The 136842-nt window shown below is 35.9% G+C and overlaps 18 protein-coding genes and 1 non-coding gene across 43 annotated transcripts in view; 11 read left to right on the forward strand and 8 right to left on the reverse strand.

Annotated features, from left to right (window-relative positions):
- The first annotated feature begins 1372 nt into the window (after positions 1 to 1372).
- On the forward strand, positions 1373 to 5908 carry LOC112100755 (double-stranded RNA-binding protein 2-like). Of its 3 annotated transcripts, none has more exons than XM_024190262.1 (4): positions 1373 to 1880; positions 2720 to 3025; positions 3883 to 4102; positions 4536 to 5908. In XM_024190262.1, the coding sequence occupies exons 2-4, from the start codon at positions 2780 to 2782 to the stop codon at positions 5825 to 5827; spliced, it is 1758 nt and encodes a 585-aa protein (XP_024046030.1). In that variant the 5' UTR covers positions 1373 to 1880; positions 2720 to 2779; the 3' UTR covers positions 5828 to 5908. The 3 variants fall into 3 exon arrangements, with proteins under 3 accessions (XP_024046030.1, XP_024046063.1, XP_024045994.1); XM_024190295.1 differs by having other exon boundaries at positions 2750 to 3025; XM_024190226.1 differs by lacking the exon at positions 1373 to 1880 and having other exon boundaries at positions 1888 to 3025.
- Positions 5909 to 6743: 835 nt separating this feature from the next.
- Positions 6744 to 9096, forward strand: LOC18032426. Its single transcript, XM_024190356.1, has 4 exons — positions 6744 to 7069; positions 7187 to 7336; positions 7738 to 7986; positions 8622 to 9096. The coding sequence occupies exons 1-4, from the start codon at positions 6995 to 6997 to the stop codon at positions 8898 to 8900; spliced, it is 753 nt and encodes a 250-aa protein (XP_024046124.1). The 5' UTR covers positions 6744 to 6994; the 3' UTR covers positions 8901 to 9096.
- A 7843-nt stretch (positions 9097 to 16939) lies between these two features.
- On the reverse strand, positions 16940 to 20780 carry LOC18032423. 2 transcript variants are annotated; one of them, XM_006419604.2, is made up of 9 exons: positions 20356 to 20780; positions 20165 to 20271; positions 19654 to 19826; positions 18857 to 18950; positions 18545 to 18655; positions 18341 to 18430; positions 17941 to 18026; positions 17637 to 17701; positions 16940 to 17422 (listed from the first exon to the last, which is right to left on the reverse strand). In XM_006419604.2, exons 1-9 carry the CDS (start codon positions 20555 to 20557, stop codon positions 17313 to 17315), a joined length of 1038 nt encoding a protein of 345 aa, XP_006419667.1. In that variant the 5' UTR covers positions 20558 to 20780; the 3' UTR covers positions 16940 to 17312. The 2 variants fall into 2 exon arrangements, with proteins under 2 accessions (XP_006419667.1, XP_006419668.1); XM_006419605.2 differs by having other exon boundaries at positions 16941 to 17422; positions 20165 to 20277.
- A 2938-nt stretch (positions 20781 to 23718) lies between these two features.
- Positions 23719 to 29578, forward strand: LOC18032419 (probable serine/threonine-protein kinase At1g54610). Of its 2 annotated transcripts, none has more exons than XM_006419607.2 (8): positions 23719 to 24363; positions 24462 to 24746; positions 24864 to 25181; positions 25751 to 25978; positions 26968 to 27068; positions 27510 to 27624; positions 28115 to 28549; positions 29237 to 29578. In XM_006419607.2, the coding sequence occupies exons 1-7, from the start codon at positions 23986 to 23988 to the stop codon at positions 28430 to 28432; spliced, it is 1743 nt and encodes a 580-aa protein (XP_006419670.1). In that variant the 5' UTR covers positions 23719 to 23985; the 3' UTR covers positions 28433 to 28549; positions 29237 to 29578. The 2 variants fall into 2 exon arrangements, with proteins under 2 accessions (XP_006419670.1, XP_024036568.1); XM_024180800.1 differs by having other exon boundaries at positions 29240 to 29578.
- Positions 29579 to 36028: 6450 nt separating this feature from the next.
- LOC18032416 (inactive beta-amylase 9) lies at positions 36029 to 38831 on the forward strand. The gene is made up of 3 exons (XM_006419608.2): positions 36029 to 36475; positions 37120 to 37602; positions 37708 to 38831. Exons 1-3 carry the CDS (start codon positions 36212 to 36214, stop codon positions 38590 to 38592), a joined length of 1632 nt encoding a protein of 543 aa, XP_006419671.1. The 5' UTR covers positions 36029 to 36211; the 3' UTR covers positions 38593 to 38831.
- A 350-nt stretch (positions 38832 to 39181) lies between these two features.
- On the reverse strand, positions 39182 to 43515 carry LOC18032411 (tubby-like F-box protein 3). Of its 4 annotated transcripts, none has more exons than XM_024181203.1 (6): positions 42903 to 43515; positions 41565 to 41652; positions 41171 to 41300; positions 40898 to 41077; positions 40246 to 40732; positions 39182 to 39460 (listed from the first exon to the last, which is right to left on the reverse strand). In XM_024181203.1, the coding sequence occupies exons 1-5, from the start codon at positions 43200 to 43202 to the stop codon at positions 40261 to 40263; spliced, it is 1170 nt and encodes a 389-aa protein (XP_024036971.1). In that variant the 5' UTR covers positions 43203 to 43515; the 3' UTR covers positions 39182 to 39460; positions 40246 to 40260. The 4 variants fall into 4 exon arrangements, with proteins under 4 accessions (XP_024036971.1, XP_006419673.1, XP_006419674.1 ...); XM_006419610.2 differs by having other exon boundaries at positions 39182 to 39371; positions 42903 to 43514; XM_006419611.2 differs by having other exon boundaries at positions 39182 to 40732.
- A 4660-nt stretch (positions 43516 to 48175) lies between these two features.
- Positions 48176 to 54693, reverse strand: LOC18032409. Its single transcript, XM_006419614.2, has 13 exons — positions 54323 to 54693; positions 53815 to 53923; positions 53425 to 53511; positions 52807 to 52853; positions 52246 to 52303; positions 51868 to 51981; positions 51470 to 51553; positions 50687 to 50798; positions 50195 to 50283; positions 49853 to 49963; positions 49520 to 49734; positions 48860 to 49058; positions 48176 to 48447 (listed from the first exon to the last, which is right to left on the reverse strand). Exons 2-13 carry the CDS (start codon positions 53897 to 53899, stop codon positions 48395 to 48397), a joined length of 1254 nt encoding a protein of 417 aa, XP_006419677.1. The 5' UTR covers positions 53900 to 53923; positions 54323 to 54693; the 3' UTR covers positions 48176 to 48394.
- Positions 54694 to 57808: 3115 nt separating this feature from the next.
- Positions 57809 to 62892, forward strand: LOC18032405 (sodium/hydrogen exchanger 2). Of its 3 annotated transcripts, XR_002904304.1 has the most exons (15): positions 57809 to 58535; positions 58630 to 58748; positions 59079 to 59176; positions 59366 to 59425; positions 59529 to 59575; positions 59654 to 59848; positions 59935 to 59981; positions 60179 to 60245; positions 60380 to 60480; positions 60607 to 60708; positions 60840 to 60978; positions 61069 to 61131; positions 61502 to 61585; positions 61820 to 62398; positions 62847 to 62892. XR_002904304.1 is itself a non-coding variant. In XM_006419618.2 (14 exons), exons 1-14 carry the CDS (start codon positions 58362 to 58364, stop codon positions 62153 to 62155), a joined length of 1632 nt encoding a protein of 543 aa, XP_006419681.1. In that variant the 5' UTR covers positions 57809 to 58361; the 3' UTR covers positions 62156 to 62505. The 3 variants fall into 3 exon arrangements, 2 of the variants coding, with proteins under 2 accessions (XP_006419681.1, XP_024035092.1); XM_006419618.2 differs by lacking the exon at positions 62847 to 62892 and having other exon boundaries at positions 61820 to 62505; XM_024179324.1 differs by lacking the exons at positions 61069 to 61131; positions 62847 to 62892 and having other exon boundaries at positions 61820 to 62512.
- Positions 62559 to 66172, reverse strand: LOC18032396 (vesicle-associated protein 2-2). Of its 4 annotated transcripts, XM_006419619.2 has the most exons (10): positions 65963 to 66172; positions 65609 to 65668; positions 65063 to 65133; positions 64897 to 64978; positions 64649 to 64764; positions 64377 to 64559; positions 63787 to 64146; positions 63456 to 63533; positions 63324 to 63372; positions 62859 to 62945 (listed from the first exon to the last, which is right to left on the reverse strand). In XM_006419619.2, exons 2-10 carry the CDS (start codon positions 65655 to 65657, stop codon positions 62923 to 62925), a joined length of 1011 nt encoding a protein of 336 aa, XP_006419682.1. In that variant the 5' UTR covers positions 65658 to 65668; positions 65963 to 66172; the 3' UTR covers positions 62859 to 62922. The 4 variants fall into 4 exon arrangements, with proteins under 4 accessions (XP_006419683.1, XP_006419685.1, XP_006419682.1 ...); XM_006419620.2 differs by lacking the exon at positions 63324 to 63372 and having other exon boundaries at positions 62559 to 62945; positions 65609 to 65665; XM_006419622.2 differs by lacking the exon at positions 63324 to 63372 and having other exon boundaries at positions 62559 to 62945.
- A 6077-nt stretch (positions 66173 to 72249) lies between these two features.
- On the forward strand, positions 72250 to 74737 carry LOC18032390 (acyl carrier protein 1, chloroplastic). The gene is made up of 4 exons (XM_006419624.2): positions 72250 to 72468; positions 73271 to 73372; positions 73799 to 73921; positions 74309 to 74737. The coding sequence occupies exons 1-4, from the start codon at positions 72403 to 72405 to the stop codon at positions 74435 to 74437; spliced, it is 420 nt and encodes a 139-aa protein (XP_006419687.1). The 5' UTR covers positions 72250 to 72402; the 3' UTR covers positions 74438 to 74737.
- A 2102-nt stretch (positions 74738 to 76839) lies between these two features.
- On the reverse strand, positions 76840 to 77532 carry LOC112100312 (classical arabinogalactan protein 25-like). Its single transcript, XM_024189404.1, has one exon. The coding sequence runs from the start codon at positions 77355 to 77357 to the stop codon at positions 76923 to 76925; it is 435 nt and encodes a 144-aa protein (XP_024045172.1). The 5' UTR covers positions 77358 to 77532; the 3' UTR covers positions 76840 to 76922.
- A 317-nt stretch (positions 77533 to 77849) lies between these two features.
- LOC18032385 (serine/threonine-protein kinase RUNKEL) lies at positions 77850 to 84422 on the reverse strand. Of its 2 annotated transcripts, XM_024189345.1 has the most exons (11): positions 84200 to 84422; positions 84029 to 84118; positions 83315 to 83367; positions 83104 to 83179; positions 82766 to 82827; positions 82579 to 82657; positions 82426 to 82485; positions 80661 to 82307; positions 79538 to 80407; positions 78049 to 79173; positions 77850 to 77913 (listed from the first exon to the last, which is right to left on the reverse strand). In XM_024189345.1, the coding sequence occupies exons 1-10, from the start codon at positions 84245 to 84247 to the stop codon at positions 78058 to 78060; spliced, it is 4101 nt and encodes a 1366-aa protein (XP_024045113.1). In that variant the 5' UTR covers positions 84248 to 84422; the 3' UTR covers positions 77850 to 77913; positions 78049 to 78057. The 2 variants fall into 2 exon arrangements, with proteins under 2 accessions (XP_024045113.1, XP_006419689.1); XM_006419626.2 differs by having other exon boundaries at positions 77872 to 79173.
- Positions 84423 to 87341: 2919 nt separating this feature from the next.
- LOC18032383 (chromatin structure-remodeling complex protein SYD) lies at positions 87342 to 107349 on the forward strand. Of its 4 annotated transcripts, none has more exons than XM_024183736.1 (36): positions 87342 to 87460; positions 87929 to 88049; positions 88156 to 88217; positions 88820 to 88935; positions 89043 to 89825; positions 90188 to 90396; positions 91815 to 91981; positions 92096 to 92160; positions 92247 to 93002; positions 93080 to 93333; positions 93936 to 94033; positions 94175 to 94360; positions 94512 to 94692; positions 94777 to 94971; positions 95059 to 95102; positions 95345 to 95401; positions 95595 to 95691; positions 95817 to 95989; positions 96069 to 96282; positions 96596 to 96721; positions 96834 to 96923; positions 97383 to 97499; positions 97681 to 97761; positions 98006 to 98113; positions 98565 to 98734; positions 98921 to 98999; positions 99087 to 99161; positions 99631 to 99728; positions 99834 to 99941; positions 100532 to 100589; positions 100677 to 100904; positions 101064 to 102315; positions 102409 to 104049; positions 104132 to 104464; positions 104645 to 104776; positions 104852 to 107349. In XM_024183736.1, the coding sequence occupies exons 2-36, from the start codon at positions 87945 to 87947 to the stop codon at positions 107242 to 107244; spliced, it is 10851 nt and encodes a 3616-aa protein (XP_024039504.1). In that variant the 5' UTR covers positions 87342 to 87460; positions 87929 to 87944; the 3' UTR covers positions 107245 to 107349. The 4 variants fall into 4 exon arrangements, with proteins under 4 accessions (XP_024039504.1, XP_024039562.1, XP_024039533.1 ...); XM_024183794.1 differs by having other exon boundaries at positions 102409 to 104031; XM_024183765.1 differs by having other exon boundaries at positions 87935 to 88049.
- A 1112-nt stretch (positions 107350 to 108461) lies between these two features.
- Positions 108462 to 114336, forward strand: LOC18032381 (bifunctional 3-dehydroquinate dehydratase/shikimate dehydrogenase, chloroplastic). The gene is made up of 11 exons (XM_006419628.2): positions 108462 to 108647; positions 109201 to 109433; positions 109928 to 110033; positions 110188 to 110406; positions 111236 to 111582; positions 111892 to 111955; positions 112114 to 112222; positions 112312 to 112455; positions 113095 to 113243; positions 113857 to 114019; positions 114126 to 114336. The coding sequence occupies exons 1-11, from the start codon at positions 108627 to 108629 to the stop codon at positions 114164 to 114166; spliced, it is 1596 nt and encodes a 531-aa protein (XP_006419691.1). The 5' UTR covers positions 108462 to 108626; the 3' UTR covers positions 114167 to 114336.
- A 1255-nt stretch (positions 114337 to 115591) lies between these two features.
- LOC18032377 lies at positions 115592 to 120067 on the forward strand. 3 transcript variants are annotated; one of them, XR_002904698.1, is made up of 3 exons: positions 115592 to 115808; positions 116565 to 119940; positions 120052 to 120067. XR_002904698.1 is itself a non-coding variant. In XM_024181282.1 (3 exons), exon 3 carries the CDS (start codon positions 116642 to 116644, stop codon positions 119642 to 119644), a length of 3003 nt encoding a protein of 1000 aa, XP_024037050.1. In that variant the 5' UTR covers positions 115592 to 115808; positions 115994 to 116056; positions 116565 to 116641; the 3' UTR covers positions 119645 to 120000. The 3 variants fall into 3 exon arrangements, 2 of the variants coding, with proteins under 2 accessions (XP_024037050.1, XP_006419692.1); XM_024181282.1 differs by lacking the exon at positions 120052 to 120067 and adding an exon at positions 115994 to 116056 and having other exon boundaries at positions 116565 to 120000; XM_006419629.2 differs by lacking the exon at positions 120052 to 120067 and having other exon boundaries at positions 116565 to 120000.
- A 3281-nt stretch (positions 120068 to 123348) lies between these two features.
- LOC18032376 lies at positions 123349 to 129326 on the forward strand. Of its 2 annotated transcripts, XM_024190231.1 has the most exons (10): positions 123349 to 123800; positions 123888 to 124055; positions 124471 to 124884; positions 125266 to 125322; positions 125506 to 127793; positions 127878 to 128150; positions 128266 to 128346; positions 128484 to 128595; positions 128680 to 128746; positions 128952 to 129326. In XM_024190231.1, exons 2-10 carry the CDS (start codon positions 123935 to 123937, stop codon positions 129046 to 129048), a joined length of 3510 nt encoding a protein of 1169 aa, XP_024045999.1. In that variant the 5' UTR covers positions 123349 to 123800; positions 123888 to 123934; the 3' UTR covers positions 129049 to 129326. The 2 variants fall into 2 exon arrangements, with proteins under 2 accessions (XP_024045999.1, XP_006419694.1); XM_006419631.2 differs by having other exon boundaries at positions 123349 to 124055; positions 127881 to 128150.
- TRNAP-AGG lies at positions 123532 to 123603 on the reverse strand. Its single transcript has one exon. It is a non-coding gene; the product is annotated as a tRNA-Pro (tRNA).
- A 98-nt stretch (positions 129327 to 129424) lies between the features above and the next one.
- On the reverse strand, positions 129425 to 133716 carry LOC18032369. Of its 5 annotated transcripts, none has more exons than XM_024190243.1 (9): positions 133539 to 133716; positions 132366 to 132779; positions 131753 to 131873; positions 130953 to 131256; positions 130577 to 130649; positions 130387 to 130461; positions 130210 to 130300; positions 130055 to 130134; positions 129425 to 129880 (listed from the first exon to the last, which is right to left on the reverse strand). In XM_024190243.1, exons 1-9 carry the CDS (start codon positions 133593 to 133595, stop codon positions 129743 to 129745), a joined length of 1353 nt encoding a protein of 450 aa, XP_024046011.1. In that variant the 5' UTR covers positions 133596 to 133716; the 3' UTR covers positions 129425 to 129742. The 5 variants fall into 5 exon arrangements, 4 of the variants coding, with proteins under 4 accessions (XP_024046011.1, XP_024046004.1, XP_006419696.1 ...); XM_024190236.1 differs by having other exon boundaries at positions 130953 to 131265; XR_002907050.1 differs by having other exon boundaries at positions 130210 to 130461; positions 130953 to 131265.
- A 1993-nt stretch (positions 133717 to 135709) lies between these two features.
- LOC18032366 overlaps positions 135710 to 136842 on the forward strand; it is a 1789-nt gene continuing 656 nt past the window's right edge. Inside the window, exons 1-2 of one of the 2 annotated variants that reach the window (XM_024184037.1) lie at positions 135710 to 135871; positions 136465 to 136621. In XM_024184037.1, coding sequence (XP_024039805.1) covers positions 135781 to 135871; positions 136465 to 136589 — 216 coding nt within the window. In that variant the 5' untranslated portion in view covers positions 135710 to 135780 and the 3' untranslated portion in view covers positions 136590 to 136621. Of the gene's footprint in view, positions 135872 to 136464 lie in introns of both variants that reach the window. The other variant, XM_024184035.1, reaches the window with a different exon arrangement.

Below are 136842 nucleotides of genomic sequence, written 5' to 3' on the forward strand. Positions count from 1 at the left end.
CAAATTGATTTTAATAAATTTATATTGATGAATTATAAGAAAAAATTATTAAAATATTAATTTTGTTTCTAATTTGAATGAGAATAATTTTGGGTTTAGATAATAATTTTAAGGATATTTATGAAATTGTATTAAAGGATAAAATTAATTTTCAAGATAAAAATCTAAAAGTTATTCCTTCTCTTCTTTTCAAAATCAATTGTAATAGAAATACTGATTTTGACAAAAGTAATTTTGATTTTTTTTACCAAATACTAAAATTAACTTCTAAATTTTTAAAATTACTTTTAAATCTCTCTAAAACAATTTCAAACGGACCCTAACCATGGATCTATGTGACTCTAAAATTTGGGCGGCGCACAAAGTTTATTTATCATTATTCTATAAGAGACCAAACAACTAGTTTGACTAATTTCTTCAACATAAAATCTAAATATTTTTTTTAACCAAATGTACAAACGCCTAAGTCAACTAATATACAAGAGATAAATTAAATAATTATCTTAAGAAGTTGTCAAATGCGACAATAACAGAGTTTCTCAGTGATTGGTACTTCAAATTGAAATTTTAAGATTTCTCCAAAATAAAATAAGTCATGGCACAAGAGTCATGCCCAAAGTAAAATAAATCATATTAGAAGAATTATGTGTAATACATGTCTATCTTGAGTTAATGATAATTTAGTAACTTCATGTGCATGTTTAGAAGATACACATAAAACTTTTTGTAAAATTCTACTTTTAAGACATTTAAATAATTGTAGAAATTTTATAGGGCATTAGGCCATTAGCTGTAATTACTTTTAGAATTGGACCAATTTCTCCTTAACAAATAAGCACTTGGGCCAATAAAATCCGACCTAATGGAGAGATAATTTGAGAAGTGACAAAACTTTTAAGTTGTCTAACAATATGTTTTGAATTGTAGATGTAGTTTGTAGAATAAAATCTCTGTGGCTAAAAGTATACTTTACTTTGGTAAAATTTAGTGGTAAAATCTCACTTTTTACCGTAAATTTTCATGCTGCAAACTTAAACTTGGTGGAGCTTTGATTTATATTGCAATTGTATAAATTTTTGAATTCATAGTACCCAGATTGTAAATTTAATTAGATTTTTTAATATACTTAAAAAAACTATTGAATTTCAATTATGTGTTAGTGCAATAATTTGTTCAATAATCATCAATGCTATCAATATTTAATACAATAATTTGTTCAATAATCATCAATGCTATCAATATATTGAGGAAACATCCATCTACATATATTTTTGACATTAAGCTCTTATAGTTCAAAAAATTAATGAGTCATTTGTTTCATAATTCAATTGACTATATACATAAATACAAATTTAGTTGCAAATAAAGTTAAAATAAATAAATAAAATAAACGAAAGTCAGCACAAGAATGGAGTTTTAATGAAAAGATTACAAAAGCCACAAGATAACAACAACATTGAAGGGAGATAAATGCGCTTAAAATATTTAGTGCGGTTGGTGGGAATTAGCAAAACCACCACTTAATACAACATTAATGGCTGATGTTAAAAGCAGCACCTCCACAGCTTTCTTTTCATATTTCTCTGTTTATTTTTAAATTTGTACCAGTAGTGAAATATAAGTAACTTCATATTTACTTCAATGAAGTGAAACATTTTGGTCAGCTTACAACAGCATCATATAGTGGCTCAACAAGTAAGCATCAGAAACTTACTTCAGCAACAACACAGAAAGCAAATACAACAACATCAAGAATAAGAACTCAATCAGAAGTTTTAGATCATTTTGTACTTGAATTGTTCAGTGATTAATCATGTTGCTTCCTATTGATCGACCCTTCACATGGGTCAAAAAATTTCAAAGCTTGATACCCTTTTAAGGTAAAGCTTTTTTTTTTTTTGTTCACAGATCAAGTTTAGATTTTGTTTAACTGGGTGTTGTCTATAAGTTGATTCTGTATCTGGGTATTTATTATGGAGCTAGGCCGAATGGTTTTTGGATTAAAGTTGAGATTTTGGGACCCTTTTGGGGTTTATTGAATCTGAACCGAGTTGTGGATTGTAAATTGTTGCTATAGGCGATCTGATCGAGTGTGGTTTTTGTATATAATAATTTAAAATGAGGCTCTGTGAATAACTTTTATTGACCTTCAATTCAGTATGTGCAGTAAATACTGTGTCGGTTCAATTCATTGGGTTGTTGGTTAAATGTGTATGGATGGATAGATAGAGCTTGATAAATGAGCTGATTTAAAGACTATCATATGTTTCGCACCTTCATTTACTTCTTTTTCTTGGTTATTTAATAGATTATTCTTTCTTTCTCAACAATTTTATTGCCTGATTTGTTGACATGTTAATTCATTATTCATGATTTTACTATGGACTGGCCTGAAATGGAGAATCTCTCATTTTAAGGTCAAGTGCTCTCTTAAGATACTATATAGTATCGTCGTGTTAATTCATTATTCATGATTTTACTCAATTGAAACTGTTTTGCCTTGCCATGTTAAGCATATGATTGTAATGAGCTAGTTACTGTAGCGGGAGTATTGCCATTCTCCGGTTTCTTGTTGGGTTGCTTGAGTAGTTAATTAGAATTTGAAATATGACGCTTTGAGTTGCTATTATACAGTTCCTAGATGGATGTCTAGTTTTTTTCTGCAGAAAATTCAAACTTCTGTGGTTGGGATAGTTGACTCCTTGTTCTTCTCTAAAAGATGCAGTGAATCTTTCATCTATTTTTTTAGATTCCCTAGTGGTCGTCTGGAATCACAGGGATGTATAAGAACCAGTTGCAAGAATTAGCTCAGAGAAGCTGTTTCAACTTGCCGTCTTATTCCTGTATACGAGAAGGACCGGACCACGCCCCTCGCTTCAAAGCCGCAGTTAACTTTAACGGGGAAACATTTGAGAGCCCAACCTTCTGCAGTACTCTTAGACAAGCAGAACATGCTGCAGCTGAGGTTGCACTTGATGTTCTCTCAAAGAAAGGCCCCTCCAAAGTGCTAGCTGCAAGAGTATTGGTATATGCTTAACTCATTTTTTTTTTCTTTTTTGCTTCTCTTTATTTTATGTTGTCGCTTACCTAGCTATACTGAATTATTTAATAGCATTGATTTCTCACTGCTTGTAAATGTATGTGCTGTGCATAATATTAGAGGAATTTATGAACCTGAAGATGTATGAAATTTCATAATATTAGAGGAATTTAAGTTTCAAACCTACCTTTTACTCATTCTTAGGTGTATTTATAGTGATGCCAATGGTTTGGCTTTTGTTCTTAGGAGGCTGGTACCATATGTCTTCCTATCTTTTAAATTATGGTAGTTTATCCATTAACTTAGACTATAACTGAATGATTTTTAGATGAAGATTTAATGTTAGATGACACTAATTACATGGCCACATGGCTGGTTAGTATGTCTTTGGCGGATATCAGAAGACTTTGTTTAAAATGTCAACCTTTGACCAGTGTAAGTAATCATGGATTGACTCCTGTTCACCAGGGAAAGGGCGAATTTTGGGAAGAGAAAAGACTTCATCTCATTTTCTAGTTCTTACCAAAGGGCAGAGTATTGGATGAGGCTTCCATCCAGTGTGCAGCAAGTTGGCTTAATGAACCTCAGTAGACCACAAAAGATAAAAAATGTGCAACCTTTTATGTAGACTTAACTGCCAATTCAAATGCTGCTCTCACCTTGTACAAAGGTTCAGTCTGTAATTATATTTGAAACCCTTATCTTACATCTGAAACAGTAACCCACTGAAATGTTAAGCAAAATTATTTCGGTTGGCTCATTTTGTTTTCTGCATGAGTTGGTGCATTTTAGCACCACTGCAAAACTAATCCCTGCACAACTTAATGATCTCTAAAACACAGGATGAAACTGGAGTGTACAAAAATCTTCTTCAAGAGACGTCTCATAGAGCTGGGTTGAAACTGCCAGTTTACACCACTGTCAGATCTGGACCAGGCCATGGTCCTGTTTTCTCTTGCACAGTGGAGCTAGCCGGAGTGAGTTTTACGGGAGAACCAGCTAAAACAAAGAAGCAAGCTCAGAAGAATGCAGCATTAGCTGCTTGGTCGGCCTTGAAAAAACGTATGTTTTTTCCCTTTTTTTTCCTTCTCTTTTCAGAGTGCTGTGGCTTTGTTTCTCATGCCCGACTACAAGGCAATATGTTAGCTTTGCATGGTTAGCTCATCCTATAAAAATCAGAAAGAAAGAGGGGAATAGCACTAATCAAATGCCATACTTTCTTCTTTCTTTCTCACTCTTCTATCGTTTTTATTCTATTCTTCTTCTTCTTCTTCTTTTTGGTCTTCAACCTCAATGGAACAATGACATTTATTAAAATGAATGTAAAGGAGAGAAAAGAAATGAAATACTTGGAACTGTTGCATGTCAGGGTCAGGATAGATGCTTTAATGCATGTTAAATCCATTTGCAGCAGATTTTTTTTTCCATTCTTTTATTTCTAAAAGAACTTATGCGTCATACGTCCAATCTGATATTTCTTGGGGTTTGCATGCAGAGGCAAAATCAGCTTTTTCATCCTCTTCTTTTTCACCTCCTTCATCCGAGTCCGGAACAAATGATGAGCAGGATCAAGCAATTATTGCTCGTTATCTTGCTACTCTAAAAGGGCCAGAAACAAACAATTCTCAACGAGAACATCGAACTATTGGGGTTTCTGCTTCCATTCGGAGGGAGGTAATCCCATATGGTGATGCTAGATCTTTGAACTCTTTACAGCACCAAAATTGGCACTGCATTCCATTTTACCCTCAATTATCTCTATACCAAACATGTCCCCAAGAAAGAGTATTCCGGCAGCAGGAGAACTTGTTGGCCCTTTCATCTTTACCTTCCCCTTCCCCTAGACCTCAAATTTTTCCATTTATCCGGTCCATGTTCCAGCCAGATCATGGATATTATTTTCCATCACTGGTTGAACAACCTGTTTCCCTCGTACCAGAAATTGGGCCATTTCTCTACTTTTCAAACCGCGTTATGCCTGTTCCGGTGAGGAATGTTTCCCAAGTCTCCATACAAGAGATAGAAGAAAACCCACGAATGGAAGAGGATTGGCGTAAGGGTGATGGGGGTTCTGATTGTTGGCAAAACAACTGCCCTTCAAATGTACCGAGACTCTCTCAAAGTGAAATTCCAAATTCTTTGGTTTCTTTCAACAGTCAATCGGAACAGAGAATGCAGGAGGGCCTTCAAGAGAAGGGTGAAGAGAAGAGTGTCAGTTCTGCACCCAATGCTGAAATCTCAAACCAGCTGCAGCGCAACCAAACTGAACAGTATAATTGGTTTTCCCCTGGGTTCATTGATGCCAGATTTAGACCGACAACAATAAGCAAAGATGGGGACAAGTTCCGCTTGCAAAATACCGTTAGCTTGGACAACTTGCAGTCTGATATTAGGCCACGAAACTCGACTATGGTAAGTTCTTCAGGATCAGTTAGAGGTTCCGTACCACCTTCATTTGCAGCTCCTACGACAATCAGAGCATCTGCCACTGCATCCACTGCCAGCCTCAGACCCCAAAGTTCGAACCCTCTTGTGCGTGCTCCACCACCCCGGAGAACTGCAGCTTCATTTTGTTCATCAAGACCTTGGCCAGAAGGAATGAGGAACCAGGGAGGCTTGCCTTCAAGGCACTACATGGCACCAGCGGTTCATATCCGATCGGTCGTGCCCGTCTGCTCGGCTCCACCTAGTAAGAAATACCCAGATCCCAGCAGGGAGAAGAGAACTGAAGAACAAAGAGGGGACATTTCAGCTACATGTTCAAATTTTAGTAAGCTTCAACTATAAACAGCAGATAGCCAGATTATTTTCGAGTCCTTGTCTATCTTTCTGATCAAGTCAGTGAGAAAATATAATTTTGTCAATTCCTTATTTATAATATATATAGTGATTGAAAAATAAAGAATTAATATAAAATATCTATTCTTTTATATCTTATTTCATAAGGTATGTGTTAATCGCTTTCTTACCAAAATCAGTTCTTGCTTCATTCTTTAGGAAAAAAAGGATGTGTTGGGCTTCGTTGAAAATGAATAAATGTAAGAGAACAATGTAAAAATCAAAATACATTCGAACTCTTTTATAGAATCATACGTCTTTCTAAAAAAATTTATTCTCAATTATTGTCGGCTTCATGCGTATTTATTTTTGACTAATGCCTACCATTACAATTTCTTTATATAAATTGATGTAACAAAATAAATTAGTTAAATAAAAAATTATTCAAAATAGATTGGTCTCATTATAAGCACATACTTAATTAAAGAGGTTCTGGTAGATTTTCAATCAAAAATTAATTAAAATGCAATTCAATAAAAAATGTAAAAAAAAAAAAAACTATTATAGAACCGACATGTCATCTGAATTTTACTTTGGAGTAAAAGGTGTAATACATATCATCTATAATATATAATTTCTTACCCGACATGAAATTCAATTTTCACTCCACAGCAGATCATTTGCTCCCTTTCTACAAAGAGGAGGAGAACCTTTACTTCATGTCGCTTATTAGATAGTTTCCTGAACGACAAGTCATCTACGTTCTACTCTGGAGTAAAATTGGTACTGCACGTCGTTTACATGATAATCACGTACAAGACACGTCGTCTACAGTTTTTAAAAATCTTGAACTACGCATCCACGTCGGATTCAAATTATTTTAAGCGGCTCAGATCAGCGTAGTGCTTACACGATGTCAAGGAAATCAGGACCGTGCGTCACCTGGAATCTCAAAAAAGTCAAAATGTTTCTAAAATGAAACTCACGTTCTCCATTCCACTTACATAAATCTTTCTTTCTCGTTAACAAAGGCACCCATAAATTTCAGCGTTTTAAGTTTCATCTGGAATTCTGGATGCCATGTGATACATACAATTCGCTACAATTATTCATTTCATTTCAATCCAAAACTCAAGGGGGAAAAAAATTCACAGTATCAAGAGAATAAAATCCAAAATGAAGCAGAGGCAGTGTATAATACAAAGCTGCCTTCCTGAAGATATCGCCTTCAAAATTATATCTTTCCTCGAGGTTGAATTGACCCATCAATTATAAATGACTTAATTTTTGTTTTTTTTGTTATTATTATTATTATTATTATTTATGGGGTAAATTAACGATTTTGATTCTGGGTTTGGGAAAATTAAGGAATCCGAAGTGTGTGCGTTGGGATGCTGCTCACGGTTTTGGAGAAACTTATGCGGGTCAGATTGCATATGGGAATCTCTTTCAAAACAAAGATGGCCGCTTCTTAATAATGAATCTTCTTCTGTTCAAAATTCCGGCCCCACCTCCGAGGTTATTATGATTTTGAATAAGTAATATTGAATAATTAGTTGGTAATTTCAGTTCTTTAACCATTTGATTACTAAGTGTTTCTTATTTGCATCGTTTTTGGCGAATTATTTAGAACAAGGGTGTGATTGTATAGTTATTTATACTTAATTTGGATAGTTTTGATTGGTGTTTTGCTGTGGTTTGGCTTAAATATCGATGGGTACAATTCAAATTTGTGTTTTTCATCAATGAGTTTTCTGAAATTTCTCTCTTTGATTAGGATATTTAAATGGGGTAGTTTTTCAATTAAAAAGATAAACTTGGCATCAGAGTGTACTTTAGTGAACCTTAGAAAAGTTTAGGCATTATGTCTTATGTGATAATGAAATACAATTTTTGGTAAATATTTAATCCTGATGTAGGGATGGAGGGGCTTTTACATGAATCGGCACATTGAGATTGTGAATGGGGCAACTGATGTGGTTAAGCATGTGGAGCGATGCACACGATCAGAGTCCTTGGAGGTTGGAGATTATCTACAAGCAATCGAAGATCTGAGTACCATGCACCTTGGATTCAAGGATGTGCAGATGTTTCTTTTTAAACCTAAGCTGAATGTGTTGCTGAGTTTGGTTGGCTTGCACTACTGCATTTTCCGGCTTAATGTGCCCGTAACTACTACTGCTTTAGCTTTTAGTTTATCGTGCCAATGTTTTTTATGTTTTATCTTGAATGGTGATAAAGCCCAGTTCGAGGATTTTTTTTTTTTAACAATTTCATTTCAATGGTTTTATGGAACATGAATATGGTTGAGAATATGTAGCATGGAAGTTGAGCTCACATCAAGTTTTTATGGTTATATTGCTAAAAGTTTTTCTTTATCTGGGCTTGGGTGCTTGGTCTTATCGCTTCATAGAAGCTATTCTGGTTCACTACTTGAAGATACACACATGCTTATCTGCGAATGTTAAAGCTCCTTTCCTTTTCCTATGTTTTGCAATCTATAAATTATGAGGTATCATGGCTTTGTTGTTACACCTCTGGCCCTTGGGGTAAAGGCTTAGTCATCCGCCGTGGCTAGGTTGCAAAAATGAAATGGATTGTAGATCCACAAATGGGTCCCCAACAGATCATTGTTTGCCCACTTGAGAATGCTACATCTGCAGGGGCTCAAACATTTATATTGACCAGCATTATTTGATTGTGAGAAGAAGTTATAATTTTGCATAATTGCTGAAGTTAATCATTAGACAGTGCTTGCTACATCTTGATTTAATTAATGATGTTGGAACATTATGATTTGCAGCCTGAGTATGTTGCAGAAGCACTTACGAGTCGCAAGATTTCAGATCGTGAAGTGTGCATTAAATGGTGGAAGCTTGGAAGATGGTTCTATGGTTTCCGCATGCGAGATGAATATCATTCTCGATGGGTCTCACTGGCAGACCTTGTAACCAAAAAAGAAGAGGAGGTTCTAGGGGTGCTTCACCGTGGTGCCATTCATGAGGTTTTACGGGTTCAGATATCTTTTGTTATTTCCTTGGATACTCCATGGTTTAGTCGAGGCACGCTGGGACAGGGATAAGAAAAGCAACAATGGAGGGTGTTTGTAAATATGCTATTTGTTTGTTACACTGTATTATGAGGTATGTTATTGTATCTTGATGTATATGTGTACCATATAAAGTGAAAGCTTTGGCTAATTTATAATGTATTTATGTTCTGTTATACCATCCATCTGAAGGAATAAAAAATTGGCAAGTTTGCAAGTTGAATAGAAATTTGTTGCATATTTTATTTTTCCTATCAAATTCTTCTTTGGTTTGCTTTCAGTTTATTGCTTTTGTTGACCGAATTACTCGATTTTGTCTTGAGACGAGAAATGATGGAATGGAGAAGAAATAAATTTCATTCAAATACTCAATGACGAAAGAACACGTCGTTCTTCGAGATTAAACATTAGAAAATAGATTTTTTCTTTAAAAAAAAAAAGAAAAGAAAAGAAAAAAAAATAGATGTTGCTAAAACAAATGTTTTATTACCAGCTCCCATAAGCTGCTGCAAGAATTAGAACTAGAGAATTGAGAGAATCTAAGGGCAACGATATACAGCATAAACACGTGGCCGTCGCGTGGAGCAGACGGTCACGACAAGAAGAGCTACGACAACCACAATGAGAAGGGCCATTGGATCTAACCCACCATCATCGGATTCACAGCAGACCTTCCCCATTATAAACACCGGTTTTGTGAACAAAATTGTTCTTGTTTCCTTTGTTTCTTTGCATGGAAGACAGATGAAATGAATCATATAATAGCCACTGAAGACCATATCTCAAAGGAAGTCAAATTGTTGACTTGGAATTTCGTATTGAGATTGTGGTTGGAAATTTCCTTGTAAGCAGTTTTATTAAATATTCCACCTCCTGGTTGTTGTGATGCAATTAATTTGCGGTAAATAAAAAATGAAGTTGCGGGTCAAATAACAAGCAACACAATTATTTAAAATGTCTGTTGATCAAAGTACATAATTAATGCAGTTGTTAGCCAATGCTAATGATGATTGCTGCTGCCTGCTGTATCGTAATGACTATCCTTGCATGGTGATAACGATGCTGCTTATGATAACAAACGAGAAGCACGAAAGGGTTATTTTTACATACCTCCCCTGAGGTTTTACCTAATTTTAGTTTAATAGAAAGTATCTCCGTATTTACACTCTCCTCCCCTGCAGTTAGTATTTCCATCAGTTGACTGTTAGTGGACTAACAAGAGGACGAAAATACCCTTTAAAGGCTGACAAGTACAATTTCCCAGCAAAGTTGACAGTGCAAGCATATTCAAAAGTTATTCAAAAGCCGAAAATATCCGAAAATATTGAAATCAAACATAAAAAGCCGAAAATGCTTAGAAGTTGGAGATTTGGGGTCCAAAAAATTTTCTTCTCCCTGCTAATATTACCGTTGGAATCAACGGTAATATTGGCAGCAACTTTGCCCATAAATAGTTGAATAAAACAATGTTTAGCTTCCATCACCATTTCACATTTATTCTGAAGAAAAAAAAACCAGTACATGAACTCAGGAAGCTCATGCTATACATTCTTGTGAATCATTGTATTCAACCAGTATACAAGCCAAAAACAGATAACACACCAACAAACACATGGACTCCCAAAGCTCAAACACATCATGCAGATCAGACATGCAAGTAGAATATGAACCAGCTTGGAGAAATTGGGTTAATGGCAGGCTAATCAGATTCTCAAATCGTATATGCAGATGCCAAACCAGAGCTGAAGTGAAGATATCAGAGTCTGATGACAATCCTCACAAGCTTTATTACACATGCATGAACAAACCAAAATGTGGCTACTTCAAGTGGTGGGTACCAGACAGAACCGACTTCAACAATGGGGCTGTTTTAGAAGGGAATGCGACTGCGATGGTGGATTCTCATGTCATAAATACGATTGATACTAATGTAAAAGAGGTGAAGAGCATTGTGAAGAAGTTAATGAAACCTGGACACTATAAAGATGTATTAAAAACAATGATGTATTGTAATGTAGTCTTACTGGCAGTAAATGTTATGATGCTTAGGATGCATAATGCCTAAAGTTGTATTTCTAGTTGGTTGTACACCAATTTAGCAATGGAGTAATGAAAATTTAAGTAGTTAATTTCTAATGCATATCAATGTTCATGAAATAGAGAAAACAGCAGGCTTAAAGCCTTAAGTAGTATACATAAAATGAATACCAAACCAGCAAGCTCAGCTTGAAGTAATATACATGAAATCAACATTAACCCAACAAGGTAAACCATAAATAATAGTTCAAAACTCAACACCAAACCAGCAAGCTTATTTATATACCATGTGTCTCATTGAAAACTAAATCAGCAAGATTAAATATAAGTGCTAAGTGAAATCAACTTCAAACCAACATAATAAAGTATAAACCACAGTTAGAACTAGTACTCTAACAAATTAAAATATAACTCACAAGAGTTTGAACTATAGTAATTAATTATATGCATTTCAACAACAATAATTTGTGACAATTACAAACGGCTGCATTTCATCAGCTTCTACAACCAGCAGCAATCCATATTTACAAAAAAAGGCAACTATTTTCTTAGTTTGCCATAATCAGAAAAGTTATAAGGCATGCTTGCCCTTGTCAAAATATTGTGAGTTTGTTTGTAAAAATAACCCTTTTACAAAATATACAAAAACTCAATCTTATGTACGAGGTTGAGTAACAAAAGATGATACAACATCTTGATAGCAAAACTTACAGTGGAAGAGATATAGTATCATCTAATCCCTAAAAAAAATGTGCTGTATGGGATTAACTTTGGTGTTGCTGTCCTCTTGCAAATATATAGATAATCTTGACATGTTGTTGAATGCATTAACTTCATACTGCTTACTCTAGAATAACTTGTCCTTCATCAAGTAAAGAACCCAATAAGACATTCATTTTCTTCTTATTTACGACTATTTGATAAATTATTCGCAAAAAAAAGAAAGGTTAAAGAAAATACCAGGTCCAACAACACTGGACTGAGTTGAGCTTATATTCCCAGCAAATGTAGCGCTTGAAGCAGATCCATCATCACAATGTACCGAGCCAGAGGATTCCTCTCTTTTCTACACACACACACACACACATATAGATAATTAGTTTGTATTATATACATAATAATTTGATAATGATAAAAAAATATATGAAACAACATAAATGCTGACCTTGGACGATCTTCTCTTCATTTCAGCTTTGTTGACATTCAAAGACCTCATAGGCTCTTTGTAACCCCTCTTGTTGTGGCCCCATTGATCGCATCTAGAGCATTTCACACTTGAACTCCTTTTAAAGTTCTTCGCTTCACCAGCTTCCTTCCTTCTCTTCGTTTGAGGTCTACCAGCAGTTTTAATGATCATTGGTGGTAGAAGATTGTCATGTAAAAGCAATGGCCAGTTACTTTCATCAGGTACCAGATAAAGTTGATGAGAGTATGTGTTCTTAAATGAGGTCTTCTTGAGCAAAGTGTGAACATAATCATCCACATTGAACCTCATGGCATCAATACAACATACTGCATGCTTGCAAGGCAGCCCCGACACATCCCACTCCCTACAATCACAGTGTTTGCTCAACAAATCAACTGTAGTTCTCTTAGAAACATCTTCCATCACCTCAAAAGTTTGGTTGTGCCCAAAGATCACTTGCAATGACCTAGACTCTTCTCTAACTGCTATAATCCTTCTCCTTACAATTGGGGGCAATTAATCATTCCAACACAGAACTTGTTGTTGTCTCTTATGGATTAATGTCATTATTTTCCGTCTTATCTCTTCAAGCATTCTCAAGATTGGCATTGCTTTGAAATTTCCAATCCAATTGTTAAATGACTCAGTCATGTTGTTGGTGACGTGACTGCACTTGGTGTGTGTGGGAAAACAGTGTTTAGCCCAACAAACCACCGGTATGCCCATCAACCAGTCATGGGCAGCAGGGCTGATTTTATACAGTTCAGCCATATGACACTTGAACTGAGTAGCATTTGCACTTCTACAGGCTTGCCGAAACTCTTTCCTAAGTAAAAGACCTGGAAACTTTTGTTTAAAATTAGCATAGATGTGCCTACAACAATATCTCTTCAAAGCTTGCGGGAACACTCTCTCTAATGCATTCAATATTCCTTTCTGTCTATCACTCATAAAACATAAGCCTTCTCCATCATTGCAGCCTATTTGCTCATACAATCTCTCCATAAAGTACACCCAAGACTCGGTATTCTCATTTTCTACTACACAAACAGCCAAAGGATAAATGCCATAATTGGCATCAATACTAACTGCAGATAATAGTACTCCCTTATACAACCCTTTTAATAAACAACCATCTAGTCCTACGAACTGCCTACAACCCCCAAAGAAATCCATTTTATTAGCATCAAAGAACACAAAAAATCTCTTAAAATGAGGACTAACTCTACCCCCCATCCAATCTTTATCTAAGGATACTGTAGAACCAGGATTTGAAGCAATAATTGCATGCATATATCTGAATAATTTTGTATAACTTGCTTTATGATCTTGGCCCAAAAACTCTAAAGCTTTGTTTTTTGCTCTATATAGCCTCTGATTACAACATGTTATCCCATATTTTCTAAACAACTCTGATCTAAGCACATCAATTGGCAGCTCAGTGTTGGCTCTAAATAAATGAAGAAAGGTAATACCTATCCAGGTTGAGATTGCCTCATAGTTTTCACTATTTCTTGCACAGGTGTGTTCTGAACATTGTGTCTTGATTTGGAAATGCCTCTTATTCCAGTTTGGACTTATATGTATCCTCCATGTACAGCCCTCAACAGCACAACAAAGAGTAACTCTTGACTTCTCATTCTTTACTCTTTTAAGTCTGAAGCCATATTTTTATTGCAAATACCTTGACAAACTTCCTGAATTCATCCACATTCTTGAACAATTGACCAGGCTTAAGTATAATTTTCTCACCGTCAGCTGCAAACTCAAAACCCCCCGAGTTTTGCTCATATTTATAGTAAGCTTCTTGAGCATCCCCATTATCATTGTCATCCGATTCAGTACCACTATCATCTCCAGAATGATAGTCATCTAAAGCATCATCAAGCACATCAACTTCAAACTGATTCAGGTCTTCTTCACTGCCAACGTCCATATCATCTATATTTTTTTCAGCTTCTAGTTCTTCATTATGTGTGTTGTCATCAAGCCCTACTGCTGCCATGCTTTCATATGAATCTTGCACTGTGAGAGTTGCAGCTACAAAATCGACAGTGTTGCTTTCATCATTTAAATCAGGAAGTGCAAACTCCTTGTCCTCATCAAAGTCAACCCACTCCACATCTGGTTCAGGTGGCAATAGAACTTTAAACTGTGCATCTGGGCTTTCATCTTCATCGTTTCTATCTTTAGCAAACTTGAGTCGCCTCTGTCTTTTTCCAACTCATCTAGTTCAGTTTTGATTATGAAGATGGCCCAACTATATTTCTTCTCCCTTAACTTGTTGAATGCATCTTGCAAATCAGTTTCTGTTTTCAAGGTGGCATAACTCGTCTCCCAAGGTAACATAACTTGAAATCTGACTTCAGTAGCATGCTTAATAGGCTGATCAAAACATAAATCCCTGATATTAGCCCACAACTTCTTTAAGCTGTACTGTTCTGGTATCACTAATGTAACAGTGAGCAAGTCACCTCCTACAACAGCCTCTATATCCATGTATATAAAGCTGGAAAAAAGATTGTATTTAAATTGTAAGAGGTATTAAATTGTAAGAGACATTAAATATTCTTAAAACTAAATTCTAACTAAATAATTGCTAAAATTGGATAATCAATACTGTGAAAAAAGAAAAAAAATCAAAAAACAATAATAAATGGGCCTAGCATGCTCAATCTCTCAGGCTATCTTTAAAAAAAAATGACAAAAGTTGGAAAACTCTGAAACACTCATCATCAAATCTGTTGTTTCTACAACAACTTTATTTGAGTACATAATAAATCAAAGTTCAGCACAAGCGTACAACTAACAGCAAAAGGCTCAATTAATATTCAGGTCTTATTCAGACCATCGAACCAAATATTGCAAGCTATTAAAAGAAAGAAATCAAAGTTCAGCACAAGCTTACGACTAACAGCACAAGCAAACCAAATATTGGCTGGAGTGACATGTAAAAGAAACAGAAGAAACTGAATGCAGTACCAATTTTAATTGATATATGTTGTGTTTGACCAATTAAAGAAAATTATTAGTCAGTTGTCAATATGCATTTTCAAGTGAAAATCTTAGAACTACATGAATATAAATAACCTCTTCTTGTGACAATGATATGACTACTGTATCAATTTGTATATTGGCTTATAGCCTATCCATGCAAATTTCAGTTGCGGGTTTCGATTTTCTGTGGACAGGTAGTCCTCAACTGGCTATTAGCCCAAGACAATGTTGTGCCAGTCCCAGGAGCCAAAAATGCAGAACAGATTATTGACACAAAATGATTTAGTAAAGTGATATGGAAAATCAAGCGAGAAATTTTAATAAAATTAAAATAGGCCAGCATAATATCATCACTCAATTCCATTAACTCCAACAGAACCGAAAAAAAATTCTAAGCAAATTTTAAGTTGAAAATCTAATTAACTAGGAAAACATTAAGTTAAAAATACCACCAAAAGCCTTTGTGGCAAGTCACCGGAACACATCAGAAAATCTATAGCTCACTAAAGAAGAAGATATTATATAAGAGGCAGTTGAATACGTACCAGCCCACCCACCAGCACTAGTAGAGGATTACCCACCAAGTGACGAAGATTTGACACACACACACAGACAGAGTCAGGAGCTAAAGTCATTTGCAACGACTTCGAGCTGTGCAGAGGTGGAGAGGTGTGGAGGAACTGGCGAATCGAGAGGAATGGCTGGATGAGAAAGGATGTAGCTTTTAGGGCTTGTTTTGTTTTGTGACATTGGGAATTAGGGGAACGAAATCGTGGGCTGCAACGGTGAGACATGGTGCGGCATGAAGGAATCACCGAGAGGGGTGATCGGATCAGCGAGGAAGTGGCTGTTAGGATGAATTGTGAATTTCTCGTCTTCCTGACCCGAATTGAACTGAAAGGGGGATATAATTTCGGGTTCATTTCGGTTCGGGTCAAACGACCCGAAAGCCCCCCAAAACTCATACATTCAAAACACAGCAACACCAATCTTTCCAACTTATATATCAAAAACGAAGAAAACCAAAACCAAAACTATGATTTACTACAATAGTTTTTCCAAAAAAAAAAAAATTAAACTAACCTCTTCTCAGCTCCCATGCCAATTCCAGAACCACGTCGTCGTCTATACTCACTCGTCTTGTTCATGGGTAAGTTGAAACTGATGATGAATCTTGATTTTCAAGCTCACAAATATTTGCTTGTTTTTACACTTGTGATACTTGGGGATGAAGTTTTCGTGCAAGTGTAAATTTTTACACTTTTGTTAAGCCATTATTTTTTGGTTAATGATTTGGACCATATAATAAAGTGATGCTACTCTTATTTTCGCGGTTACCCATACTAGTAGAGTGAACTTTTTAAGTTTGTTTGAATTTTAAATGGGCTTTTACGATTTTAGCCTTGTGTACTGATGCCATACTTAACTTTATACTAACTGTAGGGGAGGAGAGTGTAAATACGGAGATACTTTGTATTAAACTGGAATTAGGTGAAACCTCAGGGGAGGCATGTAAAAATAACCCAAGTACGAAAACATGAAAGCAATGAAATCTAGAGCTTGGCATTGGCGTGAAATGGTCATGATGGTAGCAGCACATCTGATTGCCATGTTGAGTTAAATTATGACGACACAGAATTGCCATTTTCAATTGTTAATATCTCATCCCATGAGGTTGCTTCTTTGTCAAATGAACTTTATTACGATCAATTGGCTAAATCGCACACCATAAATTTACTGGTTTGCTTCATTACTTGTACTGATATATTGAGCGATAGCGTGTTAAGGTTCCCTAATCTTGACCTATACACAATTGGCCATCGTCGTAACGGCATTTCACTCTTCATTTGCCGACCAGCAGCGGCAGAAAAGAACTAATAGTATATGTCCAAATGCTTTCTATTGACCTATCAATTCTCACTCACATCAAGAGTGAACGAAGTTTCAGTGATATTAGTACAGAAACGCTAACCTTCTGCAAGGCGAAGGCCAAAATGGCCTGTTAAGAGCAATAATTGCAGAGGAAAAACTACTGTTTGACAACAATGACTCGACGAATTTCACAGCTCAGAACATGTGCCAAAGGTAAATATTCATATATAAATAGCTTTTGCAACTCTTTTTTTTCACACGTATGGTAAAAAGTATGTATCTGACGGTGACAAACAAATATCAGTCAGCAGTTCAATGGTCAAGTAACCTAATGTTGCCAATTGCGGCTATGGTTATTCAGCTACTCCGAGGAAGTGAGCAAAGCTGGGGTACTTTGGCTCCCATCCTATTTCCTCTTGAGTTTTTGAGTTGTTTAATCTCTTACCTAATGGGCCACTAGTGCCTGCAAATGTAAAATACATGAGTTGGGGGATCATGATACTGGGAAACAAAGAATATGTTTCCACTGGTTGAAAAAAGAAAAATGTTACCACAAAAAGAATGAGTATGTTGAATGATGATATACTTAAAGAAAGATTACATAATACATCTTTTGGAAAAAGTAGAGATGATTATTAAGTCCCGATTGTCCACTTAGATGTAATTAAGAAGCTTACCTGTGAAGCCCTCAAACTTTTTACTGAACTTTCCACTTTTAGCAACCAAATCCATGATTTCCTGCCTGCAAAGAGATCAAGAAGATAGAAGCCAGTCACCAAAAGATAAATGAGGGCTGCAATTACGTATACATTACTCCTTTATATGGAAAACTAGTTGTATCAGTCTCTTTAAAATAATAGGGCACTAAGAAACAAGCTAATCATCTGAGTGTGAGTGTGTAGTTGGGGGATCTTAACGTCTTAAAGAAAACTCTGTATAGTTTATTTTCTCTTTTCACAGATATGAATATTACGTGCCAACCTGGATAAAGGGTGGTTATCACAACCCAAGAAAATTTGGCCACGAATTTTTTTCTTCAAAATTGCAATCGAGAGGGAAGCTGCATCCTGATCAGAAAGCACAAAAATTAACAAACACTTGGTTCGATTTTCCAGCATAACTATACAACCACTAATCACAGATATGCATTAAAAGAATGCAAGGAAATGGTAGACAATGCAAGACCGATGTTAAAAACCATATTAAGTGTGGCATAAAAGTGGAGGATGTAAGTGCATTTATAGATAATCAAAATGCAGAAAGAAAATTAAGTGAACATAGAACAAATAAATGAACGATCAATTTCAAGCCTCCAAGTCCAAGGTATTAAAATTACAGATAAATTTCAAGTTGAGGCAATAAACAAGACCAATGTATTCACCTCATAGTGTATCAGATTCAGGATATGATCTGGACGACTGTCAACAGTCCCCTTTTGTAACCAATAAACATGTGCACCCCTATCAGCTTTGTGTTAATAGTTAAGTTTAACACATATATAATGCCAATTTGCACTAAAAATCCCAGGACTTTTTAATAGTAACGGAAGTCCTTGAAATTTTTCCACCAAATAACATAAGGATATGTAAAGTCCTGCCAATCTAAGAACACAGCCACCAAATTCCAGTATTACTTTCTCAGCCTTTAACAGGACATCTGTCCTAGGGCTCCTTCCAATTGGCACAACTGGACCGTCCTGTAAAAGATATTAAGAGACAGTTCAAATCGCCTTACACCAAACAAGAAAATCTCACAGATGAAAAAAAAATCAGTGTAAGACTTGGTATGTCATGTCACCAAACCAAGTGACAGATTGAGATTAGACAATAAGACAAATTGCTGTTCAGAAAAAAATCTGAAGTCAAATATTAATGACATATTTTATTGTTAGAGGCACCTCATCACATGCTCCATTGTCGCTGCAATCATATATAGCTGAGCTTGAAGTAAACAAGAAAGAGCCTTCACCATTCCAACTCAAAGCAGCAAGCCTGCTTAGTTAAAAGTCCAAAAACTGAGCTCAGAAAAAATAAGTGATAAGAGCACAGAAAACGATTAACTAATCCTCTCTTATTAATAAAGGAAGATTCACATAGCTGAGTAAATACGCTCAGCAGAATTTCCCTTCGTAGTTCTATTTTGTTAACATCCTTTTTCTAAGCCATTGTATTCATTATGGAATTGCGTTAATATCAAACAAGCTAGTAAAAATGAAATGATAGGTATTCTTATGTTTAAGATAGGTACGGTAAACTTCCGTCATTTTCAACTAAAAACAAAGTTATATTGATTATTGAGCAAGATAAGGATGCTTTTTTAACGCCTCAAAATAACTGGAGATCAATTCACAAGGGATCATTACTGACCATAGGAAAGGTGGAGACCTGTTTTTAAGTATAAATTCATCAAATTACCAAGTAAATATGTTTTGAGGATCAAGTATCCCTCACAACATCACTACTACCTAATTGTTTTTCAATTAAAAAGTAGGCAAATGTAAAGCACTTGTTCGAGCCAGCATGGATTGCAGCCATCCTACGAACATATACATTTACATTCCTATCTAGAATAAAAAAAGACAAAGCTTTTTTTACCGTTCCAACAAGATCATACACTATATAACAAGATTCAATTTTTTTTTTTAATCTTCAATACATTTCCCAGCTTTCAGAAAGAATGGTGTGTAGTGATCACCTGACATCACCAGGGTAATCCAAAGACCTGGAAGGCGGAGCACAAAAAATGACATAGGGAAACTTCTGAGTTGCTTCAGTCCATTTCAAAGATGGAGTAATCCCCATGTTGATCAACTCATCATGATGATCTGCAGTCATTGTCTGCCCATAAATTTGACAGCCTGGATGTTCCTACTCAACAATAAAACCCCAAAATCTCAGACTCTTTCTGCAAATCATACACTGCGCACCAAAGGGTATATCTGAGACTGCTGTTAAAACGTTTGGAAAATAATTGCCTTTACTCGCAGTGAATGCTTACCCACTGTCCATCCACTCTCCATCTCCCCACCCATGCGAGTGGTTTGGCAGCTAATGGTAAACTAGCATCCACAATCAATCACTTGGGCACTTATAATTCACAGCAAGCGATTTTTTTCAAAAAGAAATATGCCTTTCCCAAAAACATACCCTTTACTCTTTGTTTCCATTAATATAGAGACTACAGACAACACTAAATTCATTAATACCTGCCTCCATTGCTCGGCCACTAAACGACCCAGAACGCCAGGACCGACAATCAGCAAATCATTCTCACCCACCCCACCAGAAGACGCGCCCTTTTGTTCCTCTTTCACTGCACCTTAATTCACAAATTAAATCAAACAATAATATCACACTCGCACACATGGTAATCACTTCAACTCGTACTACTAATTACCAATAGATGACGATGCAGTAACTTGGAAATTAGTCGCCATTGATGACGACGACGACGATGCTACTAACGGTCTCAATTTGAGCTTCCAAGTTCTGTTGTTGAAGAAGACCGACGATGCTTTGGAGCTAAGACTGTCAGCGGCGAAGAAACGAGTACAAGCTCCGTTCAAACTAACAGTATTAGTACAAGAAATGGTTCCCATTCAATTAACTAATACACACCCACTCTCGATTATTGATTTTGTTTTTCTCTTCCCGAGAGATTCAGGAGAGACGGCGAGCGTTTCATTTTGGTTATGGAGATTTATCACCAACCAATAGTGGAACTGCACGTGGCACCGGTGGTTGGTTGAGTTGGATGATGCTGAGAAAATACCGGACGCAGATGGATGATGTCGTTGAATCAGTGATCCGACGACGTTTCATATTGCATTTCTGGGCCTAGTCTGTGCTCGTCCATTGGGCCTAGCTTCTTATATTGGTTTTTTTTTTTCTTTTTTTTTTTGTGGAATAAGCTTTCATATTATATTAACTCAAAATTTTTTTTATATAAATTTTTGGTCATTCGTCTTATTCGATGGTATACATTTAAAATAAAAAGTAATTACATGCCATCATTCTACTACTTATTTTACTCAAACTTTAACACTGTTTAGGCGTATCATGTGTGTGGCTTTGATTAAATTAAATTATACACTCAATTTTAGATCATAATTGTACGCAATTATTCCCTCACTCGCTGTATTCAACTGCTTAATTGCAGTGGATTATAAGTTAATATACCCCCTCAAATTACATGCAAATGTACCAAAAGCGCATTGCTTTCAATGTCTATTTCAGCCTTCGTTATCCGTGGGGGGTGAGAAAACAACACCCGGCTCCTCTCTCATCAAATGGGGAGGAGGCATCTGGATTTTGCAATTGTTAGGTAGAGAACAATGCTTGCAAGTCTTGAAACGTACGTATCAGATTTGAAAAAAAAAAAAAAAAACATTCGGAATTAGAAATTTTAGAGTACAAGCCAGCAAGGCAACTAACTACTCTCCACTTACATCACTCTCTTAGTTGTCAAATTTGTTTCACCTAAACCTACTTCCAAATACATTGACATCATTGAAAGACAAGATTAGTATACTCCATGATATACTCTCACCTACCTTAACAACTTTTGTTTTCCTATCCTTGTCCCCATTTCCAATCCAAATCTACGGGGTCCTTGATGATGGTTTACAAAATTTATACCCCCCCCATTCTTTCATACCTTCTTGAATTTCAAATAAATACTCTAAAAGAAAAGGGACAAATTAAAAATTAATTATTTAGTGATATTGGAGTAAAATCAAGCTTTCTCATATGAAATGTAAATATAAGTTTAGCTTGTAAATGAATTTTAAGAAAGGTCGAACCACTTCCCTTCATTATAGAGGATAAATTAAGTTCCATCAGCCAATTAATTGGGAACAACTTATAAAAATCTATCTCACACTTACAAAAATTTACAAAATAATTATTCAATTCTTATAAAAATTTTTAACTTTTCTTTTTGATAGGAACAATCGTATACCAATAACTCAAATAAAGGTATATCGATATTACCATATTAGTAGAATTTATCAACCCAACAAACTTCGAGATATTAGATAAGGGTTCTATATTATGATTAAAGCAAGTAGCACACTCAAAGAAGATATATAATATTTTTTGGAGTGCGTATGCGTACGACTACTTTCCGAAGCAATTCCATGAGCATTTTGTCGGTCAACAAATCCTCATATTAAGTGAACCGTGAACGAATAATTAACAGTAAATAGATCTCTTTGATGGCAAAATCTTAAGTGCTTAATTTCGATTAATGTAAAATAAAAAAATGGGCACTTTAGCTTTTACATAGAGTTCCAAGACATGAATATCACTTTTGTCCACTCTGCATGGCCCAAGTGGAAATGTTGTGTCACCTAAGTTGATCGGTCAGATAACGAAAAGACATTCCCCGAGTGCTCGCTGACATTAACGCACACACGCTACCTAATTTTGCTGCCGAATTTTAGACGGTTTGTTTCTTCATTTTGTCAATTTCCTTTACGCCTGGCTCTTCATGCTTTTCAAAATCTCATTCCTTGGCATCAAAATTAGGCCAATGCTATGTTACAGACACTCATATTAGAGAGGATAACTCCATTATAACATTGTTTCATACGGTTACTCTTTTAAGTTTTTTAAAAATTGATACGACACCCTTGGTTCTTTTTAAGTTTTCAAAAATTTTCATCGAAGATTCATCTAAGTTTCTATTTTTTATCATCTAATTTATGATGTATTATTATATATACTAGTGTAAAATTTAAAAACCGCGAAAAAATTATTTAAGTTAGGATCATTCTCAGTAATTCAAGAGAATATAAAGTTAGAACCGCTCTACTGAAGAGTGTTACCCTAACTTGTGTTTGAATTTGATGTTGCATGCACGAAATGCATTGTTAATGGGGATATTGGTTTCAGCACATCCGCACGCAGTTTGCCATAATTAAAAAAAAAAGTGATTTTAATTATTTGAGGGTATATTTTAACGGTTATGTACTTTTTAACCCATAATAAATAGTACGTGAATATCTTCAGATCTCATATAATTCATAGTTAAATAAAATTCGGTCCAAATCTCAAAATGTTAGCAATCCAACAATCTCAAATTTATCCCAAAACGGCAAAACCAATGAATGAACCCAGTATTTTTCCCTTGTTCAACTGTTAAACTTAAACAGAACATTAACAAAGCAATCCAATAATTGTTATTACCCAACCCAAAAAAAGAAAAAGAAAAAAACTAATTTATGTACTTTACAAAATTTACAGGAATCTGATTGGATGATAGCAAACTTTGCATCTAGTAAACTGAGCAACGGGAGCTGGAGTCCCCCGAGTCAGCAAGCCAGAGCAGGCGGGGACTAAACTAACTTCGGTTTAATAAACTTCAATGGGGGAACACCACCTACTAAACCAATCAAATTAAGCCACGACAGAAACAAAAAAAAAAAACCTAATCGCATTCAGCCCACGTGAAACGTACCGACGTGGCAGCTCCTCATTGCCTCCAGAAGACAAATCGTGGAAGCTTCCGCACGGAAACAAGCCCCGAGGAGGCAGAGCCCCCACAGCACTGTTGCACTACAGTGTCGGGTTTGGTGATGAAGAGAGAGTCAAAAAAATTACAAAAGAGTAGAAAAGTAGAAAAACAGATCCACACAACACATCAAAATCTCTTTCTTTGACATTCTTTTGCGGGTGATAATCTTACGTTTAAATATTTTTCTAATTCCTCATCAAATCAGAAAGCAAGTTTTTATTTTTACTGTTCTCTTTGCTTTTGCCTTTTTTTTTTTTTGTTTTTGGGGGTTGTGTGTGTTATAGCTCATATATTGTTTTTGACTGTGCCACAAATTGTGGCCAGCTCCGAATCATTACTTCACTTTCCTTTTGTCTCAAAAAAGCTAGGTCTTACTCTCCGTCTTCAATTATCCCATGCACATTCTCTAATTAATGTTTTTTTTTTTTTACACCTTATTTGAGTGGAAAAAATTAAAATTGGTAAAATGTTGTGAGAAATGAGAGATTTTTGTTTTGATTTGGTGAAAAAATGGGATGCGTGTTCGCGAGAGAATTTTCGGGGAAGGCTGTAGAGAGGAGGAGAGAGGAGGGAAGTGTTAGGGTTGACAGAAAGGTTTCGGCCGCGGCGGCGGCGGCGGAGGCCGTTGAGATTAGAAACGGCAACGGCGGAGCAAATCATCGGAAAGAAAGCAGTAATAGTAACAATGAACAGGATACGACGACTGTACGGCCTAGAGGAGAGAAGAGGCGCTCTTCGAAGCCCAATCCGCGGCTCAGCAACCCCCCGAAGCACGTTCACGGTGAACAGGTGGCAGCCGGATGGCCCTCCTGGCTCTCTGCCGTTGCTGGGGAAGCTATAAGCGGTTGGACCCCGCGCCGTGCCGATACTTTTGAGAAGCTCGATAAGGTAGTTATAATAATGAAATTTTGTTGTGATTTTTTTTTTATTAGAACATTTAATATGTTTTAGTAACTAAATTCCATTGTTCATGTTTTGGTTATTAGATTGGGCAAGGTACATATAGTAATGTGTATAAAGCGAGGGATACATTGACCGGGCAAATTGTGGCATTGAAGAAAGTGCGGTTTGATAATTTGGAGCCTGAGAGTGTGAGATTCATGGCTAGGGAGATTTTGATTTTACGGCGCCTGGATCATCCAAATGTTGTCAAGTTGGAAGGTTTAGTGACGTCGAGGATGTCCTGTAGTTTGTACCTTGTGTTCAAGTATATGGAGCATGATTTGGCTGGTCTTGCTGCCAGCCCGACGATAAAGTTCACTCAAGCACAGGTATCGTTTAGTAATTGCTATCTTGCTAGGGCTTGTTTTATTTCTGCAATGGTTTATGAGTGACTTTAATTAATCTTCATCTGCGCTTTCGGGTGTCTTACTTTGTGGACATGGCAGGTGAAATGTTATATGCACCAGCTATTATCGGGCCTGGAGCACTGTCACAATCAGCATGTACTGCATCGTGATATTAAGGGATCAAATCTTCTTATTGACAATGAGGGAATTCTTACAATTGCTGATTTTGGGCTAGCTTCCTTTTTTGATCCTAATCACAAGCAGCCTATGACTAGTAGGGTGGTTACCCTATGGTATCGACCCCCTGAACTTCTACTTGGTGCCACTGATTATGGTGTGGGTGTGGACCTCTGGAGTGCTGGTTGTATTCTAGCTGAATTATTGGCGGAGAAGCCTATTATGCCTGGTCGCACAGAGGTAAGTTAAAATGTTTGATTACTTACTCCTTAGTCCTTACAACACAATGTACTTTGATCTAGGTACATTAGTGCTTTAGTCCTCCCAGCACAATGTTCTTTTGATCTAGATACATTAGTGTGTGTGTGTGTGTGTGTGATGCAGTTACTTTATTTGTGCTTTCTTTGTTGCATCATACTTATCTGCATCAAAGTAATAATTTTCTAGTAATATAGCATCTCACTTGGCTTTTGCAGAGTTTTTAAATTCTGAATGTCAAAAGAAGATGGGTGATCCATTTTAAAGCTTTACCAAATATTTTCTACATGAGAGCTTACATTCATGGACTAGATTGTTAAAACTTAAACATCGGCTTAGGTGTAGTGTAAAATACATGCAACGCAACACCTTTTGCATTCTCGTCTTGCTGGTTCAGCTATGCTAGAAAGAGAAGTATTCTTCAGTTTATTGAATTCTTGGTGTTCCTGTATTGGAGTACTAAGATAAAAGACCAAGGAAACTAAATTAAACTTGATAATTTTACTGGGAACACTTATGTGTTGCTGCTAATTGTCTTGCTTGTCACATAGGTGGAGCAACTACACAAGATATTCAAATTATGTGGCTCTCCTTCTGAAGAATATTGGAAAAAGTCAAAGTTGCCCCATGCAACCATATTCAAGCCTCAGCAGTCTTACAAAAGGTGCATAGCAGAGACTTTCAAAGACTTTCCACCATCATCTCTGCCGCTAATTGAGACCCTTCTTGCAATTGACCCAGCTGAACGCCAAACTGCTACTGCTGCATTGAGGAGTGAAGTGAGCCTTTACATGCCTCTAGCATATTTTGAAATGTCTTCTGTCTTTGTTAATGTCTCTTTGACATTAGTGCTGGTAAAGCTGTTTTACTCTGTAATAACAAACTCTAAACAATTGCAAAATTTTGAGGTGACTATAATCTGGGTTGTAAAATGTTTTGTCATTACTCATTATTGGTCAGAATGCATTCATGAGTTTTTATATATCACATATGAACTGAAGATCAGTTATAGCTCATAGATAAATGTGCATCTGTTGGCAAAGCATATAATGTTGTTATAATTGGAATTTCTACGCAAACATATATTTCATTCATGCTGAAATATACAGAAATCTTTGTTGAACGCATTATACTTTAAAAATCTTTGAGGCTTAGGGAATAATTAAGATGTTATTTCAGAAAGTTTTTTGTTGATTTGTTTATTGTTGGCTTGAATGTCCTTTGGCTCCACTTTTGTTAATCAGGCTTCCTTGTTGACTATGCTTCTTAGTTATTTTAAATGGCAAATTTGTTAGCTCTACTTATCATTTTAGCAGCTTGTACCTGTATAGATGTAACGTAGATCCTTTTATTACTGTAAACACAGTCAAATTTTCTTTGTCTCTCTCATATATACACTATTAAGTTTCATCAAAATCATTTTTGTCTAGTTCTTTTTACAAAAACACATGGTGTTCCTTGTTTGTTATGTGCCTGCTCGAGATAAAGATTTCTCTGGTTAGGCTAGTGAAGTGATAGGCCCTGAAATTCATGTTGAACTGGCGAATGAGCTTACTGACAAATCCTGTCTTGAATCGTTCACAAACAGGCCTATTAGTAATATTTATTCTTGTTCTCGGGTATTTTGATTGAAGCTGAGTATGCAGCTTTATTTTGGCTACAAATAAGAGCTCTGAATTCTTCTTTTAGATGTAATTCATGAGGACTTCTGTTGGTTTGAATATATTTCCAGTTGTCATAAATATCAATACTTAAACTTATTTTGCAGTTTTTCACAACAAAGCCTTATGCTTGCGACCCTTCTAGCCTTCCAAAGTATCCTCCCACCAAAGAGATGGATGCTAAACTTCGCGATGAAGAAGCTAGAAGGTTGATAATCTCTAATATCCTCAGCTTCTGATTGTTTTCTGATCAATTTAGATGTTCCGCTTTAATTAATATCCCATTTTTTAACTTAGCAGTGTTGTTTGTTTTATTTTAAAGTTGTTTTATCATTCTAGGAAAAGAAATTAATGTTTCTTTGACTCCTCACCCCTCCTCTCCCCAGCCCCCCAAAAACTGCATGACTGGTAATGATTATGGTTCTGATTCATTCATGAGCTGTTTCCCTTCTTCAACAAATAAAAGAGATTACATTGAGTACCACATTGTTATTTCCTTCTGGTTATTTCTATACCCCATCCCTCTGATTCACGGGTTCTTCTCTCTTATCAATTTCAACCGTTTGTCCAGTTCTTGAGTATCTTCTCTTTATCTTTTATCATTCCCTCTCTCCACTTCTTTGACCTGATATATTTGTCATGATTGTAGATTGAGAGCTGCTGGAAAAGCTAATGCTGAAGCTAAGAAAGCACGTTCACGCGATCGGGCTGCAAGGGCAATGCCTGCTCCAGAAGCCAATGCTGAGCTGCAAGCCAATCTTGATGTACGTCTGATAAGTTGCATCTTTCCCGTTTCCTCCATGCTTATGTTTTCTAATCTGAAAAGATGAAAATGCTGAGTTGATGTCTAATAATAAATATTCTATCTATAACTTCTCCAGGTAATTATGTGCATTCTGTCATTTTAGTGAATTTCATCTTCAAAAATGAAAATTTTGCTCTTGAATGATGTATTATTTTTTGTTAACATAAATGATGCATATTTTTAGCATGACGGGAATCACATAAACTAACATGGTTATCATTGTATCCATTAGAACTATGTCGTCTGGATATTTTAGTTTCCAAAATAACAAAAAAATTTTTTGTGGTGGACTAGATCAAGTTTATGATGCACTCAGGACATTGTTTATGAATGATTTTGAGTCATTTTTCTTCTTCTTCTTCTTCTTCTTATTATTATTTGTTTAAGTTGTTTCAACTTGTTTTGCTTTACCTAGATTTATGCCTTTTTTTTGTTAAATTCTCAAACAGAGGCGGCGGCTAATAACACATGCAAATGCAAAGAGTAAAAGTGAGAAGTTTCCTCCTCCCCACCAAGATGGAACACTTGGCTATCCTTTGGCTTCAGTACACCACATTGATCCGGTGTTTGATCCTCCTGATGTCCCTTTTAGTTCAACAAATTTCTCATATCCGAAGGCACCTATCCAAACTTGGTCGGGCCCTTTGATGGACCCAGCGGCCGTGGGAGCCACAAGGAGAAAGAAACACACCACAGGTGATGGACATGGGCACTCAAAGTCATCAAAGAAGGAGTTACAGAAAGATAAGAATTCTTCACGGTTTTAAAAGAAAGAAAGAATGTAATATAAAATCTGTTTTTGGTAAGACTATTCATGAGGCTGCACTGCTGATCCGGTGTTTCTTTAATCCAGAGCCCGGGAAGCCAGTTAATTGTATGGAGAGGTAAAATATCTTGTATTCATTTTTCTTATCCCTTGTTTATTTTTTTTGTATCTGAGAAGCTGAGCTAGTATTGTATATGTTTTACATTTATTCCTTTGTGTTGGAATTCTAAATTTAGTTTAGTGAAAAGTCTAAATAAATTTGTCATGCAACCCTGATCTAGTTTTGCAATTATTTTCTTTGATTTTGACAAATACAATATTGTCAAAACTCAGTAAGCTATATCTTTCCCCTCTCCTTGTTCATCATTCTAAATTGCTCACAGGCTACCATATCCATCTGTTTCTGGTTTAGCATAGAAAGATTATCCGTTTTGACATTCTCCACTGGCACCGTCAATAATATTTTTGCGGCTTGTCCTGTTAATGTAATGATTATACGGTGCCACTCTGAATCTTCTTTCATTTTATCAAGTGAAATTTATTCAAAAGAATGGATTATATCCGATCTTGTGCTAAATCTGAATGCAAGCATGCGATGGATATTCTGAAAGCTATCATGAATATCAGGGGTTTTAAGTTGTAGAAGTATTTGTTATGTTACAAATGGTGTTATGGTGGCTCAATTTTTACTGAATGATCTAATTTTACTGTTTGGTTGCTGGAAATTGTCAAACTAAAATCATGTATGTTGTTTTGCTTGTATGATGCTGCGTATTCCTCATGTCTTGTTCAATGCCTTTCCCAGTAGAGAAGGCTCCTTCTTACGACAAGTACAGGCTGGAGATTATTTATGTTTCAGATATTGTGTTTTCTAATAGCTGGGAAGATTGGTGAAGATGGAGATACATGTAGACTGGTTCCCAGTAGAGGGCTGATTCAGAATTTGAGCAGCAGTTGTGTTTGGTAATGACAATGTAATTGTGTGGTGTTTGGTTATGTAACATGATGATTCTGTGAACGACCAAACTCCTATGTTGTCAATTCTCATGGGGTCCTTATAGTTACTTTCCATCATACTAACGTTCATTGTCCAGGGTGCTCCACCCATTCAATTGCAATCCAATTTCCTTTTCAGGAAATTTCTTGATTCACTCGTCTCATTTGATTTACAGTGCATCATCAAAAGGTTTCACTAATCTTTTCCACTTTTTCTTTTGGCTTTTCACTTTTTCTTTATCTCATTATCTGTTATTTGGCCCTACCCAAGGCAAAGCTGAGTTCATATTGATTATTTCGTTAAAGATTAGGGCATATAGAAAGGTAGGTTGAAGAAGATCAGTCGCTGGGTTATTTGACAGGCAGGTTTAGGTACCATGCAATGCTAACCATTAACTTTATACTGTTCCTCTGTACGAACCCTATGCAAGAGCTCCTATAAATTGTTTTGCACACTGTCAAAACACCAGACTCCCAAGTTTTCACCCAAATCTCTGGAACTAAAACAAGTTCTACACTCTCAAAGTAGTTGGCTTGCTATTCTACGTTCTGAGCGGCAGCATGCCACCATCAGTGATGGGGTGAACTAACTGAAAAATAAATGAGACCACCTGGAGGTTGGGTCCCTCTGGTTCCATATACTCGGCCAACAGGTTTTCTTGGTTGTTTCTTTGATGGCATATATTCTTGGTGCGTAAATGTTTTATATATATATATATATATATGCACTTATATATTACAATCCTGATATTTACAATAAAAAATCCGTCGGGACTTGTCTGAATAATTTTATTACAGCACAGTCTAAATATCAATCTTTACTAAATTGGAGGGAGATTTGCCCTCACTATTATTGAAGGGAAATCGATCATATTCTAATGTGGAGAGCCAATTAACTCCTATTATACTGGGAGACAAGTCCCAACGATGATCCTGCGCTGGGACCTGAACCCATGCCCTCAAGATTGTTGAGGGTATAGGCACACCAATGAGAACCTTGAGGGCATGGGCACACCAATGGACTACAAGCCCATTGGCCTTGGTGCGAAATGTTGATACAACTTTTCCTTTTTAAAAAAAAAAAAAATTTAAGCAGTTTCAGACTTCAGTGGGTAAAGAACACATATTGTGGTCTGTTGCAGCCTGGACACGATACAGCTTTCGAGGTTTCCCAAAGGCCTCCCAGTCCCGTGGGCCCAGCAGCTCCTCCTCCAGCCGCTGTCGGCCCATTTGGACCCGTTAGTGCTGTGCCTCTTACTGGGCCCAAATCCTCCTCTTGATGGCCCACCTGCGCCTCCCGGTCCTCCGGACAGACCGCCACCTGGCCCCGCTCCCTGATTTCAAGCTGCTTATTACGAAACGACACGTTTTTATGCTAATAAAGCAGTGCCTCTACATTATCCAGATGAGAAAATGGAGTAGGATCGTTTTATGTCATAATCTTCAGCGTCCCAGTTTGATATTGATGGACCAGCCGACCAGCGTTTTCTTTATTGGTGGGACACGCATGAGGGAATCACTTAATGGTTATGCTTTAGATGGGTCCACAACTTTTGATAAATTATATAATAACACAAGTCATAATCGTCATGGCATCAATGATTCAATATGGTTCCATTTATCTATCGCCAACTGTCCATCGGAATGAAACTCGATTGCTCTCAACTGTACCAACTGTACAGTCCCTACAATTATTATGACTATCCAAGTATTGAAATCAGCATTCAATGAATCTTCTATGCCTTCGAAAGAACGACGGGGCAAGATACAGTTACTTCATGGACAAATTAAGAGTGCGTTTTTTATGTTGTGTTTTTTTATTTTATTTTATAGAATAAAAATGATTACTTTTTGATAAAAATAAATATATATTTGGTAGTTTATTTTTAAACTAATGTCTGAAAATGAAAACTGTAAAAATACGTTTGGTAATTTGTCTAGGAAAAAAATAATGAAAACTTATTTGGTATATATATTTTTTAAAATTATATTTCAATAATTACATTATTATAATATATGTATCTAATTTTAATATGTTTTCAAAATAAAAATTTAGTCAAAATTTAAGAAAAATATCATCCGTTGATTTTGTAAATTTCCTAAGTTTTGAAAGAAATTAGTTTTGTATTTAAATGAGTTATGAGAATTTTAAGACTTAGTTATTGATTGTTACATTTATTTATTTTAATTATGCTAAATTTATTTATTTATTAATAATATAGTTTTTTTATTAACGTATGCATAGCAGTTTTTTTCATTACAAATTTATTATATTAAAATAAACTATTTATCTAACAAATATGTGGAACCTACCAGATTTTAATTGTAATTATTGCATTGAAAGTGTGGAAGCCGTGATGACAAAAGAGAATACCAATTTGGCGCTCTCTATATTTTCAAAGAGAAAGTGAAAATCAAGAATTTTTTTTTATTTTTTATTTATGGTTTAAAAAGCATCCATCAAACAAGTTCTACACTTTTATGTTTTCATAAAATAAAGAATGGTTAGTAAAAAATGATACCAAACACACCCTAAATCTTTTGGTCTTAACTCTCAAACTTTAACCCCACCATGTACTGTAATCGAATTCTTCTTCAAGCTTTCAAAATTTTAATTTTTTTAATTTTTTATACCTAATTTGGTGTCCTATAACTTCAAAATAAATAAATTTGTGTTATTAGATGATATATAAGTGATTTATTATTATTATTATTTTATAAAATATAAAGGATGGACAAAGTCCTCCAAAGTCCCAAACCCATGGCTTTGATTCTTTATGTCTCAACCACAATTAGCTTTATTTTAAAAATGACTGCTAAAAAGCAACTTAAAAATCACTTGATAAAAACTATGATATATAGCTGAGTAAATGATAATTTTAATTAAATCATGCCATGTAATACATATATATTCTTGTTCATGGTTGTAGTTAAATTGACCTTTTTTTTGTTGGGGGGGGAGGGGGAATTGACCAATTTATCAACAAAGAAGAAAGCGAAAATTGATGATTTCTCAAGTTGTTACCAGAAGATTTGGGTGGCCAGTGGTCATTGAAGGTAAAATAAAAGCCAAATAATGCACCGAAATTTCAAGATATGTAAAGTGAAAGGTCGTTATTTTGCAATTGGAATTTAGGCCAACCAAATCTTAACACGAAATTCCTCCTTTCATGTCACGGACGCACTCTGTGTGATTGAATGTTTGAAATATTGAGAGTTACGCGAATCCAATTTCAAACACACGTTTAGTTAAATCAATTTGCCTATTTGGTGGCGCCACCCACATGGAATACAAGGCAAAAAAAAACAAAAGCAAGCACGTCCACTCGAACAATGTGACATTATTTTATGATTCGACACACACATCCCACCTTTCAATTGAATAATTAACTTCATTTAATTTGGTTTAAACCCAAATCTGTTGCGTAATTGCATTGTACTACTACAGGTAATTACCTTTATCTTAGATTGACTTGAATTTGAACCGAGAGGCAGCACAAACAAACGCGTTCAAGCAAATGCAAAACCAACCAAAACCTCAATCATCAAGTGGTCCATTTGATAAATAAACTCAATTACACAACTGCGCTGCCAAAGTTTTATTTTAAAAATAAATAAATAAATAAAAGCGGCAGGCATGTGCTTTGATTGAATGCCTTGAGAACACGTAAGCTCGATCCAATTGCATGCCAGAAAATACAAAGAATGAATCTTTTGGTGAAAATTTCCCATCCGCGGTGTGGCGGGCGGGCGGGCGGGCTGTAGCCAGAAAGAGCCAGAGAATCTAAAACAAAACACCAAAAATCCTGCCCTGGAAATGACTCAGCATACAGCCCAATCCAAATCTTAATCATTAAGTATTTTTTTTTCTTTTTTTTTCTTTTTAAAAATAGACAAATTCTGTGGTTTGATGAGTTGAAAGGGGTCCCCCCCCCTTACTTTCCACCTCAGCTCGCTCTCATATCCACTCATGATGAATCTTCTGTTGACCCCGACCGCCCAATCTAGGTTTATCCAAGGAATTAATAAAATATTTACAGCTCTTTTATTTAAAATTTCTAATTGTTCTTCATTAAATAGGGAATGAAAATAGTGTTATATAGCCGTGGCCTATTAGCATTGGAAGAGTACAAATATCGAATCGCAAATAATGAAAATTGAAATAGAGAGACAAATTATTCGCATGTTTTTCTATGCTCCCCACTCACTTGATTAAAATTAGATTTTAATGTAGTATTGTTACCTTACACGTGTTAATCTTATCCAAAACAAACATCCATGCACGGTTACACCCACTTTATAGATTAATAAAATCTAATTAGTAATTAACCACAAATATAAAACTCTTTTTTTTTTTTCTGAAGCTCAATTAAAACATTAAACAAAAGATACCAATGTGATCAATGAACCACTTTTATGAATAGTATAAGCATAATGCCGATTGCCAAGGTGACATACATGATTATGATTCAGCCACACATATTGAAATAAATTAATTATATATATATATATATATATCAAATCCAATAAAGATAAGGCATAAGTTATTACATAAAATCAATATCCTAATTTGTCGAAATTGATTTATGTAGTTCAGACTACCCGACTAATAAGTGGTTTCATTTTTTTATATATTATTTATAATTATAGCAAGGGATATTATTAAGTACTAGTTAATTTTTTTTGATATATTAATTAATTAGTAACGTTTTTTGATAATACATTTTACCACATAATATTTGTAACTGTTATTATTTTACCACTAAAACTTTAATATCGTTAAAAAAAATTAATGAGACCACAAAGGTATTTTAAAAAAATTAAGCTAAAATTATTTTCTTATTTTTTCCAAATTTTTATTTTTTCAATATATCTTATTTATTTGTTTGTCTTAAATCCTTACATAAACAAACACTATCTATCTATATATATATAAAAAGCTAGGACTTGAGTAGGTGATGTGGCATCACCATTTTGCTTCTTTGTATGTTCTCTATTATCTAATAAATAGAGATTTTTTTTTTTGATTTGGCTTTTCATCTTCTCATAATTAATTTGATTGTTATTACAAAATAACAATTATGTAAAGATTTTAATGAGACATATTCTTTGCAATGAACATCCAAGGGGAAGTGTTATGAATTTATTAAAATAAATGTAGATGTTCATAACATATATCTCTTAGTCTCCCCAGTATCTCCCATTAGCAACATTTAGCTTCCCTATAACTCCCACTATCTCACAAAGAATTATGATCCATAAATTTTTATTAATTTCATGGAGTGATTATGTAACTATAAAAGGAGAGCTTATCTTTTTGTTTTGTACACACACAATTGGAATGAATAAAATCACTCTATAATATATTCTCTCATTTTATTCTTTGTCTTGCGTTGCTTCTTTATTTGTATTGCTGGCTAATAGCTTTTTATTTTTATTTTTTATAAGGCTACCTCATCTTTAAAAAAAATCAATTCATATTTTCTATCAGTTTCATCAAATGTAAAGTAAGAAAAAAAGATAATACTAAATTCTTTTTTCAAAGTCGCGTGAAGCGCGGTTCTATTTTCTAGTATAATAATAATAAACAGTACCTTAATATTATAGGTGTTGTTATTTTACCATTGAAAATTACTTCAGATCACAAGGACATTTAAAGAACGGGTAATTTTTAAAAACCTCCCCTGAGGTTTGGGCTTGTTGCAAGTAGATAGTGAGAATTTGTTTATTTGTAAAAAACCCCCTACCGTCAGTTAATTTTAACATTGACCGTTAGTTGACTGTGCAAAGACAATATTGCCCTTAACAATAGTTTGTAGACTGACATAACTAAAAAAAAAACTAAAATTGTTGGCGCGAAAAGCACAAATCCTATTTTTTGACAATTTTATCATTGTTAATTCCAAAGATTTACAATATCATAGGTAAAGATTATGACTATTTCATTTTCAAGTTTTTAATTTTATCTTTCTTGTAGGAACTTTAAGGAAATATCAATAATTTAAAGAGGATTTTTCAAGTTTTTAATTTTATATTTTTTGTAGGAACTTTAAGAAAATATCAATAATTTAAAGATGGTAAAATAGCCAACAATTTTGATTTTTTTTAGTTATTTCCGTCTACAAATTATTATTAAGGGTAATATTGTCTTTGCACAGTCAACTAACGGTCAATGTTAAAATTAACTGACGGTAGGAGATTTTTTACAAATAAATCAATTCTCGCCATCTACTTGCAACAAGCCCAAACCTCAGGGGAGATTTTTAAAAATTACCCTTTAAAGAACCCAAGCTAAAGTTATTTTTTAAATTTTTATCTTTTTTTTTTTTCAAGACATTAGAACTATGGGGAGTTGTTTTTTTTTTCCCCCTTTATTCTAGTTATTAAAATTTTATTATATTTGTTAATATCCCTTCTTTATTTTTTTAACATCCTTAAACAAACAAACACCACGTAATAATAATAGATAATCACACAAAATTGACTAATTCTTTAAGGAATGATAAGCGGCTGAGAGTTGGCAAGCTCCAGAACAGGACACGTGTCGAATAAGAAGCAGCTTTGATTTTCTTTTTATCCTCTTCAAAGACGTCGTTATTTGTTCTCATTTGTCAACATTTTTTTCCTCGTTCAAATCCCAGAAAACAAACAGCAGACAAATCGCCTCTTGTCTCTGACTCTCTCTATAAATACACGCCCATCATCTTCTCCGTTTCCAAAACACAAGTCAAAAAAGTTTACTTTCTATTGCGTTTAATTCGCAGAGCTAGGGTGATTATTGGAAATGGAGGCTTCTCTGATGGGTAATTCTCAGGCTAATGTTGTTAAGACGGGACTACCGTACAGAGACTCGAGGGTTTGTTGTTCGTACAAGAACAAGATTGATGATAAGGTCTTGTTCGTTAACCGTGTTAGTTTTCTGGGTCAAAACCGAAGTGCAAATCTGAGAAAAGCTCAGCTTCGATTTTGCACCAAAGCTTCTGTTCAATCTCAACCTCTCCCATCCGACAGAGATTCGGGTCCTTTATCTTCTGCCAGACCCAAATCGGTAATTTTCTTCTTCTTTTCCTTACTTTTTATTTAAATAAAAAAATTAATTCTAGCAATACTTTGCAGAGCTTGATGTGTGTATATATATATATATATATATATCTGAGAAAAGTATATCAAATTTCTTTTGGTCCTATGAATTTAATTTTGTTTGATTTTGGTGCTTGCTTGTGTTTTTAATAGAAAATTTTCAGATGTGTCTCCTGTATGGCGAATATATGTTTTATGTATAAGTGGGTACCGTAACCCAAATTTATTAACCTCTACTTCGGTTTAGCTTAATCTTGAGGTAACTCCAGGTTCCATGCTTTATAAATCATATTATTTTAGCTAGTATTGGATTGGGTTACATTGATCTTTAACCAAAATCGTCAGTAAACATGTCCTAAAGTAAAATTAATTATTATGAATAAGACATAAAACAGAAATTACAATTACAGTTGTGATGACCTCAGACTCTGAACTCATAAAAAACTGATTATCGCTTGTTGGAAGTTATGCAAACAATAGGGGAACGAATCAACGAAAGGATTGCAATATATAAAACGAGTAATTTATTCGTCAAATTCTGTTAAACTCTTAGGACACTCTTTCATAGATTCTGTTTGATTGATTTTAACAGTAGTTCTTGTGTCGTTGCAGCTTGATGCTGTAAGATTATTCGTTGGGCTTCCCTTGGATACAGTTTCTGATGCCAATACAGTGAACCACGCAAAAGCTATTGCAGCTGGACTTAAAGCTTTGAAGCTGTTGGGAGTGGAAGGCGTTGAGCTACCAGTTTGGTGGGGAGTAGCAGAGAAGGAAGCCATGGGAAAGTACAATTGGTCTGGCTACCTTGCTGTTGCAGAGATGGTTGAAAAAATAGGTCTCAAGCTTCATGTGTCACTCTGCTTCCATGCTTTGAAACAGCCAAAAATTCCGCTCCCCGATTGGGTCTCCCAAATTGGTGAGTCCCAATCAAGCATCTTTTACACAGATCAGTCAGGGCAGCAATTCAAAGGTTGCCTATCATTGGCTGTTGATGATCTTCCAGTTCTTCATGGGAAAACTCCAATTCAAGTGTACCAAGAATTTTGCGAGAGCTTTAAGTCTTCGTTCAAGCCTTTCATGGGCACGACAATTACGGTAAGAAGTTTCGATTTCAAGCAGTGTCGAGTACATACTATCTTAGATTTGCATCTTTTACGGGATACTGACGTTGTTTCTACTTTGCAATTTGATTCATTGCAGGGCATCTCGATGGGTCTAGGACCAGATGGTGAACTTCGGTATCCATCTCACCACCGACTAGCCAAAAGTAGCAAAATCCCTGGAGTTGGAGAATTCCAGTGTTGTGACAGAAACATGCTTAACCTTCTTCAGCAACATGCCGAAGCAAATGGAAATCCTTTATGGGGACTCCGTGGTCCCCATGATGCCCCCAGTTATGACGAGTCACCTAACTCAAACAGTTTCTTTAAGGATAATGGTGGTTCCTGGGAGTCTCCCTATGGTGACTTTTTCCTTTCCTGGTACTCAAGTCAGTTAATTTCTCATGGAAATTGCCTTCTTTCCCTTGCCTCATCAACTTTTGGCGAAACTGGAGTGTCAATATATGGAAAAATCCCACTCATTCACTCATGGTACAAAACTCGATCCCATCCTTCTGAACTGACAGCTGGCTTCTATAACACAGCCAAGAGAGATGGCTATGCTGCGGTTGCTGAAATGTTTGCAAAGAATTCTTGCAAAATGATCTTGCCGGGAATGGACCTTTCAGATGAGCACCAGCCTCGCGAGTCCTTCTCAAGTCCTGAATCATTACTTGCCCAAATCAGAACAGCTTGCAATAAACATGGTGTCGAGGTTTCTGGGCAGAACTCATCAGTTACAGGAGCTCCTGGCGGTTTTGAGCAAATGAAGAAAAATTTGTTTGGTGAGAATGTAGTGGACTTGTTCACTTATCAGAGAATGGGAGCATATTTCTTTTCACCTGAGCATTTCCCTTCTTTCACCAAGTTTGTTCGGAACCTCAATCAACTCGAATTGCATGGCGATGATCTACCAGTAGAGGAAGAAGTCACTGAATCTGTACATACGAATGCAAACATGAATATCCAAGTGCAAGCTGCTTAGTAAGAGTAGGCATTTTTAATGGTGTAAATATGTATTTTGCCTGTCATTGTAAGAGAGAAGAATGTATTGGACCGAGCATACCAAAAGTAGCTTAAGGATACCTGTACTTCACATTGAAATTAAAACTGCTAGTATGAGCAAATTTACCTCAAGGTTTCTCTTTGTAATGCACGTATAATTATATATGGGCAAGTTGTTTAACCTCCCCTTTGCAAGAAGATGGGGTTACTTTGTTTTCATATTTGGTCTTGCCTCCCAGCACAAGATTTTGCGTATAATAAAATGCCCAAAGCTAGATGCTTATGCTTCTCTACAAGCACAGATATTGCTGATAAATAAGCAAAATTGTAGCTCACAGTAATCCCAAGTTTACGTTCGCAACTGCAAAATCCCCTTGCAGGTCAAATACAGATAGGTAAAGGATAGGCCATTCGAACAAGTTGTTTCACACAAGGGAAAAGAACTAAAATTTTTTATTCAATCTGCAAAACTTCTTGAGCATAGGATTGGCCATTTTGAATTAGTTGTTTTACGAAGATCAAATTGGCATTCATTTCAGTATCCCAAGACATAAGAAAAATTATTGAAGTAAAACAAACGAGAAAAATGCATTTATTGAAGTAAATATTGTCACTATGTACATCGCCAGATGAATTTACAGAGCAAGGGAGATAACTTAGGTTCCAATTTTCTAGACTTCCAATAAAATCCTGATTTCTTCCACAACTGGACGACCGTCCAAATTTGAGCCAAATCATTGAAGTTGCATCGCATCTCATCTACAATAAGGAAGCCAAAATCATCACAACATAATCCCCAAGCAAATCTTATTGTTCAGCAACTTACTACAGCATCCCCAAACTTACTGCTGCACGCCAAAAGAGTATATATTCGAAGTAATACTCATCTGAGATCTTTGTCAGTTACTCATAATCGTCACACAAGGCAGATATTTCATCTTCATTCTTTTCATTTAGATTTAATTTTTTAAAACTAAATAACTAAATAAACTGACCACAGATAGACATGCATAATACATCAACTGGAAAATTTTGAGCAATATACACATGTAAACCAATGAAGATTCTGTTCAGAATTTACCAAAAACGAACATTGTTCTGACCACCAGAAAGAGAGTACTTGAGAAATGCAAGGTTAGTAATGAATATATCATATCAATAGAGGCATCGCTTAATGATCTGACAGAATAGATGAAATTCATTAAAGTAGAATTTCATAATTCATAAAGATGCAAAGTTCAGTTATCATGCCCCAAACTACCATCTCACAAACTCAAGTCTCACTGTAGTGCCTGGTTTGTCTTGATTTCCGAATTGTTTAATCAACAAATAACCATGCTAAAAGAAATGCTTCAAGAATGCATAAAAGTTCAATTGTTGCAATCATCTGGAAAGTCTATGCAATGATACCAAGTGTGCAGCACATGGTTGCAGCATCAACTTTTCAAACCAGGCAGATTACAAAGTTTTGTTTTTATTTCATTTTCAAAGATAATAAAGAATCATCTCAATCATAACATGCAACTCAATACTAATCACAAAAGCACCTGCAAGTTCATTAATATATATATATATAAGCCGTTTTTATTATGTTCTTGTGCATGCATGCATTTTCAGATGAGTAAGCACAAACCTAAAAGGCCAGGTATCATTCACAAGCAATCTTAGTGTCAAAGCTGCTAAGGCAAATTGCAAATGCTTGAAATGCAGAGATTGGGTAACGATAATCCATGGTAAATAAATCCTTTCCCACTTTTCCAAACTGGAGGATGATCTTCTCATGTTCCAGACCAGCTGGTCCATTTTCCGGAGAGGCTACCAGCTGAAAGTTTTTCACTGAAGCAACTGTAACTCGTCCGTGGAAGTTCAGGCACCAACACTGGAGTTGCTCATGCCACCTGGGAGCCTTGTTTCTTAACACCAGTGCCCCATCTTTCTGACAGGCCAAAGGTCCTGATAGGAACTTCTCCGAGCGGTTTGATTTTGATCGGAAAAATGGGATTGAGGGAAAGGAATCCGCATTGCTAAACAAAAACTCAGTCTGTGTGGGGGCAACTCCTCCAGATTCAATAGCAGAGGCAGGAATGGAATCCATAACACACTGCATTCTCCTAGGACCCCTGATTGTCATATGATAAAAAATTTTAAGCATTAATTGGCCTACAAAAGTTCACAGATGTATTTTCAAATTCAATTGGCTTAATTGATTAACAAAAATCCGATAGTAATTTATAGATTCTTGATTACATCTGAGTAACAGTAAGGGACAAAAATCAAATTTATACCTGGAACCCAACACATTCAATTCATATGAGATGTGAGCAACTGAATAGTTCCCAAAAGGGATCCGAGGCGAAACTTGTTTCAAATTTGCTAGTCTTGTGGAGCGACTTCTTGTCATCTTGGCTCCAGCATGGGGAGGTTGTCCATCATAGACTATGAACTTGGTTCCTAAAAAATTTGATCTAGCCAAAAAGAAACATACAAGCATAAAATTGTAACCCCTTGAAACAACCTTAAAGCACACTTGCACATGCCACAACCCAATTATAGCTTACCTCAGTTTCCCAAGATAAGTGCTGCTCCCTTTTGACATATCATCAGAATGTAAAGAGATAATATAATCTGTACAGGTGGCACGTCTACACTTGCGGGCAGCAAGAAGGAACTTTCCATCGTCTGCTAGTGCTGCCAAAGAGACAAGATTATCAAAATGTTAATGCATAACCAGAACAGAAAGAAGAAAGGTTATGACACATCTTGTCTAATCACTTATTCAAATTAAAAAGCAAAATGGCAATCAAACAAAAACAATTCTAACAACATGCAGCTATCTTTTGATAGAACTTTTAGGTTAACCAAAAACAATTAATTCTATTTATGCGTAGTTTACAAGAAGCTTAAAAAGTACCAACAACAATGCTTTGAAACCCATGTTAAGACGATGCTCACCATTAGTTAAACTGAGGTAAAGGTGATATGTTTGGGTGGACCGATTTCGCTTTATAAAGCACTGGAGGAGATAATCCCTTGGACCAGGCTGCAAGATACGGAGCCACACGATTTCGCAATGCATTAGAGGAATATTCTAAACAACAACCTTATCATGAAACTCAGTACCGAAAAATTGTCAGAATAATATGATTTGCAGAGATGGGCCTTGATCCTTAACATAATCATGTAAGTTACGTCAACCGCAGAGTTGCACCAAACAAGCTAAGTGTGGTTTACCTCATACAACTCTGTGCTCGTCTGGTGCAACTCTGTAGTTTGATGTAACTGACATCATTTTGTAAGGGATCTCTTGCCTGCAGAGATATGTCACTATTACCACTAATTCAGTGGAAACTGCACTGCAATCTCAGTCACAACCAAACTAACAACATGCATTTAAAAAACAAGTGAAACAAAAAAGAAAAACAACAAACATTTTATTAATAGCAGAGGCTAATAATCAGAGTAGACCAGAACTACTAAAGCTAACAGTGGTCCTAAAGAGCTTGCACTACTGGAAAAAAAAAACGATGGTTACAAGAAAGTTCCCACATGTAGCTCATAATGATTAAAAAATTGTCTGAATCTAAATAGTGGTCCCATGCAATTCTCAGATTGGGACATGAAAAGATTTAAAATTCAGTCTAGAACTGCCTTAGTGCCTTTAACAAAAAACACAGCAAATATTAACCAGAAGCTTATCAACCATTGAGGCAATTTGGCAAAGATGAGCACGCACTCAACTTTTATCCAGAACATATTTTATATCCACAACCAAAAAATAAAAAAATAAAAAAACCATTTGTTTCATTAAAAATAAAAACACAACACCTTCAAAGTGTTAGTTCATAGACCCACAAGAGAAACACACATTTTGATAAGCACTTTTCAACTTCCAGAATTACCAACATGTTTCACACTTAATTGTAGACATAATTAGTGTCAATTAAACAAAATACTTTTTTTTTTTTTTTGATGAATGGAAATTTCAATTAAACAAAATACTTACATAAACCAATTATCATGTCCTAAAACATACCTCATAAGCAGGGGGGAAAAAATCACAAAAGCAAATAGAAATATTCCAAACATAAACTTAAGTTTCAAGCAAACAAACTTAAATCAATTTCAACGATTTACTACCAAAATAAATAAATAAGCTTTAATTTATTTATTTGGAAGACAGAAAAAAAAATTGATTCAATTACAATTCACCATTTAAATTAAACCGAAAAAATGGAATATTTATTTGAATTTAAGCACAGCCAATACGGCAGAATTAAAATTTAGAACTACCTGTTTGACGGAGATGGGGAAAGTCAAGTAACCGGAAAGTTCAGGAACTTTGACAATCTCTTTAGTGATCTGTCTCCAGCTCCGACAAACTCCAGCGCACGCGACAACGCTTCTCCGTGACGGCCACGCGCTATCCGCCGCCTCGATTTTGGCCAGAATCTCTCTCAGCAGCTCCTGCGGCAGGTTCGCCCAGCAGCACGTAGGAGAAGAGCCGCCGGCCATGTCGTGGTCCGCCGCGTCGCCGACCACGCGGTGCGACCTCCGCCACATCATGTCATGAATTATGCTTTTTATTGTCATACACGAAGCCGTCGAGATTTAATTCTAATTTCAATATTTATTTATTTTGAGAAGGCTTTATGATTTGTTGGTGAGGTTGATGGGTGACTGAAGAATACTTGAGAGATGATGAGAATTCAGATAGAGATTAGGGTCGAGAGCAGCAGTGCTTGTGCTTGTGCTTTGTTATAACCTCTGTAGGGGCATTTATTTATTAATTTCACTGGCTTATCCACTGATTCTCTTTACAAAATAAAAATAAAAAAAATAAAAAACTTTTTGAGTGTATATATATTGGGGATGGTGGAAATGGACAAGAGCTAGGGAGATTTTCCCAATTCGCGGATTTGAGGGGGACGATTTTATATTTAATTTTTTATGCAGAAAAGAAATAAGGATTTTTTTTTTCTAAATTTTTATTTGGGGAATCACGGGTAATGACGTGAAATTTCCATCCCTTCTCTATTTCTGATTTTTTTTTCATTTTAATGTTTAATTTTTATTTTTATTTTTTAAAATATTAGTAAATAAATAATAAAATCTAAATTATTAAATATTAGTGAATAATAAATATCAAAATATTTATACAAATTATACAAATATTAATTAATATAAAGACTTTAATGTGATTTAAATCTAACCACAACCATGTACCCACAATCCCACAAGTTTATAGTCCACAAATCAAACTCTCAAGGCATTTTCTCACAGATTCACTTATCTTTTCAAAAATATTCATGGCATAGTCAGCACCCAGCTCATCTTCATCTCATTATAACTTAGTAGCACGTCATGTTGTTAGTAGTGGAATAGCCCAACTCGTCACGGCTTCAGCCATTAACCCCCAATCGCGACATTTATCGTGTTATTATTGGTGGCTAAGTGGTGTCATTACTCACGAACAACACTTATGTCAATATTGTATAAAAAATTATTTTACTTGAATTTTATTTTAAAAATTACTATTTAAATATTATATATACCAAGAGCTTAATAGAGTAAAATAAAATAAGACTCATTCATGATTATTCTCATTTTTTAGTTGAATTCTTCAAGAAACTCTAGATATAGTTGCAAACCGATAAAAGAAGGTGCCTTCATAATTATTCTTATTTTCTTTTTTATATTTTTAAATTAACATAATTAAATTAAATTAAATTAAGAAATTAAAAAAAATCAATTATTCGAAAATCTTTTAAATGATTCCAAAGGAGACGGTAAGGGACTGGGACACATGCACAACATTGAAGATTGAACTGACTGACATGCTATTACTCTCTCTCTCTCTCTCTCTCTCTCTATGTATATGTGTATATTCTTTGTGTTTGTAATGCCATGTCAATAAATAAAATAAAATTTTTTATAGAATAATAGCTCGCTTTACAAGTTTTTTTTTTATTTAATAGCAAATCTTCGAATATTTAAAATATTAATTTTTAAGTAATCAATTGCTTTAAACAAACAATTACGACTGATCAACGTTGCATAGAGTGAGTGACTTTCATGTCAGCTGAAATTACTTTAGTACATTTATATTTCAAATATTAATTTTTAACTACTAAAATAAGAAAAGAAAAATAATATTTTATAAATTTTCCTTAAATACATATGATAAAGAGATTTATGTTAATTTTTTCATGAAATTAATTTTGTTTTCCTTCACTGGGATCTTTGCATGCATGGACGCTTGATATTTTTTTTACAGATGTTATGCTTTCATATGTTTAATTTTTTAATATATATAATAGGAGTAGTGTCACACATTTTAAATTTTTTATTTAAAAAATTATCTAAAATAATGTAATATTCATCAATTGATTAGTGAGAACACATAATTGATTCATTTAAATCTTATAAAGAATTATCAATCACTCAATAAATGACAACAGCTCAATTGAAATAAAATATTTAAAATATCTATCGTTACTTGTATAATATAACATATTAGGTAAAATTTATTTTGAATTCATATTCTAACCTATTCTATTCTATTCTAATATAATATAATATAATATAATAATGTAATCTTTCAATCAAAATAATTGTAGTTCATAATTTCCAATAATGATTGGTAATACGGTAGGACATGCAGAGTCTTAAAATCTCATCAAAGCAGTGCAGACCAGGCTTAAGTGATAAGTCTCAATGAAGTGAACCAACCGTTTTTGTTTGACGAAAAAACCAAAGAGAAGTAGGTGATTAGGAATCTTGGCCCCACACCGATGTAACCTCAATTACATCTACTAATACTCTGCTTTTTAATTTTTTATGATTTGTCTTCTTAATCTTTTTATCAAAAGTGGTCTTGTCCCCTTCTCTCTCAGGCGGTAAACCTGACGACGGATCCCAGATGTCCGAACCACAGTTGATTGGATGGAGATGGACCGCGAAACATCCGATTCCCAGCAGCCAGCGACCATAACAGGAAAGACAAAAGTGCAAAATCTATGTGCCAATATTAGTACTAGTAGTCCATATGTTTAGTTTTAAAAGTTGTTAAGTCAAATTAAGGGGACTAGTGGAAATTAAATACTTGATTCCTCTTTTTTTCTTTTTTCTTTTTTATTTACCACGAGGTATCTTGAGGAGTGCTCTAACTGTGGAAGATACTTTTAAACTCGTACCACAACCTAAATTAGAAGTTTTCACTCTAACTGAGAGGCACATGTTCTTCCAACAAATGCGATTTTTCTGCAACTCAAATTGGAGAGCAAACTCAATCAAGTTACTTAAGGGGACTTCATTACTAGTGAAGCCAATATTTTGTTGGTAGTTGATTCCTCTTTTGAACACACATATGAAAATGTACATATAGATATACAGATATATGTATGGTCTATGTACCAGAGGACGACTAAAACGTACACAGGAGAAGATCCCACAGAGGGAGTAGCATTCCTCTTTTGTTTGCTTGTGGTGTTAGATTTTGAATTGCGTTGTCAAATCAAATTGCGGCAACGATACGGCAACCAACCAGCCAGAGAGCGGATGCCATTGTCCAGTACGACAGTGGGATATTCATTTGGTATAAACGTGAGGGTGGATTAATAAATCAAATCAAAACGAGGTACGCTTGGTAATGGGGAGTCATGTAATGTAATTATAATAAAATAGTGGAATTTTTTAATCAGGTGGTCCTCGTTTCTCTTTTCAATTTTTTAAAGAAGAAATGCAGTCGTCAGTAGTAATAAAATATGAATATATTTCTCTTGTTTCCTAATTTGTAATATTAGCAGGGAGTTAGATGTTATATTAAAAAATAAATATGGAATCAAAGTTGGTTGGTGTGAGACTATGAGTAGTTCGGTATTCTCACTCTTTAAAAAAAATAAAAAATGTAAGCCCGTTCTCTTATGCAGTTATCATTTTAGCCAACACTTTATTCTTTACGGATCGATTCGGTGCGAGCAAAAATTAATCTGAATTATGATAGCTCCCATAATTAAAGGCCACTCAAGACCATCTCATGGTTTAGAAAAAAAAAAAAAAAAGTGGAATAGGAAATTATATCAGAGAAGCAGATCCTTCGTTGCTTTATTCTTACCCCAACCGAGATATCAAAGTAAATGTGATAAGTTGCCGATCAAAGAGAAGCCAACTGACTATTCTCTTATTCCCTCGCGTTAGGGAAAAGGATCTTTCCTTCCTTTTCATGTTATATAACATTATATCAGATTTCAACAAAAGACCAGAAAGAAGAAGGCATCAAGGAAGGTTTTATTTAATAATATTCCAACCGCGAAGGAAGGAAATACTACACCTTTCAAATCTCAATTGATACGGATAGGGAGACGGCGATGCTGCCTAGGAAAAGTGAAGATGGTGGTTCCTGGGCTGGAATCCCCAGCTGTCTTTATGACACAGTGAATTCAGTGGCAAGTGGGTGCGAAATGGTAAGTGTACGTCTCTTTCGTTCTCAAAATATCATCCAGCCCCTGGTACTCAATTGTGAACATGAATACATACCACACGATTGAGATTGAATGGACAATATGCTGGATTCCACTGATCTCCTTTTGCAAACGATTATATTCAATTGCCTAAAATTCAAAGACAAAACAAAAGCTTCAGGTTTTGCGTCAGAAGCTACAAGTTCGGAAGTCTCAACCAATTGCTCTTGATTGTAGCTTAAAGCGACAGAAATTCGGCAAAATAAAAACAAGGGCCAACGGGCTATGGTAAAAAGCAGCAGCGGACCCTATTTACCACTAGCAATGTCGATATGCCATGATTAAGAAAGAACCTAATCTTTTGATCGATATTGCAAGGGCTGTCATCATCATCATCAGATGAGAATAATCGCTTGATCCTATCGTGAGAAAAAATATCTGTCCGAATAAACCTAATGTCCAAGCCTATTGTATGAAGACACATCACGAGAGAGAAGATATTTTCTTTCTGGTGAACTATTTTCTGCTTCATAATAATTTTAAGCACGAGGCATGAGACATTCAATAGAACCTCGAGTACAAAAAGGTAATTGGTTGTCCCTGTCTGTTGCTGTCACACTTTATTATTCCGGTTACCATTCATTTGCATTATTGGCAATTTGCTGGTGGCAACTTAACACCAGGACCCGCCCTCTGGAATCAAAATTCTCGATTTCCTCTTTGAATTGGAGCACCAAGTCCCATTCTCACCAAACATTCACTTGCCACAACAAAATTCCACTTATCTAACTAAACAGCCTTCACCATGTTGTAGTATCTATTGAGTTGTTCACAATATCGCTCTAACAAGGCGTGGGATATGGGAATTATGTTTGCATAAAACAAAAAACTTGAAATGATATGTTTCAATGAGTTAATTTTGCAGAAAAAAAAAAGAGAGCAAAATCAGAAATCTAGAGTTATTATTCTGTATCTTACGTTTTCCATTCTGACTTGGGTGCACCGATAGGGGGAGGGGGAGAACATTTACACAAGATATTTCTCATCTCCTCCTTCCAATTGATCAGATTTGGGCGCTTCATTTTCTAATTCAGAGATGGAAGATGCAATAACACAACAATTGCAACTGAAAAGATATTTCTTTTATTTCCCATAATTATGAACAGAAGATGTTCAATATGGATGTTGAGTACAAGGCAGTAAACTAGAAAGTCTAGAATGGACATTTGTAATCATTTGCTTTTTCAGTTTCAAAAATTGATCCTAACCTCAAATATTGGGCTAATTACACCTATGCCATGCAAAACTACACTACCATGACTTCTATACAACTGGAACTCTTCCATTTGGCTGCTGCATGGTTCCCAGCAATTTCCCTACAAAACCGAAAACACCCAAATTGGCCATTTATATCCCGTCTCCATGGAAGTTCAAACAGGAAATAAAAAGCATAGAAACAAGGAAAAAGTAGAGAGTAGATGCTGTCACATGCAGTATCATTGGGCAAATGTCATTGTCAGTGTTAATGTCACTGTTGTAGGTGGTGTAAAATATGAAGAAACAGATAGTATTGTAACCTGCACCAACTGTTGTAAATACAATGCACAGAATAAAGCTTCCTACTTAACTGGAGCTTCCACCAGCTCATAATTACTTGTAGCACCAAGTTGATTTTTTGTTTTGTTTTGTTTAGCTTACTTTCATCTACTGCTATGAGTTACCAATCCATGGGAAAATGAAGCACTCAGAATTTGGCAAACGCAAACTACAAACAAATGAATAGACTACCTGAGTTGCCCGCAAAAGAATAAGCCTTTGGAAGATATTTACTTGTCAATCCAACAGTAGAAGATTGAGACCTTGGGATGTTATCAGCTTGAAACTGATTTGAGAAGTTAGTGGTTGGCAGGTATCCTCCTGACTTACCTAAGTACATTTCTGAATTTTGTGCAAGAATTTGATCAGGGGTCTGCACTGAAGACTTTAGCTGTTTTTCAAGGAGATACACCACTATAAGTCATTCATTCCACAACAAAAAATTAAAAAGCGCTACAACAGGGAGGAAACCTTGACAGTTGGTATACGAGGGAACAAATGAATTAACATAGTGTGGCATTAAAAAAGAGACCTAAAGAACTGAAAAAGTCATCTTGCATTGATTCATTTTGGTAAATACAGTTCTAAGATCTCTGATTGAAGTATAAAAATCAGGCAGTAGGAGCCACTTCTTTCTTTTCTAATGAAAAATAATTAAAAAAAAAATCAGTTATTTCAAAGGAGATGGAAGCACATAATTAGTAAATAAAATATGCAAAGATTGGTGTAGGGCTCAATAATTGTACTTAAAAAGAAGTCGATAATTCTTTTTGAGAATCTAGAAATCACAATATGTGTCAGATTTAAGGTGCGTCCTATTTACTTATAAGACAAAGATTAACACGGGCAAACCTTCTTGTGGAGCAGGTCATTCACTTGTTCTCGTGAAGAGCCCCCATGTGATAAAGCCTCTAATGACATTGTGTTATTGTTTGGTACGTCTGGGATCACCACATCTTTGTCAAGTTCTTTAACTGATGCCCCGTAGAACTGACGGGTAAGAGCAGATTTAAGACGGTTGTTTCTTTGGGAGTAATAAATCTTGGTAGCAAGGGGAGCCGGAACATCTGATTTTTTTTTGTGGGGGGGGGGGGGGGGGGTGTGGTGACAATAATCGCTGTCAAACATAGCAGAACCAGAACATCTTGAAATTGACAACTTAAACTGAAATCACTTAAAGATTACCTTGTGTGTGCAAGCAACACTGCTGCACATGGATTTTCTCAGGGTTTTTATGAACATCTAAATCACGAGGCATTACGCTTCCAGGAATTGTTTGTTCTGGAAAATCCGTACCTGAAAACATGCCCATGCATGAGTGTATTCATGCACTCAACCACAGTGTTACAGCAATTATTTTCAAAGAGTAGCCTTCATATAGTGGCATCAACCAGCACATAACTTGAGTGATCGACAGATTATTTACAAGTATAGAACACAAAAATGACCATTTTTCCGGCGCATTAGTTGAGAAAACCTTGCTGAAGAAGAGGAAACAAAAGGACAATGAATCGTATCTAGCCTTACAGTTATGTGCATCCTGAGAGCTTAAGGTTTTTGTTACACCAGAAGCCATTGGTTGATCACCTGGTAAAGGTAAGTGCTCACCAGCTATCCTAAAAGAACCAAAAAGAAAATTTAAGTACAAGCGTTTTTACTGAAACCAATTAAAGCTTTTAAAAGCAATTTGTGCAAAAATGATTTTTTCAAAACTAATATTTTGATGACAAAGACCACAACTTGGTTTAGCAGCTTCAGTCACTCAAATTTTGAGCAACTCATTGCAGCAATTAAGTAATGAACCCTGCTTAGGAAGAATCAAGGGGTGATGTACAAACATATTCACCTAAAGTCACAGCCCAGACTACTAGAAAGTGAAACCATTCTAGAGCAATTAAGATATCATTCTCCAGTAAATAGCTTGCAAAAATATAGTCTCTGGCTCTCCATCAATCCCTTTCCAATGACCTCAAAGATACAGTGATAATCATAATTTAAATTCAAAGATATGAGGCATACAGTTTTGAACGTTTTGTTGGAGGAGGCATCACACATGCTGAGTGATCTGTATTCTCAGAACTAACTCCCGAACCATCCATGGCAGAAGCAATATTTACACAAGCAGAATTTCCTAAAAGGAGATGGGAGAAAGCAATAAATGAATAAATCAAGACAAACTCAATAGTGGCAAATTACACATCTTCGCCACTAAATTGTAACATCTTCAAAAGAGTGTTGGCCTAAATCCAGAAAAGTGAACAGCAGGAAAAAAGCAATTTAACTCAACTCAAGAAGGCCATTGTCCAAACTATTTGGGCTTCACTGCATGATGTTCTAAGTTAGATAAGAAAATCCAATGTATGAATCCATTAACAATTCAAAGATTATGTTAAAGTCATTTCCTTTCTTTTCACATTTCTGTTCTTGCTTTACAAATCATAAGAGCCAACTCAATTAGGGGATAAGAGGATCATGTTTATTCATAATGCCACCACTCAGCTGACAGTACACCCCAGGCATCACAGGGTATAAGAAAAAGGACATTGCCATTGCACCTCCAACAACCTTCCTCCCCACCTCCCTAATGAACAAATAAATATATAAAAGAAAAACACACACTTCAAAAAAGAAGAAAAATTATCCGAAACTTAAATGACCTGAAATCACATGGTTGTTGTGGAAAGAACATAGACGCAGTATGCTTCATAAAAACAAATAAACAGAAAATTCTTTGATGGACATCGGGTAATGATACATATGGAGCTACAAATAAACAATCTTGAGTGTGAACAAGAAACTTACTCTTTACATCCACTGACACAGAAGAATTATCATCTACATCTAAAGACTCAGACCTTTCTTGATCCGTAACTGGAGTAGCTTGGTCTAAAAGAGGTTAAGAACTATAACATTTGTCAACCAACAATTGAACAAAAATTAACCTGTCAACAAACCAAAGTATAAGATCCTTCCTTATGATACAAAAAGCAAACACATTGTGGAGAAAATTGAAACATAATACATTTAAGAGATTTGAAAACTTTTTGAGTTTCTCCGGGTTATAAGTTAATAACATTTTATGAAGGAAAAAGATTATCTTAATAAGAAGATTTTATGGAGACCACCAAGTGCAGTGCTTAAACTATTTCATAACTCTTAACAATGGAAGACTAATTAGAGGGAAAAGGCAAAAAGGATACTAATATAAGCAGTTAGTAACTTTTTCCTCTCCTTTCTTGGAGGTTTTCTATGCCCTGTACCACCATGAACATCCAAAATATATTCTCCTGTAGCATTTAATGACCTACAAAGCTCTGAAAAATCAGAAAAAAGAAAGAGAAAACATTTCAGTGAAGCAACAGCACCATTTCATTCAAAGACAATAGCTGGGAACGTCCACTATCAAGATTTGCCCACCAATGGACCAAAACCACACATAGTTCAATACTCTATTAACATTCTTTACATTTTCTTTCTGTTGGCCCACAATGCATCTGCTCTCATCATGGCAAGTCATATGATGAGAATTGTCACAACTGCCTTTAAAGTTAAAAACATAAAAGAAAAGGCCTGCAAACCTGCATGGGCTGCATACTGACTGGCCTTGATTGGCTTCTTACAAGCATTGCAAGATACCTTCACATAATATCAACAATCAGCTAATGAAGTGACAACAATTAAATGTAAAATCAAATAGGCAAACAAGAACACACATAGAATCTAGATTAGTCACATAAATCAAGAAGCTGATGAAGGAATCATAAGATGTCATGATATAATGAATGTTCCCAAATAAACTTGAAAGCATCAAATGCAAGAAGAACATTCTAATTCACAGTTGCATCTGCCTCAAACATTTTTCAAACAGATGGAGAATGTTAGTCCGTTTCTTCGCTCAAAAGTACATTTTAATCACTGCTCCAAGTGAAGAGGAACAGAGTGTTCCTCAGATATACGCACAAACATTCATTTAGAAACTTATGAAAGAGAAAATGATAGATTTCACATTCTTGAGCAAAAAGGAAAAAAGAAAATAAGAAAATCACATACAGAAAAATTTTTGTAGACTAATATATATGTCATTACATCTAGCGGAGAAATATTAATGAAGAAACATTTTGATCGTTGACAAAACATACCAAATGTAGAGGATCCGCCATAGGCTTCGAGCCAAAGATATGCATATCTGAAAAAGGGGATTATCAAGCAATTAAAAAAAACTGAATGTCGAACAAATTGCAAAGATAAAAAAGAACCACTATCAGAAATCTGAAATGCAGCAGCTGCATTGGCAGCAGAAATACGGACAACACAAAGTTACTGAAGCAAGAGATCATCACAAGACTTGATCTCTAGATTTCCTACTGCAGGCAAAGCATTGACAGAGTCCAAAGGGCAACTCTCTAAGGCTCCATGTTTGGATAAAATTGTCATGATTTGATTTCTAAAGGATTCTGACCATGATAAGAATCTAAACAAAACCATTAAAATCATGTGCTGATTTCTTCTTCTTCCACTTTTTAGGAGGAGCAAACTACTTGATAGGATAAACTATGAAAATTCAAAATACAATGTCCCAACTTGCTACTCATGCTAACTGGTCAATATCACCATAACCTCATTTTTTATCTTGTCTTATCTTCATCCTTTTTTTAAATTTTTTTTCTATTGTCCAAAATATGGTCTTGTGTTTTAAAAGAGAATCTTCAACTGAAACAACAGAAGGATAATAACTAGTTCAGATTTGAATAAATCACCTTCTTCATCAAGCAAATTTGCTTCGTCTGCTTCACTTAATTCTCTGTATATGTTTTGAGCAGCTAATTTGTGATAGCTAACTTCATCTGCCAAAAGCAGAGGCAATGGGGTTAAAAAAAAAAAAAAAAAAAGGTAAGACAACCAACGCTGAGTTACCAAGCAAATAAAACAGAACCCTCACTTTAATTTCAATTGTTAGTCTTAGATTTCTTTGACTGGAAATATTTTAACTACATTTATGGGAAACTTGTAGTTGACTAACATATTCTATTTCCAACATAAATAAATGCTTCATTATCTTCTACATTTTAATGCAAGCATCAACTAGTTTGACCACATTTCCTTTTCATTTGTTACGATAAGCCTCACATTGTAGAATCTCATTATACCTGCTCCAATCTGTGAGACGAAACTTCCGGCGTCCAAAAGCCTAGCCATTACTGCCAGTCTCCTGCTTCCAGATGAGCATACCATTGAAACAGAAAACTAACTGCCTATCTGTACACAACAGAAAGCAACATCAGCAACCTCATTGCAATACTCAAGCAATATTGTGACAGTATAACAACTTAGCCTCCATTGCTATGAAGTGACTAAAAATCAACTCCTCTCAACGAACTTGTTTGAGTTGAACTACAATGGTAAAAGTCTAAAGAAACAATTCAGACTCAAAAACTTATATAATAATATGCAACGCATTAAATCCTAGATTTAATATGATCAAAATATGACAAAAAAATTGTAATCAAGGTACATTCCACGGTTATAATATGATTTAAGACAAATGCAATTAAAATCGTCTAAAACAAAGAAATTAAGGTAAATATTTGATAAAATATATTAATTAACCGTAGCAATCAGAGTTCAAGCTCGTGAAATTAAATAAAAGAAACTGACCTCAAACTGTACAAAAAGTTGTTACAGCTGTATAATTGTGACGAAACGACGACGAATCGAAGAATCAGAAACGATCTTCGATTTTGAAATGTGAGATGAATGAGAGAAGAAGAGAGGGAATGGGGGAAGCGAAAAGTGAAAACCCTATAGAGAAGAACGAGTGTGGCGAAGAACGTGTTTGGCTTTCGGTTTTACGTGAAATTTGGAATTTTTCTTTTTAAATTTTCCCTTTTTTGGTTTGATGAGTTTTTTCTTTCTCCTCTTTCTCTCTCCTCTGGGAGGAGAAGAGAAGAGCTCAGCTGGCAATTTGGCAAAGCTAAAAATGCTTGCGAACCGCTCTTTCTTTTTCCCTCCCCGAGTCCGATTCTGAGCGTTTTGTTTTTGCCGAATATGGTAAAAGGATAAAGGTTGCATTCATATCATATGGGCTTGAAGATATTAATGGGCCATGATTGGACTTTAAAAGACGATTGGGCCATAAATTGAATCCGCCCAAATTCAATCTATTGGATTCTTGGCCCTCGGCTTTTAAGTCAGCGGTGCAGACTTGCAGACTGGAGAGTGAGCACCAGGTCCATAGATGATATTAGATCACGTGCGAATAGGCGTGTTATTGGTGAAATGATGCAAGTAATAGTATATTATTCATCGATGGATGTTCTAATATTAATCCATTAAACGATGGATATATTTTACTTGTTTGTTAAGCAGTAGGCATGCATGTTGACGAGGCAATCGCCAATTCGGCATAAATAAAATCTACCTAGCAAGTGAGAACTCCATAAATCAAAATTAATAAAGTAACATTTAAAATGTCTCCACCATTAGAGTTTGGGAATTTGATCGATGGTTAATTACCATGTAATTTTATTTGGTTGGACACTTAAATTCGAATCTTGAGAAAGTAAAGAGGTTAAAAAATTAATTTAGGTTTTACCTCTTCTTTCTATATTTTAAAAATACATGTATAATGAAAAAAATATTGAAAATGAATCGACCATCAAAAGAATTATAATTACATACCTCATCGAAATGTTCAAGGGATTTGCCTCTCCACGTAAGTACCGCACGAATGTGACCAATACCATAGACAAGTAGCTGTTGGCGAAGATTAAGATAGTGGGATCAATTTCATCAAACACTTAGGAAAAAGAAAAAAACATCAACATTAACTTTTGGACCCCATTTGCTTCAAAATTAATGCAACCAAGCGTGAGAAACTCGTTGTTAAAGAGAGACTAATTGATCACTTAAACATAAACACTCACACGCACAATTAGCGGACAAGATCATGGTAATGCATTGCCCACGCGGGTGTGATTAGCGGACACAATTTAGTGTGAAAGAATTGGTATGTTTAGTAAACGAAGTGGCAATTTTACGGGAGGGTGGTTGGGTGTGTGGTGTGGTGGACCAAACGAGTCATGATAAAATCTGCCACAAACCGAAACTAAAAGAAGTTGCAGAGCAGTGTCGGTGGATTGGGATGATAGATGATTATGGCTTGTTGGGCATAATGCGAACAACCGAGTGTGCTCATTTTTAAAAGGGCAAAGGCCAAAGCGAGCAGCATCCCGTACGATTTTGGTCTGCTTCAGCAATTAGCACTTAAAATAGAGGCCAGAAGGGTCGAGTTAGAGTGTTATGAATTATGATCGTGCGCACAAATGTGTATAACACGTCGGCCATTGAGAGTGGGATCTCTTTTTTTTTTTTTTCCAATTTTTTTTTATAAAGGGATCTCATTTTGTATGGTGGTGGGTCTCTTGTCAATGAGTATGCATGGGGTATAGTATTCAATAATACAACATTTCACTCAGCTGCTGATGTATTTAGGATTGTTACTTAAAAGAAATTGTGTGTGTGTGTTTGTTTGCCCTTTTTTTTTAGTGGTGTTTAATGTACATGTACAAAATAGTGGATTTTGATTCAAAAATAATTAAGAATGATATATAAAGTAAATCTAAACTATTTACATTGATATCAAGATTTCAAATGTTCAACTTATCTTCCTAGATAATTATGAAGATAAATCATTCAATAATTTGGCGATAAATTATTTTTCTTCCTACATTGTTTGTAAATGGTTTAAGTCTCGTGCATATTATGCAAGAAATAGAGTAGATTCTAGATTATATAAAAAGATTAGTTTTTTTTTCTTTTTTTTTCTTTTTGGGGGAAAATATCAGTCCCAAAAAGTAAAACATAATAGGGAAAAAAATTACATAACATATATATTAATTATGAGTAAAGATACAGCCATAAACTCTTGTACAAATTTATTTTGTATAAACTGACGTGACATTAATTCATTAGTTGAATGAAAATATAAATTAATAAAAACAAATCATGTGGGCCAAGTGATATTTAATTCAACCAATCTTATCATACCACATCAGTTTGTACAAAATAAATTTGTACAAGAGTTTGTGGCTGTATCATTATATATAAAGTTTGAAAATAGCATGAGATTTGATTGATTATTTTTCGAGAATATACATCCTCTTTAACTGCAATATTGAGAAGAAATGAGAGAACTAATGCAAAATTAGTACAAAAATGTATGTAAATTCCAAATTAAGTAATTACCCTCTTTTTTGTTTTTGGGAAAAAAGGGGAGAGAGATGACTGAATTGAATTTACACCCGTGTCGTGTAGCCGCAACCCGCTACCGTACACGTGACGATAAGTACGTGTACAGATACTGATACAAAGACAGATGATCAAAAGGGGCGGCGGCGTGGCGCTAGAAGAGCACATGGGCCATGGCCAATTGGCCATCACGCGAGAGTTGAAGTTTTTGCCAATTTTTTTTAAATTTTGTTTAATCCAACAAACAATCATGTGTATTTACTGGCACTCTGTCGGGCCTCTTGCATCCACCGTTCTGTTGCACAACTCTGTCATCCAATAGATGACAGAGAAGCCCCCCCAAACGTGTTTATTTTTTGGCTAAAATCATTTTTTCAAAATTTAAAAGTGTGGATGTGAATGTGATATGCAATTAGAGCCATTATTATTATTTTTTTGGCATAAGGAAAAAAAAAAGAATTATAAGCACAACTTTTTTTAAGACTTATTCAACCTAATAATTATGCATTTACCATAGTTAATCGAAACATCCCAAAAGCATTGATTTAGACAAATCCAAGAGAAGGCGAAGAAGGGGGGAAAAAAAAACAAAACACGCACGCATACACATTTCCGTTGCTTAGAATCCGTAGACGACAAAATGATACGTGTGGGCCTCCCTTATTGGTCTTTTTGTTGTTCTATATTTCCCTCCGTTAATTTCCAAATATTTTAAACCAAAGTTATAATCCCATACGACCAGGACTATACATGTTACAGTAAAACCGCAACAAAAGCAATACGGACAAATTATGCTGCGGCCTATTGGCATCCCGAATATTATGAACGGCTATTATTGAAAGGCAATTTCCTTTCTTAAATTGCATTGTTGGGAATTTGTCGAGCACAGTTAAGAAGCACGTACGAGAGTCAAATCTTGGAAAGCGAATAAAGTTAGGGAGGGATTTTGATTGCGGCATCTTTTTCCAAAGCTGTATAAGTAAAGCTTTGTTTCGCAGCCTCTCACTCGCCAATTGGACACCACCTCCTCTCCTTCTCTCTTGTCTGATCTTTCCTGTCCATTTCGCCTCTCTCCTTTTCTTACAGTCACAGTAGTATATTCTCTTCCTTTGAAAATATCTGCTTCTCTTATATGTATACACGCACACACATAAGTCGGTCAAATAAAAACTCAAGCGCGTCTTTTCTTGTTGAAAGTAGAAACACTACCCTGAAACTAGAAAAAAAAAAACAATTTGCTCTCGACATCGTTCATATTTGGATCTAACCACTCAACTCGATTACTGTCGCTGTTGTGGAGTCGGCTCTCGCAATATTCAGTGGAAACTCTAACCGAGAGGAAATGAGCTTGATTTTTGCATAATATGTAAAACTTTAAGAGAAAGCTGACCGTCGGTCTTCCGTTTTTAGTATTTATTTATTTTGGTTCGTCGATCGAGTTTGCTCGATGGCGATAGAGTTAAGTAACTTGATGGAGAGATCATTGTCAATGCTGTCGTCCGATCATAAATCGGTGGTGTCGATGAACTTATTCGTCGCGCTTCTGTGCGCTTGTATTGTGATCGGTCATTTGCTTGAAGAAAATCGCTGGATGAATGAGTCTATTACGGCGTTAATCATTGTGAGTTGTCTTCTCCATTGTTTCATTATTTCAGTTAATGACAAAAAAAAGTAGTGAAATTGAAATTTGAATTTGTGTGAGTTTATGATGGCAGGGCTTGTGTACTGGAATTGTGATTTTGCTTACAACTAACGGAACGAGCTCGCATGTTTTGATGTTCAGTGAAGATTTGTTCTTCATATATCTCCTTCCACCGATTATTTTTAATGCAGGGTGAGTTTCAACTTGGTTATATATTTTCACTTAATTACAAGCTTTAATATATATATATATATATATATATATATATATATTTTTGGGATTTAAGACAGTCATATTGATAATTGTTTATGGTCATTTTATTATTTTTTCTAATATATTTTGTAATTAACGTAAATGTTGTATGCTATCTTATCTGTTTATTTACTGATCAAATCATGAAGTAGTCTATCTCATTTTATAACATGAACAAATCAGTAGAAAATAACCAAAAGTTGAATTTTTTTTTAATTGGTCGGGTACACAGACTGTTAAGAATGATCCCTTCTTTTTCTTGCACACCAGGTTCCAGGTGAAGAAGAAGCAATTTTTCCGCAACTTTATGACCATTATGCTGTTTGGGGCAGTTGGTACTCTTATATCCTTTGTCATCATATCAGCCGGTATGATTGAAAACTCCGATGTGCTTATTCTCAGTGTGATGTGCATAACCAAAACAAAAGCCAGTTTATTGGAATCATATAATTAGAAATGCAGCCATATATAAATATTCGCTGCTTACAGTCCTATGCATATGCTGGTTATCCTGTCTGTTAATGAATCTTCTCATTTTTTCTTTTATTTTGTCACAGGTGCTGTACATTTTTTCAAGCAAATGAACATTGGTACTCTCAAGATTGGAGATTATCTTGGTACGCTCAATTCCAATATTCTCTCTCTCTTTCTTTCTCTCTTATATGTCTATTATTTGCATAACCTTTTCTTGTTTACTCAATCTTATTCACATGATTGCAGCAATCGGAGCAATCTTTGCTGCAACGGATTCTGTGTGCACCTTGCAGGTATAAATGTCCGATAACACCTTTTCATGTAATTAAACTGAACAAAAATTCTAATTTCAGTCGTATTCGTTGGTGCAGGTGCTTAATCAGGATGAGACACCTTTATTATACAGTCTGGTTTTTGGGGAAGGTGTGGTGAATGATGCCACATCTGTGGTTCTTTTCAATGCAATCCAGAGCTTTGACCTCTCTCACATCAACTTGAGCATAGCTTTAAAATTCGTCGGAAGTTTTTTCTATTTGTTCATTGCAAGCACTATGCTGGGAGTTATAGTAAGTCTCTATGCCCTCCCCTTCCCATCTGTTTGCTTCAGACTTTATATGTATAATTACATTATCTTTTTCTTCATCTCCTGCAGGCTGGACTGCTTAGTGCATTCATTATCAAAAAACTTTACATGGGCAGGTTCGATTTTAAGTGTAACAGTGATTATTTTATTGAATGCATTATGTCTTTGGTTTAGAAAATTGAGGTTGCCAGAATGAATGTAATATCATAGGACAGATGCATTTACATATCATATTTGGTGGTGAAAAATTAGCATTTCATGAATGAACCTAATTATGTTGTCTTCATACCTTTTATATTCTGCCAAATTCCAGGCACTCTACCGATCGTGAGGTTGCTCTTATGATACTCATGGCTTACCTTTCATATATGCTGGCCGAAGTAAGATATCTAACAACCAGGCAAATAGCAGTGCTTCTCATTGACCCTTTCTTGCCTTTCTGGTTCTAATTATTATTTGCAGCTTGCAGATATAAGCTATTCTGATATGTGGTCGAAATTAATTTCATCTGCAGCTATTTTATTTGAGTGGCATTCTCACCGTGTTCTTTTGTGGGATTGTAATGTCTCATTACACTTGGCACAATGTGACTGAAAGTTCAAGGGTAACAACCAAGTACGTAAAAATCTCCAGAAATGTTGTGAACTGGAATGCAAAGCTTAAATATTGTTTTCTTCTAAGAGAATCCAAGGCTAAGGTGCCATTTACTGACGTGTTGTTACTTTTCTAAAACTGTTGTAGGCATGCGTTTGCCACTTTGTCGTTTGTCGCCGAGATCTTTATCTTCCTTTATGTGGGCATGGATGCCTTGGACATTGAAAAGTGGAGGGTTGTAAGAGATAGGTGGGTAAGATTTATACATAAAAGAAGCTTCATTGCCACAATGTGTTTTAAGATTAGATAATTTACAATGTTACATTTTGTCTTTAATTGAATCTGTCCAATAATTGGTTTTCTTCCTTCTTACTTCTCAGCCCTGGAAAATCGGTTGGGGTGAGCGCAATACTGTTGGGACTGGTTCTTCTTGGAAGAGCAGCCTTTGTTTTGCCTCTGTCCTTTTTATCTAACTTGACCAAGAAATCTTCGCATGAGAAAATTGGCTTAAAGCAACAAGTATGAGTTTTAATCTATTTTCATTTGAGTGTTCCACTACCCGTAAACTAAATCATGTATTTAATGGCTTTATGGCTTTCTGCTTTACAGCTTACCATCTGGTGGGCTGGGCTTATGCGTGGTGCTGTATCTATGGCACTTGCTTATAAGCAGGTACGATGCTAAACATAGTCCTACACCATTGGCTCATCCACATTAAAATTTATTCTTCCCCAGTATAGCCTTGAACCCATAAACTAGTTTGATTTTTTTCTTGCGCCTATGCAATCTCCTCGTATGTAAGCTACCAAATATTTGAATAAACCCAGTGGTGATTGGCCAAATAAAATTAGTAGACTTTGCTGTTACAGATTTGATATTGAGCTAAGAAACCTTGTAGACTCCTGCACAGTTTGGGATGACTGACATGGAAGTGTAGAAGTTTTCGGTGTGATGATTTAAAATCATATTGTTATGTAGCAAATTTGCAACACGCGGACTTAATGATAACCTTTTTTTTTTTTTTCCCTTTCTTTGGTTGCAGTTTACCAGTTCAGGCCATACCAAGTTGCATGGGAACGCCATCATGATCACCAGTACAATCACTGTGGTTCTCTTTAGCACAGTTGTAAGTCACCATCACATCCTATAAGACCAGTAGGCAAAGGTAGCCAGCAGTGCAGCCCTACTGCCTTTCTCAAAGTGGCTGGCTTTGAGATATGGTGAATTGGTCTGAATCAGATGGTTAATCATGACATCACACTTTAGAAAACAATTTTATGCTTTCTAATCAGATGGTTTATCAGTGTGGAAATTTTGTCACAATTTTTTCACCTTCTTTTCTGTTGTTGGATCTATGCAGGTATTTGGGTTGATGACTCAACCACTAGTGAGGATCTTGCTTCCTTCATCGAAAAACCTATCGAGAATGCTTTCTGACGAATCTTCTACTCCTAAATCATTCATAGTTCCACTTCTTGGCAATGGTCAAGGTTCAGAGGCTGACCTAAAAACCCCAAATGTGACCCATCCAACTAGCTTACGGATGCTCTTAGCCACCCCTTCGCACACTGTTCACCATTATTGGAGAAAATTCGATGATGCCTTCATGAGACCAGTATTTGGTGGCCGGGGTTTTGTACCTGTTGTTCCTGGCTCACCCCTTGAACAAAGTGTTCATCAATGGCAGCAAGAATGAATTCAAAGCAGAGTCACTAATTTATTACTCGAGTTAGTTCTTTGGAGTGAGATTGGCTTTCAGTGTGCCATTTGTTAATAGTATAGGGATTTCAAGATGGAGTTGTGACAGCATTTTTTAGTCCATGTGGACTGCTGGTATTTGATTTTGATTGCAGAGAGTGAGGTGGCTATCAGTTTTGGTGTTTATATTGCTTGCCGAGATTGTATTCCCGGATTCTGACGGTGCACAGCTTTGTAACCTGTAAGTTTTCTAAAAGCTTGAGTGATTGTAAAACAATAGTAAATGATCTTTGATTTATTCAATGTTATTCTGTAATGACTAAGTGGCATAACCATAATTATTCTAATAATCAAAAGATCTCAATTCTCAAGCATGCTCATGGATAGAAGTCGTAGCAGTCTGTATCAAGAGTCTTGTGCAAGAAACTGGCTTCTCAGTATAGTTCATACCAACACTTGCTACTTTCTCTTCTTTATTATTGTGATAGTTTCTCTTTACATGCACAATCTTACAGGATTTACTCATAATAAACTGCAAACAATGAAGGCACATTTTTCGAGTTGGTTGTTATACGATTGTAATGAACAGATAAGACTGACCATCCTAATTGATCATAATTCTCGGAACACTAATTCATTCTTCTGAGTCCATTTCACAACAAAGATAATCTATTCTGTGGATGGCTCAGGTATCCTACTACCAAACCTATGAGAGCAACCATGCAAACAAACAGGAGGGGGAAGCCAACCTGAACTCTTCTCAGGTTACTTTTCCTCCTTAAGACCTCCTGCAAAGAGGAAGAGCCGATGTCAGAAGTAAAGCAGGAGGATAATTATTAGTTAAAACTTTAAATGAAACTAGCTAGTCCCCAAAGTTCTCTCAGGATTGTTTCTGGACTTACTAACTCCACCAAATAAAACCAAGGAAAAATCCAACAGGAGATTCATGTATGAGATTCAAGCTCACACTGCAGCCCTTCTGAACCAGCAGCGTTTTGATGTGAGATAGTTTTAAATGTGTAGATAGTTTTAAATGTGTTTCATAATTATGTACGAGTATGAATAAGATGGCTGAAAGATATAGATGACTAGATGCATTAATGATTGCAATTAGTTTCATGAATTTGTTTTATCTATTCTGGCTGTAAGCTGACCACAGTTCTTACCAGTTCTTGTTCGGCTGCCAAATGGCAGTGTAGTGATAGCAGGAGCCATCTACAAGATTTTTTAACTTTTAAAAAATGTGTCCACAAAAGACAATCATAATGACATGAAAGAATGTAGTTAAAAAAACTCACTAATTCATGCTTAAGCATATCCTTTTCTCGAGTTGCCAATTTCCTCGCTTCCATCAGCTTCCTAATGGTATGTTCAGCCTGAAGTGTATTGCACGCACTTTCGTTAATTTCTTCTTCAGAACTTTAAGAAGAGAAACTACTGTTATGAACACTTTTGAGATAACTAAATTGAAGATGATTTAAAGAAAATATGATAATGTTTTCAGCAGATCCTCCTAAAGATCATTAATGTGCCCAAATCACTTCCCTTAAAAAGATGGATGGCAAACAAGTGAACTGAAACTTCCAGTACACACACTACAATGTTAAACCTAAGATAGAAGAAATGGACCTCTCTTAGCTGTGAATCCATAACATTTAGCTTTAACTTCAACTCCTCAAAATCCTTGGCCAACTTCAATTCCAATATATCCTTTGCTGGTTTCAATTCGCTCGCATCCTCTGCAGGCCTTGACTGTTCATCCTCAGCTGCACTTATTAGCTCATCTATATCCTTAGAGCTTTCAAACGTCTGCACATCCTTGGCTTCTCTTAACTTATTTGTGACATTAGTAGTTCCGAACATCTGTACATCCTTAGCCGCTCTTGACTCATCTCTTTCCTTGGCATTTTCAAGCCACTGCAGATCCTTAGTTTCTGTTAACTCATCTGCGAACTTAGCAGTTTCGAACACCTCCGCATTTGCAGCTACCTGGCATGTAACAAAGAAAAATAGATAAATTAGAAGGCCCTTAATACTATTATCAGCATATGTCCAACTGTTAACATTTTCTGTAACAGTTCGACGCGTGTATAAAATCTTGGTTCAATCAAGCATTTACTCAAAATTTAATTTGCAACAGCATTTCATGTCTTAAATTTGAAACAGAGGCTCTATCAGCAGGGTATCCTACACAAAAGAACTTAACAAATATCCCTTACCCCATCGCCTGGATGTATGTTTTCAACTCCACTGAGTGCTCTATCTTTTTGCAATGATGTCTCAGGGGATGAATCTTGCTTTAACTCTCCATTTCTTGGCAGCAAAACTGGGGACTGGGGTGGGCTCATTAGAATCACTCGCAGCTTCTTTTCTTCAACATACTTACCGGAATCTTTTGCAAACTGCAAAATGACTAAAAGTAAAACACAATACTTAAAAAAAAAAAAAAGGTGACAGAACCAAAGAAAAATGGCCATAGCCATTATTCTACCATATCGGAAGTAATGTCCTCGTCAAAAGTCCCGAATGGAACCACTACGCCTTGAATCAGAAACTTATCTTTGCACTGCAAATCTGGTGGAGCTACACGCTGAGCTTGCATAGTAACTGCTTCAGCCAAAAGTGAAATGTTGAAAAATTGGTCACAGATACCAACAATGAGAGACATTATGTGGCAAACACATTCAAGCAATGTAAGATGACAACAAAGAAGACAGAGAGAAGACACACGGTTTATACCTGTAAAATCAGATATTGCTTTTGGCTTGATAATACTTACATTGGGTCTTACACAATATTTCTTTGGAGATGTAGTTTTTACCTGTCAACATCTATGTTATCAACCCAAAAGATCAAACTGGAACAACAAAATATGCTGAATAATTTAAGCAACAGATGGTCACACCTTGAAAGCAACACACTGATCAGATTTGTTGCCAAGTTGAATTACACATGTACTTTGTTTCTTCACCTCAACTAATAAAGCGAGAGAAAGAGCATGTCAGTCTTGGCAATACAACAATTCACAGAAACAGATCAGAAGTTACATAAGAACACGCAAATTTAAAACACCCCAAAATTCGCTTAAATGGTGAAATTTTCTCCTCTCCTCCAAAAATTTGTAGCAACATTACTCAGCCATGCATTGTAAATACACATCGTCCACTTCTTTGCATACAATTTATGTGATTTGGAAATAAGTTTGTAAAGAATCAAATTTAAACTAGAAGCTAAAGCCTATCTGTCCCTTCAAGTAACCAACCCCATAGTTCCATGCAAGCAATCGTATTCTTTTCAAAATAACCCTTTACGACCACTTGAAAGATAGATAACAGTTAGATACAGTGATTACCATAATACAAAACTGAGCATCATATCTTTACTCTAACTTCAATAAAAACTTGGTTGGGGGGGGAAGAGAATGGGGGAATACGAAATTTTGTATACTTACATGTAAACTTGAGTTCCAATGGTTGGATGTCTAGTAGCTCTTCAGCCATGTTTCAATCTACTGCACAAAAATTAACGCAAAAGAGAAAAAGGAAGAAGAGGGATCAATATTCTCAGAAACTGCAAATACCAAGCACCGAGAAGTAACTATATCTAAGCACACGCGACTCCTTATTTTGCAGACCCAACTCATCTAAACTCCACCAACAACAAAATTACTCGTGCGTAACTAACAAGATCAAGTTAGTCGCTGCATGCACCCATCAATTTCAAATTTTGTGTAGAAACAAGTAGAGTAAATGAAATTAAGAAAGATGCTCTCAAGACTGTAGTGCACACAGAGAAGCATACTTACATTTGTCAAAATGCAGTCCAACAATTCGAGGCACAGAAGAGTCAAGCCTGTTGGCAATGGCAAAGATGGAGATATTTGTTAAGGTTTGGTGATCTGAATCAGAAACAGAAACAGAAACACTACTGTTTGAATTTGAATAACGTAAGCAAGAAATGGGCATTGGTGGTGGTGACGGTAGTGGCTGTCATTCTCTGGGCAGGTGTTTGTTGTACCCGCTGCTTTTTCTCTCTCCGTCTATGTCTCACGTGCGTCGTTTTATTTGCATGGCGTTGCGTTTTAGTTGCGGCTTTTTCGTAACGCCGGCTCGGCTTCAAGAAACCCAAATTCATTTTTCTACTTTGCCGACACGTTATTATATTTATATTTTGGTTCGGTCCTAATTTCTAATTTTAATAGATTTAGCACACAATCTAGCAAAGAATGCGTCACACGTGAAAATAATAAATTATCATATTGCTTGTGTTATATGCTTAATAGTTAATCATATGATAAAAAAAATGTGTTTAAAAAGAATATGTTATATGTATCATAGTTAAATTTTTAAAAATCTTATGAAAAGATACTAATCAGATTGAAAAAAAATTAAAAGAGAACTATTAAAACTAAATAAAATTGAGTTTCACCATAAAAAATATTATATTATAAATATTTTATTACACATTCTTTTATCATTATTATTAGGGTTTGGCTATATTAGAGCCGTTCTATAGTAGAACACTATTATTTAATTATATGATTAAATTTATAACGAATTTTTTTATTATTTATTACTTTACATGTGTAGCTGTGATTCGTGCTCTACGTTAAAACCACTCTAACATAACCATGACCTTATTATTATCATTTTCCGTCGCACTTTCTATTTGTTAGTTTATCAAATTGCTTTGCTTGAAATTCTGAGAGAGAGCTTTAAATAAAGCAAAGGCTTGGCTCAGCCGATTCATGAGTTTGGTGGGCTGAGGCCGAATGTTTGTTATCCACCACCACCACATAACTTTTGAAATTTAAAAAAATTTAAACGTACCACCAAATTTTTTTTTAAAACAATAATACTCACCGAAAGTTGATGGATTAAACTTTAAAGTCACTTTCGTTGTTCCTTTTCTCAACATTTTTATTGTCTTAAAAAAATAAAATAACACAAGAAAAAAATCTATTAATATGCTATTTTTGGGGTTTATTTTCTGATTGTGTGTGTATATATATATCTTAAGAAAAATAGGTTTTTTTTTTTTTTTTGTTCTTGAATTTCTTCTCTTTTTCTCTTAGTTGAAACTTAATGGTGCTAGTGAAATCATTTTGACAATGAATTTAAGATCCAATCAAATTCAGAAAAATAGAGAGAAAAGAGATCGAAAAATTACGAAATAGGTTGTGATTGCAGTCATTTAAAAGTATCAAAGTATAGTATTTTATAGTTTGGACATCATTAATTTATTCGATTTTATTAATTTTCAAATCATCTCACACGGTACAAGTTGTGAGGTATACTCACTAAGGTATAAAATAAAATAAGTTTGTTAAACTGTTGACTGAAAATCTTAACTTAATTTTTTATTCATTGGGTGTATTTAAATTAACAGTAGATAAATAATAACTTAAATGATATTGATTCATTTCACATCTACACTGTTAGATTAAACAAATTCAACGAATAAAAAATTGGTTCGAGAATTTTAGTGAAAAGTTTTAAGTCAAGACGATCCAACCCATGTTTAAAATATAAATTTAGCAACATAGTTTTGAACGAAGTTATTTAAAAGTCGGGCTATCCATCTAACTAATGACAAGTCATCTTATAATTCAAACAATTTTTAATTTTTGGCCCCCTAATCCATAAAAAGCAGGACACCAAATTGGTTGAGAATTTAAAGGATGTGTTCATTTCTGTAAATGTATTATTAATAAGTCATAGGCACGACATTTTCTGGTTAACCTAACTCTCAACACATTCGTACCAAGAATTTTATGGCACCGAAAACATTTATTTGAATCATGCAAGCAAATTCCAATTTTAAACATGCAGAGACAAAAGTAGTCAATGAATTAAAATGACAAATATCTGATTTTAAAGCTTATTCCCACCGCATGATTAACCACGGAAGAAACAAAAATTAGATACAATAACTGATCAAAAGTTATTTGAGAATGATTAGCTTTAGCTCCTAATTGTTGGGTCATTATTTCTTAATCTAAGATATTTTTGTGTTGGTGTATTAAAATATGCATTTTTTTATCCTTTTTAGTGAATACAAAGTTTTTCTGATTAAAACCAACATAAAGTATTAATTTTTGAGTTAGTTTCGAATTACCGAAATGATAACATTTAAAATATCTCCAAAGTAATGTAAAATCTTAATTTCCCGTATTAAAATTGAGAAGACAAATAATTTTTTCATCAATGAATCTTTATTTTTCGCTTTTTTTTAAAATAATAATAGACACTAAATTAAAATTTACAATAATTTAAATGTCATTTTGCAATAGTAATCCAAAATTAACCATTATTTTTTTCTTTGCATCATTATGTCACAGCCTCTCACCATTTATGGCCTGAAGAGTCAATCGCCAATAGGGTCCGCTTATAATAATTTCACCATGCACCATGGTTTAATTGATGCAGAGGGCAGTCAAATTTTTTGTGATATGGATTTTTCTTTCTTTTTTTTTCGGTTTATTTAGTAATTTCGATACACCTTAATTTTCGAAAATAATAGATAAAAAATTATCCAAGACTATGGCCATCATTTTTTTTTTTTTTGAAGTAACGTTTACAATCATTTTCTAATTTAGTTTAACAAATTATTTGCTAAGACTAATCATTGTTCAATCTTTTTCTAATTCAGTTTAACAAATTATTTGGTGAGACTAATTATTGTTGTGTGATTATCGTTTTTACAAAATTGTTTTTCAAAATCTAGCAAGGTGCTTAGCTGGCCACCACGTCTCAATTACTGGGAAAGGAAATAACGTTTGGATCTATAAATTTTGCCAAAATCCGCCATTAAATTCAAAATTCGAATATCTTTTTCGCGAGTGACCTTGGTGTTTGCGAATGACAAAATCCTCCGCCAAGTCTCGATCAGATAAGCCCTTACAAAATTTCATTTAGCCTCCATGACTTTTAAAATGATTCTTATAAGTTATAATTCCTAAAGATAATTACTTTTCTTATTGGTCTTTAACAAAATTTTGTCATAATTTTTAAAGAAATAAATAATATTCATATTAGTCCCCAAAAATTGGGGTTGGTAATCTGAGTCATAATTCTTTTATTCGAATTGATTCAATGCGAATTAAATAATTTTGAATTAAAAAAATGATTCATTCAATAAATAGGTGAATTTGATTCGATTTACTAATATAAATAAATTGACTCCATGTTTAAGGATATTGATTTATTTGTTTGTTTAGGACTTTTTTAAATAAACAAATCAAGTACGATCCATTTGTTTATTATTTATTTAACTAAAACTTATTTATTCTTAAATATAAAATATGAATGAAAAATTTTAAAGTTTGAAGGCTAATATAATAATTATAAATGATAATAAGTTTGTGTTTTATAGGTGTTAAATTTGTGATTTTTTAATATATATTTTATTAGGTAATTTTTAAAAACCTCCCCTGAGGTTTGCAGCAATTGCAACTAGATTGTGAAAATTGATTTATTTGTAAGCACCCCCTTACGTTTTTGTCTGTTTAATCTCCGTTTAGGTAGTTTGGGGCATTTATGACAATTCATGAGAGAACTAAAAGTTTTGCAAAATCTGGTGGCTCAAGCGCATAACTAAGACTTGCCTTTTTAGTCACTATACTTTGAGACCCAAATTTCCTAGGTTTTCCAAAAGCCTTCGATTGAATGCATTTTGAGCTCATTGTTATCAAAACTTGAATTGTTGGACCATTAACCCTTGACCCACAAAGACATTTGTTGAATGCATGCACGCAATTGGCTTTAGTGCATAATCATTTCAAGTAATGAAAAAACATTTGATTTGAGCACCAAATCTTGCAACCCCCGATTGAACCCCTGCGAGACTCAATCCTTGAACGAAGTCAGCAACTTCACCAAGTCATCCTCATTGCCACCATCTCTATCCACATGTGTTCAAAGCTTTTTTAGTCCTTCAACATGCTCTTTGTTAATCCACACTTCAATTTTAGTCTCGATGGAGCCAACAACTCAGATGATGGAGTGAGTCAAGACTCGCCGAGTCAAGAAACTTTTGAGGCTATTATGGTCGTGCTATCTATGGAGGTTTGGACAAGGGTTTTGAGGTCGGCGAGGTGTCGAGCGAGAGTAGGGAAATACGGTCATTGGAGAGGAGGGCATCATATTCAGTCTCAAGCTCAAGCGAAGCTTTAATGGCAAATGAGTTGAACTCGACCAAGTTGGAACTAGAGTGCACTTGGAGGTCGACTTCTCAACTGAGGCTTGCTTAAGAGCTTCTAGGACGTTGAGCACTCGTGGAGATTGTTCCTGCCATGATGGATCTTCCATAAATAGGGATGGCAATGGGCACCACCCGCAGTGGGTTTGCCATTACCAAACTCAAACCCGCACAAAATTTAAATTACCAAACCCACCCGCAACCCGCAGCGGGTTTTAATTTTTTTAAAAAAACCCACCCGCAACAGGTTTTAACAATTACCAAACCCGCAATGGTATCCGGCGGATTTTTTGTGGGTTTCCGTATTTAAAATCACAAATGTTTAATATATAAATTTATAATAATAACCTCAAATTTCATATAACATACTCAATTTTATATTTAAACAATGTAAATGAAAAATTAAAATTTTCACATCAATTCAACACAAATTCTCAAATTTAAGTATAAATTACACAAATCTATTTAAAAAACACAAACTAGTATCTAAAAATAATAATTACATTTCATATTATCATTTAAAACAAGCTCCAAGAGAAGATATTCATTTCATTCACCACCATAAGCACCCATCCAACACAATGCCTATAATAATAATTAAGATTAATATTTTTAAATACTAATTCGAAGGGAAATGCCTTTAGTTTTCTTTAGGTTATGATTTTAGAATAGGAGATGGGCCACATACATACATACACAACTTTGAGCCTTTGGCTATTTGGTAATTTGATTAATGACATTATTTTCTTTATACATTTTTAGATTAAAAATTAAATTAAAAATATTTGGAAAAAATATTGCAGGTTTGGTAGATATCCATGCGGGTATCCACCGGATATAAGGTTAATACCAAACCCACCCGCATCCATGTGCGGGTTCTAATTTATAATACTAAACCCACCCGCAATGGGTAAAATTACCCGCAACGGGCGGGTTTTGGCGGGTGGGTTTGGGCGGGTTTGCGGGTTTGCGGGTACAATTGCCATCCCTATCCATAAACGGAACTCTCTTCCTTTGGTTTTGTGGAATTTTGATTGTTCCCGGAGTTTATATGAAGTGGAGGCAATGACCACTCACTGAGTCACTGTATAAACCAACCAACTAACCAAACAATTTGTCTTAAGGCTTGAAATTTCTTTGTTGATTTTTAGCAATGTCGTGTATACAAACTATCATTAGGGTAATTTCGTCTTTCAAAGTCAACTAACTGTCAACCAAAAATTTAACTAACGGTGAGGGAGTGCTTACAAATAAATTGATTTTCGCTATCTACATACAACTGCCTCAAACCTCAGGGGAGGTTTTTAAAAATTACCCATATTTTATTTTACTCAAATTTTTTTTATTACAATTCGATTTGTTATGGATTTGTTGTAAGATAAATGAACAGTTAAACGAACCCAAATTTGATTCGATTAGTTTATTAATTCTATTAGACGACTTAAACGAATCGAGTCGAATATTCGTTTAACAAATAAATCGAATTTAAATCATAAGATTTCAAATCTTTTAATAAATAAATCAAATCCGAATCAACAAAATTTTAACCTAATTCGTTTGTGGTTCAATTTGAATTCGATCCATTTATTCGTTTTGCCACCCTTACTAATAATTTTCTTTTATTTAACTAACATTCCCAATTTCCAATATGATTTGAATTTTTTATCAGAACGAGTCTTTTGATATATATAAAAATTTTATTAAAAATAAAGACCCAAATGTTATAATCCTATTCTTAATCAAAAGAACCAAACATTCAAGAGTTTTAATTCCATACTAGGGATAAGCTAACCACTTGAACCAAACAAATTGACGATGAAAACAAAGGCCCGAAGCAAGCAACAGCCGAAACACAAATAGTGTTGCAAGTGCTTCGAGAGTCCCATCTATTTATAAAAGCTACCAGCCGGCCTTGTTAACACATTGCTCTCCTCTCAGTCTCAGACACACATTACATAGCACGCAGTCTTCGTGCTCTTCGTCGTCCTCTCTCTCGCTCTCTCTCGCTCTCTCTCTTTTGAACTTCAAATCTCAGATCTCTATTCAATGGCTTCAGTTACAGGAACTTCAGCCTGCATGACCTCTCTGTCTTGCTCTTTCAAGCAGACCCAGGTCGTGTTTTTGTCTCTTTACGATCTAATTTCTCGATTCTTGTATTTGATTCATTGTATCATTTCGTGGGTTTGTTTTTATTCCTTTGTTGATTGATTTAGATCTTGAAAGTTCTGTTTTTTGCTCATATTTTTAATATCTGAAATGTTAATGGGTTTAATTTTCAATTCATTGTTGTTTATCTCAAATCAGTCAAATGTTTCGATATGAAATCTCAGATAGTTGATTGGTGAATATAGGCTCTTTTGATTCACGAAGGTTCAAGTAAAACACACACACACACACACACACACACACACACACACACACACATGTATATGCATGCATGCGCACGCGCGCGTGTGTGTACCTTCAACTATCAATTCAATTTGATCTTTGTCTATTAGGGTCACCGGTCACCTGTAATCAACTTAAAACCTAGCTACATAAGATTTATTTAAGCCAAAAGTCATTTGGTTTCAATAATCTTGCTATTTTTTCTCTCTAGGATTTCTTATTTTACATCATTTTGTTTATTAAAATTGTCATGCAATATGAGTGATAATAAAATTGTTTTCTTTTTTTCTTTTTTTTAATGTAGTTAACTTGAGATTTTGTTATAGGTTAGATTCAGCTATATCAATCCAACCTCTTTTTGGGTTGGAGTGTGTGAATTTATTATCATGACCATTTTGTTAATCAATTACACGTGGGAGATTTTTTATAAGAAAATAATAAATACATAAATAAATAAATAAAAATGTGTTTTGTCTTGTGGATTTATTATTTAGTTAACAATTTTTATTGCTGAATGTTTGAGCAGGGTAGGATCTCTAGTGTGAATTCAGTTTCACTTTCCATCAATGGGAAAAGCTTCCCATCCCTTAGAATGCGATCAGCACCCCGCTTCCGGGTTTCCTGTGCGGTACGCATTTCCTGTCATGAAACTCTGCTGATTGTATTTGTATAATGTCTGTTAATTCCTTTCGGTCTTGCATTGTATCTCATTTCATTGGTCTGAAACATGCTGTCATATGCAAAAATATAACATGGTAAAATATGGTAGGAGACGATAACATGATCAGGATTTTTACTTATTTGTTTATATTGATATCCTATTTAGGATAAACTGATTCAATAATATGAATTGGTTCATGGCCAAATAGAAGAAAACGTATTAATTATTCTATCTTAGCAATACAAAAACTTGCTTTCTCTTGGGTGGTCTATAAGACTTTTTTGTTCACAAGATCTATTAATTTGATAATGGTTGTAGTTTATGTCGTTTATTATCTTAGTGTTTATGTAATGTCTTGACTCTTGACGGTTGCCAAAACTATATTGATTGCAGGCCAAGCCAGAGACTGTGGATAAGGTTTGTCAAATTGTGAAGAAGCAGTTGGCACTCCCAGCAGATACTACCGTTACCGGAGAGTCAAAATTCGCTGCCCTTGGAGCTGATTCTCTTGATACGGTACTTCAATATCAACCTTATATATTTTCCTTTAACTGTCCATCATGTTTATGCTAAATTTTTATTTTTCTATTTGTCCGTAATGGTTTGTTTTTATAGGCATCCTGCTTTCACATTCTGATGTTGACATTCCATATTGTTATGGTGTTAGATGTTGTCTTTTTGTTCAGAGTGCTGATGTTGGAATGTGTATAATGTAATTAAAAAGATTGAGAGATGATTTCTCGTTTCAGTGTTGCATGAGCATCTGTTTCTCCTGCTGCTTTGTGACTTGCTCCTTGGCTTGTTAAAATCTATTGTGATGATTTCTGTATCTGAAATGAGTATTGTAATGCTATAAAATTGCTTGGTCAGTTTATAACTGATGTATCTTCTCTGCTGCCACAGGTTGAGATTGTGATGGGACTGGAGGAGGAATTTGGGATCAGCGTTGAAGAAGAAAGTGCCCAGACCATCTCAACCGTTCAAGATGCTGCAGATCTGATTGAGAAGCTCATTGAGACCAAGAGTGCTTAACTAAAATGGTCTGGAGAGAGCCGGGGCTTAGGGACTTAGTTCGTCTAGTTTCGATTTCGATCTTTTTGTTGGCTTGTCTCTCAAGGAGTTTCTAGCTTGTATTGTGAACTTGTCAGTGGTTTTTCTATTCTGTTGTTCCTTCTATTAGAGAGAACTCAATTAATCAGTTTGCTTGGATTAATCATAAACATGTTCCAGTTTTCGTTTGTGGACCCTGTTATCGGCTTCACAATAAGTCAATCATAGGAGAAAACAATATATAATGAATGAACAAGAGATTATTTATGTTTTTGGATCCTACCATTCGCTTTTTTTTTTTTTTTTTTGAATGATACTATTCGTATACTTGCTTTGCCTAAAATTGTTGCTTCCAATTTGCTAAAAATGAGAACAACAGCTTCTTTGGAGATTTTGTGTACTTAAAATTGCTGTTGCACTAACTTGGTTTTTGGGTCAATTATCAGCTACTTAGGCTAATTTTAGTATAATTTTTCGAGTAGGTTTTATCTAAATACTGCTTTTGTTAACATAGTTTTTATAAGTTGAGTTTTTACCTAACAAATTTTGTTTGATTGTAAATGAGAATATTTATTAAAAATTATAAAATTATCTGAACATGCCAATTATTTAAAGTTTTTATGATAGAAATGAAATAAAATTATGAAATAAGGAAAGAATATTTAATATATTTTAATATTTTAAAATAGTATTTCGACTTTTATATTTAAAAAATTAAAATTTGTATTTTTTAGTTGTGACAAAATAATTTATTTAATTTTTTAAAATTTTAGTTAAAAAATTATTAAGCACTAATAAAATTTTTGAAAAAAAAAGTTATGGACTTAAGTAAGCACTTATAATTATTAGATAAATTATAGTCTTAATTGACTACTCAACAGTTAGATTCCACTTAAATATTTACAAATTTACTATTACATAAAAGAATATGTTTCATTCTCATTGAAACCCTTTATTATTGTAAACTCTCTTCTTTGATAACTAAAAAAATCAGTAAGTTTGTAACAAATTCTACAGCTACTTTATGTGAAAAAAAAAAAAGAGACAGAGAGAAATTAAAAAAAAAAATTTGTCAATATTAAAACTATAAACAAATACATGGAATATAATGACAACAAAACATGTGCAATTTTAATGTTTTCCATTTTGCTGTTATGTTGAATGATGAAGCTTTACTTTCATTTCCACGCTTACTAGGAAGAAAAAAATTATGAGTAACTCTATCATTCTCACTAAATCTTAAATCTTTCTTTTCAGAATTATGGTTATTATAATTGCAAAGTTCAAATTTGTTCATCATCAATTCATCATTGGAGAATTGATAGGGGAGAGAGCTCACAAGTCGCAATGGAAGAGAAAGAGAGGGAGGAAAAGGAGTACAAACGATTTGGGAATTTATTCCATAAAAAAATAGGATTATTGTTGAATTAAAATAGGTGTTATAAGAACTTCTTAATTTTTAAATAATTTTAATGAGAGATTTTTAGAGGTATTTGGAAGGGTGCCAACAGTCCAAATCAGAAAAGAAGTACTCATTTAAATAGCTGTTTGTGAAATCTTGATTTGAGCTGTTTAGTTGAAGAGGCTTAATGGGTATTTAGGACTTGAGATTAGGAACAGAGGACAAATGAGGAAGCTCCAAATATGTCACAAATTTCTCCTCTACGGGTGATATCGATTTTGCTTCTCTTTCTTCTTGTTTGTTTTTAGCCCATTTCAGATTTTCATTTTGCTTTCTTCGTACGTCGCATTTCAAAAGATAGAAAATGTTCTTTTGTAACTTAATTGCATATATGATGAAGAGCAAAGAGTCAGTTGCTCAAAATTAAGACTAAAAAATCATCACTAGCTAACTCTAAATGGGAAGTGCTTTAAGGCCCTCCCCCTTTCCCTCTCCCCCCCCCCCCCCCCCTCTCTTAAAATGTTCATGTGCATGAGCACCAAATATTAAGAAAGATTAGTCAATTATTGATTGATGACAGTGAGACTCAGAGAAAACAATTTACCTAATCATCACTATTAAAATATCCCTGTAACAGCTTTGTCCAAAACCTGACACATAATTCACCCAATAGGCACCTAGTTCATATCAATTTGATCGGCATCAAATATGCCTTTTTGTTTTTTTAATTGAAATAGTTTTTTCCCATATGAATGCGACTCAAAATACATATGACATCTCATTACACTCTGTAACTTTGATGTGGAGATTCAATGTACGTCTATTGCAGGGCACTAAAACAAGCTTCTCAACAAACATCATTAATGTTGACCCCAAATAAGCAAATTGAATCCATTGACCAAGCTGATAGTGATAAGTAATACTCATTAACAAAAAGCTAAACCATAAACATTATAATCATGTACTATGAAAAGAGGGCAAAAGAAAAAAAAATGGACATGAACATAGAGTAGAAATACAGGAAAACTGCTAAAAGTAGTTGAATCTTGGGGCCAACAAAATGTTTTACATCCTTAGAATGTGATGGGTTGAGCAATAAGTTGCTAAAGCCACATAAGCAGCTAAGTGCAAAGGCTGAAGCAAATTTGCAGGTGCCCTGGAGGAAGCCGGCAATGATCCCAATGGCGAAAGCGCAGAATCTGGACCTGGCGCTAGAAACTCATCATCAGGGTTTGGAGGACTGGGGTTGGCAGGAATGGTGGGCATGGAAGAGCTAGTTGGAGCAGGCAATGTGCCGCCGGGAGACGGCAAGAGAGGAGAAATGTCTGGCGAGAGTTCTTGGTGAGGAGATAGAGACTGCGGAGGATTTGTTGACAATGTTGCTGGTGAAGCTGTGATTATGTTTGAGGTTTCTGAAGTAGGCTGATGATCAGAAGCTAAAGATGAGATACAAGGGTCCATAGTGAGGACTAATACTAAGAGAAACCAAAAGGAGGCCATGCTAATGATGAAGAAATCAATGGCACACTTATTGGAGAGAGTAATGTAGCGTAAAATATTTGAGACTCTTAGTAATGAGAAGCTTTTCTTCTTAGGAAAAGTGGGGAGTGAGTGAGTGGGCTTTTGGTGGAAGTTATGATGCAAGTGCTTTTAAAAAAGTATGACCAAAGGGCAAAAGGTGGGGTCATGTGCCACGTGGCAGTTATTGAATGGAAAATAGTGAAAAATTACAGGTTGGCACAAGGGGAAGAGACAAAGTTGGGTAGAAAAAACATTTGTTAGTTTTGTTTTGACATATTTGTAAGCAGAGGATTCCTTTCACTTGTGACTCCCGTGATTTTGGCGCCCCTAATTATCGGTTAATCAATTCTTTGATTAGAGTAATATACTAAGAATGCAAACTTGGAAGCGGTATTAACAACACCATCTGATTCCTCGAATGTGATCAAAGCAGTATCAGAAGAAAAGGCAACACAATTGCTAGAGAGAGTTCTTCAGAACCACTGGACGTGGGCATGCTCAAATTCAAAGGCATAATGTGTCATTCCAATTACACCTGCATCAAATATGGGCAAAAAGACATTTTTAAATATGATAGAATGTAAACTAAGAATAGCACCGAAAATACTTCATATCATCATATACATATTCAAAGAGTATTCCTTTTCTTAAAAAATTGATTAATACAAACACCAAAACTTCAAAGGCAGCGAGGTAGACGCTGCAACTCAGAGGCTGCAAGCAAAGCAGCATCGGCTAAAGTAGTAGTACTTGAAGTTTTCATCTCAGAAATAATGGCTTCAATCCTTGATATTTCGTTTATGGATATTGATAATATCATCGCGTGTGACAAATATTGCCTACAAGAATAACCAAGAGCATGTAACACACGCTGTAAAATTAAGTGAGAGGTTCCCCTCCGCCAGGATTCGAGGATTGCGGTGACCTTTGCAAGATTAGTAAGAAATCCAGTTGTACCTTCCCTTGGAGCTGCCTTGAGCAACAGTACTACACATTCAGATGCTACATCAGCAACATTTGCTTCCTGGGAACAGCTCAGCTTCAGGAAGACACCAACATTTCCACTAAAGTCCATTATGTCTCTTATACTTTGCTGTTGATCAATTGCAGTGCCATACTCAGCAGAACAGTCACCTAAAAGTGCTGGCTCCTTTGTGTAGTTGAAGCCTTTTCTACTGTTTACTGAACGAAGAAGAAATGCTCTACACAGACCAAGAGTCGGTTCAAGAAAATCCTCCATATCCTTTGCATATACAAGCTCTAAAAGGTTTCCAATCCTCCTGACTACTTTCAGCTGAGAAAGTAACTTGGATTCCATTTCGGGGGCAGAAGCCAGAGCCAGACACAACTTCACATTACTTACATTTGCACTGGAAAGGTCACCCAGCAAAAATTCAAAACATTGTGAAACTGTCTTCAGATGTAGAATGTCTGAAATTTTAATATAACCAGACTCTATAAGCATGACAAGAACCTTCTGCGCATACATGGGAATAGGATCTTCATCTTCAATCAAGGTAGGATACAAAGGAAGGAAGTGAGAATTTGATATGGACTTCAAGTCTTGCAATCTCTGCTCATCTTCAACAGGTTCATTCAATAAAATAATCATCACATCAGATAAAATCTTCAGGCACAAAAATCTGGCATCGCCATCCTTATTACCCTTATATAGAACAGTCAGACTGGGGAGAATTTCATGGAAAAAAATTTCGGGGTTTCCAAGAATTACATTGGATTCCTCTGAAATAGATTCCAGAATTCGTAGAAGTGTTATCTGGAAATCATCCCTCCCCTGGAAAAAAAAAAAAAAAGAGGCTGTATATCAGTATATCAACCTCACTCCTAAGTCTTTTGTATGACTACCAATTTCGAGCATAAGTTAAAATTTCAACCCACTTTCTCTGTTCTATGGTGGTTGCACACATAACACCTGACCAAGGCAGGCAAACGAAGCAATTTGCTAGAGAGACAGACAACTACAATCATCTCTTGTTTTACTTGACCTAGAAAATTATTCAATCTAGGCAACTCACAGATTATACTGAGTTTTAATAATTGAAGTCAGTTTTGAAAACATAACTGTATGTCCTTTCCAAAGGAAAAACCAATACCTAACAATGCAAAAAATAATTGCTGAGGTAGTGGTGGATACCCACCTGAAATTGTGTCTCCACAACTTTACAAAGATTTGCCAACTGCTGCAGTACCGGGGGACTCACCACCCTGTTCTTAAAGGATGAGCTCCCAAGAAGATGAAGAACAACAGGAAACAAATGAACATTGGTCTTGGGAGCAGCTCGGCTTGTAATGGCAGAGATCTGCCCATGTCGCCTTCCTCCCATCATTTGTTGAATGTCTCCAGTAATAGTATCCAAAAGACCAGGTATAATAGATGCCACGACATGCACAAATGCTTCGAGACATTGCTGCAGAAAGCTGTCCTTCTCTTTTCCCAGCCTGTCCACAGAGGAAAGCAACCTAGAATTGCAGAAAAAGTGCAGCAGCCACCTCCTTCCATTCTTACAAAGGAGAGAAACAAACACTAGAGCCTTTCCTCTTAGAACTTCACTTCCCTGTTCAGTGAGAGACACAAGACTGGGGACCAAATTCTTATCTTCCACCAAGGGCAGTAGATTTCGCCCAATATTAGTGCACATCTGGCTTCCAAGCATGGCCAGGTTTAGAAGATTTAAACTGATTTGCTGCTCACGTGGACTACCCTTAATGAGGGAGGATGCAATATCCTTAATTGAAAGTTTATCCATTACTGACTGCATGCTTGGAGCGTTGAAACGAACAAGGCGAACTAAACATGATCCTGCAGTTAGCCTCATGCTCTCCTGCTTCCCTGTAGCTCTGTATATGTAACAGAGGTTACTTATGACATCCTGGCTGGTGAAACGAGCAACCCAGTGTCCTCCTTGACTGCAAATATTTTCAATTGTCCTCAATGCATAAAGTTGCGTCATATCATCCTCCCCTTTACGTAAAACTGACGACACCAATGAAATCAAAGAATTTGGAACCTGCATTCAACGAAATGAAGTTATTCAACAAGGAAATATTAGAAGATCCTAGACTGAATGCATAAAGGATATCCTTCACCAACATTTTTTTTAAGCATTTCTTTTAAGACTTCAGTTAATGGGTAGAAAATAAATAAGTCCAGGAAGAGGTTCTGACCTTTTCTGGAGGACGGATACCAATAATGCACAGACAAGATTAATCAAGATATACATATACCAGAACGCAAAGGAAGGTTTAAGCAATGTGGCTAACCTGCCAGCCAGATGCTGTCCGGCTGTCCTTTGATGGAGATTCTGGTGGATTGCTGTCTCTGGCATGCTCATTCTGTGTGGATATATAGAACAGCAACTCACCCAAAGCAGCCATAGAAAACCTCCTTACTTTTTCTTGCTTGTCCCTTAGGCCATCAGTTAGTGAACCTAAAATTCCAGAATTTGCCAAATCGTCATTGATAAAAGTAGAATGACGAATGAACAAGCCAATAAGTGAAGCAAGTTGAACTCTCAAAGCTGATGTCTTGGACAGTCGGAGCATTTTAACAAGCACAAGCATTATTGGCCCGCTGGTTAAGATATTGGCTGCATCAGCATTGCTGCTCAACATCTCAAGGTATCTGACTACATTCTGCTTCTCCCCAATGCTAGAGTTCCCATTCAAAACGGCCAAGATTCTAGCGTTCAGTGCATCCAGCTGCTCCTTTGACATCTTAACAAAATCAGATGCTTTCAGGGCCTCAAAAGGAAGTGAAGGAAATACCTCTGATACTTTATCAGCTTTTCTGCTGGGCATTACAGGTCGGACAGAAAGATCCGAGGGATGCCAAAGAACCTGTGAAAGGCTATTAGATGATCTTGAGGACTCAGAGTCAAGGGGAGGCCCTGAACCCTCTCTAATTCTTGTAGTTTTGAGTTGCGGGCTAACAGTAGGTGGAGTAGCAGCAACTTCAACACGCTCTGGAGATGATTCACGATCTTGCTTTCTTGATTCATCAGAAACAGGCATACCTTCTGCAGATGGAGTACCTGAATGGTTTCCGTTACGGCCAGTCTCTTCTGCTTTCTCATGATGCTGAGGTTGACCCGACAATTTATCTTCACTTGCACAGTTAGGGTTATCAGGCCCATCTGGTTCATCATTTGTCTCATCTTCAGTGTTCTCATTAAAATCAAGTTCCATATCATTATTCTCAATTTTCACTTCAGAATCATTCTCAGAGCCATTAGGCAAAGGCCTCCGGTAGTTTTCTTTATCATTCTCCCTCTGTAAGTTAGATTTCACTATTCTTGACAACCGTAAGAGATTCACTTGCCTGGTAGTACCGGAAGGATCTTTCCGCTTCTCCTCAAATACTCTGCCAGAAGTCTTTGTTTGAGTCTTCCGGCCACTTGGAGTAACCCTGACTGGAGTTGATCCCAACATAGAATTCTCATCCTGTCTTACAGCCCCTTTTAAATCCTTCTCACGTGATTTAGGAGGGGTCTTGCTTTGTAAAGATCTATTATCATTACGTTCTGAGAGACAAGGTTTAGTGTATAATTCTATCATACTATCAAATGCGGGCTGAGGAGGTAAAGGCATTGGAGTTAATTTAGTTCTCCAAAAAGCATGTCCACAGAGATCAGACCAATGTAGCCTTTGAGCTGGATCTTTTACTAACAGAGAATTAATTAGATTTGCAAAAGGACGACTTGGATTACCAGGGAGAGGCGGACTTGGGTCTGAAAGGATGGATTTTACTAGCTGAGTGAACTCTCTTCCCACAAAGGGAGGTCGACCAGCATAGCACTCATATAGTACACAGCCAAGGCCCCACAAATCAGATGCATAAGAATGGACACCTCCTTCCTCGAAAAGCTCAGGAGCCATATAACAGGGTGTTCCACATTTTGCTTGAGGCAACTGAATAAAATTTATTAAAACAAAAGAATAACAAAAATTAGTTTCAGATTATGTTGATTCAGCCCATCTAAACCACAAGTACAAATGCAAAAGTATTGCAACAGGAGGGACAGCATACCATGGAAGAAGGAGCTTTGGATGCATCACTTAATTTCCTTGCCAATCCAAAATCGCATAGCTGCATTAACAATTACATGAGACTCTTTGTTGAAATGCATAGAATGTACGTAACAGCCCTCTCCCAAATGAGGAAAACAGAGTTCATATTTACCTTGGTTCGTCCATTCTCATCCAATAGGATGTTTGATGGTTTGAGATCACAGTAAATGATCCCCTTTGAATGCAAATATCTGAAAAATAGTCACCAATTCCAGAAAATACAATAAAAAACAACTCCATAATTAGTTAAATAAGTCCAAACATTGATTAAATGATTGAAGATTATAATTAGTTCGTACTGCAAAGCCCTGACAAGGTCTTGAGCAAGATCACGAATAGAATCTTCAGGCAGCTGGTTATCCTGCAACTCATATATAATGTGTTAATAATGCAAATCAAGCCTTTCATAGCAGAATCTAGACTACTCACTTCATTTTAGTATGTGATAACAATAGCCATAATTCTAACTTGCTATTATAGCATAGTGGAAGTGAGGAACTATGCAGAGATCTCCATCAGTCAAACTACTGTGAATGATGATGCTATAAAGTCAAAATACCCTTCTTACTCAGGCAAAACGCTAAATATTTTGATCAAAAGACATGCAACATCCAAGTGAAAACAAAGTGAAGTTTACCTGTCGTAATAAAGACATGAGATCTCCACCAACACAGTATTCCAAAACTAACCACAAATGAGCAGATGTTTCATACCTTGTACACAAAATCAAATATCATTAACAGAGGGGCAGCAAAATTCTCCAAGAAATAAAAGTATATAACTATATAGAGAAATTTAAAAAAGAAAAGCAAAGCTAGAACACATTAGCCAACTTTATCAAGACTTACCAGGAATAAAATCTTAAAACATTTGGATGATCTAGAGAGTGAAGCATCCTAACCTGCATTGAACACAAAAGTGAAAATAGAAAGAGCCAGTTACATAAAGCACACACGTAAATCAACTATATCAAATCATTCCAGGCAAAATATACAACACACACGTAAATCAACTATATCAAATCATTCCAGGCAAAATATACAAGGGGTAACAAGACTTCTTGAAGGCAAAGAATAACAAAAGAAAAGTTGCCGTAGCCAAGTCAGTGAAACAAAATAATGAATTTAATTAGTCTAACATGAGGATTAACTTAATGCTTTTATTTATGGGTACCTTAACCTCCAAATGATTAACAAAGAAAATAAGAAAATAGCAGGTCCTTGCTATCATCTAGCACAGCAAGGTAAGTACCAGTCGTCATTTTAACAATGTGTTTGGAAGTGGAAGTTCCAACAACTAATTTTTTTGAAGAAAAAAATACACTGACCATATTCTTTTCTTAGCAAATCATGCCCGTCAATATCCATTATCCTTCAGTAGCCAAAACAATTTTTTTTCGTAAAATCCCATACTTAGCTATTACGATGTAATTAAGCTTAATCCTTTACAAATCCATAACTAGCCAATTCACTTTGGCCAAAAACTCTTCGAATGAGCTCACAATGAAGCAATCCAACATCACAATAACTATAATTCAAACTTCAATACTAAATCTCAGTTACTTCTTGAAGAACTTTGCTCTTCTGTGACTTGTCGACGCTCTTGATTGCGAAATACTCGATAGTCTTCTTCTTCCTTCCTTTGTACACAGTCTACATAAAATTGAAGTAAAATTAAGTAAATCACGCTAAAACGACAAAAGCTAGTTAGCATTTTTGGATCAGTGCAGTTACCGAGTATTTGCCGCGACCGATGGCCTCGTAGATGTGGTACTGATTCATGTTGTAGCTTTGTTAGGACCTCGATTTGGCGACGAAATGGTGTGTTCAGCGGAAGGAGAGTGAGGGTTTGGGGTATTTTGGGGATAAACGAAAAATGGGAGAGAGTGGATATTCGAGGGAGAAACGGCTAGTGATTTGTCAAATGAGGATGATGGAGAGAGAGAGAGAGAGAGAGGGTCGATGGGCGGGAATATGAATGTAATTGAAAATCAAAATTGGGAAAACTTGTCGGGGTTGAGGCTCGCCTCGTGTCCAAACGAGACAGAGGCATCAAACGGAGTCACGTGACTGGCACGTTTGGAACTTCGGACCTTTCGGGCTTCTGTAGTTTGGATCGTGTGAAGTTTAAAGGATAGAGAGAGCTGGGAACAGATAGCTAGGCTTGTCAAAAATGTCCGGCCCGAGTTTGCTTGCTTGAAGCCCAGCCCGAATATTAAATTTGAGGACATAGGCTCAAAATTCAAAACCCATAGTGGGCCTGATTATGGGCCTGTTGTCATAGGAGCACGGGTTTATAATATATAAAATAAAAAATTGACATAAAAAAGGAAAAGAAAACAAAAAAATCAAAATCAAAAGTGAAAACAGGCTTTATTTAGTCGAGGGATATTATCATTTTACTACTAAAATTTTACTGACATATCATGTCAGTACCAAGGTTCGCCGAAAAATACATTTTACTACCAAAGTTTTGCGCCATTATCAATTTACTATCATTCCGTTAACAACGTTAAAAATTTATTAATGTCATAAGGGCATCAAAGACATTTCCAGCTGTGAGAGTAAAATTGTCTATTAATTTGATAGATAAATTATCATTTTACTACCAAAATTTTAGGAGAATTATCATTTTACTACCAAATTTTTAAGGGAATTATCATTTTACTACCAAACTCTTGGGGGTAAAATCGACTTTTAACTCAATTTCCGTTAAATATTAACTTTTTCTTAACGGAATGGTAGTGAATTGATAACGGCGCAAAACTTTGGTAGTAAAATGCACTTTTCGGCAAACCTTGGTACTGACATAATATGTCAGTAAAACTTTTGTAGTAAAATGATAATTTCCCTTTAGTTGACTACCGTATTCCTAACCCCAAATTAAACAAGTAAAATAAAAGCATTGTAGACACCAGCCCCCTGCCATCAATAGTCGACAGTCATAAACAAGTAAAATAAAAGCATTATGAGGAAATAAGAATGAAATATGTTGTACTCACATATTTTTGGGATTAAAGATTAAGAACTTGATTTCTATGAGGGGTTGGGAATCAAGTTCCCACTCCTTAAACTCTATATTTGACCTCATTAAATTTTCATAATCCCCAAATTTTCCTCAATTAAATTTTGTCACTTCTTATCTTTGGTCCCCATGAAAGTTTGTAATATTTGGAAATAAGTCTTTCAATATTTTTTATTAGTAGTATATTATTATTATTATTATTATAATCATCATCATCGCCGTCGTCATCACCGCCATCATTGTTATTTATTAATGTTATCGTTATTAATAATATTAAATTTTAAAATAATTATTATTATTATCATGAAAATTTATTGTTGTTGTTATTGTTAAAATTTATTAATTTTATTACTACTACTACTATAATGAATAACGACAATAATCAACTAAGGTCGTTTTACCAACTTGCAATAATACATTTTGATTTCAAGACAAAGTAAATACATCAATAGTTATACAATTAATTCCAATTTTGATTCTCACAGAAAAAATAAATATATTATTCTGATTTTCATTCTCTAGGAGTGGGCAAATCGAATTTCAGTTCAAGTTTTTCAAGTTTACAACTCATTTAGTTTGGAAGATTTAACCCAATCGGATTCAGATTGTAAATCCGAACCAAACCAAATTCAGTTCAAGTTAAAATTTTGGGTTATACAAGGCTTTAGATACCAAAGGCATACTTCAAAAAATCCCGCACACAAAAACAAAAGCTTTGAAATGGAACTAATTTGCTGATCCAATACTCAATCTATGAATTTGCAACTATTTATTAAAATGCAAATTGAACCAAGTAATCATGTACTTTCGCCCCTATAATCATCTATAAGTAAGTCAACTCATTGAATCATAACAATTGTTCCATTTTTTCAAATAAATAATCATAAAAAATTTAACAAACACACAGAAAACCTAGAATCCCCTTCCAATCCTCCACTTAGCACGCGCTCATTTTTAACTAAAATATGAAACTTTGATTTAAATAAGCAAAAGTCAAATTACTAAGATTAGACGAATAACTAGCAGTTGCTTCCCTTTTTCAATCTTACTCGTCCATTTTTACTTCCGATCAACTGCACCTTCCTCAATCTCCGCCGTCCACGTGTGCTTATGATCCCCTTTTTTGACTCTCGTGTTGAGCAGTTGGTGGAAACTCGACTCTAGCTAACTCACTCTATTACATGAAGTCCGTACGAAAAATGCAGGTTCCAGTCTCCGTTAATCATCTTGTAAAAATAAAATGACGGCGTTTGGTTGATCTGGACCAGATCAGTGATGGAATCGAAGATCTTGAAGGGGCTAGGGCCAGAGAGCAAAGATGAGATCACGACGCAAATGAGGCCTGGGGATAACAACTTATAGAAGAGCGATGATTGATGAATAGTTAGTTAAGGTTTCAAGGAATGTGAAAAATGAGGACTGGAAGAAGAAATAGTGAATTAATTGGGATTTTTTTTTTTAACTAATCTGGTCGAGTTTAACCCAAAGCGAATCGTAACCTAATTGGACCGTAGAATTCAAACCGTTCAAAATTTAAAATTAACCTAAACCTAATGCCCACGCCCACCATTCTCTATTCGCATTCCATTTCATTTTAATTTTAATCCATTTTAATTTATTAATTAGTAAACACAGTAACTCATTTCCTCCTTGTCCTTCGTCATGGCAGGTCATCCGCGGATTTCATTCTCATACACTTTATTGTTATTTGTTCGGTGAAAAAATAACCAACATTAAATTTTGCCCACATGATAAAGACGTAACCTTTACTTCTGTTGGGGCATTTTGGTAAAAGCGCACGGTTTCTCGCATTGGCAAGTTGTGGGCAACAATGCGAAGGAATATAGAACGACATCGCTTCGATCATTTCGTTTCATTTACGCATCTGTGGCAAAAGCCTTTGTATGTAAAGCGCAAAGCAAGCACCTGGTGTAAACAATAATACTTTATCGGGTCTGATCTCCGATCAGGTAACCACTAAAATACTGTCACCTGAATTGAACACACTTCCCTTTCTTAGGCCCCCGTTTGTTTCCCTAGAAAATGTTTTTCTGGAAATTTAGTGTACTCGAAATTCATCTTATTTCTTATTGAATTTTTATCGTTTACTTTTTGATACGATAGTTGGCCACTTGGTTATGGAGCTCATTGCCTTAATTAAGAAGTCAATTGGTTGAAATATTGAAACCCTAATTTCTATTCCATCGGTTTTTACGTTAATTGTTGTAAATTAATCCACTGATGCTATATTAGGGTTTGCAGAAAAAAAGAAGAGACAGTATGAATTAGTTGTTTTTTAATATTCAACTTCAGTCTATGGACACACTATGGTTGTATTATTAAGCTGTATCAGAGAATTGTGATAGGGTGCATTTAGAATTCTAAAATTTTGATGCACAATATCTGATTTTTTTTTTTCCCTTTTCCTCTCTGTTAAGCTTTAGTTGAAATGATATGGCGGCTCCGAACAATGTGGAGTTGGAAGCAGCAAAGTTTCTGCACAAACTCATTCAAGATTCTAAAGATGAGCCTGCAAAATTGGCTACAAAACTTTATGTCGTGAGTATACTTTTTTACGTTTTCTCTCATTATTTTTTTGAAGTGTGCTATATATTTAGAGTTTGTAATTCTATATTTATTTGTCTATGACGTGTGATTTCTTCAGATATTGCAACACATGAAGTCCAGTGGAAAAGAGCATTCAATGCCATATCAAGTTATATCCAGGTGTGTCATTACAAATTCCCTGCTAGTTTATTCTATTCTAGTTGCTTTCTGCGGTAAATGTTGAGGTATCTTTTTAGGTTGATCTGGAAATTCGTTTAATGAACCACTAATTAGCAGTCATGAAGTGAATCTAGTTGCTCTCTATGTTGTTATTCACATCCTTTGTGACCTTACCTTTTGCTTGTTTGAATGGAACTTCGTTTGTGGTTAATATATTTGAACATGCTGTTCAGTTGATTAATGTAGCCTACCAGTCCTATGCTTGGAAATGGGAACTGTCTGGGCTTATTAGCATAGCCAATATCATTGGTACCGCAAAGCAATTGCGTAATGGCAGTGTGAATTAACTTCTAGTCTGATGCGGGCTTGAGTTAATTTGATTTTTCCTGCTTGAAAGCCACCTAGGTCAGCTGCTTTTATCTCACCATGTTCTTTTGTCAGCCATCTACAGTTTTGTCATACTCTTACAGCTTGTTGTGTTGCCTTATTTCCATTTTGAATCAGGGACCTAAAATTACTATCCAAAGAGCCTAATCTCTATTTTAGGTGTTAATGTGGTTTGCCCTTGCTGTCTGTTCTATGGTGTAATTTTCTTATATTAGGGCTATGGAGACTGTAATCAATCAGAACGGTCTTGATATGGAGGCTTTGAAGTCATCACGCCTTCCTTTGACTAGTGGATCTCAAATGGGGGATTCTTCCACGGCCCAATGCGCAGGTATGCTTTTTGTTAAACTGCTGCTAGAGACTTATGCATAATTTAATAGTATTCTCATGGTGTTTCTTCGCATATTGGATAAATGAATTAGGAAAATTGTTTTGCAGGATCTTCATCGCAGGTGGCTGGAGTTGTGAAAGATTCTAAGGCAGGCTTGGCTGAAAATGAAATGTCCAAAATCGAACCATTCACTTCTAGCAGGCCACCTGTTGCGCCTAGTGGCGCAGGACATGATTATTATCAGGCATCTGGAACTCACAGAAGCAGTCAGTCTTTTGATCACGAAAGTCCATCTAGTTTAGACACTAGGTCTGCCAACTCGCAATCGCAAGAAAGACAAAAAGATGGTAAAAAGGCCTCCACTAAGAGGAAGAGGGGGGATTCATCAATTTCCCATGAACCACAAAATGAGAACCCCCAGCAACTTGATTCGCGCAACTCTGTAGTAAATCCAAGGAAAGGGAAGATGAACAAGGTTGATGCACCAGGGGGTTTTTCAGTTAAAGGTGCTGAGCACTCTAACTTTAATATGGTTCCAAGTGGTGGCCAAATGGAGCATTTCTCCTCCTTATCTGGCAATATGAGTTCAATACTCAGAGTCAAGCAAGAGGGCCAAAATGTAACAGAAAAGCCACTGGATTCGGCAAATGTTAGCAATTCAGTACCGAGGGCCTCAAATTCAAAATTCCCTGAAGAGGTGGAAGTCTCCGCATCAGGACAGCAGCAAGGGAATTCCCTTTCTTCTGCAAATGGCGTTCTTGCTTCCAGGGGTACGTGGAATCAAAATAGAGCAGGATTCCCATTTGAAAGATCTCAAGTTCCCAGGTTTCCTGGAAATATGATGACAGAAACTCCGATGCAGCAACCAACAGTTTCATCTCTTGGAGCAAGTAAGGATTTGAAAATTACCATGAAATTTTAACCTGGTTTTAGGTTGTTAATATTAGCGGGAAATTCTTTGATTTTATTTCAACTAAGCAAGAGTTTTTGCTGAAAACAAAGATTTAAAATTGTGTATGTTCAAAGACTCATTTTTATGTATGGAATCTTTTTTTTATTATTATTTTTTTAATCAACCTGTTTTTCTTTTTCTACAATTTGTGTGTTTTATGTGCTGAATGTTTCTAAATTAACAGCAAGAAAATGAGCAATTATATTGGCATTGCTTATTAAGACATCCAAGTATGTAGATATCTTCTGTTCAGTTAATAATGTTATGGTGTTGAATGTTATGGTGTTGCTGAAATTTCAGATGCTTTTGGGAAGGTTCATGGAGCGATGCCTATTGGTCCAAGTTCCTATCCAACTGGAGAATTGGGATCCTCAGCGCTTTCTCCGGTAGAATCCCAGTTGTTTTCAACTAATCGTGGGGATGAAACATCTGCAATGCTTTCAAGTGGAAAGGTTTTGGAGCATGATGGAAGTTCAAATACGTTATCAGATGCAAATAGGGCTGTTCAGGTACATATATTTCAACTTCCTACTTAAAGACTGAATACTATGATTTGCATTTTGAACACTAACTGATACTGCTTAGCTATTCATGGCATGGTTTTCTAACTAGTAGTTTCTTGAAATGATGTGAGGCCTCTCACTGTTGCTAGCTTTGTGCATGATTAGAGATTTCTTTATGTTATGTTCTAATTGCTTGTTTCCTTGGATTAACTTTTATTTTCCCCTCAGTTTTCTCTTAATGATCTCACAAAAACTTGTAAAGTTTGGTCATTCTGTAAATGTGTTTATTTCATATCAGGTAATGTTTAATTCAGATAAGAAGAGTCAATATATGAGACCGTATTTTAATTTGGGGGAGGGTTTTGGTCTCCTAAAAATTTTTTAGATGAGGCTGAGAAAGCTGATGGAATATTGATCCATGTGATTCCTCTTCCCATTGGTATAGGGTGAAGGGGGAGATCTTGGGTTCTATTAGACCTGGATGTGCCAAAGTTATTTCCAGAGCAACAGTAGCCATGAGAAAACTATTTTCTCCACCTATATTCTTTGGGTGCAGAAGGCCTGTGAAGAAAATAACGTTGGGTTCATACCTATGTGTAGTTTACATATGAAATTGGCTTAAGTATTTATGGACTTTTGTAAAACTTTTGTTTTCACATTTTAGAATATAGATTTCCCCCTTATATCTGTCTGGAGCGAGGAAATGAGGTGGTGACCAATCCAATGTATGTGATAGCTTGTTATGGTCTTTATTTCTTGTTTCTGAGGCAGTTGGAGAGCTATTTTGTGATGACCTTTTTTTTCTTCTTCTTCTTAGATTGAGGATAGTACGAGGCTATATGAGTTAAATATTCTTGCGTAGATTGGATTGTGGGATGTTTAGCTTTACTGGTGATTGGTATCAGTTTTAGCTTTCTTTTCATGCAGTATACTTACATTTTCTTGCAACATAACATAAACAAATTCTTTCCAGAAGCTAGCTAGCTTACTGTAATGTTATCATTTTCAAACATATTATTTTAGTAATTCCTCTACTTCAGATGCTCTGTCCTATTTTTGGATTGTTAAATTCTTACCGTAGTCTTTAAATTTTTCTTTATTTCACTTTGATTTTGTAAATTGATCAATGTTGATCTCTGTCATTTGTTTGTATGAAGTTTTTCAAGGGTGGAGGCAGAACTGAGCTTCTAGAATTAGGAGAAAGAAGATACAAGGAAATATTTTCGATTGCTTTGGTTACTAGCTTTAATGTTATTATTTTCAAACAAATTAGGATCATATACTTCAGATGCTTTTTTCCTGAATTTTGGCTTTCTTACTTTAGTCGGTAAATTAATGGCACTCTGCCTTTTGGGTTTCATCTTCATTTGTTTCTCTCTTTTCACAAGTACAATGCCTTTTTTTTGTTTAAAAAAAAAAAACAGGTTGGCCGCCAAAATAGTGTTCCTGGTACGGCTATGCTTAGGACCATGGCTTCTAGGGATACAGGAAAATCTTCTGTTTCCCAGACTCCTGTATTCTCAGGCATGCCTTTTAAGGAACAGCAGCTGAAGCAGCTTCGAGCCCAGTGCCTTGTTTTTCTAGCATTCAGGTACATGCTCTTATGGCGTCTACTTTTAGCTTTACAAGAATGGGATTTATGCTGCTTAAACTTTTGTTTGGTCAAGTTGGTTCATTGTTTTTCAATTTTTATTTTTAAATGCAGAAATGGTTTGGTTCCAAAGAAACTGCATCTTGAAATTGCACTTGGAAATATCTTTCCGAGAGAAGGTAACCAATTAACGCCCAAAAATGCACACTCAAACACAAAAAAAAAGAAAAAAAGAAATTCATTTATTTACTTGCTGAAACATCAGGGGGCAACGTAGATGGGTCACGCAGAGAGCTGGTTGATACCATGAAAGTGCAATCGTCAAATGATCCAAGTAGCGCTCCTAGTGTAACTGCACCATATGGAAGGCTTGGTAATGCAAGGGAAACTGATAGAATACCACCAGGAGGTTCATCTTCCGGAGGATTCCTGGAGGCTGACTCCTCATCCAAAGAGGTTGAAAACTTAAAAATGATGGATAAAAGTGGTCCGCCTGCTGACCACTCTATACATGCAGAAGAAAGGAAACAGCTGGCTACAGGGAAACTGGAGGCAGAAATGCAAAGTCAAGAAACAGCGGAGTCTCAGGCATTTTTTACCTCTGCATCTCAGCAGCTTGAATCTGCTAGCACAAGGGGCACTTTAGCTATTACCAACCCTGTGAATGATGTGGAAAATGGCCATCTATTTGTTGGAAGGGCTAATGTAGCTTCTGTAACTGGCATAAATAAGCCAATGAACTCTGAGATAAATAGCTGGACTGGTATTGGTAGTCAGAATGAGGTTCCTAGAAGACCTCTACCAGCCCCCACAGTTCAGCATGAATTGGTGAAAGACAATGATCCTACTCTGTTTAAAAGTTTTGGTCACAGTGGTGCTTCAGGAAATCAACATGCCAATAGTCACTTGTCCTCCTTTTCGATTAGAGATCAATGGAAACCTGTGTCTGGAACTGATAGTGATCGTTATTCTTTGATTCCTGTGAAGGATGCTAGTGGGATGCTAAGACATACGTCCCAGGGTGAGAACCATACCATCAAACTATTCTATAACGTTTGTTACTGCTTTCCTGATGATTGTGTTTTGCATTTTTATCAGATGATCCAAAGTTTTCTGATGGGAGTAGAACCATTCCAGTTGATAACTCTGTAAGAAATGGTATCTCTTTGACAACAGAACAAGATGAGGAAGATAAGTCATTGCACACTGATTCACCACCTGCTCCAAAGTACACCATGTCAGAGAAGTGGATTATGGATATGCAGAAAAGGAAACTCTTGGTTGAGCAAAACTGGATACTGAAACAGCAAAAAACAAAGCAAAGAATGTCTAACTGTTTTAACAAGCTAAGGGTCGGTTACGGATTTTTCTCTTCGCCCTTGAATGCATATTTTTATCCTTGTTGGTTAAGCATTCTTATGTTGTGGATTGCACCTGCCTTAAGGTTGATTTAGTTGAGTTTTATTACATTATTGTCCTGAAGGGGGTTGGGGAATTAAAATTTGCTGTCTTATCTTGATTGGTGCCAATGTTAGTATCTCTTATATTTGACCATTGGCTACAGTAATGTGAAGTTCTTAGAACTGTTTAAGCCATTCAGTGTCCGCTAGGAGTGAAGGTTTTGCATCTTGTTTTTTTGAGAATATCTCCGCATAAAATGAAATTGAGACAGAAGAGCTCAAGGAAGTAAGAATATTTTTAATTTCATTGATCTCAAGTATATATGCATATAATCAGAAATCATGTGTGGCCCTGAGCAATTGCTCAGAAAGATGAAAGATATGAGGGAGTTGTCTGTGCTTTTTGGTCTACTGTGTATTTTAGAACCTGCCTTCTTTCAAAATTAGCTGTTCTTGCCTTTATATGATGTCCCTTTTGTTAGTGTGAAAGATACACTGGAAAATAAGCAAATATTACATGTACGGTATTACTTATTAAAATGGTTAACATGCAGGAAAGTGTGAGCTCGTCTGAAGATATCTCAGCCAAAACCAAAAGTGTAATAGAACTGAAGAAGCTGCAGTTGTTGGGACTTCAACGTCGTCTAAGGAAGTAATTGACTATCTCAATCTTTGAATGTTGTTTCTTTTCTGTCTTAGCAATTTTAATTTTTATTATAATAAAAATTGTTTTCAGTGCACTTGTGCTTGTTGTAACTTTGTCAGTTTAACACTATACGTTTCATTTGGGCAGTGATTTTCTGAATGACTTTTTTAAGCCTATTACAACTGACATGGATCGGTTGAAATCATACAAGAAACATAGACATGGTAGAAGGATAAAACAACTTGAAAAGTTTGAGCAGAAAATGAAGGAAGAACGACAAAAGAGGATCCGTGAAAGACAAAAGGAGTTCTTCAGTGAGATAGAAGCTCACAAGTATGTGTAGTTTTGTCTGCTTATCTACCATTGTGTTCACCATTTGTTTTTCTGAACCATTAGATTAGATATCTGCATTCATTGTTCTTAATGTGGTTTGCTTTTGAGATTAATTTGTCCTTTTGACTAACTTGATGGTAATGAACTACAGGGAGAGACTTGATGAAGTATTCAAAATAAAGAGAGAACGTTGGAGGGGTGTTAATAAATATGTGAAGGAGTTCCATAAAAGAAAGGAACGTATTCATCGTGAGAAGATAGACAGAATCCAGCGAGAAAAGATTAATTTATTAAAGATAAATGATGTGGAGGGATATCTGCGAATGGTGCAGGTTTGATTTGGATACTGGACTTTCCCAATGTAAGATCAAATTCTACTTTCTTTTCTTTGCATAATATTTGTGTCATATGTATAGGATGCCAAATCAGATCGTGTTAATAAACTGCTCAAAGAGACAGAGAAGTATCTTCAGAAGCTTGGATCCAAGCTACAGGAGGCAAAGTCTATGGCAAGTCATTTTGAAAATGAGATGGATGAAACACGAACTGTTAGTGTTGTTGAGAAGTATGAGCCTGCTGTGGAAAATGAAGATGAAAGTGACCAGGCAAAGGCAAGTTGGTTTTATCCACTCTTTTTGTCTCCCTTTTGTTATCTTATTTTTTTTTCCTCTCGTCATTTTTTTTCCATCTGATTGCAGCATTACTTGGAGAGTAATGAGAAGTACTATTTGATGGCCCATAGGTATGGATATTATGCACTCGAGCATTTACTGTTAAGGACTGATAACTTCTTATTTTTTGTCACTCTATTTGAGGGGTAGCTGTCTTTAGCCTCTTTTTTTTTTTTTTTCGCCGGGGGGGGGGGGGGTGTCTTTTTTCCCCCCTTGAAGCCTTTATGTTTACCCTGTGAGTGCTTTTAGAAATGAGACCTCAGACTTCAGACTGATATTGTCAAATACTTATTCTGTGTGTTGTTTTCTGCAGTATAAAAGAGAGCGTTTCAGAGCAGCCAACTTGTCTTCAGGGTGGAAAATTAAGGGAGTGAGTAAAACTTAAGTTTTAGTTTATCGTTCTGAGTACATGCATATATACATACGTGCATATGTATGTATGTCTGTGGACTTATGCACCGAAAAATATATATGTATGGATGTGTGGGGTGTTTCCTGTTCTTATTTTGTATTGATTTAGTTTTTTGTATTAGCTTCTAACATTTGTGTTGCTTGACCTTCAGGTACCAAATGAGCGGTCTTAGATGGCTGGTTTCACTGTATAACAATCAATTGAATGGAATACTTGCTGATGAAATGGGCCTTGGGAAAACTGTCCAGGTACATTGAGTTTGTTATACTGTGATTTCAATCTAATTAATAAGTTGTTATGCTGTAGTGCTTTTGTATTTGTTTGTGATAAGAATCTAGTTTCACTGCATCCCCATCATTTGAATCTTCTGCAGGTTATTGCTCTAATTTGTTACCTTATGGAAACCAAAAATGATAGAGGACCCTTTCTGGTGGTTGTACCATCGTCAGTTCTACCTGGATGGGAGTCGGAAATAAACTTTTGGGCCCCCAGAATACATAAGATTGTGTATTGTGGGCCTCCAGAGGAGAGGCGAAGGTTATTTAAGTAAGAACATAGGCATAAAGAAACTACTTTTTGATATGCTTTTTGTTCAGTGTGTAATGGCTGTTCTCTTGTATTCCAGGGAAAAGATTGTGCATCAGAAATTCAATGTCCTTTTAACAACTTATGAGTATCTCATGAACAAGCACGATAGACCAAAACTAAGCAAAATACAGTGGCATTATATTATAATTGATGAAGGCCACCGCATCAAAAATGCATCTTGCAAGTTGAATGCGGACTTGAAGCACTATCAGAGTTCTCATAGATTGCTATTAACTGGAACGCCACTACAGGTTTCAGACTGTCTTTTCTCACGCCCATAACTCTTCCCTTGATCCTGAATTTATCCCAGTTGAAAAAAAAAAATACATATCTTTATCCAAACCGCCATTCATGCATCTCCACATGAAACTATTATGTCTCTATCTTCTAATCCACATGGTAATAAAGGAAAATGATTGGAAAGTTAATCGATGATGTGAATATTCATGGACATGTGAAAAATTATATTTGTCAACTCCTGTATGTAGGCATTATCTGGTTCTTACTTTCTCTACTTGTTGATGACACAACTCACTTAATACTGTTCATGGCTCTTCCGTTCAGAACAATCTTGAAGAACTTTGGGCACTACTCAACTTCTTGTTGCCAAATATATTTAATTCATCTGAGGATTTTTCTCAATGGTTCAACAAACCCTTTGAAAGTAATGGAGACAATTCTCCTGATGAAGTAAGATTTTGGGTTGTTTAGTTTTTCAAGCGGTGATGTTTTCCTGTCTTTTTAAAAAAATTGAGTTACATGTTACTAACTTAGCTTAAATCTTGTGGCTCTTTGTCAATAGGCTCTACTGTCCGAGGAGGAGAATCTGTTGATCATAAACCGTCTGCACCAAGTTCTACGACCATTTGTGCTGCGGAGGCTGAAACACAAGGTCCTTACATCATATATATGCTTATTGAACTGGAGAATTATGTATATGTTAGCATGAGATATTCATGTTGGTAACATCTTGAACCATCGGTGGCCTCTAGCTGCAAATAGCATCCTTGTGAGCTTTTCCCCTTCTTGACCCCCCGCTCCTGCTGCATCCCCTGTCAACACTCTCTTTCTCTTGTCTTCTTCCATGTTCTCTTTCTGTATTTGGTGGATGTATGAATATCAAATCCTTTGTAGTACCAAACTAGTTCTTTCCTATTAGTCCAGTTGTTTGTATACCAGCTGGCATGCCTAATTCACCCATGATGAATTTGTTTTCTAGTTTCGGTTAGCACTTCATATTACAATGAGAAATGTGACGTTTGGGTTTTTTCATATCTATGTTTTGTTAGAGGTTGAGGTTTTGAGAGTCTTTGTATATTGACTTCTTCATTTTGTAAATTCTTTGTGATAGGTTGAAAATGAACTGCCTGAGAAGATTGAGCGACTTATAAGATGTGAGGCTTCTGCATACCAGAAGCTCTTAATGAAGAGGGTTGAAGAAAATCTTGGCTCAATTGGGAATTCGAAGGTTCCGTTTGTAGAATTTATTCTCGGTTTATTTTTTATATTATTTCATTGTGAAGGATTTCCTGAAAAGTCCAATTTGTCAGGCAGTTACAATTATGTGCAACAACATTTAAACCACATGATGTGTCTGTTGGACAACTATCATCAAGTGTGCTAACCTTAAATGTCATTTCTTTTTTCAGGGACGGTCAGTTCACAACTCTGTTATGGAGCTTCGGAATATATGCAATCATCCCTATCTCAGCCAGCTTCATGCAGAGGAGGCATGTCCTTTTCCTACGTATTGAACTTTGTTTCGGAAAAATTGTGGAGGACAGGAGAGGGACAAACGCCCCTTTCCCCCAAAGCACCCGCACACACACACAACAACAACAACAATAACAAAGCTTTCTCAAATTGCTTTTTTGTTCTTTACCTATATTGTTTTGAGACCACAGCCAGCGGTGAACTTTTACTGATTTTGCACTGCCCTTTAATGCAAATTAACGTCTGATCACCTTTTTGTAGGTTGATACTTTAATTCCTAAGCATTATCTTCCTCCAATTGTTAGACTTTGTGGGAAGCTTGAGATGTTAGATAGATTACTACCGAAACTGAAAGCAACAGATCATCGGGTATGCTGATTCATTTACATTTCTGGCACTTGATGTTCATTGTATTTTGAAAATGCTTGGGGAGAATACTGTTAGCAGTTCGCTGAGTTTATTGAAAGTTTGTTTTTTGTGAAGAATTATTACTATATGGCTTTTTGACCTTGCCTGTTGTTGTATTGTTGTTTCAAAAGCTGCAGGCATTAATGATCTTTTTTTGGTGCATAATTGACTCTTTTTTCTTTAATATGATGGTATATCTTTTTCATTTTTTGGGGGTCACTTTGAATACATGATGCGTTATGAAATGTCTTTGTTTTCTTCTGGTAGTTTCTCAACAAGTTGGATGTAGGTCAATGTGCTAGGAAGATCGTCAATGTACATTTGTGCCTTGTTTTTAAGAAAGGGTTACTGTCTGATATCATATCTCATCAATCACTTCAGTGTGTCTAACTCTTGGGTTGTACTTTTCCAGGTTCTTTTCTTTTCTACAATGACTAGGCTGCTTGATGTCATGGAGGACTATCTCACTTTCAAACAGTACCGGTATCTTAGGTTGGATGGGCATACATCTGGCGGCGACCGAGGGGCCCTCATTGATAAATTTAACCAACAGGATTCACCCTTTTTTATATTTCTGCTCAGGTTATTCTTCATTCCGTAATAAGTCTTGATGCTTTTCTATTGTTGGGCTATCTTTTTTCAATGTTGTTTTAATTGTTTAATACTGCCATGCTGTGTTGTTTTTAATGCTCTCATTTTATTTATTTTTGTTTCTATGATTTCACTGAATGAATTTGGATGTGAATGACATATTATTTTTGGTAATAGCATTCGCGCTGGTGGAGTTGGAGTTAATCTTCAAGCTGCTGATACAGTCATTATATTCGACACTGACTGGAATCCTCAGGTAAAATATAAATCTGCCCCCTTGTTTTGTATCCCTATTCAGTTATGATTCTAGAGCTAATTTGCTTTATCGTTGGCCTATTTTCAGGTTGATCTGCAAGCACAAGCAAGAGCTCATAGAATTGGCCAGAAGAGGGATGTGCTTGTTCTTAGATTTGAAACGGTGAGTATCATTTCTCTGCATGCCTGCCTTTTGGGGCAAGTTTATTCTCAAGTGGAATTGGAAACACACTATGTTCTCTTGCATTTTAAATCATACTAGAAAATAATTAGGGATTGATGCTGATTGAAGAACAAAATTAATGAGATCTGAAGGCATATAAAATCCGTAAGTCATACTGAGTATACAAAGTATCCATACAAACTTTTTATACCAATGTGACGTTGTTATATCACTTCCAGATCTTCTCATGAAGTTATTTCATTTACCCTTTTTTTATGTTTTTCACTCATTCATTACTTCCATGCTACATTATTTTGACTTGAGAGTTTGTACAAGTTTTTTTGTCTAGTATTATTGAATCCTTGTGCTAGTGGCAGATTCAGGGGATTGCAAATTCGTATCGTATATTTAATATTGTCTTTGAATATGTATTTGCTAAATTATCTTTGCCAACTTATTTTGTGACAAGGTTCAAACTGTTGAGGAACAAGTTAGAGCTTCAGCGGAGCACAAACTGGGAGTTGCTAATCAGAGCATTACTGCTGGTTTTTTTGACAACAATACAAGGTGAATGAAAGTAATTATTTGTCAATTTTTGCTGCATGAACTTATGGGCACTTGTAGAATATTTCTTATGAATTTTCTGAATAGAATATCTTAATTTGATGCCAGTGCCGAAGATCGTAGGGAATACTTGGAATCTCTACTGCGGGAGTGTAAGAAAGAGGAAGCTGCACCGGTATTGGATGATGATGCTCTAAATGATCTCTTAGCTCGCAGGTAACTCTTATTTGAAGTTTTGTTCTCCTTAGTTCTCTGCTTATGATATGCGGTAACCTGTTAGATATGAGGCAATGGGGCTCACTAGAGGCCCTTATTATTGTTTTAAGTTTAATTGAACTCAATCTCTGATAAAAAATTGATGATTCAGTTGTGTCTCTTTTTTTTAATTATTATAATAAATCAAGGAAGCTTTCTGAATTTGTATGCTACCTTTTTACTTGAAATAAGGTTATAAAAATATGTCATGACTTACATTAGCTGAGAATTTCTGAAACAAGTAGGTGTTGCTCGCTGCATTTATGTTTCAATGGACTCAATGGATCCCTGCATGGCGATGTCATTATTCTTAACTGTTCTTGCCATGATTTGTTTTTATGTTTCATTTAAAAAACAAATGCGGTGTCTACGTTTTTCCTGTAAATCCTTAATTCTCTCATTTCTTAAATCTATTCGTTCCCAGTCCAACAATGAAATGCCTGCTCCCACAAATTTTTCGGTTTTTGAGCATGGTGTCTATCCTTTTCTTTTTACAAGTTTTACATTTTTTGCTTCCTTGTATTAAATGCGATTGTCTCTTATGTTGACAGTGAATCAGAGATTGATGTATTTGAATCAGTTGACAAACAAAGGCGGGAAGAAGATATGGTGTGCTCATTAGTGTTTGAATCCAGGTTCTCTGTGCTTACTGCTTCTGCATAAGAAATGCCTCACTGGTACTTTAAATATTTGCAGGCAACATGGAGAAAATTGATAAGGGGACTTGGAACTGATGGTGAGCCTTTGCCTCCCTTGCCTTCTCGCCTTGTTACAGATGATGATCTGAAGGCATTATATGAAGCCATGAAAATATATGATGCGCCTAAAACTGGGGTATCACCTAATGTGGGGGTAAAGCGCAAGGGCGAGCATCTTGGGTCCCTGGATACACAGCATTATGGAAGAGGCAAAAGAGCAAGAGAGGTCTGTTGATAAAATATGATTTTTTGATGCTTGAGCTTGCCTTGTGTGATTTCTTCTGTCTCTCTCCTATTATTTTCGTTATATTCTTTTTAGAGATGCAAGAGCCTATTTAGTCTAGTATCAGTTTTTCCAATTTTGATTTTTTTTTTTTTTTGTTAGGTGCGGTCCTATGAAGAACAATGGACCGAAGAGGAATTTGAAAAGATGTGTCAGGCTGAATCCTCTGATTCCCCAAAATTGAAGGAAGAAGGATTAGAGAAAAGCTTGCCAACAGTTGTTAGCAGCTCTGCACCAGCTGTTTATAGCACAGAACCTCCTGCTCCACTCCCTCCTCCTCCACCACCCTCTCTGGATCCTCCACAGCTGCAGCAAAGCAAAGAGGTCACTCCACCATCTAAACGGGGACGTGGAAGGCCAAGAAGAGCAGATAAATCTCCTGTTCCAGTGGTTCTCCCAGCACCTTCTGGAACAGTCAAAGTTGAGAAAGACGCAATGACCGGCCAGTCAACATCCGCTTCTGCTTCATTGCCTGGATCCACTACTTTAAGTGGTGTCAGTGGATCTGCACAACATGTTATGGTAGGGATTGCTCCTAGCTCTCAGCCAACCACTGCTTTTGTTCCTGTTGCCCCTGGATCTCAATCTGCCTCCACATGCCCTTCCACGCCCATGCAACCAAAGGGACGAGGCCGGAGGATTCAGAGTGGAGAGCAAGTACCTCGGCGTAGGGGAAAGAAAATTGGTTTGGTATTGCCTGCTGCATCAGATGACATACCTAGCCCTTGTCCTGATCCAAAAACAAATGAGCAGCCCCAGAGTGAATCCCTGAATCCATCAGGGGGTGAATCTACTGCTACAGATGGAAATGTTTCTAGCATTCCTACAGCCCCGGTTCCTGACTCTGTATCACCATCTGCCGTAAAGGGTCAAAGTGGAACTATTGATCCTTCTTCTGCAGTTGCTGCTTTGAATTCTGAGCTAAACACAAATTTAGCTACTGCTCCTCCTGTGCCTCAACCCTCCCCTCAATTCTCTTCGGTAGCGATGCAAACTAAAGGGCAGAGCAGGAAGACACAAAGCGGAGGGGTCACACCCCGGCGCAGAGGAAAGAGACAAGCACTGGGGTCACCACCTATTTCTGATGTTTCTGCTGGTCCAGAATCAAAATCAAATCTTCAATCAGAAAATAACTCTGGGGGTTTGAGGTTAAGTAAATCCGTTTCCGTGGGAAAACAAGAGGCTCTTTCTCAGGAATTGTCAAATAAGATCCAAGTGCAACCATGTGGAGTTGCTACTTCTGCGGACGTTGCTGGTCCAGATCAGAAACCTGCCGAGCAATCAGTCCGTGTAGTCCAAAGCAACCAGCCAATAAACCTACCAGCAACTCATGATAGTTCCAGCCAACCTTCTGGTAAGAACTAGGCATATGCATGTTTGTAAAATTGTGTTAAATTAAGGGTGTGATATAGCCTTTTGAATTGAGATTCTTTTCAAAACGTTGCAGGTTCTACCTCTGCACAAGTTCCAAGTATGGATTTAGGTAATGTTACTTCTGACACAAAGGAGGTCTTATCCGAAAATTCCTCTTCGAAGGGTGGTGTTATTCCAATTTTAGCTCTATCAAATATGAAGGCTGTTGAGAGGGTCAATATCCAAAGTTTTGAGGAAAAAGCTTGTACTAATGCATCAAAGTCGAAGGCCGCGTTGCCAGCTCTTGATTCTATAACTGAACCATATACTGGTTCTACCAATACAGAAGGCATCAGTAACACGATCCATCATGTTTCAGGGGCAGTTGCTGCCAGAACTCCATCAATTTCTACTTCTGCTCCTGCAGCTTCTCTATCTATCCCTCCTCAGGCTTCTGTATCTGTTCCGGTGAAAAGGCATGGTCGAAAGACTCCAACCACAGGAGAAGCACCCAGGCGAAGGGGAAAGAAACAGGGTTCAGGACCTTCAATTCCTGATGGTTCAGCAGTGTTTGATGCAAAATTAAACCAGCAATCACAGAACAAATCCAGGGATTCCTTTGGGAGCAAAACCATTTCACTGAGAAGCAAGCAAGAGACTGCTGATGTTAATGATGTTGCTCGTGTCATGAAGGAGATTTTTTCTGAAACTTGCTCATCGAAAGCTAAAACTGGTGACTCTTCTTTGAATGAAGGCAAGGATGCTTCTATTAGAGCTTTATCCAGTAGTAGCGCCATTGCAGAGGTGGCCAAAAAGCAAAGTTCAGATGATAAAACATGTTCAGTAACGCCAACTGTGGAAACACCCCCTCCCGGTTTTAACTCTCCAAATGAAAATCATGGAGAACTAACAGGAACTAAAAATGATGTGAGTGTTAGAGGTGATCATACTCCTGTTTCTGGCCACACTCTTGCTTCTAAGACTGAAGCTCTTAAACCTGAGAATAAGGCACAAGCTGGCCGTATTGAAAACATAGCTAATTCAAGTCCAGATGATAAATCACTTCCAATGGTGCCAAATTTGGAGACAGCTCCACCAGGTTTTGACATTCCAATTGAAAAGCATAATGAACAGTCTAGGAATCAAAATAATCCAGAAGTCAAAGGTGAGGAAACTCCTGTTTCAAGTGAGGCTCCTGCTTCTACTGAAGCTTTCGAACAAGAAAAAGTAACCAATACTAGCTCTTTTGTCAACTTGGCCGATTTGAGTTCAGATGATAAAACATGTTCAGTGACGCCAGCTATGGAAACAGCTCCAGGTTTTGACATTCCAATTGAAAAGGGTGTAGAACAGTCTGGGACTGAAATTTATGCGAAAGTCAAATGGAAGAATACTCCTCTTCCTGGTGAGGCTATTGTTGCTGGGATTGAAGATTTTAAACCTGAGAACAAGACTGATGGTGATTCTGTTGAAAAGTTGGAGGACACTGTTGATGATCATTCTCTAGTGAAAGAACTGATTCACAGGAGTCCGGACCATTCAGATATGGTGATTGGTAATGTTCCTGGAAACACATCAGAGGACTCTTCAAAAATGCCTTTGGAAACTCCTCTCATCATGAAAAGCACTGAAGGACCCTCTGTTTCTATGAGAGCTGATGATGTTGCTGATCATTCTAGGGAAACACCAATTCTTTCTGGAAGTCCCATTAATTCAGGTGTAGTGGAGCCTTCTGGTATGACCCGTAGTAGTTTGATAGATGAAAATAATCTTTTATTTCAGCAAGTCTTCCAAATTAACATTTTTGGCTATTACAGGTACTGAATGTTCCACAGTTTCTGTAAAAACTGATGTTGGAAATCATCCTCAAAATGTTGAGCCTACTTCTGCAAGTCCGGAACGTTCTGGTCCTCAAAATTCAGCTGTGGGATTTTGTGACAAATCTGAAATTCCCTCAATGGAAGCTGAAGTGGCTAAATGCCCTTCTGATGCTATTGTTAATCATCTTTTGGAAACTCCTCTTGATATCAAAAGCATTGGAGGACCCATAGTTTCCATGAAAGCTGCTGATGTCGCTGATGCTGATCATCCTTTGGAAACTGCTGTTGAACTTGGAAGTCCGGTTAATTCATGCACAGTGGAGCCTTCTGGTATGCTTTGTACCGATTTTCTAAAAAAAATTGATTCTTCTTTGAATGAGTGTCCCATGGGTTCCCTAAAAACTGATAATATTGGCAATCATGATCAAGAAGCTCTGCCAACTTCTGCATGTCCTGCTCAAAATTTTTCTTTGGAATTCTGTAAGAAGTCTGACATTCCCTCAATTGTAGCTGAAGCTGCTGAACGTTCTTCTGAAACCATTGCCGAACGATCTCTGGATAATCCTCTCAGTATTGAAGGCATTGGACTATCAGTTTCTGCGAAGACTGATGATGTTGCTGATCATCCTGTGGAACCTCCTGGTATGATTCGTACTAATTGTCTAGACAAAATTGATTCTCTTAGTGATTCTCCAGTAGTAACATGTGGTATTACAGGTTGTGACAAATCTGATATTGCCTCAATGGAAGCTGAAGCTGCTGTGTGCTATTCTGAAACAATTGTTGAAAGTCAAGTTCTCACTAAGGCCCTCGATGTTGGAATTGCTCTTGATAAAACTGAGATAGCTACAAGCTGTGACACTGCCTCTTTGGATGACTCTCATGACAATGGCAATGTGGAAGTACTTTGTGGTGGAATTGGTGATAAAAAAGCTGACTGTAAAATGGAACCTGATTGTTTGGTTGCTTCTGATTCTGTTAATATGGAACTGGTTCCAAGAGACTTTGGTGTGGGAAGGAGAGATGGTGATATCGAGATTTTCAATATGGAAGGAGGCCCGTCCAATGCTCTATTATCATCTTCAAAAGATATCATTACTGAATCTGCCAAAGCAGATGTTGTTCCGGATGAACATGGTAAAGTGCAACTACTTCCGGGAGCTGATAATCCAGAGGGTGGTGTGATTGTGCCTGAACACAAGTCTGAAAACATGGGAGAAAAAGATGATATCTCTTCTGAGCATGCATTTGGGAGCTCGTTAGTACTGCAAGATAAGGCATCTGAAGCTGAAATTGGTGACAGAATAGATGAACCTCAAGTTGATGGGTTTTCACCAAGAAGTATATCTGGAGTGGTTGATGAGCTTGTAGATGAAGCAGGTGATCATATGGGTGTTTCTCATTCTCCGGTTCATGTAGTTGAACGAGAGAAATCTGAGGAGTTGGGCCTGCCTTCTTTGTCTTCGGCGACCAAGGAAGAAAAGATTGATGGCTCTCTTGATAAGGACCCTGATAGCAATTTAGTCGTTTTGGAGGATTCAAAAGGATCAATAGGTGATCAAATGGATTGTTGTCAGAGTGGTGTGGTTGTGCCAGAAAACTTATCTGACTTCTGTCAGCCTTCATCCTCTTTGGCGCCTTGGGAAGCAAAGATTGATGGGTCTTCTGAGAAGGATCCTGTTAGCAGCCAATCAGTACTGGAGGGTTCAAAAGAGACTGTAGCTGAAGCAGGTGATCAAATGGATATTTCTATCATGCCAGAGAAACTACCTGAGCACTTGGGTATTCCTGCATCCTTGGCGACTCCTGAAGAAAAGACTGAGGGCTCAGAGAAGGATCCAGATAGCAGCTTTGCAGCACAGGAAGATCCAAAAGAATCGGTAGTCGAGGCTGGTGATCAAATGGGTGTTTCTCTAGGTGGTGCGACTGTAATGGAAAAGTCATCTGAGGACTTGGTCACGCCTCCATTATCCTTGGCAAATGAGGAAGAAATGATTGAGGGCTTTGACAATGATCCAACAGGCATCTCAATGGCAGTGATGGATTCAAAAGAGTGTGCAGCTGAAGCTGCCGATCAAATGTGTGTTTCGGATGGTTGTGTGGTTGTAACAGAGAAGTTATCTGAAGACTTGGGTCTTAATCCATCTTCCTCAGAAACCAAGGAGAAAAAGATTGAGGGATCTTCTGAGAAGGATCCAGTTAACAGCTCAGTGACTGTGGAGGATTCAAAAGGATTTGAAGCTGAAGCATGTGATCAATTACATGTTTTACAGGGTGGTGGTGTGGTGGCAGAAACTGTTCAAGAAGAAGAAAAGACTGAGTTGTCTCGTGAGAAACAACCTATTGGCAGCTCAGTGGATGATGAGTCAAAAGGACCTGAAGTTGAACCCTGTGAACAAATGGATGTCAGGGGCGACGGGATTGTGCCAGAAACTGTTCCAGAAGAGTTGGGTCTTCCTTCATCTCCCATGGTAGTTGAGGAAGAAAAGATTGAGGGTTTGTCTGAGAAGGAACCCTCTGCCAGTTCAATCCCACGGGGTGAGTCAAAAGGGCCTGATGCTGAAGCCAACAACATAGTTGATGCTGAGGGTGGTGGGAACATGCGGCAAACTGTTCCACAAGATTTGGGACTACCTTTGTCTTCTTCGGATGTTGAGGAAGAAAAGATTGAGGGTTTTTCAAAACCTGTTGGCAGCGAGAAGGAATCCATTGCCAGTGCAGTGCCGCTGGATGAGTCAAAGGGGCCTGATGCAGAAGTTAGCAGCCAAACAGCTATTGAGGGTGGTGGGGTCGTGTCCATACCTGTTCCAGAAGAGGCGGATGGACCTGCATCCTTCTTGGCAGCTGAAGAAGAAAAGAATGAGTGTTCTGATAAAGAACCAGTAGGCAGCTCAGTATCGCAAATTGAGTCAAAAGAACCTGAAGCCAAAGCCTTCGAACCAATGGATGTTGTTGATGGTGCGGTCGCGCTTGAAAATACATCAGAAGGTATGGGTGGACCTTCACCTCCTTTAGTGATAGCGGAAGACAAGACTGAAAACGAAATTGAGGAGGACCCTGTTGTTAATTCAGTTGCGGTGGAGGAATCAAAAGGGTCTGAAGCTGATTAAAGTGTATTAAATTAGTGTTCTTCATGTACAGTACTTTTTGTTCAAATTACTTGCAATATGCAAGGGATTCTACCATATATATAAGATAATTGGTTAATGAATGCATTGCCTGGTAAATATAATTTCAATTTTTAAGAAGATAGAAGAGTATTCTCACAATTGAGTTCGTGTAGGTTCTATATAATTTCAGGTGGCTTGGAGACTCAGCTTTCAGGTCTCAGATTTCTTCACGTCCTGGTCTAGCTTATGCAAAATTACAGAGATATTGTATTATTTAATATATATACTGTTAATCAAGGACTTAAGATTTTTTTGGCATCCCCAGTGCATTCGAAGATTAGGGGAAACGTAATTACATTGTCATTGTGTTAAGAGCAAGAAACGTTCTGTATTATGCCTCTCTCTGTGTTGAAAGCAACTAAAGCCGCTGATAGCATTTGTGGTAGGTGTAGAGTCAACAGTGTGTGTTTTCCATTGATTGATGATTTTTTTTGAGGATGGTGTTATTTACACAATTACACTGCTATGTATCCTGGATAGTCTAATTTTAATAAAATTTTATATTATTAAAATAACCCCAATATAATTTATCATTAAGGAGATTAATATAATATAAGATATTTGATTCTTAAAACTCATCTAGTTATAGTAGAAGAATTAAATCTCATTTTTTTTTCTCTTCTTCATCCAATTTAATCCGATGTAAAACTAAAATACTTAGTTCTACAGGATTTGGAGTGGGCTGCACATTCTCTACTTTAATGTGACCGAAAAAAAAAATGAAGTTTCTTAGGAGAAGAAACAAATTTGAATTAGATTTGAGTCAATCAATTATAAGCATTGTTTCGGCATCATGACTTAGCGGATGAAGAAATATTTTTGTGGGTGTAAAAAGAAATTAATAATTAATAATACAAGTTAAATAAAGGATTATTTAAAGTATTTAAAAGAGTGAACTAGATAATTTTTTTTTAAAATTTATTAAAAGAGTGTGTGAAATAATATGGTGTTCAAAATAAAATAAATTATAAAGTGTAAACAGTCCCACCCTTATTTTTATTTACCCAAAAATTTGTCGCATTTTGTCTTAGCATTTTTTTTTAACTAATTCTGTGGAAAAGAGTGCTCGGTTTCGAGTTTAGGGAAGGAAATATCAATATTTTATATCCATCCATATCCCGGACAATACAACCCAGAATAAAATTTAAATAAATGGGGGAAAGGAAATATAAGAATATTTGGAAGCGAAGCAACCCACCCACCAACCCCCGCCTCGCCTACCTTCTCTTGCTTGCTGACTTAAGATTGACCAAACTCTGTTATTCTTCTTCATCAAACTCATAACTCAAAACTCTCAAGCTCAAGTCACTCACTTTTTCACCATGGAATCTCCCAACCTTTTGGTAACTTCATTTTCTTTTCTTTTCTTTTCTTTTTTTTTCCCTTTTGCTAATTCAACTTCTTCTTTTTTTTTTCCGTTTTGTCTCTTGGGAAAATCATCTAGGAACTTTTTAAAAAATAGAGGCTGACTATTCAGATTTCAAAAGGGTTGTTGATTCTCGTTTCTCTTTCTTTTCCTAAAGCTTATTCTTGCTTGCTGCTTAAACTTTTGCTTTTCGCTTAAACTTTTGCTTTTCTAATTAAACCGTGATACACGCGATTAATGCGAATAAAAAAAGTTTATATTTTGCTAGATCCTTGCTATATAGTATTCTGTTTTCGTAGCTACCACTATCCAACCCGACAAGTTATTGGATTTTTTTGTTATTTATGAAATAAGAGCCATGATTGATTTTATCCTGAATTTGATAGCTGCTATCAGAATGAGACTGAGTTATTTAATTAATATAATTTTGACGGTATCATGTCAGTTTGTATTAGATTGTTAAATATTTTCCTATGTTTATCCTTTTCTTTTTAAATTTGTTTTCGTTTTTTTTTTTTTTTTTTTTTCAGGTTGCTTCTGGCTCAAAACTTGTAAGTGGAGGTATGAGGAAGAATCCAACCCTAATTTGCGTTCCTATAATGGGGGAATCAGTGGATAAGATGGTGGTTGATATGGGTAAGGCAAATGCTAGTGGTGCTGATCTTGTCGAAATTCGTTTAGATGGTTTGAAGAATTTCAATCCTCGTGAGAATATCAAAACTCTGATTAAAGAATCCCCTGTGCCCACCTTGTTCACCTACAGGTTTGTGATTGAATTTCTTTTACTATATTTGTTTTGTTATGTGTTCTTTACATTGTATTCAAAGTTAGAGTACTTGTTTAACTTGTCCTGTGATGGTTCCTCTCCATGGATGCTAAAAGTTAATGCACCAGGAATGGTTTGATTATTGTATGCATAAGTTTATCAGTATCTGATTTTCTCATAAAGCAAGTTACCTTCCTATTTGACTGTTGTTGTCAGTTGGTCCTGAATAATGCAAAATGCAATCATTCTGCTGATGAATTTTTTACCTGGTTTCAATTTTCTTTATTTGGAGTTCTAACTTTTCAAAGGGACGCACCAATTATATTATAGTTAAATTCTCAAACCATCCAAAAATTTAGGTTTCTGAGTGTTTCAGTCTTGTCTACAAATTTTTTATTTTATTTTTTTTGGCTGAACCATTTGTTAGACATTCTGTTGTTACATAGATTTTGAGCTTGGACCTCTCTGATATTTTGTGTTTTTCTCTGTAGACCGATTTGGGAGGGTGGTCAGTATGATGGTGATGAAAACGAGCGAGTGGATGTACTTCGGTTGGCCATGGAGTTGGGAGCTGATTACATTGATGTTGAGCTTCAGGTAGCCCTTTCATGATAAAGAAACATCTATACATCTAGTTTAAGTCTCCTTGACAACATCTGAAGTCACTGGAGCATTCTGTTTTTTATTCTTAACTTTCTTGTTTGGTTTGATAGCTGACTTTCTTTTGCTACTTTTGATACTGTTTTGCAAGGTTGCTCGTGAGTTCAATGATTCCATACGTGGAAAGAAACCTGAAAAGTGCAAAGTCATAGTTTCTTCTCACAACTATCAGTATACTCCGTCTATGGAAGATCTCAGCAATCTTGTGGCAAGGATACAAGCATCTGGAGCTGATATAGTTAAGTTTGCGACGACTGCATTGGACATTACTGATGTGGCACGCGTTTTCCAAATAACTGTGCATTCTCAAGTAAGTCACGTATGTTGGATCTTGTTCTTCATATTTAAACTTGGTCTGTAATCTCTCTCAATTTGAATTGGAATTTAAATCATGATTTTCTGCTAGCACTTCATGATGCCAATCAATAGCAATTGAGAGTATATTGATGGGACACATAAAGGAATATGAGAACTTCATGTGTGTATTGCTATTAGATGTTGCCTTGTTCAAACTGCAAATAATTATGAATTAATTGTCCTTTTGATTCTTCTGACTAATCTAATAATAAGGATCTTGACTACTTTGTGATTGTATGTTAAGGTTTCATCTTAGATGACGATTTTTGATAATTGAAATTTTGGTATGAGAGGTGATTCCTTTGCGAACCATTTACTTTAGGAAATTGGCTGAGAAAGTCCTTAATCGTAAAAAATTTCCAATGTGTTATGTGGGGGAAAATGTTTTTGAATAGGTACACTTGACTTGATTGTGGTGGCCAGTGCAGAAAGGCCCAAAAATTTTTATGCTATCTTGGTTCTCTTTTAAATAGACATTTATGAAAATCATGGAATAAACATGTGTCATGGAGTTGTTTGATAATGCTTATTTACCTATATGTCCATAGTGGTCGGAAATTTAGAAGGGTTTTCTCCTTTGATCATTAATACTCTATGGTATATGGTTTGTGTATTCTGCAGCAACCTCAAGTTTTAGAGAATTTGTTGTCAGAAATTTCTATTATTTTTCAACTTTTTTAATTAATTGTTATGCGATTTCTCATTTATTAGTTGTTGTGAGCAATACTAAAACTGAGTGGTTGCTGTATAATGTTTGATTTATTTCTGTTTGGAATTTTCAGGTTCCAATAATTGGACTTGTTATGGGTGAGAGGGGATTGATTTCACGGATACTTTGTGCAAAATTTGGTGGTTTTCTTACTTTTGGTACCCTTGAGAATGGAATTGTTTCGGCTCCTGGTCAACCAACAATAAAGGATTTGTTGGACCTTTATAACTTCAGACAGATGGGACCTGATACAAAAGTATTTGGAATTATTGGGAAGCCTGTTGGCCACAGCAAATCACCTATCTTATATAATGAAGCATTCAAGTCAGTTGGTTTCAATGGAGTTTTTGTACATCTGTTAGTGGATGACATTGCAAAATTTTTCCAGACTTATTCGTCCAACGATTTTGCCGGATTCAGGTTAAATCTGACAGAGAACTGTCATATCAAAATATAGTAATATTTATAGTTGGTAGTATAATTTGTTTTTGCTCTGATTTTGTGAATAACATCTTTTCTTAAGTATCCTTTCTTCTAGTGGGTAATATGTTTCATGGGTGAGTGACAGGGGAAGTGGCCTACATTATTTTATGAGCTTGTGTTTGGTATTCTATTTTAACTCCGCCCATTTTGTGTTTTACGTGCTTCTCATGTAATTTTTTGCATTCACAACTTGCCCTGTCCTTAGACTTGAATAATGGGATGATGTAATTTACATTACAAATGCAGTTGCACAATTCCCCACAAAGAAGCAGCAGTGAAGTGTTGTGATGAGGTTGATCCAGTTGCCAAGGTAATTAATAATCTTTTTACATTGAAATGCTTGTAAGACAATTGGCATTAGTGTAGCTGGTATAATTATTATTGATGTGCTCTCTTTCTGGCATTTTTTTTTAGTATATATTAATGCCATGTCTACCCATGATTGATTAAATCTTGACCCAATCTCAGTCAATAGGAGCTGTTAATTGTATCATAAGAAGACAAAGTGATGGGAAGTTATTTGGTTACAATACAGACTATGTTGGTGCTATTTCTGCTATTGAGGATGGACTAAGAGGTTGCTTTTGTGTTTCACGAGCAAACTATATACATTTTGCTATTGACTTTTGCTTTTAATTGTTTTGGTTTTGCTATTCTCTTTCACAGGTAGACTTAATGTCAGTGGTGGGGTCAGCTCAGCATTAGCAGGTAAGTTATTTGTGGTCATTGGAGCTGGTGGTGCTGGCAAGGCTCTTGCTTATGGTGCAAAAGCAAAGGGAGCAAGGGTTGTGATTGCCAATCGCACTTATGGTGAGAGTTTAACTTTCTTATGTCTCATGTCCTGGCTTCTTTTGAACACATTGCTCTTTGATAGTGTCATAGTCATTAGGATTCTCCTTTTTACTTGGCATTTGAAATTTTTTATCGCTGCAAATATTATTCATCTAGGTAATCATCTTGAATGGGTTACTGCTGCTTTTAATTTATTCTTCTATCTTACCTTCAACTCGTATGTCATTATGGAAAAGACAGAAATCCTTCGTACATGACAAAGATAATAATGAAGATAAGAATTTCTTTTACAATCAAGGTGAAATTTTTTCGCTGATGCTGATCTAGTAGAAGGGAAGGTTAATATTTAATATAAAAGGTTCTTCTTGTCATTGAAAAACTGATAAGAATTGATTTTTTTTTTCTTATTCTATTGAAAAAATCAGTATTTTCATGGTTTCCAATATTTTAGAAGTTGTTGCGTTATAAATATATGCCGGAGCCTATCTCTATGGTGCATGGCCTGACCATTTTATTGTCCATGCTACTTGACATTGCAATGCAAATAGTGTTGCTTCCTTCCTGAACACTACCTCTTCTCCTCTTTGTTAGTAGTGCTTAGCTTGGCTCAGATTTCTACTTGGTGATAACTTATTTCCTTTCTCTGTTTTATTCAAGATCGAGCCAGAGAACTTGCAGAGACTGTAGGAGGACATGCTTTATCTCTTGCCGACCTGGAAAATTTTAATCCGGAGGATGGCATGATTCTTGCAAACACAACGTCCATTGGAATGCAGCCAAAAGTTGATGAAACACCTATTCCGAAGGTTTGACTTTTTACTGCTTTCGGTAAAAATGATTGCCTTTTCTTTGACTGAAAAGATTTTTTTGAAGCCAATGTTATATACCTGTAAACAGAATATCAATGACCAGCAATCAGTCAGTCAGTCAATTTGGGTTATTTTAAAACAATCATGTCATTGCACTGAAGTTGTCATACCTGGGTTTTTGGTCCTCATGAGTTTTTAGTGAATTAGAGTACATAGCCCACTATTCAGTGAAAAGCTAATATAGAGCTAGAATTTGTGTGTATTGTTGTCACCTTTAGAGACCCGTGATAACTGTTTGAATTTATAGTTCTGTTCTCCGACTTTATGTTCTATTACTGAAAAGGAAATATAGTAATAATGATTGTAAGAAATGACAAAAATAAGTTGGAGGAGCCTCAGGAGTAGGAATGATATGTAGAATTGCATTAGGATGACGAGGGAAATCATGGTCTGCTAGCAAATTTGGGTGAAGAGGTTTTTGAAACTTTGTTGCAGTAAAGCACCAAAAAGACTAATATTCTCTATTTAGCTAAAATGAACTAAGCTTTCATGATAAAAACTTTCAAGCACGTGTGAAAACATAATTTTAAGTGATTTTCTGCTTCTGCAGCATGCTTTGGGACATTATGCGCTGGTCTTTGATGCTGTTTACACCCCGAAAATTACCAGACTCTTGAGAGAAGCAGAGGAGTCTGGAGCCACAATTGTGTCTGGGCTGGAGATGTTCATTGGACAGGCATATGAACAATACGAAAGATTCACTGGATTGCCCGGTAAGATGAATGCACCTCACCTGTATAAATTCTTTGTGCTACTCTTGTATAGTTTCAATAAGTTTCATATATTTACTTATTTTCTATTTTCATTTGGTAATTTCAGCGCCGAAGGAACTATTTCAGAAAATCATGGCAAAGTACTAGTGTGGTCTGTTTGGTCAATCCATTACATGTTGCTGATTTTGTTTTCTAGCGTAATTCAACATGAAGCATCGTTGTTCATTTTTTTCTTCGGACAAAAATATAAAAGGTCTACTTGTACCTCAATTTTATGTATGGAAATAAAATCCTAATTTCTAGTATTTTGCTCAATACTTGTTCCACTGTGAGAATGTGTACAGCTTTCTTTTACTTTGATTTTGGTTAATGCTAGTACTGATGACGTTCAAATGTTGACATATTGGACTAAATGAATCACCAACTCATAACTATGTTAACACAATGGAAAAGAGCTAAAATCCTGGTATGTTTGCATGCTTGAGTTATTTAGCTTTCAAAGCTCATTTTTTCCAAAGTCAGAAATGGTGTCAAAGCTGAAGAACAGGGGAAAAAGATGATGATGTTTCCCATGAACCTCTGGCAAAATGAGAGCATTAAGTTGAAGTATTTCTCTTGGTAGCCTTAAGTTCAGATTTTAAATTTCATTTTTTCGGTGAGGGGCAGAACTAATAAGTTGTTTCTTTGGAGTTTTTAAGGGTTTATCGGGAGTCTAAATCCTAACAATGCAGCACAGTCTGAGTCTGAGGTTGTACTGAGCATATTTCAGAAATCTGTGCCTAATACTTGGGAAATTTATACACTTGTAAACATTCACAGGGAAAGATTCTTATAGTATTCTTGTAAATATTCAAAACATATAGAGTTCTCCTGTGAGTACGCCCCCATTTTCATAAAATATGAATCTAGATTTGTGTTTTAACGATGATAGAAAATCAAGAACTCTAAAACACTTCCAGCAACTAACCCGAGTCCTCACCAAGCAAAGCATACTTGATTTTGGTGTCTGACAAGCTTCTTTTGATGCTGGAAGTTAATGAACCGGCATCATCGTCGATGAAAGGCAACAAAAACAAAGCATGATGCTGTGTGTTGTTGGTTAACCAACATTGATGCTGGCGCATGGTGTGGTAGCCGCAAAGTTTCAAATCTTGGTGCTGGTGTTGCTATCATATTCATATGCTTAAAACACAATGATATCTTATGAACTTGTTTTGTTGCCAAAATATCTGCATTAAACGTCTTGAATGTCAAATTTTGTGTTCCTAATTATGGAAAAGTTGCTTTACATGGAAAAAAAGAAAAAAAAAAAGGAGTAATTCTTTATTGCCAAATAAAGTAAATAACTTTATATTTCCACAGTCCAAACTCCAAACATGTCACGTTTTATGTATGCGTCCCCGCTTACCAATTACCGGAGAGTGTAATAATAACATTGAATCCCTGAAGCTCTATCATGTCTCAAGGAAAGCCACAAAGTTTTTCATTTGTATCAAATAGGCCCCCATATCTCTATTAAAATGACTCTTATACCCTTTATTGTAAAGATACATGCTCTTAAATATCACCGTCACCTATTTACCAGACCTCCATTTGCAACTGTCATAAGATTCATAGCGCACATGAAAATTACTGAAATAGGGCGGCATGTGAGAAATTAGTCAAACTCTGATGCTTGTCGCTCTTTCTACAGTTTAACTGAAGCCCAAAATTTTGTTTGCTTTTTGAATTCTATTCCCCTCTCGCGTTCCTCCCTCCCTCTATTTCTCCGATTCAGACACAACGCAGAGTAAGTTTTACTCTAATATTTTTTTTTTGGGGAATAATTTAATTCTGTGTTTATTTGGCTGTTAATCTCAAAAATTTGAATAGCAAATTGATAAAAGTTTCATTTATGGATTTCTGCGCAGCATTGCTGTTAATGGGTTTACGAAGCTTGTATTTCTATTGATGTATTGTGCTTTTTAAGTTTAGAAAGCAGAAGTGGATTTTTCAGGCCGGCTTTTGCTTGCAACGTGTAAATGTGTGTATTAATGGGTATGTGAGTTTTGATCTTTTTTAAGACTCGTACGTGGATTTTTGAATTTTTTTTTTTTTAAATGGGACTTTACTTTGTTCTTGATTTAAACTTTTGTACTTTAATTTTAGGGTTTGCAACTGTCACATCAAGTGTTTTTAACTTTTATTAGAAGAGGATTTACTTTAAGCGTGTTAATATTGTGTTCTTGCATGGTGTTTTTGCAATGACCTTCCAGTTAAATGGCTCAGTTTCCAACCGTTGATCTGTGTCGTGCAATTTACTGGCATATGTATTATTTACGTTCGTGTATTTTCTGGTAGATATATGTTTAATTGGGGGTTTTTGACTTCTAATTAGGGTCTATGAATTTTTTTCTGAATTCTTTTAATTAAAGGATTGCTTTTTTTTTCTAGTTTCTGGCTATGAGATTTTGAAGACATGTGCTCAAATACACTTTGTACGAAATTTAATTCTACATTTGAAATTCTCAAGCTCTTTAGCTATCTATTTTCTTTTTTCTTACAGCGGGAGGCAATGTGATGTATGGGGCTGTGCACATAATTGAAGCAATTTGAGTTGGATTTTGGATTTTTGGGCCAGCGATGGATTGCAATAAAGATGAGGCTATCAGAGTCAAAGGAATTGCTGAGAGCAAGATGCAGAGTAATGATTTTGCTGGGGCTCGTAAATTTGCACTCAAGGCCCAACACCTCTATCAGGATCTAGAGAATATTTCTCAAATGATAATGGTTTGTGATGTGCACTGTTCTGCTGAGAATAAATTGTTCGGGAATGAAATGGACTGGTATGGCCTCCTCCAGATTGAGCAGACAGCCAATGAAGCTACAATCAAAAAGCAGTACAGGAAGTTTGCCCTCCAACTTCATCCGGACAAAAATAAGTTTCCTGGTGCAGAAACTGCTTTCAAGCTGATTGGGGAAGCGCAAAGAGTGCTCTTGGATAAAGATAAACGGTCCCTGCATGATATGAAACGCAAAGCATCTGTGAGAAGACCTGTTGCACCTTATCAGCCCCCACAGAAGCCAACTTACTCAAATGTAGGGACTCGAAATAATTTTGGGAGCACTTTTACAGGCTCAAATTTCCAACACCAGAGGCCACAACAGCCAGCACAACCTGGCATTAATGGTGACCCGACTTTCTGGACTATGTGTCCATTTTGTACGGTGAGGTACCAATATTATAGAAATGTTATCAATAAATCTATCATTTGTCAAGCTTGCAATAAGCCCTTCGTTGCATATGAAAGGGGTGAGCAAAGTTTTCCTACAGCAACTAACTTGGGTCAGCCGGCATTCTTCCAAAAGAAAGATGTTCCAAGTCAGGGTGCCTGCAAGTTAGAACAGGTATTTAAGGGGAATTTGGCTGCAGATAATTCTAAGACAGCTTGTCCTCAAAAGACAGGCTGCACTTCTGATTTTGGTAAAGAAAAGATGAATGGTAAGAGAGGGAGGAAGCAGGTAGTGGAATCCAGTGAAAGTTGCAGTACTGAAAGCAGCAGTGACTTTGAAGTAGATGTGCCAGTTGATGAGAGTGGTGATTTCAATGGTGGAGAGAATTTTGGGCATAATAAATATCAAAATCCACGGAGATCTAGTAGGCGTAAGCAGCAGGTTTCATACAAGGAGAATTTGAGTGATGATGATGACTTGGTAAGCCATCCGAAAAGGTTCAAAGGGAATGGATCATCTTGTGCCACTGAAAAAGAGAATGAAGATGCTTTGAGAGAAGAGGCGGCTAAATTAGATAATCAATCTGGTTCAGGTGCAGCTGTGAGAGAAGAACAGAAAGAGTCTAAAAAGAAAGATAGTGCACATTTCCAAGAGAGCTTATCAAATGTGAAAACAGATACTGAGATGGCGATCGGAAAAGAAACAGCTGAGGAGAATGGCTGTGTGAATATTTCTGTAGCTCGTGGTGATAAGAAAATGTCTGAGGCTACTACTGATTCTGCAGTAGATTCCACCTCTGGAAGTGCAGTAAACCCTGAACTTTTTGAATATCCTGATCCAGACTTCAATGACTTTGAGAAGGACAGGAAAGAAGAGTGCTTCTTGGTAGGCCAGGTGTGGGCAATTTACGATACTGTTGATGCCATGCCTAGATTCTACGCTCGGATCAGAAAAGTTTTTCCCTCTGGCTTCAAGTTGAAAATAACATGGCTAGAGCCAGATCTAGATGCAGATGATGAGAAAGAAAAAGAATGGGTGAATAATGGCTTACCGTTTTCTTGTGGTAAGTTTAAACATGGGAACTCTGAGGACACTGAAGATCGTCCTATGTTCTCTCATTTGGTTTCATGGGAGAAAGGCAGCGGCAGAAATACTTACAAGATATATCCAAGAAAGGGAGAAGTTTGGGGCCTCTTCAAATGCTGGGATTTTAATTGGATATCTGATGAAGATACTAATCGGAAGTATGATTATGAATTTGTTGAAATCTTGTCAGACTATGCTGAGGGTGTTGGTATTTGCGTTGCATACTTGGCTAAGGTGAAAGGCTTTGTTAGTGTGTTCTGTAGAAAGGGTAAGGAAGGAACAGACACGGTTATAATTCCACCTGCTGAACTATTGAGGTTCTCCCACAGCGTTCCGTGCTTTAAACTGACTGGCGAGGAGAGAGAAGGTGTGTTGAAAGGGTTTTTTGAAATTGATCCAGCTTCTCTGCCTTTGAATCTTGAAGAGATTGCTGTTCCTGAAATTTTGAAAGAAGAGACTGGTGCTACTCATTCCAATTATTCTTTAGGATCTTTTGATAGAGAAAAATCTCAGGCGGGGTATGAAGGATGCACATCTATGCACCAAGATGAATTGAAAGAAACGTGTCTAGAACCTGATAATGATAGGTCAGTTGAGGATATTGAACATCGAAGTGCTACTGCAGCTTCAAATGCAGACGCCATTGAAATTCCAGACCCAGAATTTTACAACTTTGATGCAGAGAAGTCCAAAGACAGGTTGCAGGTTGGTCAGATCTGGTCATTGTACAGCGATGAGGATGGCTTGCCGAAGTACTATGGTCAAATTGTGAAAGTTCAGACTGACCCAGATTTTAAATTGTATCTGAGGTGGCTTGAAAGCTGCTCACTTCCAAACAACGCAATTTGTTGGCATGATGAACGCATGCCCATTTGCTGTGGAAGATTCAAGATTAAAAGGGGTAAATTGAAGGGATATCCTTCCACTGTTTCCTTTTCACATATGGTGAGTGCTGAACCTGCAAGTAAGAAGAATGAGTACACCATTCTTCCCAGGAATGGTGAGATATGGGCCTTGTATAAGAATTGGAATGCTGAAATTAAATGTTCTGACTTGGAGAATTGTGAATATGATATAGTTGAAATCATTGAGGCGCAGAACTTGCATATAGAAGTCTTATTTTTGGAGCGTGTTGCTGGTTTCAACTCGGTTTTTAAGCCTCAGAAAGAATCAGCATCAGCTGTTATGAAGATCTCCACAGAGGAGCTACTTAGGTTCTCCCATCAAATTCCTGCTTTCAAGCTGACTGAAGAGAGAGATGGCAGCCTGAGAGGCTGTTGGGAACTTGATCCTGCTGCATTACCGGTGCATTACTTTTTGCTTTAACCAAAGTAGCTACTGCTGACGACAACAATATTTACGTCTAAACTTCTGCTTGAGCTAACACATTCTTCTTCATAAGAACGCTGGTGTGAAAGCAGAATGATAATGGTTCCGTGATAAATTACTCCATGACTGTGGTGTTCTTGGTTTGTAGTTCTTGAAAAGTTGCATGAATATGAATTGACTGGAAATGATGGAAGCTCCCTCCATTTTTTGCGTTTCTCTATGGAGAAAGAGGTGGGCTGCTAAAATACACATTCCTGATGTGTCCGGAGTGTTGTCGAAGTAAAATCATTCAAGTTAGAATTTCTTCACTTGTTGAAGTTAACAGAATTCAATTGGATTTAACTGTTGATCTCTCTCAATATCTCCTTTGATTAGCTACTATTTTTGTCCCCTCTTTTTTCCAGTCGTCGTTGAATTCACATATTAGCATGAGCACAAACCACGTGTGCTCCATTTTGTAGCTGATGACTCCCAAGTGATTCTATGTTTTCTAGATGTCAAGTTCCATCACCCGAGCAATAGCAAATGTATTGGAAAGCATCTCCTTGTCCTCCGAATGCTTGGTTGATTTAATTCACATGTAAACGTAAATTTATTTGTTTTCATGATTCTTTGATGAACGGGGAAGGATTGGAGGTAGCTTATGGAGAAGAGCCAGAAGGAAGGATGAGTACAAGAATTATTGATGTTCATGGCTAATTAGACTATTTTTCATATCCATCCTTTCAACTTTGGCTCAACGACGCTTGGAATCTATTATTACTAACCTCACAAATACCCCCCATAGTCCCATGGACCTTGTACACTACCTTAGTTCACACTTAGTTTTCTTTTTCCTTGTTAAAAATATAATTAAAGAAATGAATATTATAGTATAACCTCTATAAATTAATAATGTCGGGACCATAGAAATTTATTAATTTAGAGAGATATTAATTAATCGATAAATTAATAATTTATTAATTTATAGAGTGTGTTCACAGTACAAAGAACTAACATTTAGAGGTCCAAAGTTTAGAAGAAGTTGCTAAAAGTATAATTAAAGAAATGAATATTATAGTATAACCTCTATAAATTAATAATGTCGGGACTATAGAAATTTATTAATTTAGAGAGATATTAATTAATCGATAAATGAATAATTTATTAATTTATAGAGTGTGTTCACAATACAAAGAACTAACATTTAGAGGTCCAAAGTTTAGAAGAAATTGTTGCTAACATCACTGGATATCGTGCTGAAGATGAAGTTGAGGATGACACAGTATCTTTAGAGCCTATTTCGCGCAATGAAGCATTCAAGTCATTAACAACACTTCATAATTTTTTATTGCAGTATGAGAATTCAACCCTAGAACTTTTAGATGCAATAAGAAAAAATAGAGATAGGATTCAACTAGATTTAAACTTCAAGAAAAAAACAAGTTACAATAGACTCATATTTTTATAAATTGACATAGTCAGTTACATTTGTAGTTTCACAGTATTTGTAATTTCTACAATTATTAATTTATTATATAAATGGGACTACACAGTTATATAGGAGTTCTCATAAAAAATATTTTCTTATTAATTTATCAAAATTATTAATTTAGCTTCAGGGCCCAAGTCGAGACAAAAAAAAATTATTATATTATAGAGATTATTAATTTATAGAGGTTATACTGTATTTTACCACTTAATATTTTCTTATATATCATTTTACTAACAAAATTTTTTGATAATTACTTTTTTTTCACCTAATGCTTTAGTTTTTATTATTTTACCATTAAACCATTAAATCCATTAATAAATTACTGATGTCAAAGAGATATTTTAGGAATTTCAATATATTTGATATTTTAGGAAGTTCACAATACATAATGTTTATAATCTTATCACTATTATTGTTACTATTATAGTAGATAATAATAGTACTAAAGACAATAATTAACTATCGACATTTTGACAACTCATAACAATCCATTTCGATTCCTAAACAAAGTAAACATATTAATGGGAATAAGATAGTCTATTCCAATTATTATTCCTACAGTTAATCTTACTCGAATTATAGTCTATTTTAATTATAGTCCATTTTGATTATCAATTGATAAATGTAGAATTAAGTATTAGCATTAATGTTCATGAAAAATAGATGACTTATAGTCTTCAAAATATAATTTTACAACAATTGTTTTTTCAAAGTAACGTTGACTGCTAAATGCTAATAGGAGTGAGCAATGGGTTGGTATCAGGCTGAATGAAAAATTTCAATTCAGTATTAAATTCTAAAGAGTCGATAAGAATAGAACCAAAAAAAGAATCGAATCATAATCAAATCTTTCCATCATATCCTTTAGATATTTATAATTTTATTTAATTTTCTTACAAAATTTAACTTTTTTTATTTCTTTTATTTTCTTATGTCCTCTTAAATCATGCTTGGCGCTATATTAATATTAAAAAAATGTTAATGACTTTTTTTTAATTCTGTTCCAATTTTAAGGAAAAACTGCCTAAACAGAACCTGAAAATTGAACCGAACCAATTTATTATTTTTTTTTTTGAGTGAGTTTAGTTCTACCCAGCCCATTGTTAATTCACTTTTTTAATAATATTTTGCCCTCAAGAGGATTTTATACTTTTTTTTTTTAATTTCATATCCAATGCTATCACAAGTTAATTGATAAACATACGTTTTTTCTTTCAAAAAAAATAAAATAAACATACGTTTTTAATAATAACTTTAAGAAAGAATATATCCCATGACTTGATTTTTTTAAATCTGTAGTGTTCTTAAAAAAATCTCATATACAACAAATATTAAAAAAAAAAAATGAAATTTGTGGATTTCAAGTCCCCAATATATTATGGTATATTTATATGGCAAAACTAACGTATGCAACTTTGCGCTCTTGGGCAATGGCAAAACTAAAGCATTAATCAATATGTTGTGGATTTCAAAACTAAGAAGCAATAACTACATATTCTTCACAAATCACGAATCACGTTAAGTGAAGACACCATAAACCTGGATATATAGTTGAGGAAAAATACGTAGCATATGAGATGGTAGACAGCAAGACAATTTGATAAGTGATAATTTACGAGAAAATTACAAGATCAAAGTTGGATTATCGAACCCGAGAAGAAGGTGCATTCGGGCAAAGCAAACGCCCCGAAAGCAAGGATACATTTCAAGCGCAGCTCCCCACACTGGCTTTGACTGCTAATAAGGAACGGTATAGGGTAAACAAACACCCATCAGGTATCTTCTAATGAATCAGTGGAATCTATAAATAATTAGCCCTTTCGAATTTGATCAGCAAACTGGACTCCTCTGCTGCGGTCAAAACAGATGCGGACAGAGGTGGTACACATGACATATGATGTGTTTGAGAGTAGAGTGCTGTAGATTTTAAGCTGCAGTTGCTGCGGGTAAAAGCTACAATTGTGGAGTAAAAATTAAAAAATTTTTTTTTGCTAAACTACCAAAGCTCAGCTATAAATGTTATCAAACACTTTAATAGCTAGATTTTGACAACTCAACTATCTCACCACACTACCAAACGGGCTAATAATTAATCTTTCAAGAGGGCACTACTGGATGCAGGAGGCAATCTAGCATATGAAAAAGGCTATTGCATAAATTAAAGGCTTGGCTAAATTAATAAAAATAAACGTACGATAACACAGAAAGCAGCAAGTATTCTTCTGTACTCCCCCACCACAAGTGGGTTCAAAACTGCTGGCTTCTTTCCTTCCATGTTGCCCTCAACTTGCCGCTCTTACTGGTCTGGAATGGTAAACGGAATCCGGTAAACGAAAGATCTTGTGAAGCCATAGCCATAAATTCGGAACTTGCAAAATTGACTAAAATTTATCCAATTCAATCTGATGGCGGGGCATTCCGAGAATTGAACTCGGGACCTCTCGCACCCTAAGCGAGAATCATACCACTAGACCAAATGCCCTCTGTTGTCTCTAAGGCTAATACATTCTATAAATCATATCAAAAAAGGACTTGACCTTTACTGTTTCTATCGCTGGAGATAAAGCGGGAGGCCTAAAGCAGACACCAATTGCCTCAATTTTCCCTCCAAAATTCACCGCTCCTATCAAACCCTAATCCCAAGTCCTAACCACAATTCCCCGCCTTCTCTCTCTCTCAGTAAGTTTTAAAATTTGATCTACATTTTTTTATTGCAACGATCTTGCTTATTTCAGTCTGTACTGTGAAAAAGCTCTCCTTTACTAGGGTTTTTATGTGAATTTGGCTTTGTTTTGCTCTCGGGTGAACTGAGAATGGGCTCTCTTGGTGACGGTGATTCTCCAAATGATTCAAGCAAAACGAACCCAAATGACGTTTTCGCCCGTGCAGACACTCAAGTCTTTGATTCCCAGTTTTCACCTCCTCCAGCACCTGGTAATTGTTCTAAATTTCTATTTTTGTTGACATTTATTCTAAAGTTTTGTGCTTTTAGAGTAAATTTTTCATAATCGTCGAAAAAGGAGAAACTCTTATTCAATTAGTTTAGATTAATTGGTTTCCTTTTGGTATAATGATCGTTAAAGGAGAAGATTCTACATTTTGGGTTTTGATTTGGTGTCAATGTGTTGCTTAGTTTGATTATTCACAACTGTCTACTCAATCAGGCTGGAGAAAATTGTGTACATTCATTTCAGTGAAGTGGTTGATTTTTTAAAAAAAAATTCAAAAAAAAAAATCATTTGAGCTTTTGATTAGTCGGCAATGTAAAATTGCATATGTTGACAATATTTGTATGTTTTGGGTTCTTCCCTTGCGTGATAGAATAATGAGTATCCCTTAAATAATTTAGGTGAAAAAGTTGAAGATGGCAACAATTATCAGTTAAATATTTATGATACGGTTCCTGTTGAAGATACATTTGAAACTCAAGTAGTAGGTGATTATGAAACTCAAGCATGGAACCTTGGTGATGAAACACAAGCATTGTACCTTGGAGATGAGACTCAAGCATTGGATTTTTTTAATGACATTGAAAATATGGAAACACAGTTGTTGGATGAGTTTGATTATGGAATTGCCAATGATAGTGACAATGAAGGATCTGGTAGAACTGAAGTTCTGCGTGACGGTGAGGGCATTCCTGATGACGATTCAGCAAGAAGAGGTTGCAATCAATCATTAGAGCAAGAGAAGACACAGTGCACCTCAATTTGTGAACAAGGTGAGAAGGATTTAAGAGAGCAACGTGATGGTTCAAATTTAGGTGAGTGTTCTCATTTTTTGGGATCAATCTTATGAATACCTCAGTTTTTAAGGTTATGGAAATTATGTTGGGATTACATGCTTTGGTTTATTCTCCTACTTCATTCCTTACCTGTCAAAAAGAAGATATTATGTGATGAAAAGGAAAGTGAAAGAATTCCTATTTGATGCATTCAGTCAGATATTCAGTTTTTTTTTGTTTTTTTTAAACTTTTTCTGCTAGAAATTGGTTCTCAATTCTTCAAGACTGATTTTTTTACCGGTGTATCTGTTAAGACTCAGGAATTTAACCAGAAATGTCAGTTGACACTTGGGAGATTGCCTGCATAAAGTTGTTGCTTACCATTATATCTGAGTTTGTTATTTCCTTCATATCATTCAGGATCCCATGATTGTACCCTAAGACCAGTTTTTCAAAGCACTCCGCGTTCAGAACCTGGTATGTGTTATACCGAATACACTAGATTATATCATTTATTGCAGTTATTTTTTATTTTTCCTCATTGTACTCAGTACGAATTAATTCTCGTTGTATGGAATGTTTGCTTGTCATTTGACTTTCTGCTTAAATGCTGTCTTGGTGTGAAGTTGCCGTTTTATATTTGTTGTGTTGCTTGCTCAGGATCTGTGCGCAGGTTTACTTCAATTCGAGCAGCGTCTTTACGTGCCTCTGGTCTAGCAGCTCGTAGTATGGCTTCAAAGGAAATCAGTATCGATTCTTGTTTTGTCCAGTCTGCTGATCTGTCTCCAGATCAAGATGCTGTTAGAAATGATGGATCAGAACCGAAAGTTGTGGAGGAAATTGATAACATTCATGATTTGAAAGACAATGAGACAGAGAAGGGATTAAGAAATGGTAACAGTTGCAGGGTTGGTTCCTCTACAGTGAGAAAACTCTTTACTGAGGATTCAGTTTCTCAAGACAAAGGACTTCCAAACAATGGTGATAATGCTGCTGGAGGAGAAAACTTGCTTCAGTTTCCTGTTAATGATGGTGAGTTGGCCGGGCTAAGCTATGTTGACTCCCAAGAACCTGGAGAGTTCTCTCAAGCCAATGTACTTACATTTGTAGAACAGTTTATTGAGAAGAATAATTTTGTGGATTTTGATCATGAAGTTGACCTTGGAAAGAGTAAAGGGGGAAAATCAAAACCTGTTTCAACTGCAAAAGGGCCTCAAAGTTTGGCCAAAAAATCCAATGATAGAAGCAAAGCTGGAAAAACAGGGATTTATGATTGGGATGATAGCCGTGAAGATGAAGGAGGGGGAGATTTATTTTGCAGAAGGAAGGACGAATTTTTTGGAACTGCGTATCATGCACAAAGATCTTTAACAGAACCCCGGCAGCTTAAAAAGAGGAAATTTGATTTGGATGGGAATGGAGAACAACAAGATGTACATGATGGAATTACGATGCGGTCTGATTCAAGAGTAACTTTCAATAACATAAAAAAGAATGAAAAGAAGGCAGAAGAAGCTCAATTAATTGTTGAAAAGAACCTTCTAAGTGAGTTGGATGAACGGCTTAATGCAGATTCCTCAAGAGGACAACCGGATGCTGCTGTTGGTAAGACAGACGTGTCACAGATTTTAAATGTTGGTCCTGATACTCAATTGGCGGCTGAAGCTATGGAAGCCTTACTTTCTGGAGAAGGAATTGCTAATCACGATGTCAATTGTTTACAAAGCAATTCTAAGCGCTCTGCTGAGGGTTCTTCCAGAGGAAAATCTAAGAGTAGAGTTTCATTGAAGCAATCCTCATCCCAGAAAAGGGTACGTCTTTCAGGTGTTGGTGTTGCTACAAGACAAAAAAGGAAGTCAAAGAGTGGCACTGAAATAAGTAGGTGCTCTCCAGATAATTCTGTGAAAAATTTCAAGAATATCAGTGAGAAATGTGACAGAGAACTGGTAACTCTCAACAAGAGAAGAGCTAAGTCAATGGATGAACAGAACTCTACCATCAATGGAAGCAAAAACATGGACAGAGTGTCTTCTGGGATTATTGGGCAAAGAAATGAAGATGGGTTTTTAGAGAGCTGCCAACCAAAAGAGTTCAACAGATGTTTAAGAACTGAGACACAAAATGCAGATCACTCAATCAAGAAGCAGAAGGTAGCCAAGGCTCCCAGTGCCTCAACACCCATTGCTTTTCGTACTAGGAGTTCCAAGGCAGTAATTCAATTGAAAACGACCGACCAGATCCTTGATAACTGTATACACGATGCTAACCATCTAATGGAGGTGGGCGCTTTTGAAGAGAATGTAACCTGCAATAAAGATGTTGAGGCATCTAAAGTGATGCATCTCAAAAAGAAACATTCTAAATTGAGCTCCAATCAATTTGGAGAACTCAAAAGTACCAAACCAAGTCAACCTGAGAAATTGGATCTGGAGTTAACAGCTATGAATAATGGTGTTGATGGATTGAGGTACCCTAGAGGAAGAAGATCACATCGAAACTTGTCAGTTCAGGTTAGTGGTTGTTCTGCTGCTATGAATGTGAAAGTGAAATCTAAAGATTTTAAAGGCTCAAAAACACCAAACCACTCGGATGGAAAGATTGTCGTAGATTCCCAGCCATCTGCTGAAAATGCAGAAATGAATAGCAGGTTGGATAAATCACCGAGAGAGCAATGTGAAGCATTGGAGTCAGCATGTACTTCTCCTGCAAACTGCATAACACCTGTTAATGCTGCATCACCTGTTTGTATGGGTAATGGATACATTAAGCAATCATGCAGGAAGAACCTGGCCAAATCATGCCTTGTTAAAGAAATCAATCGGCTAATTGCCACAGAGCCAGAACCTCTTTCTCCATTGAAAGATCTGAGGAAGAGGAGGGATATGGCTAGTATTCGAGTTTTGTTCAGCCACCACCTGGATGAGGATATAATTAAGCAGCAGAAAAAGGTACTTGGTTGTGGTTTCATTGGTTTCTTAAAGCAGATAATATGAGGTAATTTCACCAATGTCTTGTCTGATGGTCTTGTCTAGCAGATCTTGGATCGTTTAGGAGCTTCTGAAGTGAGTTCAATTACCGATGCAACACATTTCGTAACAGATATATTTGTTCGCACAAGAAATATGTTAGAAGCAATTGCTTCTGGCAAACCAGTGGTGACTCATTTATGGCTTGAGAGCATTGCGCAGGTTAAGATTCACATTGATGAAGAATCTTACCTGCTCCGTGATACTAAAAAGGAAAAGGAGTTTGGTTTCAGCATGCCAGCTTCTTTGGCACGTGCACGCAAGCATCCGCTATTAAAAGTAAAATGTTTAACTAATGTTGGATTTTCTGTCTCATTGGCTGTTATTTGTTCATTTATTTTTTCTGTTATTTGTTCATTTATTTTTTCATCTCACTATAGCAATATTTGTGCAGGATCAAAGAGTTCTAATTACCCCAAATATAAAGCCCAGTAAAGAAACAATTTCAAGTTTGATTAAGTCAGTCCATGGTCAGGTATTTGGTTGCCTGGAAAATTCTTTCAATATGTTCAGCTGTGTTATGCTAGTATCAAGCTTGTTCTCTTTCCCCTTCCTGAAGCAGCTTCTATGTAGCGCAACCCAATATGTTTCTGATGCCAAAATGTTTTTCAGGCTGTGGAGAGATTAGGCAGATCTGCTTTGAAGGATGATAAACTCCCAGATGATTTATTGATTCTATCTTGTGAAGAAGATTACGAAATCTGCGAACCTTTCCTTGAAAAAGGTCAGCACTGTATAATAGTGCTCTCATTAAAAAATTATGCTGACTTCGAGAAGAGTTTTTCACCATCTCCTTATATACTTGCAGGGGCAGCAGTTTATAGTTCAGAGCTACTCTTGAATGGCATAGTTACTCAGAAGCTGGAGTATGAAAGGTATTATATGTTTATTGTTTTATTCACTGATTTGAAATTTTAAATCAGATTGTTAGTTAGGTGGTATCCTACAATATTTATTGGTGGTCTAAGAGGTGAGTGCTAATGATTGAAATATTCATGAATGTCAAAATTTGAATTGTATTTTACTGAAGGAATGTTTACATCTGTTTCTTTCCTAATACATGCTATATTTACACGACAGGCATCGTCTCTTTGTGGATAATGTTAAGAGAACTCGTTCTACCATATGGCTCAGAAAAGATGGCCATAAGTTTCATCCTGTGACAAAGCTCAGATAGAAAGGACATCTTGACCCGTCCAGTGTTCTCATTTACGCCAGCAGCTGACTGATTGCAAATTTTTCGTTAGCTGTGCAGTGATATGTAAATATAACTCACTTTTGTGGGTTTAGTTCCACGCTTGTAAGTATGTTTTAAGCGCATAATAAAGGCGAGAATGTATAGAGCATCGTAAGTCCGATTTTACTTTTTTGGTTTCATTATTTTACATTTCTTTGTATGAACGAATGGCTGCAAGTCCAGGTTTTAGTTGATGGATGCGACGCATGTTTCCCAGATATTTTTGTGTTTGATAAAATAAATTCTATTAGCTGAGAGCTTACCATAATTCTCAACATAATAGGAAAATGCTTGTTGTCAAAACAAGAATTAAAGATAGTCACACAACAAACGGGTCCTGATAATGTACCATAAGTATGTCAAATTTCTTTACACAAGTGATCATGAGGAATGCATTAAGGGCAGTACACTCTACATTTTAACATATTACCACTTATCTTTCATTCATAACATGCCATAAAATCACACGTGTACAAAATTTAGTGTATGATACCACTCAAATCTTCTTCCCCTCTTCTTGAATTGGTCTTGACCTTGCTTCCCGAGTAATGAATACGTGAACCACCAATTCATCGGAAACTAATATCCCAAAAGGGCTGGATCTTGTTTCTTGCGCCTGGTATTTTATGATTTGTTAGACTGGATTAGAGTTCTCTGCGGCAACCCGAACACGCCAGGTAAAATATTGAATATACAATGAGTTGAGGCTCATTGCAGCTCCAAAACCCAAAAGTGATGAAAGCAATATTGCATAAATGGCCTTCAGATGAAGCTGCAAAATTATCAAAAGGCTATCTCTAATCCATTGCTTACGAAGTTGAAATAAGGAAGCTTTCATGAGAGAGAGAGAGAGAGAGAGAGAGAGAGAGAGGAGACGGCATCAACAGCAAAGAGTGAGATAACACATCCATTATGCATGAAATTGCTTCAAGATAGCATTACTCACAATGGTATAGAGTAAATGAACAGCAATGGCCACAAGGGCAAACTCAAGAGCCGCATAGGTCCATATATACTCCCTGATTGCTGCAAGTCAAAAGAGACATATATTGAGACAGTCACACCTCATGCAGAAAATGTTAATTCTGACCTCAGATGTACCTAAAATCACCGCGAAGATAGAGGATAAAATGCCCAATGTAAATGCAAATGGTGCTGCAAGTACAATTGCTTGGGTCTTCAAGTCATGAATCTGAAAATCATAAAACAGACAGTTAATATTGTCATACCAGTGTTAGAACATCCAAATGATTGTAATAATTGGAACCAGCTGCATTCCTCTTCTCTAGGATCCACGCATCTTCTTGTAGTTTTGATCTTATCCTGCCTTATTCTACTCAGTCCTACTTCAATCTAAATGAGTTTTGATGGCATACAACAAGATTAAAATGAGAAAAGACAAGTTGTAACAAATAGGAATAATCAAATTGTCCTTTCTAAGTTTTCTCTCATAGCAAAAGGGCAATACCAATATCTGCTCGAGGAAGAAGAAGTAACATATTGTGCTAATTAGGACAAGCACCACAAAATCCTGCCAGGCACTGCATACATAAATTATATCAAAATTAGCAGAAAAAAAGGGGCCAGTTTCACAGAAAAGTGACTGATAGTTAAAAGAAATAAAAAGATTGAGGGAAAAAAAAGTTACAAAATAAAAATTCCACTAGTGGTATAATGCCAAAGACTTGAGCAAAGATTGACACAAACTTAATGTTGAAAAAGATGTCTTAAGTATGAATTTTGACTGAAGCCAATCTGAAAGACTAAAGTGTCTCAGATGTCATTGAACCATGATTAGTGGTAAGAAAATTATATACAACGCCATGGTTCTCACATTATATTACCTTACTGATCGAGAATGCATAGTCTGTTGACTGTGATTACGTCTATTGTCCCTTTGGGCAGAGCTTGACATCCGTAGCAAAGTTACCGGCAAGTTTTGAACCTCTTTCCCACACACTTCGCAATTTTTGTTGCCTTTCGTGGAAAACCACCTGATTGCACATTCTTCGTGTACAAGTCTAAGGGCACCTTTGCAACTGCATTCCATTTTGAGTGTATTTCCTTCTTCACATATATCAAGACAGATCCTGCACACTGCTTCCTCTTCAGCAATCTCCTCATCATTATTTTCCATTGGAGCAGGAACTATTTGATCTGCCTCACAAAGAAGCTTAAGTTACTGGGAGATTCATAGAGCAAAAAGCAACAAGCATGGATATGAAATTTTTATCGACTGCTTATAGGGATTTGGCCTATGAGTCTGGAATAAGTAGAACAAACGAAAATAGAGTGAACAACAATAAGATCCATTCGGGTGTCCAAAAGTACTAGACTACCAACTTAGAATTCAAGACGATCTACATAAGATACATGTCGAAAAGCTTATATATATAACTTTGCATGCACTCGTACATATAGATCTTAGAGATAAATAAATGAGTTGATGCATCCCAACTTAATATATAAAAACTATGACGAGCACTAAAAAAATCAACATTTAACGGTTTTTAAAAACAATGTAATATCATCTTTTGACTCCATTTTCTGATAGATGGCACAGATCAGACAAAGTCCTTTAACTTTATAAGCTCAAGAAATTACATGAACAAGAGAAAAGGAGTGTACTTTCAATTTTGCATACCATCACTAGTATCTGTCTGGACATGATCTCTACGAGTAGGCAAAGATACTGATCTTACAATGACAATGTTTCTTCCAGGCACAGACAGGGACCTTGAAACTGCAGTAGGTGCTGTTCCTTTCTGCACGAAATTGAAGACAACTATTTTAAAGTACTCTACATGAAGTTTTTTAGGTCACTGACTTGGAACTGCCCTGATTTTTTTACATATATTCAAGGAAAAACCATTAAAGAAGGCATGGAAAAAAATAAAATCACAACCTCATTGCATAGTAGAAAGCATGCTGTATTTATTAAACTAGAATATTGAACCTAGCTGTCATTACCTAAGGAACACCATTGATTAGCTGGGGGCAAAAGGAGAAGAAGGTTCCATCATATTGGATGCAGCAATTCTACTAGTTTCCCGCAAGTTGGACAGGAGGAATATATGCCCTTTTTCGATTAAACATGATATGAAAGATGTGTTTGAACAGCTTTTCCAAACCAAGATACAATTTATTTCGGTGAAAAACCAACGATTCCAAGACTAAAAAACAATTAGAGAGATATTCAAAACCATCATAAATACAAAGCAACAAAAAAAAAAAAGTACATAACATATACAGCTTACATTTGCTTTATGCTGTTCACCAGATGTCCTTGCTGAAGCAGGCGTGGAAATTGATGGGGACAAATTTGATGCAGGTGTAACAGGAAGAGATGTACATCTTTGCCAAGAAAAAGCAGATGTGATTCTGGCTATAATAGGACTTCCAGGAGAAGTCTGAGAGTCAGAACTTAGGAGGGAGCTTCTTTCACCATCAGATACGATACCTTTCTTCTTAAAGCTTAAACCCCGCAATAAGTCTCCTGGTGATAAACTACCTTTATAGGAACGTTGAGACTGGAGTGAAGGCCTTCCAGTCCTACTACTAACAAAACCTAGTGGTCTAGGAGGAACTTGAAGTGAAAGATCTGGGCGCCTCCCACTTGGTCCTGGATTTGAAGTCTCTTCATTTGATGGGCCCTCGATTTGGATATCAGCCTGCATGTAACAAACATTACAACACCATCTCAACTCATTTTGGATATAGTCTCCCATAAAATATGCTATATCAAAACAAACTCCATGAGGGTATGCTGTTCACAAAACCAGAAAATTGCCATGCACGAGATGCAAATCGCTAACTCATTTCCTTTTAATGGTTGAGAGGATAATTCACAACTGTATTGCTAATTCAACCTACGTAGAAACATTACTGCTTCTTACCATTCTCTATCGAACTAGTCTACATCAAGATGAAAAATGTTCAATTGTTTAAAATAGCTGAAAGTCGAACACAAAGAGTAAATTGCCTAACAATGATTAGCAAAGAATCGTTTGAGATTGCTTCACTCGAGTTCAATAACTTTCAACTAGCCCGAAGAAAAATCCTTAAAGCTTTCAATTTCTTCCAAGGAGATGAGGATTTGCAAGATAGGATAACTATCAACTACAATTTTGAAAATCAACCGATGACCAAAAACAAAAATGGTTGCTGGGCAACATTTCTAACAAATCCATCAAACCTGAACATCATAATCTCAGCCTCCAAATACATTAAACTACGAATACCACAGATAATTCATGACAAATCAGCATCAATAGGACAACACCCCGTTAAGGGGGGGAAAAAATTGACACAAAGAACAAAACATGGAAATTTTCAATCATAAAAAAAATAATAATAATAATCTTTAGAAAATACAGTACATAAATAAACATAACTATGAAAACTGAACCAAAAAAAAAAAACTAACCAACCTGAGTGGAAACCTCCGCAGCTTCAGTAGTGACTGCTTGTGATTGAACTGACTGCATGCTGGAGTTCACAGTCTTCGGAGAAGCAATTACAAAGCTCAGAAGAAGAGACCACCGACCGACAAATATCGAAGAAAGATAAAAGAGGCATGCAGATTTATTATTATTATTATGCTAAGAAATTAGAGTAACAAATTATTTTATACCATGACATAATAATATTAATAAATAAAACCAAAAAAAATAATAAGGCGTGGTCCTTACTCAATACTACTTAAGTGGAAAACGACATGAGAGTTTGAGAAAGACAGGACGGTGGGCCCTGGCTGGTTTGGACATCATGGTCACTTGTGAAGATGATCTTAGCAGAGCATCATCGTCCTCTTGCCGCGACTAACCTGTTTCTTTAGCTTTTTTGTTTCTCACGTTTCCTTCCACACTCTCTGAAGCTATTTGTATTTTCTTACTCGCTTCTTCACGGCGACACGCGTCAAGCTTTTTGTTGAAGTTAAAATATGAATTTTCTCTCTCTCTCTCTCTCTCTCTCTCTATATAAGTGGTGTTATCTATATTTTGAAAAAAACAAAAAGCAGTGTTTGGTAATTTCGGTGAGTATTTGGATTCGTGTGATGTGATAATAATATTTAGGCTATGGGTACACTGGGGTATATCTACGGTGAACATAAATTTTAGACACACGTAAAGTGATAAATAATAAAAAATTTATTATAATTTATTATTTATTATTTTACGTGTGTGGTTGAAATTCGTTTTCCACCATTAATAAACTCCAACACAACGAACCCTAATATTTATCATACAAAGAAATGTGTATACATTAAATAAAATATTATAGTATTTTTTAAAATATTTAAATTTACTTTATAGAATCTATCTACGTTCAAATCAAAGGATAGATGCCCATAAAAACTCAATTTGATTATGCTAATTATTGCCAGCGAAGAGCGATAATCGTAGATGATAGTTCATTAACGTTTTAGATTATTCTGTATATAATGAAAATTGGACAGAAAGAAAGAAAGAAAGAAAGAAAAATAGTGAAACGAATCGGTGGGCCAAAACGTGAGTAGTAGCTCTTGAGAAAAGTGGGATCAAATTCTCGATGAGTAGTAGGTCCACGGTACTTTGCCTATTTGGTGTCACCAATAAGCATAAAGCTGTTGGCAAACGCAAAAAGGAGCCTTTGATATTTTATTATAAATATACCCAACTTCACACGTGCCTTGCCGGCTGCCGCCGCGGTACAACTAATAAAATTCCAATTTTATTAATGAGAAATACAATGTGTGAAATATAGAAAATGATATTATTTTTAAATATACTTTTATATATTTTTATTATAGATTAAATAAATCATGTAAATGAAAATTTAAATATAAAATTAAGTATTAAAAACAAGAAATATATGTTTGATATAAAAAAATTAATAATAAATTTTTTTCTTGTACTTTTTTATTTTGTAAACATTTTTTATAATATTTTAAAATTAAATGTAAAAGTACAAGAAAAATATTTTATTATTTATTTTATAATAATTTTTATTTATCATCAAATTTTCTTATAATAAATTTTTATCATAATAATTTTCTTATCATTTTATAATAACTTTCTTATATATTTATTATAAGAAAATGCTTATAAAATAAAAAAAAGTGCAAGAAAAATATTTTATTATTAATTTTTTTACATCAAAATAAATATTTTTTATTTTAATTTATATTCATGTGATTTATTTAATCTATAATAAATATAAATAAAAATGTATTTAAAAATAAGAATATAAGTATTCTTGACTATTATAAAAATAATAAAAGATAAACTATATATATTGATTATAGGAAAAGGAAATTGGCAATGTCCGCTATAGAAAGCATATCAATGACACGGACTCTATGCCTACCGTGTTAATCTGAACCGTACAACTCAATTAAAAATAAAATCAGCGGTGTACATGATGACATCCAAACGACGCCGTTTCCTTTGTGAAATGGCTAGCCGCCACCAGCCCCAGCCCAGGCCCAGCCCAGGCCCAGCCATGCTTATGATCCGAAACGTTTAGGATTTGATTGAAGAACGACGTCGTACTCAAATTGCTTGCAAAATCCCTAGTGCTGGTATAAGTTTTCGAACTCTATTAAACTTGTATTAATTTTTTAAATTTCCCCTATATAAAATTCTCCGTTTTTGAAACTTTAGGGTTTGCAAGCATTACTTGCAGCGAAAAATGAAATTTTTAGACTGGTACCTGAAGATTGCTATTGGAGCAGCTCTGGTTGGAGGTTCAATGGAATTGTTCATGATCAAAACCGGCTTCTGTGTGAGAACCCTCCTTTCTGCTTCTTCTCTTACAACTGTTTGTTGAAAAAAGAAAAAATTCCTTTTATTTTCAGATTCCCCTGTTATTTATTAGTGTTTTATTCCCCTGGTTCTTCAACTTGGTTATTCCACTAAAATGGTTTGCATTGTCCATACATTGGTGAGTTGTGTTTGGTTTGTATGTCGCATTATAATTAGTTGAATTGTTACTAGTGTATTGTTTATGAGCTTCAGGTCTAAGTGAAAGTTGTTGCTCAGTTTGAATATTAAAATGTTAATCTAGTTGAATTTTTGCCGCTGTACAACTTTGTAAAATAAGGATCATTTAGGCATTGGGAAATGTTAAGATGGACACAGAGGAAGTTAAATTGGAACTGCTATTTCCCACAAATGCAACATTGCACTTGTCATTGGATTGAAAAATGGTGGATGAGGTATCCGTTGGAGAAATTTCAGCTCCACGACCGTGGTTATTGTCATGAAATGCTTGTCCTGGTCATATTTTTGTTCCTCATGTTATTTAGATCATGTCTTATTTGAAGGTTCTTATTTGATTTTCATTTGTCTCATTGATGCTCTTGTTGTCCTGCAGATGACAAAGTAACGGTTCTGGAGTCAGAAAAGCGAGCTTGGGAATCTTCCCCAGAAGCCCAGGCTATCAGAGAAGGTCTTAATCCTTGGAGAAATCGTGATGCAGAAACAAGAAGGAATTCCTAATTCATTTTGTTCTGGAGAATACATTTTATGAGGTTTGTTTCCTCAGTGATTTACCTATTGGAACCTGAAATTTGTTGATTGTACAGACTGTGCAAGGACCGACATGTCTTGTTTATGAGCTTTTGAATTAGTTAGGGTATCCAATCTTCTGATTGCCATCCCGTTTATCAGTTTTATTAGCCAGTAGGTCCAATTTTGGATAGGACCTTATTGTGTATTTAGCTCAACAGCCATCTGTTTAAATTTTGGTTGT

The sequence above is a fragment of the Citrus clementina genome, unplaced genomic scaffold (assembly GCF_000493195.1).
Source record: "Citrus clementina cultivar Clemenules unplaced genomic scaffold, Citrus_clementina_v1.0 scaffold_9, whole genome shotgun sequence".
NCBI classification, from domain to species: Eukaryota; Viridiplantae; Streptophyta; class Magnoliopsida; order Sapindales; family Rutaceae; genus Citrus; species Citrus x clementina.

Excerpts from the sequence above, each read along its gene's own strand:
- LOC18032369 (XM_024190236.1), bottom strand. The coding sequence starts at position 133,595 with ATGCAGTCAGTTCAATCACAAGCAGTCACTACTGAAGCTGCGGAGGTT. Across the intron at positions 132,780-133,538 it reads CTGCGGAGGTTTCCACTCAG|GCTGATATCCAAATCGAGGG; the intron begins GTTGGTTAGTTT and ends TGTTACATGCAG. Across the intron at positions 130,462-130,576 it reads TCTTCCTCGAGCAGATATTG|ATTGAAGTAGGACTGAGTAG; the intron begins GTATTGCCCTTT and ends AAACTCATTTAG.
- LOC18032376 (XM_024190231.1), top strand. The coding sequence starts at position 123,935 with ATGGGCTCTCTTGGTGACGGTGATTCTCCAAATGATTCAAGCAAAACG. Across the intron at positions 127,794-127,877 it reads TAATTAAGCAGCAGAAAAAG|CAGATCTTGGATCGTTTAGG; the intron begins GTACTTGGTTGT and ends GGTCTTGTCTAG. Across the intron at positions 128,347-128,483 it reads TTAAGTCAGTCCATGGTCAG|GCTGTGGAGAGATTAGGCAG; the intron begins GTATTTGGTTGC and ends AATGTTTTTCAG.
- LOC18032411 (XM_024181203.1), bottom strand. The coding sequence starts at position 43,202 with ATGACAATAAAAAGCATAATTCATGACATGATGTGGCGGAGGTCGCAC. Across the intron at positions 41,301-41,564 it reads TTACCTCAGTTTAACTAATG|CACTAGCAGACGATGGAAAG; the intron begins GTGAGCATCGTC and ends TCTCTTTGGCAG. Across the intron at positions 40,733-40,897 it reads TTGAATGTGTTGGGTTCCAG|GGGTCCTAGGAGAATGCAGT; the intron begins GTATAAATTTGA and ends TATGACAATCAG.
- LOC18032409 (XM_006419614.2), bottom strand. The coding sequence starts at position 53,899 with ATGGTATGCTCATCTGGAAGCAGGAGACTGGCAGTAATGGCTAGGCTT. Across the intron at positions 53,512-53,814 it reads CGTCTCACAGATTGGAGCAG|ATGAAGTTAGCTATCACAAA; the intron begins GTATAATGAGAT and ends TGCTTTTGGCAG. Across the intron at positions 51,554-51,867 it reads GTTACTAACTGCTTATATTA|ACCAAGCTACTCCAGTTACG; the intron begins GTATCCTTTTTG and ends AACCTCTTTTAG.
- LOC18032385 (XM_024189345.1), bottom strand. The coding sequence starts at position 84,247 with ATGAATCAGTACCACATCTACGAGGCCATCGGTCGCGGCAAATACTCG. Across the intron at positions 82,828-83,103 it reads TCATGTCTTTATTACGACAG|GATAACCAGCTGCCTGAAGA; the intron begins GTAAACTTCACT and ends TATGAGTTGCAG. Across the intron at positions 82,658-82,765 it reads GACCTTGTCAGGGCTTTGCA|ATATTTGCATTCAAAGGGGA; the intron begins GTACGAACTAAT and ends ACTATTTTTCAG.
- LOC18032419 (XM_006419607.2), top strand. The coding sequence starts at position 23,986 with ATGGGATGCGTGTTCGCGAGAGAATTTTCGGGGAAGGCTGTAGAGAGG. Across the intron at positions 27,069-27,509 it reads CGCGATGAAGAAGCTAGAAG|ATTGAGAGCTGCTGGAAAAG; the intron begins GTTGATAATCTC and ends TCATGATTGTAG. Across the intron at positions 27,625-28,114 it reads AGCTGCAAGCCAATCTTGAT|AGGCGGCGGCTAATAACACA; the intron begins GTACGTCTGATA and ends ATTCTCAAACAG.
- LOC18032396 (XM_006419620.2), bottom strand. The coding sequence starts at position 65,657 with ATGGCTGAAGAGCTACTAGACATCCAACCATTGGAACTCAAGTTTACA. Across the intron at positions 64,560-64,648 it reads AGGACATTACTTCCGATATG|TTTGCAAAAGATTCCGGTAA; the intron begins GTAGAATAATGG and ends GTCATTTTGCAG. Across the intron at positions 62,946-63,455 it reads ATATGCTTAAGCATGAATTA|GAGGTCTTAAGGAGGAAAAG; the intron begins GTGAGTTTTTTT and ends TCCTCTTTGCAG.
- LOC18032423 (XM_006419605.2), bottom strand. The coding sequence starts at position 20,557 with ATGGGAACCATTTCTTGTACTAATACTGTTAGTTTGAACGGAGCTTGT. Across the intron at positions 19,827-20,164 it reads TGGCCGAGCAATGGAGGCAG|GAACATCCAGGCTGTCAAAT; the intron begins GTATTAATGAAT and ends ATTGTTGAGTAG. Across the intron at positions 17,423-17,636 it reads AAAGTTTGAGGGCTTCACAG|GCACTAGTGGCCCATTAGGT; the intron begins GTAAGCTTCTTA and ends TTACATTTGCAG.
- LOC18032390 (XM_006419624.2), top strand. The coding sequence starts at position 72,403 with ATGGCTTCAGTTACAGGAACTTCAGCCTGCATGACCTCTCTGTCTTGC. Across the intron at positions 72,469-73,270 it reads GCTCTTTCAAGCAGACCCAG|GGTAGGATCTCTAGTGTGAA; the intron begins GTCGTGTTTTTG and ends ATGTTTGAGCAG. Across the intron at positions 73,373-73,798 it reads GCTTCCGGGTTTCCTGTGCG|GCCAAGCCAGAGACTGTGGA; the intron begins GTACGCATTTCC and ends TATTGATTGCAG.
- LOC18032426 (XM_024190356.1), top strand. The coding sequence starts at position 6,995 with ATGAAGCAGAGGCAGTGTATAATACAAAGCTGCCTTCCTGAAGATATC. Across the intron at positions 7,070-7,186 it reads AAATTATATCTTTCCTCGAG|GAATCCGAAGTGTGTGCGTT; the intron begins GTTGAATTGACC and ends GGGAAAATTAAG. Across the intron at positions 7,987-8,621 it reads TTTTCCGGCTTAATGTGCCC|CCTGAGTATGTTGCAGAAGC; the intron begins GTAACTACTACT and ends TATGATTTGCAG.
- LOC18032405 (XM_006419618.2), top strand. The coding sequence starts at position 58,362 with ATGGCGATAGAGTTAAGTAACTTGATGGAGAGATCATTGTCAATGCTG. Across the intron at positions 59,177-59,365 it reads CTTTGTCATCATATCAGCCG|GTGCTGTACATTTTTTCAAG; the intron begins GTATGATTGAAA and ends ATTTTGTCACAG. Across the intron at positions 61,132-61,501 it reads TGGCACTTGCTTATAAGCAG|TTTACCAGTTCAGGCCATAC; the intron begins GTACGATGCTAA and ends CTTTGGTTGCAG.
- LOC112100755 (XM_024190262.1), top strand. The coding sequence starts at position 2,780 with ATGTATAAGAACCAGTTGCAAGAATTAGCTCAGAGAAGCTGTTTCAAC. Across the intron at positions 3,026-3,882 it reads TGCTAGCTGCAAGAGTATTG|GATGAAACTGGAGTGTACAA; the intron begins GTATATGCTTAA and ends TCTAAAACACAG. Across the intron at positions 4,103-4,535 it reads TTGGTCGGCCTTGAAAAAAC|AGGCAAAATCAGCTTTTTCA; the intron begins GTATGTTTTTTC and ends GTTTGCATGCAG.
- LOC18032381 (XM_006419628.2), top strand. The coding sequence starts at position 108,627 with ATGGAATCTCCCAACCTTTTG. Across the intron at positions 110,034-110,187 it reads ACATTGATGTTGAGCTTCAG|GTTGCTCGTGAGTTCAATGA; the intron begins GTAGCCCTTTCA and ends CTGTTTTGCAAG. Across the intron at positions 110,407-111,235 it reads AAATAACTGTGCATTCTCAA|GTTCCAATAATTGGACTTGT; the intron begins GTAAGTCACGTA and ends TGGAATTTTCAG.
- LOC18032416 (XM_006419608.2), top strand. The coding sequence starts at position 36,212 with ATGGAGGCTTCTCTGATGGGTAATTCTCAGGCTAATGTTGTTAAGACG. Across the intron at positions 36,476-37,119 it reads CTTCTGCCAGACCCAAATCG|CTTGATGCTGTAAGATTATT; the intron begins GTAATTTTCTTC and ends GTGTCGTTGCAG. Across the intron at positions 37,603-37,707 it reads TCATGGGCACGACAATTACG|GGCATCTCGATGGGTCTAGG; the intron begins GTAAGAAGTTTC and ends GATTCATTGCAG.
- LOC18032383 (XM_024183736.1), top strand. The coding sequence starts at position 87,945 with ATGGCGGCTCCGAACAATGTGGAGTTGGAAGCAGCAAAGTTTCTGCAC. Across the intron at positions 89,826-90,187 it reads AGTTTCATCTCTTGGAGCAA|ATGCTTTTGGGAAGGTTCAT; the intron begins GTAAGGATTTGA and ends CTGAAATTTCAG. Across the intron at positions 99,729-99,833 it reads TTTTTTGACAACAATACAAG|TGCCGAAGATCGTAGGGAAT; the intron begins GTGAATGAAAGT and ends ATTTGATGCCAG.
- LOC112100312 (XM_024189404.1), bottom strand. The coding sequence starts at position 77,357 with ATGGCCTCCTTTTGGTTTCTCTTAGTATTAGTCCTCACTATGGACCCT.
- LOC18032377 (XM_024181282.1), top strand. The coding sequence starts at position 116,642 with ATGGATTGCAATAAAGATGAGGCTATCAGAGTCAAAGGAATTGCTGAG.